This window comes from Falco punctatus (genome assembly GCF_963210335.1).
Source record: "Falco punctatus genome assembly, chromosome: 5".
NCBI lineage: Eukaryota > Metazoa > Chordata > Aves > Falconiformes > Falconidae > Falco > Falco punctatus.
Window position 1 is genome coordinate 6219293 of NC_137584.1, and position 129386 is coordinate 6348678.

The 129386-nt window shown below is 40.7% G+C and overlaps 5 protein-coding genes and 1 long non-coding RNA gene across 9 annotated transcripts; 3 read left to right on the top strand and 3 right to left on the bottom strand.

Moving 5' to 3' along the window:
* Nucleotides 1–476: 476 nt before the first annotated feature.
* On the bottom strand, nt 477–18952 carry LOC308064658 (uncharacterized protein C6orf163 homolog). The gene is given in 11 exon segments (XM_080389437.1): nt 477–9790; nt 9797–9914; nt 9916–10028; nt 10032–10148; nt 11118–11186; nt 11189–11325; nt 13498–13606; nt 14162–14190; nt 14193–14255; nt 16403–16516; nt 16519–18952. Coding segments are annotated over 11 exon segments (1161 nt in total). The 5' UTR covers nt 16673–18952; the 3' UTR covers nt 477–9652.
* Nucleotides 18953–19103: 151 nt separating this feature from the next.
* SMIM8 (small integral membrane protein 8) lies at nt 19104–21781 on the bottom strand. 2 transcript variants are annotated; one of them, XM_080389436.1, is made up of 3 exons: nt 21629–21781; nt 20439–20580; nt 19104–19435 (listed from the first exon to the last, which is right to left on the bottom strand). In XM_080389436.1, exons 2-3 carry the CDS (start codon nt 20556–20558, stop codon nt 19277–19279), a joined length of 279 nt encoding a protein of 92 aa, XP_080245562.1. In that variant the 5' UTR covers nt 20559–20580; nt 21629–21781; the 3' UTR covers nt 19104–19276. The 2 variants fall into 2 exon arrangements, with proteins under 2 accessions (XP_080245562.1, XP_080245561.1); XM_080389435.1 differs by lacking the exon at nt 21629–21781 and adding an exon at nt 21091–21548.
* Nucleotides 21782–21947: 166 nt separating this feature from the next.
* GJB7 (gap junction protein beta 7) lies at nt 21948–40330 on the top strand. Its single transcript, XM_080389424.1, has 2 exons — nt 21948–27653; nt 31327–40330. The coding sequence occupies exon 2, from the start codon at nt 32737–32739 to the stop codon at nt 33529–33531; it is 795 nt and encodes a 264-aa protein (XP_080245550.1). The 5' UTR covers nt 21948–27653; nt 31327–32736; the 3' UTR covers nt 33532–40330.
* ZNF292 (zinc finger protein 292) lies at nt 39389–94374 on the bottom strand. Its single transcript, XM_080389313.1, has 8 exons — nt 93854–94374; nt 64563–64717; nt 63955–64033; nt 62479–62614; nt 53353–53555; nt 50537–50673; nt 49196–49337; nt 39389–47491 (listed from the first exon to the last, which is right to left on the bottom strand). The coding sequence occupies exons 1-8, from the start codon at nt 94013–94015 to the stop codon at nt 40310–40312; spliced, it is 8196 nt and encodes a 2731-aa protein (XP_080245439.1). The 5' UTR covers nt 94016–94374; the 3' UTR covers nt 39389–40309.
* On the top strand, nt 44656–93833 carry LOC308064660. 2 transcript variants are annotated; one of them, XR_013928472.1, is made up of 4 exons: nt 44656–44793; nt 63762–63869; nt 63993–64062; nt 65171–93833. It is a non-coding gene; the product is annotated as an uncharacterized lncRNA (long non-coding RNA). The 2 variants fall into 2 exon arrangements; XR_013928473.1 differs by lacking the exon at nt 63762–63869 and having other exon boundaries at nt 44687–44793.
* Nucleotides 94375–94486: 112 nt separating the features above from the next.
* On the top strand, nt 94487–121465 carry CGA (glycoprotein hormones, alpha polypeptide). 2 transcript variants are annotated; one of them, XM_080389432.1, is made up of 4 exons: nt 94487–112733; nt 118643–118749; nt 119725–119909; nt 121364–121465. In XM_080389432.1, exons 2-4 carry the CDS (start codon nt 118650–118652, stop codon nt 121439–121441), a joined length of 363 nt encoding a protein of 120 aa, XP_080245558.1. In that variant the 5' UTR covers nt 94487–112733; nt 118643–118649; the 3' UTR covers nt 121442–121465. The 2 variants fall into 2 exon arrangements, with proteins under 2 accessions (XP_080245558.1, XP_080245557.1); XM_080389431.1 differs by having other exon boundaries at nt 94487–118749.
* Nucleotides 121466–129386: the final 7921 nt, after the last annotated feature.

The window sequence follows — 129386 nt, forward strand, 5'->3', positions numbered from 1 at the left end:
GGGGATCTGCAGCAGTGCTGGGAGCCTTGCTCACAGTGAGAAATCCACACAGCATGTTTGAACTCGGACATTCCTTAATGCCATAAACTGGAGTTACCAAAACACTTTGTGTCCAAGAGGAAAATGGCTTGACAGGAACATATTGAGAACTAAGGAAAAGCCACTATCCAACACCAGCTGCCGTTCTCCCTGTGAGGTCGTAATGATTCTTGCTGTTCCCCTGGGCTTTAGACAGTAGTGTACCTCTCAGGTTTTCCAGTCTGCTTCCTGTGCCAGCATTTGGGTGAGAACAGATCAGTAAATTGCAGAAGCACAGATCTTTTTGTCCTAAGTAAGGCTGCAAGGCAATTAAAGTAAGATGCATACTGATTTTATGTTCAGGATTACAGTATCAAAAAGGCCATTTTTTTTTTCTTTTTTACTACAGGAAAAGAAAGTTTTGGTATTCTCAAAGGAAAAGCAATTTTAGTGCAACCAGCAGGGACTTTCGAAACTTATAGGGCTTATAGAGTTGAACCCATATTATTCACTTCCAAATGAGCTCAGTTCTTTCAAGCAGTCTTTCAACACCATGAATGTCCTCTTCCACTGCCGGACTTTCAAGACCCACTCCAAGTCACTCGACATATTGCTGCTTAGATAGAACCAAGCACAGGAACAGATGAAACTAAGGCTTTCAGGCTTTTACAGTATTAGAAGCTTTTTTGTTCAGGAGGATCTTTGAACAATGTACATTCCAACATCTTAACCTTGGATTTAAAGCTAAAAAGATCGGGGCCACATACTGAAAGAGCTCTGCTGGTGTGGTGTGCACAGAGAATTCCAGGTTATTTTCCTTCTGAATGGAATAAAAGAAAGTTTTGCTGTCTTTTTGGCAGCTTCCCAGGAATCCTCTGGCAAGATCACAGTGGTCCCACGTCATACTATGAAAGGAATCCAACTCCTCATTGTCCTCAGTGAAAGCCCTGCAGAGGATGGTCTCTACGGAGCTCAGTTCAGAATTGGCAAGCCTGCAAGAGCATGTGTCAGCTTGCACAGCACAGAGACAGATCAAGGTCTCAGTCACACGGGTGCATCTCTAATTGACCAGTAATAACATCAGTGAATTACAGTTCATGTCCCATATGCAGCAGACTGGGTGCCTGGTGGTTTCTGTAACGTTGCAAGCTTTCCAGCAAAGTCAGCTAGGAAGTCTCCGTTACTACCCTGCCAATACAGCCCCTTTTGGCACCAGAATTAAAAGCATAAGAACTTTTCCTTGGCAGTAAAGTTAATAATTCCAAGCTTTCAATTATGAAGCTCAGTTTACTGAACTGAACCACGTATTACAAGCCCTATCCAAGCCATGCTTTGAAACAGTTTCTTTTACATGGTTTGTGAGGTGGCATGGGAAGTTTCTGCTCTTGCCTACAGCAATCAGTTTCATCTAACATGGTTTGATCAGTCCAGTTTGTGATGCAGATCAGGTTTCTCTCATTTACAAATAGAATATTCCAAACCATTTAGGAGTCGTTATCCAGGAGAGGTCAGTGAGTCTTGTATAGAGCACTATCTGTTTAGTAACCAAGAGATGGACATTATTGCATGTATTTATATTCTTGAGTGTTACCCAGTTTCCATTCTCATTTATCCATAGACATATTACTATTTATATTTAATCAGTCTCTAAATAGACTGGGTAACTAATATAAGCTGGTTACAAGAATAATGGTTTAACAGCTATTTTCTGATACTGATTAAACACATCAAGAAATGGGAGTTGTAGCTATTTTGTATTTCCTTGAATTGCCTCCTCTTCCTCATCATAGTGATGGCATCTGTTGTCTTTGCTTTCTGATTCTTCTTCATTAACACAAGGATGAAATGTCTGAGTTAAATATATTTATAGATGAAAGTCAGAAGTCAAACACATTTACAGTTTGTTTGATTTTCTGTTGTGGAATTCAAGAGCTGCCCTGTAAAGACACACATCTCCGGTAGTTAGCTTTAAACCTAGACTCGTCAGAGTTATTACTCACAAGCGATCGCTAATGTGACTTCCAGTTTCTAGTGGAGAAACAAGTTTTGTAAAAAAATCCAAAACCCAAAACAGACTCAATCTCAGAGGTGAAAGAGTTTGGGAAAAGCTTAACACAAACACTAGAGCAGTGGCCAGCTCCTCCTCTGCATCCCCTACATGACTGATGATAATGCATTAAACGTGCCAGCAAGCATTTACCTTGTTCTCTGCTGAACCAAGAGCAAAGGTCCTGTTTTATAACAAAAGATCTACATATAACTGTGCTGCCTACACTGTCAACTCTCCATGTTTAAAGAGGAATAAGGTTCCTGATCCAGTTCAGAGCACCACAGAGAACAGTGGGGCCAGAATAAAAGGCAGCAATAGGAAGGACAATACTTTAATCCAATTTTATTATGGGACACTTGATTCTGTGAAAATGTGGCCTTACTTGAAGGTAATGATAATGTCTTTTTAGCAAGGTGAGGGTACTTTTATTACCTGATTCAGAAAGTGAAGGACACAATCTGTTTTCAACATGTATCTCCAAGTCCAGAGTAACTTTCCAGTTTTAATAAGGAAACCCTCCTTTTGTACAAATGGGGAGAGTCTGTACTAAGAGTTACCTCCAACGTACCCTATCTTTAATGCTGCTTTGTAGCCCTGCAATACCTAGAGGAACATTGACACCTGAGCTTCAGTTCCGACCCAGCTGGCATGGAGATACTAGCCTTGCCAATGCTGGAAATGTTTCAAGCTTCTTCAGTGCTTTGACATGCCTCAGACATGTACACTGATTCTTTTGGGTTAGTGAGTTTGCAGGCCTCAGATATTTTCTGACGCTTTTCCTGTAGTTTGCCAGCAACTTTTTGTAAAGGTCCTCTTCACAGGTGCCATAAGCTACCCTTTCGTTTTTCTAGGACTGCCCATCTTCAGATGACTTGCATGCATGTTAAACCATGGCAGCTCCTACCATAACTTGGCAGGAGCCTCCATAAGTTTCTGATATGGATTTTTCACTTTTTCTGCTGAAGTACCAGGCGAGCTGTACAAATGATTAATTTCTAACTCATTATCTTGCACCTATGTGTGTTGCTATAAAGATCGTAAAGCAACCTTTGCCATAAAGTGCCTTAAATTCTGGGAGCTGGTGCCCAAAAGAATTAAGTGCTTCTTTCTTTATCTAGCTAAACAAGATTTGAGAGAACATTGCCTTTGAGAGTGCTGTAACTCAAAAGCTTCTGTGCTGGTTCTACTCAACAACAAATCAATTAAAAGACTCAAAGAAGCATTATGATTTCCCATTTCAGTACCTTTTCAGTGTTACACCTTCCTATTCCTCAAACACAAAGGGCTCTTTCATTGTGCATTACATTTCATGGGAAAATTTGATTTAAACCAAAATTGCTTTCACTCACATTCTCATGACCATGCACTCATAAGCAAGAGTATCCAGGTGGTCTGGCCAAGATTCACTGAGGTGACACAGTGGACAAAGGAACACACCTATCATGTCCTCACCATATCTCCTGGGTCAGAAGTCAGGTTAAAGGGAATGGGGCACAAGCACAGCAATAATGCATTTATATAACCATCTAAGAACACTCCTGTCTGAACTCTTGTTTTGTGAAAACCTGTTGAATACCCCTGAATCAAGCTTTGAATCTAGAAAATATGGTTAGGGAGACCTTCTAGCTAGTTTACTTTAGTTAACAAGTGTTGGCATTTCGATTCCTCCAACCTTGCAGCCAGTGAAGGTCATAAGACAGAAAGAGCAAGTATTTGGCAGTCAGAAGTAAGATGTTATACCTTAAAGGAAGAGTTTTGGGACTTTCAAGAGATGCTTTCCAAGGCTATTTAAAGCTATGACTGTAAACAACAGCTTATGTAGATCATTTATCAAGTCAGGCTGGGAATGTAAGAGAACATTTATCCCACTGAACAGTATTTTGGAGCCAGACTCCTCAGTCATTTTCTCATGACAGTCAACTCTTAACGGTGCAATTAAATGTTCTAGTCCAGGTATCTTTTCTGAGAATTCATCTCCTCATTACCTTTATTTCAAAAGTCTCCAGATTTCATTTCTATATACAAAGGTGGTGTTTCTAATACAACAGAAAAAAGAAATACAATAGAGAAAATTATTTTCCTCAAAATATAGGAAAGGATACCTTCAAATAGAAACTATTATTGCTAAATAGAAATGTCCTTCGTAACTGAGAAATGAGATGCAACATCTGAAAAGTCACCAAATGTGAATGGTGATGTTGTTCAGCTCGAAGCAGGAGAGCAGAAAATGGGTTTTGTGGATGAGATGAAACCACCTAGTTGATCCAGAAATAAGCATTTCTTGCAGATTTAGTATTTTAAAGGGAATGTCACAGAAGGGCTGCAGGTGCTCACTGGAATAGTGAAGTGTCTCACCATCAGATTCCTACCAATATAATGAAATTGTGAGATTCTTCAAGGTGAAGTTCAAGGCTGAAGGTCCAGATCACTGACTTTTAGACAGAACTGGATATAAATCAGGACGATAAACCTCATACTAAAGAGGGACTATCAGAAACATCAAAGATGGTTAACACCTTAGGTATTAAGTCAAAGTGGCTCAGATGCTAGCCTCAGAGTTAAACTACTCTTTTTCTGAACCTAACACTTGCAGTACTGGCAGGTAAGGAGAAAAACCTCCACAACAATCAGGAATCATTGTGGGGTGCCACAAGCAGTATAGGGAAGGGACTGCAGCTTTTGTGGCAGTAGTACCCAGAGCCCTGCAACTGATCTGGCATCAGCAATATAAGTTCCTGGGAAGCTTTGACAGAAGACAGAATGAAGTGTAGCTTAAGTTCAGCCAGCAACATTCCATTTATAGCGTGGCTTAAGTCTTCAAATAAACAAGCTGAAAGTGCCTGTGCCTTTTTTTGAAGGTTTATTAGAGGAAGGAATAATTTAATCTTATGAGAAAAATAATGGAAAAATGCGGTGCCTAGACACTTTCATGGGTAGGATTTTTCTCTAGTCACTCAAGTTTTAGAACAAGCATAACAAAGGACTACAAGCTGTATATTGTAAAAATCCAAGTACACAAAAGAAAGGCAAGATCCAGTAATAAGAATGAGACAGCCATATTTTTAGAAGAAGACAAAACAAAGTGCTAGAGACTGTTCTAATATGAGCAAGACAAAGTGTTAATGATCAGCTAGAAGAAAAGTCAAGATGTGGGCATGCCTTGTCGCCATTGGGGTACAGTACTTGGAGTACTACTTGGAATTAGTTTACTAGAAGTTGTTAGTCAAGCTGTTTACCTGACTCTTCGTTTGCCCACTGGACCAAAGAAAGCTAAGGTGATGTGTTAACTGCTAGTCCCAGTAAACGGCAGTGGAGGAGGCACAGGTTTCCTCACTCCCTAGGATGGTTCTATTATTGTTGTTGGCCCAGTCTTCCTTCTAGGATTTGGCTTTCCCTCTGGTCACTGCCGACATCCTCAGGCAGAACCCTGCCTACATATCCCCAAAACATCCATGTACTGTGCCTATTAGCCAATATTAATGCTAGTTGTTCCAACATCTGCATCTCCCTCCAGCCACTTGATACATTTTGTGATTAGTCACTCATATTCCATTTCTCAATCTGTATTGTAACTTGCATCAAACGTAACACTGCACTGTTGTTAATTAAGCCCAGCAAAGGAAAACACATCAGTAACTTAAATCACAATTACTCGGTTTATATCTGTATGGGTACACTATATCCACGCATAGACAGAGCATATTCATTCTGCAGGCTGTTGCCCGTGAGGCACTGCAGTTCCTTAATTGCCTCACACGCACAAACAGCGTGCACTCACACTCCAAATGCTACCAGCATGATTAGTTCCTTTCACACTTCATTTCTTCATGCCAGGCATTCAGAGATTTCACAATCTGCATATCCTCCTTTTAAGACATCACAGATCTCTTCTGCAGACCTTTGAGGGACTAACAAGCAAGATGTCTCTAGTTTATTAATTAGCTGCTTATCAGCCGTGTTCCACAGCTCCCTACTAGTTCAGCTGCTCAGTAATTAGAAAACCCACTTTTCAGTCTTTTATAGCATTGCCTTAGACAGAAAGTTTCACTGTGCCTGAGACTATGGTACTTTCTGGCAATTTTAGACATCTCCTGAATGACTAATAGAGAAATCCTGCTTTGTGTATTATTCATCACAGCATTACAGCTCCCTGTTTGAGGTTTTGTCTCATGCACTCTGCTGTCAATACGTGCCATCACTGGCACCCTAGCATCCAGATGTTATCTGAAAGCTTCTTTACATCATTCAGACCAACAGTCAAAAAGCATGTATTCATGCTATCTCTGATTCAGACTGCAAGTTAAGTGGGTAGTATTACTTTTCGTGCTGCAGTCCTCACACAGGAACAAAATCAAGCCAACAAACATATGCTGTCTCTGCTTCATGCAATTAAAGGCTTACTTGTATGTCTGAACTTCCAATTTTTATTAGCTACCAATAGCTCATGTGCTCACAGATTTCGTTAGTTAAGTATCTGACATGCAGAAGCTTACAGAATATGAAAAATGGCCTTTTTTCTTGGCTTGCCAGTCAACCATAATTAATAGTGTGTAGTGAGTACAACTAGAAGGGGAAAAAGAAATCTCTTAAATCAGGCTTAGTTAGATACTTTACCTTCTAAAGTATTTCCTCGAAATACCAGTGTCCATGGCAAATGGCTCTCCAGTTCACACAGCAATTCCACTGCTTGCTTTTTTGTCCATTTATGCTGCAGAGCTATGCACTTAGGCCAAGCTGTGGCTCCTTTCATCTCTACACAACCAAGCACACAGATTTAAGAGGACATGCTGTTTCTAAGCAGAGCAAACACAACTTCACCTTGACATTTGAAAGCAGTAAACCAAAATGGTTTTCCTTTCCCAAAAGGCAATGAGAAGCAATTCTAGTGTCTGACAGCTGCATATGCTGTGCATACACTAGTGAGTAACTCCATCCCAGAACGTGCCTGCAGTATATGTATGTATAGACACAGCTGACCAGGTCTTGAGCCCCTTCCACCTGTCTCCAAATATGCCCCCAAGGCTGTGGGTCAGGAGGGGCATGGGATGTGCACTCACAGGGGCCCTTGGTCTTGTCCGGATGACTGAGGTACCCAGGACTAAGGTCCACCACAGAGAACACTTGCCCCTGCAGCAGCCACGGTCTGCATCAGTCACTGCCACTGTATCTCAGATAAAAGGTGGACTAACCCTTTCAGACAGGGTGACTTATTTTTTTCTGAAACAAATGCTAACAGTAAGGCATTGCAGAAGTATATGATGATTGTATTATATCTTTCTCAGCAGAGAACACAAAGATCAACTTATCTATCACTGTAGGAGAACCTGAACTATTTGTTCAAGAGGAGTTGAAGCACTTAATCATCTTGGTTTTCTGATAAGTAAGATGCAGAATTGCCCCTCGTTGTCTCATGCACAGACACACACATGCAAACAGCATGTCTGGCAGCTGGTGCAGCCATGACCAGCAGCCAGTCCTCAAACCTCACAGCCTCTCAGTCACCGGCTTTGACCATCTGGCCCCTCAAGTAGCTAAATCTCAGGTGGTTTGGTCTCTCCAGTATCTTAGGTTTATGGCCACTCCACCACTTGGATCCCTCACCTCTTACCCTATTTGCCAGCTAGCCTGTCTTGGTATTTGCTAGTGATTACACACTGACATACATATACACATAATATGAGTTCCAGTATCCTGAGCCCACAGCCCCTGTCATCTGTGGTTCAACTCCAGCTGCTAGCAGGTAGACCTCCATGCATACACGTGCACACAGACAAAGACCTGCACCCCCAGAAAAGTTAGAAATGGAGTTCAATGAGAAGACAGGACAGACTGCACTGGTCAGGCACAGGCCATGGTCAGCTACAACCAGCCTCCGTTTACATGAAACCCTCCTCTTATACCACCTTACCCCTCTCTTTTCCCACTCTTTTTCTTCCCCTTTCCCCACCTTTAGTTCTTTCCCTAAACATCCCATGGTAAGATTTTCTACAATGCCAAGATGCTCTTCCCTCATCCCACAAGCAGTCCCATACCTCCAGGCTGTATCCACTCTCTGTCTGCAAGGTGCTCCAGAAAGCCTCTCCAGTGGTGGCTCTCACTCCCAGTCCATGGGGCTGATGCCCTCCTGGGAGGGGCTGGATTGCAGGCTTATTCCTCTGACTGCATTGCTGGGGTTCCCCCAGCTGCTGCTGTGCCTCTGGCCTCTGCAGTGTGTGCTGAGGTGAGCCTTTCATCAGCTAACCCAACAGAAAGCGTTCATCAGCTTTAGCTATTTCATGATGCAGCTGCTATTTAGTTCCAGTATTTTACTCCTGTAGTTTCAAAAGACTTTTATGCTTGATGTACTTGTAAATGTTTTCTTTAAAAAAATGGCTTGTAGTTTATGGAGTATTTCAGACTGCTGAAGAACTGTTAAGATGTAAACACGAGTTTAATCTTGGGGTCTGTGAAGTTTATGCATTTGATTAGACAACTGGTCAACATGAACTTTGGATTCTTTTCATTGGGAGCACAAGAGGGGAAATAAACAGGAAGAATCAGTTCTTCCACAACTCAGTGAGGTAAGGTCTTACAGGCATTTACGTCAGAAATAGTGCCAGAGCATGCCAAATATCCGTTCAAAGTATTTTATATGAACTAAACTGTTCCGCAAGAAACCAGTGACCTCACTTGTCTTCACTTTTTGGTTTGGTACAGTGATGGGTATCTCTGAGATTATTCTGCTCTTTTGTCTTCTGGGGTTCTTTATGAGCATGAGAAAAAGAAGGCAGCACAGATTGCTCTTAAAATTCCCTTAAACAAGATGCCTATGGAGAGTTTCCTTCACCATATTATACTTTCTATCACCTACAGTAAAGACCAGCTCCTTTACATTCCCCAGTTCACGCTCAAGATGCTATACAGTGTTTTCAGAGCAACAGGTAAAAAATGAGATAGACACAAAGCTTCAGTGAATATTAAGTGAATGCTTTAAGAAGGCTTATTACACAGTGAAGACTAAGCAAACGTTTAGGCAGGCTGAATCTCAGACCCAATCGATGTATTGAAGCTGGCCTAAAGCCATGAGGCTTCAAACTTGTGTGAATAGATAAACTTGAGTTCTCCCATAAGAAAATTATTTTGTGTGCCTGCTGGCACATACTTTTTGCCCAAAAGCTGTCTCTCAAGCCAGGTGAGTTTTCTGCTCATGTAACCACTCACTTGCAAGTACTCTACATAGACATACACACTGTTACATAGAATAACTGCCCTGTAAATCTCAGAACCCAAGCTGCAAGTGTTCAAAGCTTGCATGTCTTACTCTACACATGAGTATTCAGGGGAAGACAGTCCAAGTGCTGATGCTTAACTAAATGACAGATTTTCTGATATTTTCCTTCTCAAGAAAAACTCAGTGGGAAGCTCCTCAAGTGCTACATATTCCAACCTCTGCCCTAGCATTTGCAAAACAAAAATTAATGCATAATTTCTAAGCATGTCTCATCACATCATTATTTAATATAGTGGTGGTTATTTTTCTCTGTATCATTCTAACCACACTCATATCATTCAGTGAGCAGAGATTAATTTATTTTTCAGCATCACCTATTTGTAGTTGTGTTTATCCATGGCTGTGAATCTCACACTTCTAATACTAGTTCTTTTATATTCCTTGTCACTGTCCTCTGCCTCTTCTGGGGTGTCCTTCTGCTCAAATGCTTTTCTAAATGGCAGAATAAAATCTCATTATCCAGGGGACAGATTAGGAAATGCAGCATCAATATACTTTTGAAAAGCTTGTCTCATTGCTTGTATTTCAGTTCCCAGACTGTCCTTCCAATCTGTCATCTTTTCCAGTTCTTGCATCAGTCTTTGCCTGTTCTGCTGCTGCTTTCAGCATAACCGTCACTTTTTCCAGCTCATGAAGATGTAGGGTCTCTGCTTCTTTGAGCTGTTTTTCAGTCCCAATCTGATTCTCTTTTCATGTGATACTCAGGGCAATATTAATCTCATGACATTTTTCTTTGTTTAATTGCTCTATACTCTTATGATATAGTTCCTCGGCTAACACACTTTCTTCTTTGAGTTGCTCTAAGTGCTTTCTATTTAAAAAAGAAAAAGAAGAAAAGATTTGTAGGGAACACCTGTTATTAAAGATTATTTAAAAACCAATTTAGGTTGTTATAAAACCTCTCTTATTCAACTATAAATATACATGAAATCAGGACTTGATGTAGAACTTCTGAAATAAAATAGGGTAAAAGAAGGCCACACAGAGAAAGGCAGCTGCAGAAGATTCTACTTCTGCATGTGTCACATCCAGTGATAAATTAATGATGCCTGCTTCCAATGAAAAATATAAAGGGTTAATGTTTCACTCTTCATTCAGGTCTCTTTTTGAGCTAGCACTTAAGTACATACTGATTTTCAAACAGACTTTGAACAATTCTCTCCTCAAGTAAAAATGCTGTCTTGAAGTGAAATCTAAGAACTGATTTCTAGACTATAGATTCATTTGTACTTTTAAGTGGTACTGAGAACACCTCTGTGCTAACACATCAGTAATAAAACATATAATTTATATTATGTAGTCAAAACGTTACGGGTGCTATTCACCAGAGTTGGCTCAAGGACATATAAAGAATAGTGTATCAGGCATCCATTGAAGTTACTGAGCAAAATACTTCAATGTAGAGAAAACTATTTCTGCCCTCTGTTATTGCTCCCTCCAGTTTGCTGGAGATATTTTCCCAGAACTCTGCAAACATGACAAGTTAGAGATCAGCTAAGTTTATGTGGATTGTCATTTATCTTTGTCAGAAAGGGCATGCTTTAATAGTGAAAACGGCTTTGTGATACTTCCTTTTAGGAACAAAAATTGTTTTATTTCTACATGGAGCATCAGTGAGAATGAGCCTGTGACTCCTGCTGGTCACTTGACATTTCCAAATACGTTTTTTTTTCTGAAGGGTCTAACAATCTCTTCCTAGAAGACCCACATCTGCGCAATGTGGATGCAATTCCAGTCATTAGCATAGTATGTTTACCAGCCAAGTCAGGGGAAACACTAAGAGCGCCTGTGCTGCCTGGCTGCTTCTTTCAGGGCTGCCTCCCTCTCCTGTTTCCTGGCTTCAGCCACACTGCTTGCATCTTCTCCTGGGCACACTCCATGAGGGCACACTGAACTCTGTGAGCCATGTGCTGCTCTGCAGCTTCAGCCTTTCTCTTCTGCTCATCCTCTATGTGCTGCTGCATCTCTGCCTTTGCTTTCCTCACCTCTTCCTTAAGTGAAGTTAAAAGTACATGGAAGTAGTGACAACAGCTTATTGTCTTTACACAATCCCCAGCAAAACCCAGCAGAACAGACTTAAAGCAGATATTACGGGGCAATTACAGTGTCTTATTGCAGCATCATTCCACATCATCCCTGTTTTCTACAAAAGGCACAAAAAGTTCCAAATACATTTTCTTCACAAGCTCACATGGCTGGTGGCATGGCTTTAGCGTGACATGGAGGAGCAGCCCGGCCTTGGGTACGCATGTCAGCAAGATACTGCTTGGGCTGATACATAAAGGTATGACAACACTAATCTTAGGCGGTCCAAATGGACATAAATACATCTGGAATATCAGACAATTCAATATATACCAATATACCTCCGTTGCCATTATAGTCCATACCAAACCTGGCCATCCAGTGAAGCAATCCAACCAACTTAACTCACTGCCTGGTGATCTATGCCTCTTTACCACCATTCACAGTTCTTTCCAAGACCCCTGACAAGTGCACCTTCTGTGAAAGTGGCAAGACACTACTGGGAAAGCTTTGGCTGCTTAGATCTTGGTGGGTTTTCTAATACAGGATAAGCAGAGTTACATGAGGTCTGCCATAAATCTCTTGCACACACATGTACGAGCTCTGTATTCTGTGTATTTTCATGAATACTGGTTGTTTGTCTATTGCTGCCAAGTGAAGTGACAAATAATAAGACCTGCCTGAAAGAACCCTAGCTTAAAACCATTTGATCATTAGTGGTAGTGGAACAGCCACATCAGGACTGCTGCAAAAAGTCACTCCTGAGGCTATCAGCTGAAAGCAGTTGTCTTTGACCTATCCTACATGTCAAAACTCACTTCAGTCAGTCATTCAGTGATATGTTCTGTTGCCTGCCACTGTTGGCTTAGACAGATGCTAGGCAAATTTTCTGCCACCACCTCTCCAAACTAGCTGCTAGTGAGCAGTTAGCTCACTGTTAATACACCTCTCAAAATGAACTGCAAGAAAAAAAGCCCACCCAGCCTAAAACATCTTGCAATTACTTTAGTTACATCTGCCTCTTCTTTTGTTTCAGCTGTAGAATTCTGTATCTGCTCCCTAGTCCTTCGTCACTGATGCCAATGTTATCAGGAAAAATGGTACATGTTCCAAATTCTGAGCACTCAGGTCTGTGAAGATACAGACTCAGCTCATGGCAAGTAATTGAATGGTTAAACACATATTAAGCTTCTGCCAAGTATTGTTGGCAGATGCTATGACAACAAAAGACAGAGCTCCCATGGAAAACAGCTCCATAAAATGGAATGAACTCTGCTGGAAACTTAAGACTGCTGTAAACCTCCCTGCTTTTCCTCTTCAGATGCCAAGCACATTGCTTTGCTTTGATTGCCTGCAGTATAAACAGATAGCTATTTTGAAACTTGTATAAAATAAAATTCCAAGGCAAAACACTCCAACAATTCTCTGTGTGCCCTTCATCCACTAGTAGCAGGCTGCAAGACTAAGGATGACAGGTGTTAGACGGACTGTGTAATGCCTGACCGAGAAGTGCCTGGAGGCTCTAGTGGTAAAAAGCCCTGTGAAGTGGTGCAGAAAACAGGAAGGCTCAGATCCAGAAGTCAGTTGCCTTCCTTTCTCTTTGTGTATCTCTGAGCCTTTTCTCAGATATCCAAACAGCCACATAAAGCATGTGCTAAGCATACATAGAAATATAAAGCTACAGGTTGTGTGCTTCATTTAGGAATATACATATGCTGGCAGTTTTCCTTCTCCTCCACCCCACTTAGGGTGCAGGTTCAGCAGATCAGTTAAACACCTTTCTAGCTTCGATGGGCATGAAACTTCAGGACAGATTTAAAGTTAAGCCCGTATTTAACTGTCCTTACGAAACACACCTAATCAGGTTCAGTGGCTGGCTGAATCAAGGCCTGACAAGGAATTTTCAACCAAGTCCACAATCTTCATTAAATAAATTTTAAAAAATGTGAAACTTGCTGCAAAGTGAATTAAAAATGTAGCTAGCTCCAGCTCCATCTCATCTAGCACAAAGACAAAGCCAGTCACCTTTCAGGCCAAGTACTTCTCCTGGCACCAGAGTTCAAATCTCAGATGAGTAAAGGTCCTGGTTATGGCAAGCATTCAAAAACTCCAGTGAAAGCAAACTGGTTTATACCTTTTAATTCCTTTCCAAGATTTTGTTTAAGGTCTTGTACAAATGCACTGTGGTTAGCGGCTGCCTCTTTGAGAGTTTTATCCACTGCATCTTCCCTCTGCACTTCAGCCTTTAAAACAAGTTATTACTTAAGTATAGCTGCTCACATTCTATTAACATCCTATTAAGATGGAACAGAGGTCACATAATCAATAGTTCTGTATTTTCTATTTAAGAAATCAGAGGAAGTTAAATTTAAAACCAGATGGCTAAATACATTTTGGCCCATTTGGCAGTTTTATTGCAGTGATTCCTGTTAAACCATGGCCACACAATAGCACTGAGGTGCCACAGTTGTAACCGCTATATATATAAAACATAAAGGGCAGTTTCAGAACCTTACGTAGCACTATGGGGAACAGCTTTAACAGCTGGTAACTTCTATGTGCTTTAGAGGCCATTTTCAGATGAGATGCAAAATTTGTTATTAATTCAAAGTATACTTTGTTGTGATCAGAAACTGGAGAAATATGTGCGCACAGAAATCTATGAATAACGGAGGAGCTGAAATTAATGACAGCTCTATAGCAGTGACCTCAAAGTTCTTTATTAACTGTTTTAGCACTATAACAATTACTCCAAAGAATAATTATCATTTAAATGACAGGAGCATAATTTAAATTACCTGAGACCAAAGTTCAGCTTTCCTTCTTCAATGAACTCTTGCATCTCTGCCTCCTTCTTTCCATGTTGTTTCCTTTGAATGTCTGCTCCAGCCTCTGCACAATCAACACAAGCAGATCATGCACAGCAAATAACTGGGGTGCAGGAACCTGTGCCTCTCTCCTGACCTTTTTGCTATGCTCCACAGCTGAATTAAAAATCAAAAGGCTAAAAAACATGCACCCTCATTTCACATATAGGAAAACACAATTATTATTCCTTATGCAGGTCCACAAATGTAATAGGAAGGTGCTGAACCCAACTCTCACCTTCTAGGCAAGGCTGTGCAACTGCAGAGCATCACAGGTGCCCCTCCTGACTCCTTGTTCTGGTGGCCATCTACACAGCACAAGCAATACTCACTCCTCAGCTTTCTTGGGAATGATTCACCCTTTTATGTCTGTGACTAAACCTCATGGCAGCTCAGGGGATGGTTTTGCTCCCTTCAGGTGCTACAGGTGAGACGGTGCCCTCTTTGGCTCCCTGTGCCCTCAGAGTCCTCCAAGGTTTTCAGCAAGGTCTCTTGCTCCAAGATGCCCTTAGATTCCTTCGTGCCACTCTTGGGGCACATAAGAAATATTCTTGGCAGGATATGGCAGAGCATTTCAGGTGTTTGGAACAGAGCATGCACACATAAAGCAATCCCTCCATCTCCAGTGCTGTTGTGTTTGTCCAGGTCCCGAGCAGCACCAGTGCTGCAGGAGCACAGCTAATCCCTTCTAGAAAGGGGGAGTGAAGCAGCACGGAGGTGAGCCACATAGCTTTCTTCACAGGGCCTAGGCCAGGGATGCTCCCTTTAGCAATATGGATGGGGTGGAAGTGAGATGTTAGCATCACCATCTATCTCTTCCTGTGGACATGCTGTAAAAGCAAACAGGTAGCCCTGTTAACTCATTTGAAAGGCTGGTCTTCAATTGCCCAGAAGAGAAGCCACTGCAGAGGGAGGTGGATAAAGATGCCTTCCTGCAACCCAAAACTTCCCCCCTGCCCCCACAACAGTAGGATTTCAGATCCTCTGCCTTGGCCCTTCCTACTCAGTGGCAAGCCTGGGCACTGCTTTGGATCCCATTCTCTGTGCTTGACAGGGCCACAGAGTCACATTTTCCTGGGTTATTATAAAGGAAAATGAAAAAGGACTAGGGACACAGGAGACCTAGCTTTCACAGAGGCACTGGAGGATTCAGTCTCCCTTTTTCATTCCAGTCCCCTCCCCACTTCATACAGGTGGGCAGAGTCCCCTCATGGAGCTAACACTAAGTACATGGAAAACAGTAGCAGGGTGGGACAAAGGGGTCAACTCACAACAGCAAAATAGAAGTCCAACAGTGCATAAACCTTAGCAACAAGCATGTTGTGCTCTGACTGTGTGGCTTTTCCCCACTCCATTATATTAAGCAGTAAACAGAAAATAAACTTCAGAAGATACTGTCTCTGGCCTTCTGGATGTGTTTTACACTGTGCGTGCCGATGTAGGGCTGAAGCCTTTGTTCAGAGACACACATGGTACTCACCCTGCTGCCGGGGCTCCCAGGACACTGACAATCTCTTGATATTGTTTAAAATACAGGCCAAGCACACTCCTCTTCACAACACATGTTAATTAAAATGCATTACATGATTTCTGTGAAACTTAACACTGCTGATCAGAAACCTCTATGACAATTAGGCACAGCATATAAAGATAGTTCAGATTCTTGTTAGATCCTTAAACATATGAATGCTACCATACGCTTCATCGCTGAGGTTATGATTGTGGTGTTCCAGAAAAAAATCAGAGCTCAAGAGGCTCTACAGAGCCTCAATCCAAGGTCAGTAGCCAGAATCAAGTATAAGGCAGGATTCAGGATAAAACATCCCCGTTGTGTCCTGTCAAAGGATGATGGGATGATCTTTGCAAACATTAAGTCAACCACAGCTCTTCCCAAACTAGTTGAGCCTTACAAAACATTTGCTAATGGTCTTACAGGTAATTCTCTTTTGCACTTCATTATGCCCAAACCTGAATGCTGCCATGCACCACAGGACAGGTGACACTGTCCCCACTCTGAATATACTGCATTTATTAATATTTAGAAGGTATGTGCAGTTCTTTCTTACCAAGATGTGAATGCCATCGTGACAGTCAAGAACAAATGGACACAACAGCTCTTGGAGTTTTCCCAAATATCAAATTGTGAGGAAAGGATTTCCGAAACAAACTTACCCAGTATATCATGATGAGTGTAATACCGCGTTCTGAAAGGCTTATACTCCCGAATCCAATCAAAAGTAGCCTTGGAAGGTGGTAGTGGTATTATTTTGGAACACACATCACAACGAAGAAGTCCAGATCAGGACTTCTAATCATTGTGGTATATACAGTTACTAAAATGTTGGAATTCCATTCCTGATAGATCTCTTGCTTGCAGGTAAAACACTTACGGTTGCTACAGAAAACATGCAAGCTGGTGAAGAGAGAAAAATCATTGACCATTACTTTTTACCGTTAGCCAAAACTTTTGCCTTCAAGCTCACATATGCTGACAACTCAGTAACATGCTGCAGGCAGATGATGAGGGAGGGCTGTATGAAGGGACCCGTCCAGCCTTAATGCAGCTCCCTATGCAGCAACTGGTACTGGGCAGGGCTGGCCTTGCTCAAAAAGAACTAACTTTCCCTCTAACAGTTAAGTGGTATCACAGCAGGCTTTGCCTTTTTAATGTTTTGTTGTTGTTAAATGTCAACAATTCCTATTCAAACCATGTAGTCTAAGGAGATTTTAGGAGCAGTACAATAGCTACTGTTCCAGATACCTGAATCCTAGCATTTTGTTCCTGTTACTGGTGAAGATGTGAAAGCCAGTACAGATAGTAAGCAATTGGCAAAAAACTCTGCCCAGGAAATCATTTTGACTCACAGCTCCTGTCAAGCCAGCTACCACCCACTGCAGATAATTATTACTATATTGAAGATAAAATTGAGAAAAGCAGAACAAAAGAAATTGTATTGCTGCCATTTCTCCAGATGCAGAAGGGGAGCTGTGCTTTCAGAGCCGAGTGAACAAATTTTGTTACTGATATAGTTTTGTTTGGGTAGGTTTTTTCCCCTTTACCCCCCCTACACACATAGTTTTAATGACATAAATCAAATACTTAAAAACAGCAAATGCCAGTAATGATACTATAACACCCATTAATTTACTACATTCTCCTCTGTATTTGCACTGCTTTATCTCCTTTCATACATAATTTTTGTAGCTTTAAGAGAGTTACTTGTACAGCAGCTGCCACAAAGTAAGTACGGAGAAGCTCCTTAATAGTAAAGACAAGTTTAAATACTCACTCTGCCTTCAGACTGGGCACTTGTTAATTAACCTGGTTAACAGGACTTCAGCCAACAGGTAAGAGGCCCTATCTCAGACAGCCTTTCTATGAAGTGCCGCTGGCATGCACATCACCTCCACCCTGCCCAGGTCAGTCCCACACCTTTACCTTCCACACGCACACACACACACATATACCCCCTTTCCCCCAGTGACTTCCAGATACATACTCACTTCACAAAAATAATTCAAAATTTTAAGAACCCAAATCCTGTATTATTCCCAAGTATATGAAAAAGTGAGACTGGGCTCTCTCACTTCCAATCACCTGCAGGTATAAGGATCAAAGTGTGGACTTTAAAAGCCTGCAGAAAAACAGGTTAAAATGCTTCCTGATTTTGGAATAGTTTAGTCAAATTCATGCAAACATGCAAGATTTGTACACTTTATTAAACTGAAGAGAGCTAAAATCCTGTGTGACCCTGTTGTGAAATTGCTTGGAGGAGGTGGTAAATTGGACATCACCTAGAATTTAAACCTAGCTGCACCCAACCTCTCACCTCGGTGAGGAATGTTGGAAGGCAGGGAGGGGGTGGGTATTTCCTGCTAAATTACTCCATTCCCCTTTAATGCAACAGACCATTTTTAAAAGAACAGATTAATTCTAAAGATCCATCACATCCTATCAAACAAAACATATTCTACAGGATACGCACAGTATGTGATAGTTACGAATATTTGATCAATTCACCCAGAAATTCTTTCACCAACCAAAAGGCAGGTTTTTGGATTCGCCCAAGACCTTGCTGTTGTGAGGCAGCTAGGCTCACAGAGGGGAATATGCTTTTAAAGGCTGTAAAAATGTTATTTTTTTTATAGCTTTATCAAAGGTAGAGCTCATTTCCCTTCTCGGGAAGGAGGCAGCTAAGTAAGGCCCAGCTGAATTTAAGATACTACATTAGGATACAACTACAAAACACTAAAAGGAGGAAAATCACAGGTTCAAAGTAAAGGATTTAAAGGGAGATACAGAGAAATCCCATAGAATAACTGCTGTTTCTCAAGGCAATCAGTCACCTTTTTTATCTTCAATAACAAAATCTTTTGATAACAAAACCCAAAGCAATTCCCAGAGTGGCAAAGCAGATGTCCCTGCATGTTCTTTCTTCCCTGGCCTGACAGAAGCCACCTTGGCCAGAAGAGGGTTAACAAACAAGTCTCTTGGGAGCTTTTGATGGGGTTGTAAATCTGAGGAACTGAGTGCAAAAATGTAACCAGAACATTAATAAGGTCCTGTGGTGGAACCACCTGGTATGCGCCTTCCCACCACATATTCTGGAGTTTCTTTTACTTGGACCATTGTTAATTATCAACTTTCAACAGATCAAGAGATCAACTTATCCTTTTCACACACAATTCATACGCTTTCTGTTTAAAAAATAAAAGACTAACCCCTGTTTTCACTTAATCAAAGCAAAGAGAGAAGTGAGCTGAATTATCACATAAATTTCTAAGGCACTTAGCAGTCTTGACTGCACATCTGAGGTAATTTCCTGTCTTCTGACATATTGTGGAGATCACAGACAACAATTCTTAAAAGCACTTTTATGTTCACATGTATCTCAATTGCAATTTATTTGTATGCGCACAGCATTTTATAAAGGATCTTAAATTGGATTAAATAGCAAAAAAGACATTCTTTCAATAGACAGAGAAAAAATAGTGTTGCCTTGAAAAGTTCTGCGACTGATTTGTTGACTTCCTTCCTTTAAGTCCTCAGTCCCACTTGGAAGTTTTCCTCCTCACATGCCTGGACCCCTCACTGTCAATTGCTTCATAGAGGTCCTTTTTATTCTCTACAGTTGCATGCAAATAACCAAGGTAGGCCACGCAGAGGGTAATTGCTATGAGTCCAAATGCCATCACAGGCTTGTTCTGACAAGAAAAAAAAACCCACATATTTTTAGTCAAAACATTTTTCTTTCAACACAAACTTTACTTTTTCCTATCTTAGCTTAGAAAGTGAACAGTAAATTACTGTGAGATCTGCACATTGCCTTCTTCCAGACTGATCCAAATTACTTTGAAAAGCCACAAGAGGGGAGACTTGATTTCCTGATGGCAAAAGGAATTCCCTTGGAAAGAGAAGACCCTTTCTGGAGACAGAACATCACATTGCCCAGTGCTCTTGTCTTCTGCTGGTCACAAATGCTGCTTGAGCATGAATGAACAGGCCAAAACCAATTACCGCCGGTAACTACTACAAACTTCTAACAGAATTCTTCTGGATATTCTGCTAGGGCAATGCATTCTGCTTCTGCCAAGCAACCTTGATTATATTACTAAAACAGATTATGTAATACTATCAAAAAATCTACTTTTATTATATGCACAAAATTTCATCCACTCTTGCTGGGTTCTGCAAGTGTAAATAAAAGCTGAGTATCATTGACTTAATTATAAAAGCAAGAAAAAGAAACCCCCAAAATATTGAAAAGCTACCAAAAATCCCCTCCTTTCACATAAAAACCCTTGCATTTTGTTCTCTTTCAAATATTAAATTTAATTTATAATATATTTCTATATATTTATAGTAATATATTAGAAATGTAATTATCAAAAATAAAAAAAAAGGACTCCTACTACTTAACCTGTCAAATTACATGGGTAATATGCCTGTAAACAGTCTTTCTGAAAGCAACCTGGCTAGGCAGAAGAGAATCAGACAATATAAAAGTGAAATAAAAGCCAGAATAAACCATGTAATGTTCTGAGCTCTTAACAAACAGTGGGGAAAAAAAAAGTAAAAATATTTTTAGTTACGACTGGTTTGTATAACGAGAGATGGTTACATAATGCACACAGAATTGCAACGATTATTTTAAAGCAACTATGTCACTCCAAGCATATTTTGTTTCTCTCAGAATGAGCCTCTTACAGGTTTAATGAAAAGCTCTGGGTTCACTGCTCGGAACAGCATAGTTGTTTGAACACTCCTCAGTCCCGGTTTCCTCTCTTTGGGTGTTTCATTTTCATTTGGAGGTTTGGTAGAAGACATTTTAATTGATGTTGAATACTTCCTAAGAACAGAATGAAAAATAGATGTCATTTTTCTAAAAACCTGAAAGAACTACATTCAGTGGGTACAAGTTTTCACTCAGCTTGTCTTCTTATAGCCTGAGTTTTAGTTTGTGTATATATTGATTGCCTTTTGTGTTACCTAATATTCCCAGTTTAAGCACAGCAATTTTCAATCTTGTCAGTTTTGTGCATGCTAAAACTAACTTTTGGAGATGCAACAGATAGCTGAGATATCACTTACAAATAATCTCATGGACCGGACACAGCAAATCTAAGTCTCCTGATAACGGGCTTGGGCTTTTTCACTTGCCTTTGTCTAGCGCTTTAGCTACCTGTGGACTGAGCAGCAGTCTTCAGACTACTGGTGAAAAACACAATGCCAGGGAACATTACTTCATTTTTCTAAACCTCACATGTGACAGGCCAGGCCAGCCCACACCCAACTGTAGTGCTGCTGCTCTACCCACTACCCCAACACCCTGGGATTCAGGTCTCACTTTTACACTCACTGCAAGACACAGAGGTGCACAGCACAGACCCGCGGTTAACCCCGGTTATGAGGAGCTGAGGAGACGCGGTGCTAAGGACCCCCTGTCCCGCCGGCTCCAGGGCTCCCAAACCCGGCCCAGCACTCGCCACGGGCCTCCCCCGGGCAAGGCCCCGGGCACAGCTGGGAGGCCAGGGCAGCTGAAGGCGACCCCACGGGAACAAGGCGCTTCCAGGCACAGGGTGGCACGTCACCGGCCTATACCCGAGGCCCCAGCAGCTTCCCCGCACCGGCCACCGAGCAGCAACACACCGCCGGGGCGGCGAGGGCAAGGGCAGAAACCTCCCCCGGGGCGGCCAGCCAGCTCCCGACGCCGCTACTGGCTTTAAGCCGGGGACGAGGTGGGGAGTTTCCCAGAGGAAATGCCCAGCGGGGACGCCCGGGACATAACGAACAAGTCCAGGCCGCCGCCACACCGGGCTGCAGCGGCGCCTCAGGAGGCGGCGGGTACCGCGATCGGCCGCGCGCGCCCGCGCCCCCCGCCCCGCGCCGCCACTCACCCCGCGCCGGCACCGGGCCCCCCGCGGGGGGCGGGACAGGCCGGGCCTGCGCTGTGCGCCCCCTCCTGGGCGGAGGCCGGCGGCGCGGGCGGGAGGGGCTGGCGGCGCGGGGCGGGAAGGGCGGGAGAGCGCCCGGGCCCCGTCCCGTCCCCTCTGAACGGCGGGGCACGGTCCCCCCCCCCGGGCCGGGGCGGTGGGGTCACCTCACCTCAGAGCTCCGCGTACTGAGGGGGCGGTGCGGGGGGCCGGAGCGCCTCACCTCAGAGCCGCCCCGCAGCGCCCGAGCAGGCGCGGCAGGCCCAGCGCCCCGCGGCGCAGGCGGTGGCCCGCAGGCGCCCCGCGGCTGTGCCACGAGTGGCTCGTCCGGCCAGCGCCGACCTGGGTAAAGGGGCTGGCGGCGCTTGTGGCTCACGTGTGGGAATGTAGAAGGGGGAGCGGGGGGACCCCGGCCTGCCGGCCCCGGGAGCGGTGTGCCGGGCCGGGCCGGGCCGGGCTGCGGCGCGGCCACCTCAGCGGGGAAATACGCTACGATTTCAGCACCCGATTTCTGGTATTTAGATCTGAATTCAAGATCTCAGGCGTCTGGAAACTCCTGGTTACGTAAATGCTGCTTTGCAGCAGCGTTTTGTTTTCTATTATTTGTAAACAGTAAAATTAATGTAATTGCCTGGAGCCCGGAGGAAAGGAAGCCCGTGCGATCGTGTCTGCCTGCTCGAGCCTCCCTGGCTGTCCCTGCTGACCTTGATGCCATCGGGCAGTTTCAGCCACATAGGGTAGAAATTTAACATTTTAGAAAAGCCAATACCTGGAGGGTAGGGAGAGACCCACGTTGGTGCTCCGCTAGGCATCAGGTAGGCAGAGCTGAGACGAGAGCGGTGACGTTAGCGGGGCTTGGCTGCAGCAGGCCGGGGGTCAGCACACGGGTATTTCAGGCTCAGTAACCCCAGTGCCCTGGCACGCACTTACCTGTGTCCGCAGGGCATACGAGGGGACTTCGGTGGGGTGCCTGGTTATTGCAGCCATGGAGGCAGGGGGGGGCAGAGATATACAGACTCTCAGAACCACTTGCTCCGTTTTCTTTTGCAGTAATCAAACTGCATTTTTTTAAAAATGACAGATTAATAGGATATTGCAGGTTAGCTTGTCCCTTCTAAATCCAGATGGAGTATATAAAGAATTGTTGGGGTTTTTTTGCTGTGTGTAAATATCACGAAGTGAGAAAAATAGTAGGGAAATAAATTTTGGTGTCAGGAGAGGATTGAGTGGTATATCTGGGTTTTGTGTCAACATTTCATTCACGACATACCATCTGCTAATCTGGTAGCTATTGTTTTGGCAGCATATGCCACACAGCTGATTTTGTTTGGAAACTATGGAGTAGAAAGTCACGTCTGAGTGAAGGTTGCTGCTCGCATTTGTTTTCATGTTTGTGTAATTGAAAGAAGCTGATAAAAGGTTTTTGCATGAGCCTTGGTTTTTGGGAAGGTAGCTTGGTTTTCTTGAGGGAAGGGGGAGTTTTTACAGTACTGTAGGAGACCTGCATACAGCTCCCAAGTAACTGACACATTGTATATGGGAATGTAAAAGATTTACATCGTTAGACTGAGAAGTGCCCTTGCTTACCAGCCCACGCACCCCTTCCCAAGCAGTTACTGTCATTACCCGACCCCATCCATGCAAGATAAAACTTCTGACCCAAAGTCAGCCAGGGTTGTGACAGTATTTTCCAGGTCGCAATAGGATGGATTTATGCCAGAACACATTTGCCTGATAAGGACGGCAAGGACTGCTGCTAGTTCTCTAGCAGTTCCCATCTTTTTTACAAAGGACAAGTAAGTCCCAGACATCATTAGTGGGGGACGAAATCATACACAGTTAAAAGAACACCATTGGCCGGAAAGAAAATATTCTTCGTATCAAGAGTTGTGGGATAAGGCTTTATTGTGTAGAAAGAGAAGCAGAGAAGGACTTAGAAATGGGGTTTGACATGAATGGTGGTACTTGGCATACATTGAGCAGGTGCTAAACAGATTAACTCTGCAGTGAAGAAAAGCCTGGACTCCTTACTGTCTCTAGTTTTGCTTTATGACTATGGGAAAGCATTTTATTTTATCTTTAATGTGAATATTATGTTGCTATCATCTGACCCAACAGGATGTTTAAATGCTCAATCCATCAAGGCTTATAAAGTTGTCTGGCATCTTTTTATAGCAGACACTCTGTAAAGGGTAGAATTGTAAACATCTGTGGTATTTCTGAGTCACCCACCCTCTTACTATATCTCTCCTGAAAAGTAACCATGCAAAAACCCCTTTCGTTTTCCAGACCTGAGGCTGTTACTGAGATTTATTTCTCTTTTAAATAAATTCCCTTGGGATTCTGCGTTTGGTATTGTGTTGTATGCCGTGGCCATTCAGAACTTAATAGCAATTTCTGCTTATTCTTGAGACTCACATCCCCTCATTGTTTGAGCTGCAGGAGAGCCTCTGCAGAGAACAGAGCAAACCTGAAGCTGTGTCCCGCAGACGTCGTTAGCATGCGATAGCCAGCCTAATGCAGTCCGGGGAGCAGCAGTGCGCCTCCACGTCTTTGCTGATTCACCTCACAGCTCCTGCTTATTTCAAGTACTGCACAAGAAGAGAGCTTCACATTGTGTTCAAAATAAAGATAGGATGCCTCAAGCTACTGATAATCTTACCCCTACTTTAGAGACACAGTTACAAAGCTGTTGTGGAAAAAAAAAAAAATAAAATTCTTTTTGCATCAACACTGGGACTTCAGCACTGGTATGACTTGTAGTGAGAGGCGCCACTTCTACCACGTGTTTGTTAGGGTTTTCATATGTGAATGTGTAGTCTGTATTTGCATTCCTGCTTTGCCTGATTTTTACAATACACTGTGAGTTTTATGGTATTTTAATTAGAGTTGACAAATGGGACTTTTTTTTTCCCCCTGAACAAAACCGGGGGAGAAAGGAACACAAAACTTATGAATTACAAGTGCTCCCTCCCCCTTACAGCTAACAGTGAGGGGAACCGTTATTGCACTAAGGCATGTGAAACAGTATTGCTGTATTAAGGACATAAATGCAGAAGAAGAAACAAACAGATCTCCAGCTAGACAGAGGCGGCATTGAGAGCTTTCTGTGTGCCTGTTGTTCGGCTCATGTCAGTCTCAAGAGCCCTTATTCTGCTTTTCAGATGATATTGCTCATTTGTATAATTCCAATTGAAAGAAAGCAGTTTTCACACAGCAGCATGGAGTGGTTGGGACCCTACCACTGCAAGCCAGAACAGTTTTAAGGCAATATGCATTTTAGAAACAAAAATCTGTTAGAGTGACTCCTCTGTGTTTCATAATATTATGTGTATGTCTTCTATAACACTTGTTAGCCAGATGTGTCTCTGAGAGACAAACAATCACCCAGCCATGCTTTCTGGCAAAGATTAAAGCAATTGTTATTCTTCAAGTACTGATCAAGCTTATAAATCTTTTTAACTGAATTAAATACAGAAGGGAAAAGGCACTTTGTTGTGTTCTATTTTCATTAATGAGTGGGCAAATTGTTTCCGACTGGGAACAGAATAATATCAAAACCCAAAGCATCCCCTCTGGAAATAAAAAGCTAGTTTCTACTAAAAAGGAAGAGCAGAAAAACATGTGCAGCACTGAATTTGCTCACTGCAACAATGGACAGCCAGATACCTTAGAATGGGGTTTAAAGAAAAACTGCAGCTAATCTAAGACTGCACCTCCAAAAAGGAGGGTGAAAAGGGAGACCTGCTTTCAGTTGTGGTTGCTGTGGCCTTCCTTGCATAGGAAGAATGCTTAGAAAGAAGAAACTCAGAACTGCTCAGCCTTGGAGTGCATGAACTTATTCCATTACTTAGTTATTAAAAATAAAGTTATGGGCTTTCTGGTGGGGAGTGTCTTAGGTCCCAAGTCCAATGTGGGAATTGATTAGCATGTACAGTAACCAAAATACATTTTAGTAACAAAAAACAGGCTTCAGTAAATTGAGGAAATCACTGTAATTTAAAATTTTAATAGAAAGACCTGTCTGGACATATGCCTGTTAGGCATAATGTGTGCCTAAAGAATATTTTTCTTTAGCAGACAATTTACTTGCTAAAGAGCACCTGAAACACAAATCTGACGTAAAATGTCATAGAGGGAACAGGGTGGGAGTTAAGGCTCTTAGGTCAGTTACGTGATTTCAGAAGGTTACCATAATTCCATACAGTGGTTTCAAGTTTTTCACGTGGACAAAGTTTATCTGAAAAAAAATGTAGAAGCCATACTATAAAGGGGTGATGAGTCAAGAAGTGTATCACAAAGGCCTTTTTTGCTATTTTGATATTGCAGTAAAGTTAATATTGAAGAGACAGCGTAAGCTGGATGAGACAAAAGTTAGTAATGAAGCAGCATCTGAAATGGGGAGCTACCCAGATCCTCCAGGTCCTTCCCGTAGGAATGGCATATGAAAGACAGGCTCTTTGCAGGGAGTCTTCTGCACACGTTCATGCATGAATGACTTGGTCAAGTGACTTCTTGGCTTGCAAGAGCACAGGCTGCATGGGTCTCATAGAGGGTCACTGATCATTGTCTGCTGCTTTGGACGCCCCAGCATGCATGGCTTCAGGTTGTGCAGTTGCTAACATGAAAGCACAAAGCATGCAGTGTTGGAGCTGATACCGATGAATGCTCAAAAGATGCAGATAAAGCCTGCGACTTTAAACAAATGCCATAGTTTCCTCCTATCTTTCTGATAATACAAAACACATCATGGTTCTGGTTTGAACAGTGTGCCAGGAGATGTGATCAGGTTTCACTCGTTTAGTTTATATTACCTAGGAGACGAGCAGTTTCCATTTTCAAGGCTTAGAGCAGTAACTCCCTTTCTCGGAAATGAATCGTTGATTGTTAATGCCACTAGAAAGCTGGGGTTCAGCTATAACTGTTCACTGAGACTCAGGTAAGTTAGCATTTCTTGTTATAAAACAGTTTTACCGAATGAAAAGTTGTTTTTCTAATGTCAAACAGGCTTGATAAGAGTCTCGTGAAAGTGTCCCATCAGCCAGCATAAATCACAGATATAATCCTATTTTCATTGTGTTATTACAGTACTTTATAACTACTAAAGAGCTACAAACTGTAATGTGGCCATTGACAATCACTTGTTCGAGTGGAAATCTTTTGACTTAGTCAATTCAGTTTTTTTACAAGTTGATGAAAATGTTACAACAGTAGCCTGAATGGAGCAGTAATACTTAATGTTGAAGATCATTTGATGTAGAGGGATTTTTTGTTGACATTGGAAGAGTATGGGAGAGGTGGCTTATCTATTTGGTGTGAAGGTGATGAGAAATGCAGTAGTAGTTGTGTAGACGAAATACAGACATCATGACTTCAAAAAAAAATTAAGTCATTTTGGCTTTAATTTTTTTTAATTACATAGTTTACCAAAGTAACAAAGAAAACAGTGAACTGTGTCTGCCCTCTCTCAAAACCCATTCATTGCTGCAGAGGAGAGACCGCAGCAATTAGCAGCTGGCAAAGCATCACACTCAGCAGCTGCTGGGTTATTAAGTGGTGTTTGTGGTTTCCCTAAGTACAAAACAAGATGGGATTTTGCCATCACTGGCTATAAAAAAGAACGCCAAGCCTGCTTAAGGTTACAAAGCCTACTGAAGATGTAGTTTAGAAGTGATATTTTCAGAGAAGCGAATGTTTGGCAGCTAAGATCCTGAAGCCCAGAAAGGAAGGAGATTTGTCCCCAGCTACTGTGAAAGCTTATGTGAAAGTCAGGTGTAAAGGCCAAAGCAACCAGCTCTGGTCTAGTGCTAAATGACCAAGTAAGCTCTCTTGCATCTAGTCTTTTCCTTCCTGTAGTTAGTTGGTAAATAAATACCTAGGCTAATTTTTATGACTTCTCTGTTTTCTCTTGTTGACTCTTTCACAAGTGCCTGGAAATCGCCTTACACTGGCACTCCCGCTGTTGGACAAGAAACAAAGGCACTGCAAGGTTAGTGACTCGTAGCAATAGTTTTTCAGCTCCTCTCACAGATGTGCAACGGTTTGGATAGCTGGTGCACACGCAGCTTGGTTGGGTGACTTAGAATGGAGTTACACTGCACCTTGGTGTAGCCAGGAGGTTTCCTGCTCCCCCTTCTTCTGTAGCAGAGCACTGGAAGAGATGCACTGTGCTGGGGTGGGGTGGGGAGGCTAGTGGAGCTTCCATCAGTTTAAGAGCAGACTGAACTGTCCGGAACAGTACAAGCGCAACCAAGCCTTCTTGGGGCCAGAAAATGAACCAAATCTGTTCCATGGGTAGTCCATGAAACAAGCGCAAAGACTCAGTGACCATAAAATGGTTCCTTGTATCAGGAACCAAAGAAAATAAGGGGAAAATGCAGTTACTGAATGAACATCTGAAGTTAAATTTTGTTCCTTGTTTGGTTGTTTATGGAACCCACTGTGGCAGTATTGTTTTACTTTTCCTCGTAACACTGAGATGATCCTTGGTGTTAAAAAAAAGCAAAAAAGAGCCACAATGATGCTTTAGGTTGTAAAACAAAAACAACGGAGGGTGAACTCTCAGGATTGTTACCAGCTCTGCTTTTTTATGATCCTATATTCTTCTCTGTGATTTTCTACTTTTACTCTCTGCTTTATCATTTTTGCCACAATTTATGGGTCTCTTTCTTCCCGTAAAAAAAAAAAAAAAAAAAAAAAAAAAAGGCTAAGTTGTAGGTGCAGCAAAATACTCCCATTAGCAATCTTTGTATCAGAATAAGAAAGTGTTTTTCCATTTCTCAGCATGTGAGGATTATTCAACTTGCTTGTACAGAATTCATACTATTCCCAAGCTCATGTCCTTTCTGTTATTTCTCACCGTTCCATCTTCATTTCCTATAATACTGCACCTTCTTCCTGTAATTTGCCTGCTGCCCAAGCTCCAAGCTGCCTGCCCTCTTTGTGCCCCTAACACTCTGAATGCTTTCCCCGCTTCCTCTCTACTTAGTTTGATCTTGCATTTTCTTACTTTTTTCCCCATTTTCTTCTACACAAAGATACCTTTTCTGCTCTTAAAGTAATTAAATTAGCAAAGCTGATTGAAATCTAGGTGAACTAATTCTCTGAGTGCTATGCTTTTCAATGGATGCGTTGCTCAATACACATTAGCCAGCCTTCTGTAGACCTCATTGAATGCCAGAAATGATTATTTGATGAATATATTCAACAACAACAGCATTATTCAAACACTTTGCCCAATAAATTACATTCAGCACAATCAGAAGTTAATGGTGCATTCAGGTTGCTGTTTGCTCATGAGAGCATGTGTGCAGCCGTAAGGAGGGAAATCAAGTCACTGATAACATCTGAGGGAAACAGGCTGTGGAGGCTCTTCTGGTCATTTGTGTCTCTAGTGAGCAGGAAAAACCGTGTGGGTGTTGGGGTGTGTGTGTGTTTAAAACTAGGGAATAAATGATACATGTGAGGAGGAAGAGAGATTACCTGCCCCATTGCCTGGCTGGTAGCAGAAGCAGCCCAGGCACTTGTTTTCACGCTCATCCCCAGTACTTCAGCTAGAAAGGAGTACAACGAATCGACGTATCTCTAATCTTCAGCTTCTGCCCGAGTTGTGGCGTGTGTGCGTGTATGTGTGTGGAGCAGGTGGTTGAAGTAAATTGCAATAGAGGCTAAGTCTTTTTGTGGTCTTTATGTCCACAGTGCCAAATAGATCCCCTTTTAACCCTTTTGTTGCTTTTTTTTAAACCTTTGAGTAATTTCATTGTTAGCCCCAACATTGGATATTACCTTGATGCAAATTAATGTCATCTACATTTTCCACGATCTACTCAATTTCTTTAGCCAGCTTCCTTTCTTGACTCCCTTTGATTCATTCTGAACCTCCTTGGAACGCTAAGGGTGAAATTTCTCTTTGGCTACAAGGATTTGGATCACATTTTTTCATCTCTGGTCTTTATATTAGTCAGAATATAATTTTGCTGAAGTGTCATGCTCTGACACTACGCTTGGCATCTGCTTCCACCTGTACTGCCACTTGCAGAAGTGTTGAAAACCTCATACACTGTCATCTTTTTCCTGCTGCTCAATTGTGTGCTTACTTGAAGATTTCCCTTTTTTTGTTGTCTGAATCCTCACCTTGCTCTGAATTTCATACAGCCCATGTAATGTCTTTGTCATCTCTAGCCTCAGCTAACTTAACCTCTCATCAGTCTGTGCCTGCGAAGTCAATTTTATTTTGTTCACCTGTTGAGTAACTCTTTATCTTTGAAGTCCATTTTATTTTTCCCATTCCTTATGTTCTTTGCAATGCTTCAGTGAATTAATTGTATTTTCAAAGGATACAAAAGCGTCAGTTAACATCCACAATCTTCTATAGGAACAGTGGTGCATAAAGCAAACATAAGCTTTTAAAGGCACATTTGCAGCTCCTTTGAACAGAGGAGCTGTGCTGGTTACAACCCCAACAATACCATGAAACAGGGTTATCCTATACAACCGCTGCTCGACATCAAGTGAGGGCTGCAAGTGGAAAAATATAACCAAAGCTCTGCAGACTTCTGGCTGCAGAAGCACCGCTGGCTACAAGACCTCCCCAGCAGTCCTTCAAGAAATGTCAGTTTCTCATCCACAGAGCACATAGACCAGGAACCACCTTTAGTTCTATGAAGTCCCTGCTGCCTCACTGCCAGACATCTAGGTGGCAGAACGTGTTGCTGTCTTTCAAATAGCTTTGCAGAAATTTAATCCATCTGATCTTCTGGCTGGCTAGAATTTGCCCATTGCTCGGGATCTGCTGGACATTTTCATCAAATCCTTGATCTGCACTTCTTTGGGCAGGACTTTCTTTTCCCCTTCACATCCTCCTCCTCAGCATGGGATTGGCAAAATAAAGTTGTTCTTTTCTAATCCCTTTTGTTGCTCAGGTAAAGAAGCAGTGGTTCAACTTTGGGAAAAAGAGACCTCAAGGTAAATGTCTCAGTCTGTGTTTAGGTATCTGCATGGCCTGATTTCCACCAGTGTTGGTTCCCACTGATTTTTGTGCCTTGCTGGTGACCCAGCGTAGCTTTCATTTCCGTCCTGACTTGTTCAGCTGGAGGCTCAGAACTGGTGTAACCCCAGTCATAGATTGACAGCTGACATTATGGGTTTTATATTAGAAAGGGAAGGAGCAGCTCTTACTGCCATTAGCAAAAGGCCACTCACAGCTGTACTGATTTTCCATGGGATAACAAAATTCAGTCTTCCCTTTATCTTAAAATCCTAGGAAAGGCCTTTTGAGGTTTTCCTTCAGATCTCCTCTAGAGGACAGCTCATCCACAAGATGTGTTCATAGGTGTTAATATTCATGCTCGCTCAGGTGAGCGTTTTGTTTCCTTGCCTGTGCTTTATCACATAGCAGTATCTTCATGCTTTGCCATTCACCTCCTTTGAGACTGATGCATTGACTGCATTACTTATCTAGAAAGCATTAAAGCCCTAGTGCTGATGTCTTGAAGAGCTTGATTTAAACTTCTTACTGAGCTCTAATTGCAGACACGGAGGACAGAAATAGCTCTTTAATGATAAAGTCACCACCCTGCCAAACATATTTAAAAGCATACAAGCATATGTCTGATAGGATATAAACCAACTGATACTCGCCTGTTATTCTTTTTTATTTGCAGCATAAAGGAGTAGCTTGGTAACTGTTCTGCGTGAGAACACCTTTTTTTCAACATCCCTCCCAGTATAAATCAGCAACATACTAATTTCTGCAGCAGTCCCTCAGCTCCTCAAGTAAGTCACCAGCTCTAACGGTAGCCATGTAGCAACACCCAAATAGGCCATAGGCAGAGGTAATGATGGGCTGCGGAATCAAGGGACAGCAAAAGAAGAACTTTCCATCTGTGTTAAGCTTTGTGATGCTGTGGCCCGATTACTTCTTGTACTTGCTCATACATCAGTACTAACTGCAGCTACAGCATTGGCAGCAGGATTTGCACGTGCCACTGCTGCCCCAGAGAGGTACATTTTTCTCTCCTGCTAGGCAGAGCTTGCAGGAGCAGTAGGTAGGATGAGGACATTAAAAGATATTATTATATTTTATTCAACATATATATTAATATATATAATAAGTTACAATTATATATATAATTTAATATTATCTATAATATAATACTATTATAAGATAGAAAACACAGATCTGGAAAATTCTCAGATTTCCCGTCTCATGTCTCCCAGCCATTCTGTGTCCTGGGAATACAGCTACTTTTTGCTCTCACGAAACAAAGGAGCTTGGTATCCTTTAAGATCTGCACAGACTTCAAAGGTGGGGTGAGGTGGGAAGGTGACTGTATGCTTTTGGTGGTTATCTCAGGTCTTCTTTGACTTTGAGTGTGGCTGCCAATGGCTCCTTAGGCAGCTCTTCTTTTCTAGAAGTGTTCTAGGACACGGTTAAGACTTGTGCAGAAAAAAACTATTAAAAAATCCCATTTTTGAAGTAAAGTTCAACACATTTCTTAAATAATGAGAAATATGACAAATAAAATCTAATGAAGTAGGACAGGATTTAAAATATTGCACAAGTTTACCGAGAAGTTAGATCTCAGATAAAAAGCAAACAATTTGCATTTTGTTAGTCAACTTATTATGGGACACGTGGCTCCTATACAAAAATTTGAACTTGAAATCTGATTTAACTGTGCTTAGTATTTGCATAACTGACAGGGCTGAGTTAAGTGTACCTCAGTGGTAGGCTGCTAGCCTGAACTTGCCAGAGAAAGCTCTACCTGACGCTTGGGAATAACAGGCACATTTACTTGCAGAGGACAGTTTAACAGTACAATTAGGCTTCAGTCCAATTGACAAAATCTGTTTTAACAGTAAATAAATTTTGTGTAACAGCCTCAGAAGGTACAAATTATCAGAACTAAGAGCAGTTTGTTGCTGTTGTTTTCCTTTTTAAATAATAATTTTAAGTTGCCTAGCTACTGGTTATGTTTCACCTTGAAATGAGCGTTTCGTTTTTCTTCACCCAATAGAAAGCATCTCTCTGATCTTGTGTTTCTTCAATAGAGCTTTCCTTGAGAAGAAAAATGAGCTGGGGATTCCTACGTGACCTGCTGAGCGGAGTGAATAAATATTCAACAGGAATTGGAAGAATTTGGGTAGCAGTTGTGTTCATGTTCCGCTTACTGGTTTACATTGTGGCCGCAGAAAACATCTGGAAATATGAACATGATGAATTTGAATGTAATACCAAGCAGCCTGGTTGTGAAAATGTCTGCTTTGACCATTTTTTTCCTGTCTCCCACATCAGACTTTGGGCTTTGCAATTAATCATGGTCTCCACCCCTTCACTCTTGGTTGTTTTTCATGTTGCTTACCGAGAGAACAGAGAGAAACACCGCAACCAGAAACTTTATAAAAGTCCAGGACAGATAGATGGTGGATTGCTGTGCACTTACCTTGTCAGCATTATTTTAAAAACAGGATTTGAAGTAGTGTTTCTTGTTCTGTTTTATAAATTGTACAATGGATTCAAAGTGCCACGTCTTGTGACATGTGACATAAGACCATGTCCCAATACCGTAGACTGCTATATTTCCAAACCCACAGAGAAGATGATTTTCCTCTATTTACTGGTGGCAACGTCATGCCTGTGCATTTTATTAAATTTAAGTGAATTGAGTTATCTCATTTTCAAATACTCCATAAAATGTTATCTGAAGAGGTACATAAAAAAACATCAAGGCTTGAAAAGCAATTGCCACAAATCAAATATCATCTGTGACAACAGACAAGCAGCTGCAGGACATTTCCACCACAGCTCCCTGTCCTTGTCTCTGAATATACAGGATGAATGTGGAAAAAGTTCCCTATTGCCTTGAAAGAAGGCTAGAGAGCACCTTCCTGTTACACAAGCTGTATCTCATGAATTGTTTTTCCAATCAGTGCTTTACAGAACTGGAAGGATAGCTACATAAGAAATACTTTTTCTCTATTAGCTCCTCCTTACTTGAGCAGATATATTCAGTTGCATTATGTATGCCATACACAGAATAATCTAGATCTTTTCATGATGAAACGAGAGGTGTAGCAGTCTGAAAATTCTGTGAAGTTTTAATATAAACACAGATGCCTATGATAAATCATGTTGAAACAATTGCTCAAACAGTTGTGTCTTGAGTATTACACAAATTGCTTTGGTACAAGCAAAGAGGCTTTTTAAATGCAGAGCTGGAAGAACCTGGAATTGATCAAGACACTGAACAGTACGGTGCTGTACAGCGTTTGTCAGGTGGGTGGATGTGATAACTCTTGAAGTTGCAATTGGAAAGTGCTAGCATACAGTGGTTGCTAGTGTCTTGGAAGTGAGCTGGATGCTCACAAGCCCATTCCACCGTACCACTGTAAAACATGTCCAAAAAAAAAAAGAAAAAAAGAGCAGATAGACACATCTAGTTTAGCCCGTGGTGATAAAGACAGACCTGGTTATTTAGCTATTTGTGGAGCACCTCCTTCTGAGGTATGCGAGTCCTTTACAGTTTTTAGGGTATTTCTCATCAGAACACATCATGTACAAAAAGGTACTTGCTCAGACTTCTACAGGCAGCATATATCAGAGTATGGAGTTAACTCCTGGTCACCTGCACGAAGCAGCTCCTGAGCCCCCAGACTTTTATTTTGCTCTGCAGCTGTGGCATTTAAGGGAAAAGATCATTCCTAGTTCCCTAGGATTGGAGTAGAGAAGTGTAGGCTGCACAATATGGCAAAACAGTAGCCAGTAATCCTAGTATTCAGTAGCCAGGAATCTGGACCCTTTAGTAAGGCTGAAGGCACTGCTACTCCTTCGGTAGGTTGCTCTGCCATAGAAGAATGTGTGAAATCTAAAAATATGAAAAGCCTTCAGGAGAAGCAAAGTAAAAAAACCCCACATCTATTTCCCCCATCCCCCCCCCCCCCCCTTTCAGAGCATCTCTTTGACACCACACACTTCTGCCCTTTATTATGTGTTGCTTGGGCTAACAGGAAAGGGACAGAAATTAGCCAAGACATTTTCTGGTGAACCTAAACCTAGACTTCTGAAACTATCCAGACTTCTGAAACGATAGAAATTAGTGCCAAGAATTACTTATTTCAGGGTAGTGTTCTCTTTCCATTGCTGGGATGAAAGGCCTTCAGATAAGTACTGAGCCTCACTGAAATACACCCTTTAGAGATAACCACTGCCTGCAGTAAGCAGAGCTGCCTGAATGTTCAACGAATGTTATTGTTTGTGACAGGATAAAAAGAAACAGTACCAAAAGCATGTAACCCTTTTTTCACTCTAAAAGCCTCCAGCTTTAGTTACAGTGTGTTGCTTTTTACGAGTACTGGGGTAGCGGTTATTGAATTAAGAACAAATGAAGAAGCTATCTGCTTTTGACTCTGATTTTCAAGCTTTTTTTGCTAACGTAAATCTGCTTTTATAAAAGGTGAAAATACATTTGTTGCTGCTGAACTTAACAGAGACAGCTTGCCAGCTTGTGGCCAGTTAAAGTTTTACATCATGAGTGGCGCTGAATCAGTGTGTATATTGAGACAACGCACTTTAGACAATTCAGAACATTTTCTGTTAAATCTCTACGTACACAGAATGTGGCTTATGACAGAAATACCGTTAGAAACTCTTGCAGCTACTGAGCAAAACCCACCAAGCAGTGCGTGAAGCAAAGCCATTGCCCATCAGCCCTGTGTAACCGTGACCGCCACAGTTTGAGTAACAGAACAACACGCAAAATTATCTTGGCTCTTTTGTACCCTAATGCATCATTTTTTAAGACAACGGCAACACTATCAAAATAAAAAATGCTTCCAGAATGTCTGTTTTTTACTTATTGAGGCCAGATTTTAAGACAGTACATGAATGAAAAAGTATTCATTCGTTTTTTAAAAACAAGTTTTATTTGAGGGAAAACAAAGAGAAGCAAACACAGTTTACTCAACACAGGTTTGTGATTAATTTTGTGCATTAGCTGCTCTCTAATAAAAATGTATATTAAGTCAGGGCTTCAGTGGTTTTAGAGCATCCCCTAAAGCCCTGTGGCCAGTTAGAGGTTCCCACTTAGACCAAAAATTTTCCTGTGAAACAAGAACCTTTAATTCTTTGGAATGTATATTCAAGGTTTTATTTCTATCTTCAATAGCCATGAAATGATAAATAAAATTCCAAAATCACCAGGTTTTCAAGTCTTGGAGGATACTTCCGTATTGACAAAGCCAGTACCTTACATAAGAAATATTCTGAAAAATTGTGTACAATCTTTGTGTAACCCCTGATGAACTCGTAGCAAACCGCCAAGTGGCTTTTATGTCATGCGCTGCAAAATTAGGAGTGTTTGACAGAGCTGCTAATGAAATGAGCATCACACAAAGCAACTCTGTCAGATCTATCTAACCTGAGAGAACAGAAACAAACTAATCTACTTTCTGAACCGTTGTTCTTGGCCAGTATTTGATCTTTTACTGGCTTCTTCCCATCCACAATCCTTTCCCCCACCTTTATACTTCTTTGTGCTCCAGTGTAATTTTCACTCACCCATCCATCCCTGAAGTCATTTGCTCTTACACTTTTGGTTCAAATGAGTTTGTAGGCTCAGTCCCTAAACTAAAGGTTTAAGGGCTTTTTTGTGTATTCAACTTTCAAGTCACTTGGACAAGTTTAAGAAAATTTCAGTTCAAGTGCTATGGTTATTTATGAAGTGTAAAATTTTGTCTCCTCAAACACACAGCAAATGGTAGGAAGCTGATCTAAGCCCACACTGTAATGAAGAAACATGATCACTTCATACACATTCATACAAAAAATTACTTACCTCGCTCATATTTCAAAACATCTCTGCAAACACTAAAAGATCCAAGTCTTATATAGATCCTCATTTTCTTTAAAAGCCAAGTAATCTCCTTGCTTTGTGACAGCTCAGGTTTGAAAAAGTCACACAAAAAAAAATTTGTTACTTGCCAATAGTTCTTTCCTCTGCTCCCATCTCCAGTACTCCTGGCCCTGTTTCCCACCCCTTCTACAGGACCGTCTTCTCCGTACCAAGGCTCCAGCAAGCAGCAGGCAGAGCAGGAGCAGAAGCAGAAGCTCCTCTCGCCCAGCCGGCCTCAGCCTCGGGGCAGCGTGTCCCTGCCCCCGCAGCTGGGAGCCCCAGCCAACTCCTGGGCATAGAAACCAATTGCAATACAGCCAACTACTTGTCCTCACCTGAACCAGAGGCTGGTTTTAGTGTAAAGTTTTACAGGCATCGCTCCCTTGCTATCTAACAGCTGTAGGCAGGACATCCCAGCAGAATACTCTAGGACCAACAGTCCTTCCATCCCGCTGATGACAACCACCCCAACACATGTGAGGACAAATGCACTACTCAAATTAGGCCTCAGACAATTTAAGATTTCTTTAGAAACAGCCAACCACAAGAGGCTGATTGCCAGTTTAAAGATGTCTTTCCATCACGTAACAGTCTGTATCCAGACTCTTTTGCCTTGGTTGCTTCCTGATCAGCAACTCCTGTTGTAGTCGTCATATTCCTCATGGTGACAAGGGTTTCAAAAAAAAGCACCTCTGCTCAAATGCACCACTGATGTCTGGAAGACAGAGACACAGAGGGGAAGGAGAGAGAGGGGAAGAGGACGGAGAGGGACCAGGTGTCAGGGCAGGGGCCAGCAGCACCTATGGGTGTCAGGGCAGCCCGCAGGCTGAGGTGGTGCTGGTACAGCTGGGCTCAGCCAGCCCGCAGCCCCATCCTGCCCGGCAGCCCCAAGGGCAGGGGTACGGCTCCAGACTCTGCAAGAGCTGTCAGTTCAGACATGCTACTGCACCTATAGAGCAGGAGATTCTTATACATCATTCATCATAATACAAATACCGAATATATTTCCTCAAAAACTTTTGTTGGTGGCTTCACTAAACCACAGTGCCCTCCCCTTCCATGACATCTTAAATCAGACCCTGCCTTTGGCCCCTTGCTTTAAGTTTAAATTTGCATTTTTTTTGAAAAGGAAAAAAAATATCATGATGGCTTACCTGTTGGAGGGGCTGTCAATACCCACATAAAAGGGAGTGTGCTGTGGAGGGTACAGACTATATTGGTACTACATCTACTTTAATTGGATTAATTGGGATAAGAATGAGACAATATTTGAAATTTCATTCTCAGAAATCCAGACCCTTCTTTCAGATCCAAACCAGAAATTATTTCCTGGCTATTTAGGACACTGGATTTTGTTTTTTTCTTTTTTAAAGAAATAGTATTCTAGTGTAGCACTGTGGAGCTAAATAGTTGTATGCTATTCTCAGTCTAAAAACGGCAAATGATGCACTACGTACATTAGGAATGTCAATGTTGAAACTATTTAACTTACACAACACAAAATTATTCTAAAAATTAAGTTGTGAGGTCTGTCAACAGTTATTACAGTCGTTAGGTACATCTGAAAACATGATTTCAGGCAAGCTTTGTGAATCCACTCCAGAGGAGGTTCTTGGTCCTCTTCTCCCCTGCAGAAGATCCCCTCTACAATCACCGCGGCTGGCATCCAACAACAACCCCATCCAGGGAGACGGCGCAACCTCTGGCAGGTAGAACATGGCATCATGTGCTTATAGCAAATATAATGATCTCTCCTCGAGTTAAAATGTAAGGATTTCTTTTGGTTTTATCATTCTCAGACAGCACCTTTGATTTACTAACTTTGCAGAATTACCAGTTTAGTCACTTGGGAGGGATTAAAGCGAGAGGAGCGAAGGAGCTTCGTTCAAATGGAAGCACGGGCCTCCTGTGCGGGTATGCAATTTAGCACCAGGTAGGAAACCAAGGGCTATGCCCAAGCTGAAATGTTGTTGCCTTTCCGCTTTTTCATACATAATCCTCACTCTCACAAGAAGTCGCTTCATTTGGTTGTAGGAATGTGCCCTCTGCATTGATATTCAAGTAAACTGTCAAAAGATTCCAGGTGAATAGCTTAAGAGCAATCAAGTGTAGCATTTAATGCAAAGCTTTACATGGCAAGACAAGTTTATAGAAAAAAAAAAATATCAAGCCAATCTCTCCCAAGATAAAGACTATTTTATATTACTGAAGGTAGGTCACATCCAGTAATGAGAATAAGCCAAGAAAAATTTTTGGTACCACACAATCCAGCTGGCTCTTCCCAACCGAGTTAAGCATAATCACGCATGAAAAACAACATTTGAGGATTCCTGGGTACTGACCACTCCCACCAACGCATTCACGCTTTTGGTTACTCAACAAACTGGATACCTGTCATTTCTGTTAGCAGCATACAGAGAAATTGCTCCAATCCCGGGCACTACAAGCGGCACCGCTTCTGAGGCTTGTTCCAGTGTGGAAAAGAGAGAGGTGGCGAGAGTGCTGCCAGATACAGTCAGCGAGAGGCAGAAGAGCACGGAGGGAGTCTATGCCATCAATAGAGCACAACCACCGAGTTTATCTGTAAGATCACAATCTCACTTCCCTTTCAGAAAGTGCCTTGTTTATTCAGTTTTTAATGGTATGGCATAAAGACTCACGTATTCTATAGATAGATACCAAATTGGTATTATCAAAATAAACCATCTGTTTTATAAACCCACTATTTACAAAAACGGTTTCTGAAGTTTTTTTGTTTTGTTTTTTTAACAAAAATTAAACTATACACCAATCTAAGTTACAGAAACAAAAATAACCTTTATAAGATCACATGTATAAAACAAGAAATGAAATGTGATTTTATTTAAGGCAATACTGGGCTACTTCACAAATCACCACCTCAAATATATACACTGCTCCACACTACTAATTTTCTATCACATTCACAATGGATTCTTTAATACCAAATATTGTTTTAAATCTCCAATGTAGCAAACTATTTTTATTCACATTTCCATTTTTATTATGGAATCATAAATGCTTTGTATCCAATTAAAAGCAATGAAAAATGTAGCTATAAGAAAACTATATTTATGTGTTAACTACATATGAATATCATCCATAGATACTGGATGTTAAAATTTACAAAAATGAGAGCGTGTCAGTACGTTTAACCTATGAAATGTGATCTTATCCAGCTCCTCTCCTGTAAATAAATGCTTTATGCAAAATAAACTGGATATGACAGACTTAGCTAGTTTTAGTTCAAAAGTTCTTAATTTAAAATGAGTAAAGGACAGCTTTAAAAACTTGCTTACTTAGTTACAAATTAAAATTCCGAATATAAATGTGTCATTTAATAGTTTAGACTTACAGACTGCTGGTGGCAGCAAATGATTTACAATAATAAATATATACAAAAAAAATGTATCTACAAATAAAGAGTACTGTTATATAGGAGAAGTAACCTGGTGAAAGATACCAATCACAGACAACTCACAAAGATTTAGTTCATGGAAAGGACATCTGATAGAAAGTTGAGGTTTCGATCAAGTATGTACAAAACTGAAGCAATTACTCTGTTCTTCAAGTCCCATAGGGATAAAAACAAGTAAGACATTTACATGACTCATGTCATGTTTTTTGCTAGATTAAATCACTTCAAAATAAAAGAGCTCCACAGTTACTAGCATGCTTGATGGCTTCCTATTCAAAATAAATTTTATTACAGATCGTGGTTAAACACATTAGGTTTTCAGTATTTTGCCTCCCCTTCCTCGGCACCCATAACAATTACTTTTGCAGCTGTAACCTCTGGATTATCCTCCCAACGTCCTTCGAGCTTTCTCAAACTGACGATAGGTTTCATTTCCTGAAGTTGCTTCAACACACGCTCAGCGCAGTCTTTAAGAGTCTTGTCTAAAACTATCTTTACATTATCACCACACGGAAGCCGTGATGGGTTGGCAAACGGTACGAGGGTTTCAGTTTCAGAACATGACCAAGTGACATTACTTGCTACGGAGGTCTTCTCATTGGACTTTCGCGAGTTTGAATGGGATCCTTTTTTGGTTCCGCTGCTATGGTACTCTCTTTCAGTGTTTTTCTTTTGCTTCACAGCAGACTCTTCAAGGAACTTAAGGAATGACACTTCAAAACCCATTGGCTTAAATGAGCTCCAGTCAAAAGCTGCAGGTTGCTCTTCAGCCGTTTGAATGGCGACAGCAGTCTCTTCCTCCCTGGGCATGCTGCTCACATCAGCAGGCAGTACTTCCTCAGTTTTTTCAGCTCTCCTCCTCTTACTCTGAGATACATTTTTTTCTTTGTTTGCTCTTTTTAAGTTGTTTGATTTTTGCTTTTCTGAGGGGCAGGAGCTGGTTTCCTGCAAGTCACTATTTACACTAGAAGAGATTTTTGCTTGATTTTCAGCGCTTGAACAATCCTCGTTAATCAGTTTAGTAATGAATAGTTCTGTCAGTTCATCAACTTCATCCTTCTCACCTTTTTCAGTTTCCTTTTGCGGTAACATAGTTGTGCTTGAATCATTATTGCTCACTACCACACTCTGTTCAGGCTCTTTCACATCACTTTTTTTCTCAGTCTCTTGCTCACCAGAGGCTTCCTTTACTTGTGAGACAGAGTGCTTTTTAGATACAATAAGCAGATTTCTGTGCTGGGAAGTAAATGCTTTGGACAGCTTGTGACATTTGTAATGCCTTATTATGTTACTTTCGCTTGTAACTACAGATGAACATCCCTTTATCATACATGGATACTGAGTTATGAACCTGCTTGTACATTCCGATAACGCATCGTTTCTAGCCTTTATTGAATAAACATGCTTGCCGCGTTTCAGTGAATAGGCCTTATTTTCTTGAACTTGCATTCCTTTTGAGTTTTTGTTTTCCAAGCTGACATTTTTCTTTCGTTTTGTTTTCGCTGACAGCCTGTTACCTTCTTTTCCCGATCTGTTTTTTAGTCCTCTCTGTTTGGACTTCAATGGTTTCTCCTGATTTGCTTTGCTTGAAATGTTTTCCTGACCTGGTGTCAGTCTCCTGGGTCTTATTAGGTGATCTTTATGCTTGTCATTATGTTTGTTAAAAATATGCCTCAAGAGGTTAGACCTAGTAGCATAAATACGGTCACAGCCTTCACAGTCACACTTGAATACACCGTCATCTTCTACTTTGTTTGGCCTTATCTTAATACCGTGATCTGCCTCAAGATGTACAATGTAGTTAAGATATGCTGTAAATGAAGACTTGCATTGAGACTGATCACAAGAAAATCTTCCTGCCTCTGGAGCAGATTTCATATTTCCAATTTGCTCTGGGGTCATGTCATGAAGCTTCATATAATGTTGTATCAAGCTGGTAACTTCCTGGAAGATGCGAGAACAGTCGCTCACCTCACACCTGAACTCTCTGATGGTGGGTTTGGTTTCCACCTCACTGCGTTCCTCTTTGCCTGGCTCGTTCTCCTCCTCCACTTCAGCAGAGAAGGCAGGGAGGTCTGATTTGTGCACAGCTTGGTAATGAAGGATTAGGTTTTGCTGTATCGTAAAAGCTGCGAAGCAGCCCTGATGGACACATCGGTACGGTCTGTAAGGGCTGTATCTAGTAGGAAACTCCAGAGATTTTGTTACGGGTTTCCTACGTTTCCTCTCCTCTTTTTCCTTCCTGTACCTCCTAACCTTCCGTACTTTGGCTTGTGCCTGTGTACTACCAATAGAGGCTCCATTATGTTGCCCTGGTGGAACAGAAGCCACTTGGGGAGGTTTTTCCAGTCTTTCAGGGATATTGTTTTCTGGTGTAAGTTTTTCCAAGATTTTTACAGGCTCTACAGCTTCCTTTATCTGAGCTTCTTTGACCAATGGAGCTGCAGCTTTGTTTTCTATTACTAGTGTCTGCAAAGTTTTTACGTCAACAGGTTGTGGGGCTGTGTTTACAGTTTCATTTTGAGATCTTCTGCCATAAGGCCTTTTAATTTTTAATTTTACCATCTCCTCTGTCGTAAAATGATGTACAAGCTGACAGTGCGCTCGGAGATTAGAGTTTCTTGTGAACGTTTTTGGACAGGTAGCTACAACACATTTGAACGGGGCATACTTCAGTTGATGTTTCTTAATTTCTAGTATCATTTCTGCAGTGTACTGATGAACCTTGCCATAGTGTTTAAATAATGCGTCTTTTGTCATAGCACTATAATTGCAGCCTGGATCCTGACATACAAAAGGCTTATTAACTTTATCACTAAACTGAATGTTACTTGCCTCCAAAGATATCTGGACAAGGGGTTTACTTTCAGTTGATGATACAACAGGAACTGCTGGTGCTAGCGTATCTGCTGGAGGACACTGGGAAACAGGCTCAGAGACCTGAATGGGTGAATCATTTTCTAGTTTCAGTTTTTGCAAGCCCTCCAAAATTTCCAGTATTTGAGTATCATCCTTTTGAGATGTCTCAGACTGAGCAGGGCTACTCTTTGCAGTGGTGACATTCCCCACCGGCACAGCAAATTGTGTAGGAGTAGGTAATTTTACACTATGTGCAGAATTTCCCAAGGAAGCCTGTGCATTATTTGCTTGTAAGTTCTGTCCTGAAGCAGCAACGGTATCCTGAATTTCAGTTTTCACTTCAAGTATCTGCGAATTCATAGCAGTTTTAATTATTTCCAGGGTTTTTTCAAAGTTCTGCATAACACTGTCTTCTGAAATCTGCTCCTCTGAATTTGCTTGGACACAAGAATTTACAGCCATCATTTGGGAATCCCCATTTTCAGTTTTTACTCTTAAAGGGGGTAGCATCGTATGAGCATTGGTATTTGTTTTGAAGTTGTCTTTGATATTGGCCACGAATAACTGATTGTCAACATTATTAAGTTTCTGTGTGAGATTTTCCACCACTGCTTGAGAGCCACAATTTGCCAGTAAGTTGGACTGAAAACCTTCCCCCTGTATTTGCACATTTCCTTCAGTGCTTTTGGTTAGAAGTTCCATAGTTGTATTATTTACTGCTACTTTCTGTGATATATCAGGTACAAGCAAGGGTGTAGTTGCTTTCCTCTTCCTCTTTGAAGCACTGGTTCCCTTCTTATTCAAGTTGCTTGATCCTGAACTCTTGGGACTACTTATAACTGAAACTCGTGAACTGTTCCCTGCGAAGTTGTGTGCTGCTGCAACAGCATTAGAAAATGAGCTAGGACATAAGCCACTTTCAATAGTCTTTCGCATTAAGTCCTCTGTTGCAAGAACTGGCAAACTCTTGCATTCGTTTATTGGAGGAATTTTGGCATTGAGGGTCCTGTTTTGGTCTGTTAGCAGGGTACTGGGGTTACAGACTGTCTGCAGCAGAGGGGACACAGATGAGTTGGAGAGAACAGCTGCATTTATTGGAGTCGTATCTGTGACGCAACTTGTTGTAGCCACGTGTGGAAGTACTTCTGTGTTATCAAAGGTACTCGGGATGCCTGCAGTTTCCAAAGCTTGTTTTATAATTTGATTTCCTTCTTCATTTCCACTGGTATTAAAGTTACTCACATTGGCCCGTGGAAACATGGTCTGCAGCAAGGCTGCAGAACGATTTTCAGCTGCAAGTAACTGCAGGAATGATGGATCTTTAAAACATGTCTCTGGATTGAAAGCAGACTCCTGGGGCTGCTGCAAGTTTAGTGAATTTGAGGAAAGAATCATACTGGCAAGCAAAGACTGTCCATTCGCTTGCAGAGCTTCTGGAGAAATTTCTGATCCTTCAAGAGGCTTACAGTAAGATCTCTTAGACAAGTGACCACCAAGTGATCTAGGATTAGTGAAAGCTCTGAAGCACCTGCTACAGATAAATTTGCCATCCCTAATTATTGCTGGCCACTTTGCCCGCTTGTTATGTTTTGGCTTCCTTTCTTTCCCATTTGGGCCCCGGCCACGATCTTTTTTTACTTTTTCTGAAGCTGCATGCTGAGAGCTAGTTTCACTGAAGTTATTTTCATTACCCAATCGCGAGGGAAATATCTGATCAACAATTTCCTCTTTTGGGAAAGCAGAACTAGTGTTTCCTTCTAGTTGTGATGAAAAGTTATTTGTGTCATTGTCCAATTGTGAGAAGACTGAATTTGGAGGATTCTCTGCTGATGAAGGAAAGAGAGACATTGGACCATTTTCTGCAGGCAAAGGCAGAAAAGGATCTGAACCACCGTCAATATTCAGAGGCATAACTGTTTTTGCCAGATCGTCCAACTGGGAAGGTAAGGTTGCACCAGACATATTTTCCATTTGTGAACATAAAACACTCTCAGGCTCACTTTTAATACGAGTAGACAAACTTGGATTTATGACACTTTCCACTATAGGTAACATAGGACTGGCCAAATTCTCTAGGTGAGTTGGGAAAAGTGTACTTGAGACATGTTGCACTTGACTGGAACAGGTGGGATTCAAATTAGGTTTGTTCTGTGCAGTAAAAGCAGCACCACTTGCATTGCCCACTTGTGATGGCAGAAGATACACAATCTTCCCATCATTCAGCACATTTTGCAGATTGCTGGATTTTCGTGGTTTCTTATTTTTACGCTGCATTTTAAAAGCAGCATATTCATCAGGGTGTGCTGCCTTCATATGTTTGCCAATGCTCTGTGATGAGTTGTATGTTCGAGTACACCCCTCAACCTGACAATTAAACTTCTGAATTGGAGCTGCTGGTGACACAGCTGGAACTAAAGAGCTGTTTATGTTAGGCTGCGAAGGAATAAACGTAATACTTTCTAAAGTTTTTAAAGGCAGGTTATATAGATTAGCAGCAGCCTTAATACTGTCTTCAATTTCAAGTTTGGGAATGGGTACGCTGTTTCGATATCCTGCCTGATTCTGCATGCTGAATGGATTTACAATACTCACTTGTCTTTCTAAGCTTTTTGATTCAAGGGCTTCTGGTTTTAGTGTGTCTGAGGTCACAGAAATATTTTGAATATTTTGAGTCTGACTGAGACAGTCTTCTTCCTTTCTCTCTTGGAAAACTGAAAGACAAGAGTCAACCGACGAGCACAACTGCTGGGCTCCAGGTTTAGTGGTATCTACTTTAACAGCAGTAACAGCCAATTTACCTCTTTTTACAAAGTTATCTCGGATCTTCTGGTTAACAGCAGGCACCTTAATGCTGCTTGCTGGAATTGCCACTTCTGTCTTCACTGAACCTGCAGGAGACTGCTCCAAACCAGCATTAGGTAAGGAATCGCTTTGCCGCGGTATACTCACTGAAGTATTTACACTTTCATTCCCTTCTGGTTCTGCTTTGATTTGATTCCAGCCAGTGTTTTCTCCTTCAGTAAAACTACTCTGGTTGTCCGCCGGAGGAGATGTCAATTCCTCTTTAACAGCAACTTCGTTGGTATTTTCATTAGCTTTAGAAGACTGACTAAGATCAGGCTGATTAGTCTGGCTTTCAGGCTGTTGCACGTTTTCAGGCTGCTTGTTGTGATCGTCAACGTGCTTTTCCAGTTCATTCTGAGAACGGTACACCTTTCCGCAGCCTGTGACTTTGCAGGTGTAAGTATTATAGTGTTGTGCTTCATGATCATAGAGTAAATAAGCTTCAGAAAACACTCTGCCACATTTAGGAAACATACACTTTGCCCTGAAGACTTGATGCTCTTTCCTATGTGTCAGCAGCTCAGCATAACTGTTAAAACCAGCCTTACATTTCATCTGTATGCAGATATAAGGTTTGCTGCCACAGTGCATTTGTAAATGATCATTCAGGTGAGTAACACTTACGAAATGTCGTCTACAGTATTGGCAAATCACTTTCTTGCTTTGCATTTCAAGAAAACGTTTAGCTTCTTCATTATCTTTATGCCCCTTTGCATGCGCTATCAGATTTTTAAAATACTTAAAGCCTTTTTTACAAAACGTTACAGGGCAGGTGAATTCATTAACAGGGAGTGGCTTTTGAACTGGCACTATCTCTGGTACGTAAGGTTTATCTTTGTCATCATTTTCATCATCTGAGCCATCGTTATCGTTAAACACAATGAAATCTGTTGAATAGAGACTGTTCTTCTTAATGGGTCGCTGCTCCTGTTTGGATACAGAATCAGTTTTCTGATTCTCATTGGCAGCTGCTATTTTAGGAGGTCTTCCCAGTCTCCTCAGTGGTTTCATAGCAGCCAATCTCTCTTTGCTGGATTTTTTAACATGCAAAGTTACATGGGGAACAAAGTTTTCTTTAGAATTAAAATTTTGGGCACAAATAGGGCAACTGTAAATTCCATCTTTATAATGTTTTTGTGCATGCCTAACTATTCTATGACCTAGGAATTCTTTGTCACATAACACGCAATACTGCATATAAGCTTGCCAGTTCCTAAATCTAGCTGATATGAACCCCCTCTCTCTGAGTTTTTTAATTTCTCTCTTTTTCTGCTTTTCATCTCTGATACCCTTAAGGAGGCTTGTAGCTTCATCAAAAGTGCCAGCAAGCCCATTCACAGAAGTTTCTTTAGTCTCTTCTTGGCAATCCTCAACCTTCTCATAAACTTCACTATCGTTTAGTTCATCTATTGATGACACGATGGATGCCTCCTCTCCCATAAGTGCCAGACACTGACGCTTGAGAGTTTTCCAGTCCCAGAATTCTGGATCAAAAGGCCACTGAGTTTTCAGTACAAGTAAGAGCTCACAGCGCAAAGAATTTGGTATTGGAAGATTCTCTTCATCATACTTCTGGTCAGGTTGATTATATAGCATTTCAACAGCATAATATGCATCCACAGTGGGTTCAAGAAGAAATTCACTCAGCTGACAAGCACGTTTAACCTCCAAATCATCTGGAAGCAAGCAGGAGATAGTCTTGCAAATAGATATCTTTACATCTGTATTTTCACTGGATTCCAAGCGCAATGCTTTCACACACAGTTCAATGCAGGTTGCAAGTCCAGCACCATCAATCTGTAAAGCAAGACTAATTTTAGTAAGTCACCTTATCTTAACCCTTTCTGTATTTGTAAATAAAAGATATCATTATTCAACCCCAAGTGTCAAAAAAAAAAGTGCACCTGGAACTTGTAATACTACTTTTTACTTTAAGAAACATAGTGGTTTGCCTTTAGATACTATTCCCTAAGTTTCGTAATTTGTCTTCATGCTGCTAAAAAAAATAATGTGAAAGTTTACATACAGCTAAAACAAATTAATTTTATGTCCTGTCTAGTTTGAGGACTTCAGGACTGTATGTTCGAGGTGTCCAGTTTAGCAATATTGAGCCTTTCCATGAAATAAAGCCTGCCAGTTGTGTCAACATCACTTGAGATGAGCTTCTATGGAGCCTTAAATTAACACTGGGTAGAATACAAACAGTAAAAAGTGCTACAGCTAAAAGTAAGAGAAGCAAGAGATCTTCTAAAAGATCTCTTAATTTGGAAAGCACTTATTAAAGATTATGCCACTTCAAAGTCAACTGACCTCAACTGAACACATAACTTCATTCCAACTGAAAGTGATAAGTATAGTTAAATGTTCCATCATTTAAATGTTCCAAAGGTCACATGGTCTTTTCTCATTCATACCCTCAGGCAAGGTAAATTACATTTACATCCACTTTACAGTCCCTTTATGCTGCCAAGGCTGCACAGAGAGACTGTGGCATACATGTGAATAAAGCCCAGCGAATTTATGAATACACAAGCCTACTACCCACATGGTCTCCAGTTTCTGCCATCAGTGAAATGATCCACATCTCATGAGAGAAAAATCAGTATGGCATAGAACGGACAGAGCTCTTATGATCACAAGACTCTATGAAAGTTATTTTCCTCCCCCTCTCTAACGCCAATTTAGTTCAGATCTTTGGAAAAAAATAATCTTTAAGATTAGAAGTCCATGATTAGCCATACCAGAACACTGCAACAGTTAAAAAGGAATTTTTATTCTTAGAATATACCAAATTACAGAAAATCTCCCAACTAAAAGATTTTGGAAGAGCTCAGTTTAGCTATAAGCATTAAATAGTGCAACTACTACTACTAACTACTGAGAGGAAACTAGGAAAATTAGATGACAAGGTTAGCTGAGATAGATGAACAGAGTTTTTAATACAACATTGGATCTAAGTCCACAAAAGGCAAGTACTTCATTTATCAAAACAGACTGCATTCTTAAGTGGCAATTCAAAAGGGTTTTTTTTGTTTGACTGGGTTTTAAGCTTTTGTAATTTTCTTATCTACTAATATACAGCCTCCATTTCCTCTCCTCATAAGCTTTTCCTCACTATCTTCTGTAATAGCTGAAGTATGGAAAATACTGAAAAGGTCTGTTAGGACCTGCTAACAGAAAATACATTTAGAGGACATGGACAATAGTAGAGGCTATAACCCCAACCTTCAGTTTTCCTTGATCTCAGTTGTGGCGTCCAGCTCTTCTGTTTATTCCCTTTTACTTTTCTCCAAAGGACCAAAGAAATTTTAATGATTCAAAAGGGACCAACTGATAGTTTACCTGCAAAAGGAGGTTGCTACATCCTTTCCTAAAACCAATTAGGACTGCCCCAAAACTGATGCTACAGAAAGAGACAGAATGTCTAAGCAGCTTTCATAAATTTTCCTGATTACAGTTGCATTAAAAGTGCCAAAAATATTCTTTCAGGAGTATCCTTACCTCTGAATTAATTACTTTAATCAGGAAGAAAATGTGATAAACAGTCTTAGTTAACACAGAAAGTTGGCGACATCTCTCTAGATACACTTGAATAGAAGGCTCTACCCTTTGCTGCAGTTTACTCCAGAAAAGAGTCAGTTCCCTAGAACAAGAGAACAATATTTCAGGGCCAGCAACACAACCACTAATCTGATCACAAGAAATGCAAGGTTGAAAACAGTTTCTATTTTTTCTTTGGGGAAGGAAAAAAATCTGAATTTATTCCCTTATCTTACAGGGAAAAGCTTTTATTAATTTACCCACAGTATTAGTATCTGATTTTCAGAATTATTACCATGACTCAATTCTAGAAGGACAGATCAGAATACAACCAGTATTATCACGATTTATGCTACATAATTTACAGACTCATGATGTGTCTTGAAAAAAGTCTTGCAAAGTAGTTTACTCTTCACAGAACAGAATTTTTACACCTCTGAATCCTTAGTAATTACTAACAGCTATAGGAGGATGCCTTTTCTCTGTTGTAGATACATTTTTCTTGAGCTGCTCTGTTTTAAGAGCTGAATCTGTGATTTAGTGAGCAATTAGAACCAAAGCCAAACAGTATTACTGCATCTGCATTAAGTCACTAGTTCATTCCTCCTTAGGTGCAAACAGCCAGGGGTATTTAGTACCTTGTGGAATGGTGTAACCCCCAAAACTTTAGCAGAATCTGTTAAAGCAAAATCCTGCATTAGCAGATGTTCCCATGCTGTTGCACATAAAAATGACATGCACAAAGAAAGCGAATTGTACAGGTTTGGAGTACAACCAAACTCAGCAGTTGGAAATTCAGACCCTAACAGCTCGAACAGCTGCCAAAGACCAGTTATTTGTTCTCACATTAATGAGAGCAAGCCTTAAAAAACAAGTATCTTCATCTAACTTATTATTTTGGTTATAGTAGCACAGACCTCCTTTTCTAGAAGTTTGTTAGAGAAAGAAATACTGTGTTATGACGTAAGGACAGATGGGAACCGCATTTATGCATTAAATGTTGACATAATGCTGACTAGCTGCCTGCAGATATTAAATTAGTTATTTCTACAGCATAAGATTATTGTCAAGAAAAATCATTAACCAGCTACTGGTATTTGTAAATGCCTCATCATACCTGCAGCCTTCAAATTCCCATAATGGAAGCTAATCCTGTCAAATATTCTTTTCTTTTTTAGCTTTGAGAGCCACACCTCCTTCTTGTTTAGCTCCCGAATTTTATCACCTGAAGTAAGTTAACTTATGGCTTATGTACAAAACTAATTTTTGTTCCACTAGGCAGAAAGCAATATTCAGACTCACCAGGCACAGTACATCTCTCCTTGCTGCAGCTGGCGAGATAGAAACGCTGCACATAAAATTAGAGCACTTTTTTCATCTCCATCAGATTCTAGGTTACAGATCATTTCTAGAGCATCTTTACAATCTACTTCCGCGATCTAGAAGGTAGGAAAGAACACAAGACTAAGAAAGTGGTTTTGTTTTCAGACACACAGTCATCCGATGATTTGTAAAAAGACAGACTGATTATGCCACCAGAAGAATTGTTCTATTAAAGTGAACAAACTTTTTCTTTTGTATCTACTCTTCCTAAATTTTTTTAGGTACAACATTAATTATTAAAATATATTACATACATATGATAATTATAATAAGCAGATTTATAACTTCAAACTGTAGCATAACACAAAAAGATTATTACCTGAAATTCTAACATAGATTAGAACTAGTCACTGATATTACTACTGCTTTAATGCAATAGGCTGGGCTATTAATGAATCCAAAGTTTACCATGAACGTCCCAGTATTTTTAAAAAAAATCAAAGATAAAAAGAAGAGGAAAGCTGAATGCTCTTCTAGAAGAGCATTACAGTCCCTGCAATGCAACTTATTTGTTCAAGCAATGATGGAAGCACTGTATTTTTGTAGCAAAACAAAGGGAAAAACAGTCACCCAGTACTACTAGACTATCCGTCCTGAATCAGCGCAGCTCTTACGACAACTACAATCTAATTCGATTCCCAGTAGACTGGTTTGATTACATCAATCAGCACATCTGGCAGGACTTGCTGGTATTTATTCTTTGACACAAGCATTTGAAGAATAACTTGACCACTGCAACGGCACTGTCAGAAGTCTCTCTTGAGAAATCACATCACCACCCAAAGCAAGAAACAGAAAGGCCAAACACCAGCTAGTTCAGCACTTTGGATAAAGTGGCAGCACAGCTTGGGGTGATCACCATGGTATCCAGGTGTCGGTCCAGCAATCAAGCTACAATTCTGAAGGGTAAAGGAACTCATTTTTTTCACCTGAACTGACATTTTGTAAATATACTAATGACCCTTCATTGAACATGATTTAAGGTTTAGTAACCTCAAAGTCATCTTCTAAAGAAAACTGCATTTCTCAAGACCTTAGAGAAGATGCATTAAAATAACTGTTGTACCAATCTAGACCGAAGGTCTGCTTTGCTGAGCACCTCATCTCAGACAGGATCCATCAGTTCAAACCACAGGGAAGAAGATGGGAAACTGAACTTACAATAAAGGGAATTTTTTTCTGAAATGCTTTTCCAGCCCCTCAGAGTTCCTAAGGGACCCAGCCTGAGCAAAGGTCTGTACAGGTCCAGCCATCACGTCTGTCAGTCTATCGTTTCACACACTGCAGATTTGAATTCTTCACATAATTGAAGCAAACCATTAGACTAATCCAAGCTGAAAATGAGTTCAAATGCTACTTTTCTGCCTGTTCTGAATGGGTATCAAAATTCCCACACCTCCACAGAGTGAGCTATACTTCTTTATGGTTTACCTTTTTTCCCCCATTTTCTTATTTCCTCACACTACAAAATTACCATCCTTCTCAGTTCAGAAGTTCACCTTGACGTGTTTCTAGCATATCTGTCTTCTCTTGGTAATACACAAACTTTCCAGAATGGTTGGTAATATTAGCTGAAGCTGCAAAGCTAAGCAATCCAAGGTTTGGAAAGTTCTGTATTAGGTTCTCTGTGATAACCCAGTCTGAACTTATCTGTATGTTATGGCATCCTAAGAAACAAGGCTACCCCATTCCTTTTGTCCATGGGATTCACGGTTCACCCACTGACCATTCTGCTTTGGAAGCACGGTGGGGCTGAATAACGAAGGCAGCACATTTGCAGGGTCACTAATTCCAAATTCCATTGAGTCTTCAGCAAACAAACATGAGATTGGCACAGCCCTGTCACAGCTCCTCCTGAGCCTGTTCTGGCAGGGCCTACAGCAGCCAGGGCTGGCAGGGTGAGACCGATCCGATCCTACTGAGCATCAGCAGAATGTGCCCAGTGAGAAGCTGTCATCTTAGAACTTAGCCTCTATCTAGGGTAGGAAACTTCCAACTCTAATCACTGCATAGTTTTCATCCCTTTAAGATCAATTTTAAGATGCTTAATACTTACTAAAATAAAAAGATGACAGAGACAAAAAGAGAGCAGAGAGATGCAGACAATCAAGAAAACTGACAATTGCAGTTAGTTTTCCTTTAAGAATGAAAAAGTCAGACGGGATGGGGTGAGAAATTAAGACATCACCTAAAGAATGCAGAAGAGCAAAGCTGTTATCTCTTCTTTGACTTCTGCATTTAAATAAGAAGGATTTTATATTTCAAGCCAGATCAAGTATCTGATTTCACCTTCACTTTTACCAGGGCATTTGGGTCAAAAAATGCTACTTTCAGTTCAGAGAATAAACATTAACATCTAAAAGGGCCTCATTTATGTATGAGGTACTACACAAAAAGCTACAGTTAAAATATTAAGAGTGGGAAAACCACTATCCTCACCTTACTAACAAGGTCTGAGGCAGAGTTCTAAAATACTTCAAACAAAAAACCCCATGAAGTTGTGGCAAAGCCAGAAATTCCCGCTAGCAACCTAATATTACGCTTCCACAAGTGTTTTAATCAAGTCATTACTAGTCCATTTAAAAGTGACTTAAATGAAAAGAAAAAACAAAATATCAAAAATAATGTACATATTTTACAAGAAAAACCTCTTCTACAGAAAAATAGCCTACAATTGGTGACTTTATTATCATTAAAGAAATAAGTCTAAGAAAGTTCTTCGTTTTTTTACTTACTTCTTCCATTAGCTTTTCATTTGGTGATCCTGAACAAAGACAGACCAAGTACGTTTGCTTGAAATTGCCTTTTGCACTGATTTCTGGATGGTCAGAGCACAGTTTTGCCAGGGCAGTAGCCTGCATTAATTGCTTTGTTTTCATCAGGTGCTTAATTCGCATATCCAGCAGGACGGGACCTTCAAACACTAAAAATTCATTCACTTCAAAGAAAAACAAGCCAAATTATTACATACACATTTCACAGCAGGTCATAAGAGTTAACACATGTCATTTACTCATTCATGGTTAACCTCTAAAATTTATACAAATCACAAAAGCTACAAAAGGTATGAAACAAAGATGAGAAAAAGCGTCTTTGAGAACTGTACTTGTTTATTATAAGGATTCCCTGCTACAGACCTTTTACCTACTTGCAGGTTTTAATTCATTCTACTTTCTTGGCAAAACAGCTGCATACAAAACATATTTAAAAAACATACATTTCTTAAAATATTTAGATACCATTTGATTATATTCTACAGAAAGACAAACAACACAAAACCACTACTCTCACAACCTTCTTTATACATATATACAACTATTAGCTATGCTATTGCTAATAGTTGCCTTTTAAAGACCTTGCTATGAAAGGATAAACGTGACAACTGTAGAAGTATCTGAAGTCCTTTCTATTGGTGTTAAATATTTTGTATTACACATTCGCATAAAGGAGTTTGACTGCGTTCTAAGTTTTTTGTAGGAAACTTACTTGGCTGAAAAAATCTTGTATAAATTTGACTGTTTTATAGTTTAAAACTCAAAAGACACAGGAATGGCTGTATTTTATTCCATTATATTTTGCAGATATGCTACTACCAGAGTTAAAACTGTCTACACTAACAACCCAACTCCAGGTGCTTCCGTGGAAAGTATAAGAATTCTACAATAAGAAAGGGGAAGCATAGGTTAATGTTCCTACTGTTACATATACATCTCAGGTCTCATCCCGATCTTCAAGATCAGAATTGCTTCAGCTTTGAAGCATGAGGTTTAGTATTACTTCCAAAATATTTAAAGTCAATTATTAAAACTAAATAGACACGGAGACAATTGACTTCGTTTAAACCTTTTCACATCAACCCCTCCCTGTGACAACTGTTTCCATAAGCTAGTTACAAGCTGTATGGAAAAATCTTTTTTGGTTTTCAGTTATCTGCATCTTAACTGCATTCTCTCATCTCTTAAAACCAACAGATTTCTACTAGTTTTTTTTTTCCATTCATTCACAAAAAACAGAAGATACATAATAGTCTTTCAGTGTTAGGGTAAAATCTTGTTTTTTTCTAAAAAAAAAAAAATTCCATCCTTTGAGTATTTTCTTCATCCTTTCTTGAAACCTTCTGGACATTTGCAGTGCTCACTTTCTAACACATAGAAATATTCATTACATCCCTCTTCATTTACTTGCCTTGAATTCCACTTGAATCACGTTGCCCATTCACCTCATTTTTTTTTACTTCCCAAGTCCTGTTTGGTCTTGATGAAATAAATTCAGTAATTTCAGCATATGCAAAATTAATTGTCTCTCTAGTATTTTCAGTATTAGTATACCAAACAGGTTTACTCAGAGAAGGAAAAAAAAAAAAAAAGACCATCTCATTTTATTCTTTGCTTCCTTCCATCCTAGTTGGTTTTTGATTCATGCCTGTCTTTCATTTTATCTCATGATTTCTCCTTCTTCTAGCTACTTATACAGGATATTACTAAAAGCCCATCTTGCAACAGAAATTAGGTCAACGGTTTTCTTTATCATTTTAGTGCACACAATTTTAAGACAGAAAATACTGCCTTTTGCACAAAACAGGCCTGTTAGACCCCATCATTATCTTTCATGCATTTTCAGATTCATGGTTGAATTACCATTTCAACCAACTTAGTTGGTTAGTCATTCAGGATCCTTGTGCATTATTACGAATGATCAGCCATGGCTCACTGATGTGTAAGAATATTCAGTCGAATATGCGTTCTTTCTTCCTCTCTCCATGTTGATGAGTATATGACCAGATTTTTGTTCATGCAGAAATAAAGGAAAACTAGAGCGCAGTAACAGACAATTGGTAGACTATCACCATTTCTGTGTTTCTTAGAGGACATCTGCCTTTTAAAAAGTAGGATAAACGTTCCTTTAATGTCATTACCAATGCTTCATAAAAAACACTCATACTCTTTTGTCAACCCACAAATGACCCAGCGATGAATTAAATTCAACAGTTTTAGCCTTGCTCTTCCTTCTACCAGGTACCTGTAATCCTTTCACCCACAGCATTTATTCCCAGATAGTTTGCCTGGAATAACATTGGAACATTTTACCTTATTTCCGCAACAAGATACAGGAAGACCTTGGACTTTAAGCCATGTTGGTAACCCAAGATGTTTTGCTCTGATTTATTATTATAATTACTGCATTTAACATTGCAGAGACTGTGTTCTGTCTGCTAGTCCTCAGTAATCCTCCTCCTTTAGTGTTTACTGCTTCAGCCAGCCTACCTTGCATAAGCATCAGAACATTTTCCGTTATCTTCTCAATAAGATACAGGAAGACCTCAGGGTTAAAGCTACATATTAGCTCTTAAGCCTTTATTCTAATCCAAGTGATTATAATCATTACAGTTAACATTTGAAAGCCAATTCAAAGCACAAGTTTTAATTATATTTATTTCATAACTGAACTATGTACTGCATTTTGAGACAGAAAACAGTGCTGAGGTGGCAGAAGCAAGTCTATCATGAGGAAGAGTCTTACTGACAAGATTTTGGGGTGTTTTTATGTAACACTTTGTAAACATATATTTATAGTGCAATGTCTATTTCCAAAGTTATTGTAAACAAATGTTTAGTTTACCATAACAAATACAACTTCACAAATATACTTTGAGGCACAAGTGCTTTTTCAGTGCAAGTCAGAGCCTCTATGAGCACAAAACCTGAAGTATTTAATGAGAATGATCTAGTTATCAATGGCATGGTTCTTGGAAAAATTATGTCATTTTTGTGCAATGCTCCACCATTCATTAAAATTCATAAACTTATGTTTGTGCAAGGCGCGTGCAGAATTCATATAAGATTACAGAACTAACATGAGAGAAAAAAAAGACTAGCAGGTGACATTTGACGGATGATACTATGATCTACTAAATCCAGCAAATAGACTTGGAGATACTGGAATCTAACCTTTTAGACACAGTTTCCCTGTTATTCCTTTGAATCCTATAGTGAGCATCTCACATCATACTACCAAGTGATTCTGTGTCAAGCCCGCAAGAACTACTATGAACTTTTATAGCAGGTAACACACCATACATGGATTAAAAATGTAATCCATAGATTAATAGCACAAAAGAAGAGCATGAATAAGCCACAAGCACAGTACTGTAGTAGGAAGTTCTCTATGGTGGACAGTTCACACGTATGTCCTGTTTTGGCTGACTGCAGAAACTGTAGAACATAAAAGCAGAGAATTTTTGCCTTACTTAAAGCACTCAATCCTACTACTCTACACCAATTCTTGGGTACGTATAGATTAACCTACCATAGACCATGTCTTCTCAACCTCATTCCGGCCAAGGAGGATGAAAGCAGGTGAACGTACATATGGGCTATCCATCTCAAAGAACTTTAGTTACTAGTCAGTAACCTCTTTAGTGTTAGTCCACATGCATGTTCACACTGTGGGTGACTCTGAACAGTACTGCACACTTCCATATTTATCTGGAGCTGGGTCTCAGAATCCTTCACACAAACACCACCTTAGCACAATTCTATTGAATGCAGCGCCAATCCTGGATGCTCCTATAATGGCATATTGTTTGGTGAAAGGGTAAGAGAACTTCCAGGTGGCTGTTTTGAATACACTCAGGATTTTTATTATTTTTTTATTATTTTTTTTTTAAGTGAGGCTGCTGGTATCATTTGATTTCTGGTGGTGGATGCTCTGATTACTGAAAATTGTTCTATGCTGGCTGTTTAAGTTCTAACCTGCCTGTTATCCACCTTGATAATCTCTGAATAGCGATGGTTGTTTCCTTGAAGCTCTTTTCAGTAGGACATACTTCAGAAGTATGCCTACTATATTCAAACTTACGAAAATTTCAAGAACTTACTTCTTGGCACCCAGGTTTAAATCTCTAAGGATAATCAAAATCAGATAAAAAAAGCAGCAGCCATCTGGCTTTTTGTAGGATTCTCTCAGATATTTTCCTTCACTCGCCCTCAGTACCAGCTGAGGATACCAATGACAGCTTTGAAGGATTTGACCATCACTGCAAGAACATGATAAGAACAGAAAGATAGATTCATGTTGAAGAGCACAAGCCACTGACAAATACTGAAGATGGAAGTGCAGTAGAGTGTTTTAACATCATATATAGGCTACCACATGGCCCAAAACATTGGGCATGCTTCCAATTTTCAGTCTTTGGTGCACTAAGCATTAAGGCCGTACAGATTAGCCACACAATGTCAAAAAACCATAAATTTTGGTTGCCATGAATGCAGATCAGCTTCAATTCAAGATTAAAATCAGACCTGATCTCAAATTAAGCTATCTGGTAGTTCAGAAGGAGGCCAGTAAGACAGAAGACCTACTGTCATGTGAAGAATTAAGATCAGCTTAAGGTTTCTTTCCCTAATCAATTAATGAAGCAGGGAAACATGGAAAATTCCTCTCTCTAAATGTAAGTGCTTCTTGTTCATCATACGCAATCTCAAGAAAAAAAGTAGTCATGCAGCTGAAACCTCAAACAGTAGCAGGTCCAGTCAACACGCGAATGCAATGCAACATCTGATAGTAATATGAAAACAGCTGACAAGCGCTAAAGCAGGTGAACCATTTACTTTCAGACTACTTAGTGATCACAGCTAATACTGCCATCTTGAATTTAAATGATGTGGATAATTTATTTTCACACATCTAGGATACCTTTCCAGATTTCTTTCTGCTTTGGCAGTGAACTTTTGGTAGTTGCTCCCACTATTTGAGGTGGAAACTGGTTGAGCTGTGCTCCACAGAGAGAATGTTACCAAAGCACTCAGTAACAGATCTCTGAAGTGTTATTTTAGAAGACTAGTACTTTGCTATCCTCATGACCTGATGGGATCATGTAACTTTGGGTGATCTTTCAAGTCTAAAATGTCCACGATGTTATACAGACAAAACATGAAAATTTGATAGATGTTCTTTAAATGCATAGGAGACAGGTTTAGGTGAAAAAGAAGAAAATTCACATGAAGAAAACCCAAGTAGTTTATAGCTCTTAAGCACACTTTAAGAGATAATACTGCTGAGGAACCAGAATTTGAATCAAGAAGTTGCAGGCCTACTCACGTAATTGTTGTGGGTCCTGTCAGGTAAAGACATAGGCAAAGGACAGAAGTAAGAAACGATGTGTAACTGGGGGAAGGACTTGACTTTGGCACTGAACTGCTCTGAGGGAGTAGAAGGTTGTCTGGGCGTTCTTCAAATGAATGTAGATTGATCCATGACACAATACCAAACAGATTCAGGAAACTCCGGTTTCTCTCAGATGGCAGTCATGAGTAGTGCTATCAACTCCAGATGTCCACCTAGGGGGCCCACAAATGACATCCAAAGACCCTGCTTACAACTTAGTTTCTGCAAATAAATTCTCTTTGGAGTCACCAGTCAAGAATAAGAAAAAAATACACTCCTCGGCTCAGTAGGAATCCAATTCCCATTTCCAGGCTAGTCCTCCATACAAAAGACAAGCACGATGTGGGAACAAACACAGTCCCAAATGACAATGCTGATGTTTCACTTGCAGGGGGAGAGAGATAATTTTCTTCAGGAACAACTTAAGTGGGGTATCAGCATTACAACAGCTCCCAAGAGAAGATTTTATTTTTTTTGGTGACATCTGTTGCACAGAATTAGGTAACTTAAAGCCAGGTTTCTCAACATTCATGGTCAGAGACAGGGCAATGTCAATGTTTGTCACCCAAGCAGGTGGCAAATCAAGTGCCCAAGAATATTTCCAGTGCAAAAAGATTTTATACAAGGACACAAAATCTGTGTCTACTGTATGCATGAACTGTACTGTAAGAACTACAAGACAGACTTCACTATTTTACATCATAGTACTGTATGAACATCTTGTAGTGATGCAGTAATACTCATCAGCAAAGAAATTGGTGGCAGACATACTGTTCTTGTCAGTGCTTCAAACAACTGGCTATCCGTCCTCTACTTCTTCTGAGCTCCTTAGTGCATGAATCCTTACAGACACACATTTGTCAGAAAACTGAGCTGTGCCCAAGGCAGTCAGGAGTAAGGCAATTACTTAATGACATGGCACTCAGAACGGTCTCCCTAACCTCTCAGCGAGTACTTCCTGCTCATATTTAGACGGAACTCATGCAACAGCATATTCCCAAGAGGAAAAGAAGAGTCCAGTTCAGACAAGCCTGCATTTGCTTGACTGTAATCAGAACAAACCAGCTGTGCTGTGGGGTCAGAGAAAATGAATTTGTCTCTCACACTACATCCTGAGTTTGTACTACTTGAGAACAGAGGAATTCAAAAGGATCTGAAACAGACACCTAGTTGTGCTTCCTAAAGGGGATGCAGAGAGGCAAACTGACCTTCAGGAGTCAACAACAGTGTACTTCAAGAAGAGCACTTCACTGACCTAAAATTGAGCAGATACCCAGTTATGTCAAAGATACTGAATAGGTCATAATTGAGACTACCAAGACTGAAATAAAACAAATACGAAGCAACAACTAAAATACAGGCAACAAAACCTTAAGAGAACGATACGAGGAAAAACACTTTGTCTCAACTAGTTGTTTTGTCTCCAACAGATGTTACACTAACCATTACTCAAAGACTGAGTTGATCAAATATGCCAAATTACAACATCTCAGTGTAACAAGCTGACACCCTAAATACTTGGGAACTTCTGAAATAGCAAATGGTAAAGGCAACATTAAGAACACAAAATCCTGTAAGCAGAGTTTACAAATATTCCAAAGACTGTTATACCAGAGTTAAGGCTGGAGACTGCTGAGACACAGCTGTCCACTGAAAGAAGGTAAGTGGTAACCAGTGGGGGTGCTGGATTACAGTCAATGAAGTAGGTCTCCAGGCAATGGAGTTTTGGTATTACTAAAATGTCTTTCAAATTACTAAAATGTCCTTCAAATTAGCAAGACTGCATAAAACAATGCAGTATTACAGAGCATTACAATAACTACACAACAGCTTGTCAACTGAGTAACAAAAATGTCATATGTAATATGACAATCTTGCCACTGATACAAGTAACTGTAGCAGGAGTCAGTAAAGTCCAAGGCAGAAGCACCCCTGGGTAAACAACACTCAGGTGGCAAAAGGAATCTTGAAATATCCACCAAAAAAAACCAACCCAACCAAAAAAAGCTATGCAGGAAAACACCAACAAAACAAATAGTCATCAAAACCAGATTCATGAGGGAGTTCTTAAAACCCCCTCAAATATAAGGCAAGTAATGTATTAATTAAACCTCTCTTAGAAGTACCTTACTGTTACGAGGACTAGAAGATGGTTGATATGAAGCTAGTGTAAAAATACTCTGGGGGACTCTGAGAACTGCATACCAATCCAAAATCTGTATTAGAAGCACAATAAATTATTAAAAGAAGTGGCAAAATGGAAATCTTGTGGAAGAGTAAGTGTGACTTTTGTAAAAAAAAATAAAAATAAATTGCATTATACACTTACTGGACTTATCTGAGGGAGTTATGATAATATGAATAAAGGAGATCCAGTTAGTTTTCTAAAGGTATTAAAAGAAGTCTCTCAAACCCTTAAAGATACCAAACTATGTTGGCAGTAAAAAGAATATCCTTATATGGATAAATAATCAGGTAAAAGAAAAAAAACCTCAGTGAGTTCCCTGAGGATCTGCACCAGCACCTCTGCTGTCCAGCATTTTTATAAATATTTGGAAAAGGGGCATAGAGAACACTGTGATAAAACATGCTGATAAAAGCAGGGTAAGTAAGAACATGCCACCACTTATGGGAAAATCCTAACACTGAAATAGGTACTACTTCTTAGGAAAGAAATTGGACTAAACCAGACAACTTTAAATAAAACATCAGTTCAGTGCTCAGTCAAGAAGCAAGTCTACTGCTAGGAAACATTATGAAAGAAATGCAGAATGAAGCGGATGATCAGTACATCTACATGCTGACTGCTTTGGGCCCCCATATGAGGCATGGGACAGTAAAGCTAGAAGGTAGCATGGAACAGACTACAGGAGAGAGAAGATGGGATGTGACAGCAGTCTAACAAATCACATCTTATGATGCATTCATTAAAAGACATGAGAACAGTTTACTTCTTAATAAATAGAGAGTATCACATGAAATAAGCAGGCATCAGACTAAAAGCAGGCACAGTAAGAGGAACTACTTGATATGAGAACTGTTAACTCTGCCAGACGCTTAGGTGTGATAGTTCATATAGATTCTACAACCAATTAGGCAAAGAATCAAAAAAAGCAAAAAAACCAGCTAAGACTTATTAACACAAAGATACCACTTCTGAATTGCAAATCATTAACAACAGAAATAATACACCAAGAAAATATCATTGTAAGCCTCTGCTGATCATACACTCTTCCCTGAGCAACTGCTGTTAGCCATTCTCAGAACTCTGGTCTAAATGAATCTTTGGTAATGGCCCTCTTTACATTTCATAACTGAGTAAATGCCATTGTCATTTTAAAAAAAGTATTTTTTATTTTATGTCAAGTAATTTTTGTATAACAGTACTGAAGTTACCCCATTGTAAAATACCCTGCATGTAATCTCCCTTCATATGGCTTATGAAGAAAATGGCAAGATATCTACAGGTATGATTACGTTTTATGCAAAATACCAACGTTAAATTCTTTGTATATGCCTAGGAATACACTTTCTTAATTCAGACAATGCTTATTTATTTATATATTTATGTATTTATATAGCTTATATATTATCACAAACTATATTCAACAAAAGACTTCCATATATCATAATAATGTTTCAATGTATTATAAAAATTAGGCATATTTTATCCCAACCATAATTTTAAATTTTACCTTTATCTGGATCCAACTGTTCCTGGGAAAGAATAGCACACAACACTGGGTTCTTCCACACTCCTTTCTCTTGTGTAAGTGTAGTTAAAATGTGCAGTTCCCGGCTGCCATTTTCCATCAAGTTTTTATGAGCCACCTGAATAATATATATTATGAAACAAAGTATTGTTAAAAAAGATACTAAGAATATGTGCCTCATTTATACCTTATGTCAAAAAAGAAAACCCCAACATCCTTATCACATAAAGATTAAATGTATTACAAACCAACCTTAATATTCAGCCTATATAGGCTTTATTTCTGCCTAGGCTAAGAAACCAAAACAACTGTGTGCTCCAAACTCACCTTGAGATTTATTAAACAGGACGGCTGCTTAAATTTCTGAAACTAAATTTTAAAATAGGCCTTCCTTTTTAAAATGGATGAGCAAATTCTCTGCTCCACATAATGGTCCGGCACCAGCTGCCTAAATTCTTATTTTGGACTCTTTGGCAGCTCAATTTTTATGCACCAGAGACAATGAAAAGAATATTTTTGTAATGGCAGAAGACTTAAACTCTAAGACCTCACCTGCATGGTTATATGCAAATGTGATGAAGGCAGGCTGGAGTCTTAAAATCAATTAAAATACTTTCTACTACATTTAGATACTAGAACAAATTCTGGAAGCAGATGTATGCTTGGGGGCAAACTAAATACCTGCAAAAATCTGTGGCTTAAGTAGCAATGCACAACTAACACTGGTCCTTAAAAAAAGGGGGCTCGTGTTTTTCTCTTCACTTTTACTTTTCCACCTGCTCTGAAGGCTGTGAAACCTCCCAGCATCAGATGCATCCCTTGAGAATTGATTTATATCAGGCAGTTGCTAGTCAAAATTCACTCTAAAAATCAGCCTTGCATCTTCCTGTGTTACTGAGGCTGAGAATCCTGAGGTAACTGTATCTAGGTTTTTTTCACTGTTACTCCTTTCTCCTCCAACCCCCCATTTTTTTTTTTTTAACTGTAGGCAATACCTCCCAATGCGTATTTCTAACAGATAGCGAGAACCAGAATTGTTTCAACACTCTCCTTTAAAGCAGAGCTCTAATCCTTAACCAGCTAATGCCCTGTGGGATATCTAGCAATCCTGCAGTATTGATAGATTTTTCATTCATAGTCTCAAATGTAAAACCGTAACTAGTAAAGAATAACGTATTACTTCACTTCTAACAGTGTTAATACACAATCACCTTTTAAAACATGAGCCTTCTTTCACGTATCTGAAAATATTGTTTTCTCCACAGCTGCCACATGAACCACGACAGACAAAAGATATGACTGACAGCAATTACTGCAGAGTACATAGGATTTCCAGCTGAAGGCCTTGATCTACGTCAGCCACCAGGAAACAAGTCTTCAGACATACTACTTAACATCCCCGGGTTTCCAAACCATTCTTAAGAGCTGGTAAGTCTTCATTTCATGAATCAAACTCACCTGTACAAAAGCCTGAAATTCTTCCCATTTACTTTCAGGTAAATCAAGAGGCAGACACAGAAGTAGTTCAATACAGCTTCTGGAAGTGAAATGGAAATATTATTTGAGGTAATTTTTGGTTTTTAAAATGTATAATCAATTCTTTATTCTAGTAGCCAAACAGTTGTTTGAAACACCAAAGTCACAAACTAGTTTGGTTTCTTTGCACATATAAAGAAGAGGCAGTCATGTACACTTGCAGAAACTATAAAAGCAAACTCTTTCAAAGACACAGATTAAAAAAAATAAATTAGATTCACCATTGAAGTCCAAACCTGTAACAGCCTGCGCAAATTTATGCACTTTCATATTGCATGCAAATCAATAGTAGCGAAGTGTTTCAAGCCAGCGACGTTGGCTTGCCCTAGATCAGGAGTCACTCTCAAGACTGCCCCATTTCCAACAGCCAAAAATGTTCCCTCTCACATACAGCATTCACCATGAGGAAGGTAGGTGCTTCCCAATCTATTTAGAATTTCTATAGATTGTGAACTGGATTGGGAAAGCATTTAGGCAGTAACAAGTTTATACTGTACAGGCTGGGTTTAGTAACTGAAAAACATACTCACAGTGCTAAACGTTCAAGCACAAACGCTACATTTTCACACTCAGAGGTAAGATAAGGTCGTGCTTTAACATAACTTCGGATAGCCACTGTATACACCTCTAACAGGGGCAGAGGGTCTTCCGATGTTTTCCACTTCTCCGCATATTCCAGCAAAGTCTGTTTAGGAAAAGGAAAGAACAACCCCAAAATTCAGGAACATATTAAAGTTTTTAGCTTCATACTCCTCACTAGTAGATTTTCTTTCTTAATGATTACATCTATCTCCCTAATATGAATTACATGTTCTCAAAGCATGCCTTTTTTCCTTTAAATTTACTGTTTCATTAACAGTTGGAACTTAAGAGTCCCCACACAATCATTCTCTGATCACATTAAAATGTTACGACTGACACTTCTGCCCTATGGTATCACCATATAATTCATTTTAAATTCATATTTTCCCAATATAGAAGCCTGAAGAGCATTATCTGGGAACATACATACTTTCCTTTTTTTAGGGAACTCACAATTAAGGGACTGAAAACTCAGACATTCACTTCTAACAGTTCAGCTTCTAAAGCAAGTAAATTTGAAAGTATTAGCCTTTACTCGAACTTCTCTGCTTTTCAGGAACAGTTTTACATTCCTTTCCTTTCTCTTGCCGCCTTGCTGATACACACGAGACTGATGGAATCACCGCCACACAAAGTACAAAAGGCTGCCAATCATTTCAGTCAGGGTCAGGGGACTCGAACACACATTGAGGTACAGTAGCTAGAAGGGTTCTCATGCCACCATCCAAATCATAGTCCCCTTGGATCTCTGCTCTCAAGCCTGGGACAGCTTAACAAATTGCCAATTGATTATTACACTATGGCATGTTGCAAGTCCGTCATATTAAAATGATCAACTTTGCTGTTTCCTTCTTGCGGGGTGTAACAGATAGAAAGCTGAGAGTAACAGCAATTTTGGTTGTCTGACACCCTGCCCTAAGCAGGGCCATTAGAATAAGTTGTTTGGAGTGATGTCCGATGGAGCTGTACTCATCCTGAAGAACAGAGACTCGACAGCCTCTGTGGGCAACCTGCTTCTGAGTCTGGCTAGCATTTATTGGGATTTCACCCCATCAGTACCTGGATGCAGTCCCACAGGTTCTCAGTAATGGGATTTACCTCCCTCAACCTACTGGCTGCACTCTTGCTGAAGGTGTAGCTGATGCGATGCTGCACGGGCACACTGGTGGCTGTTCAGCACAGCTGGGTTGGTGTCCACAGAGCTGCTCCCCAGCCACCAGCCTGTTGGTGCATGGGGCTACCCCCTATCACACACAGGGCTTTGTGCTCACCTCCGCTGAACTACGTCTCAGCCCATTCCCCCAGGATGTTGATGTGCCTCTCAATAGTCTCCCTAATCTCCCATGTATTGATTGCTCCTGTCAATTTGCAAACGTAAAGAACATACTTAAAATTCCCTTATTGGGCAGTGTCCAAAAGAAACCCTCTCAAAAAATGTCAACTATATTAAACTGAACAAAAAACTGTTTAGTGTGGTTGCTCACAGTCACAATATCACCACCAGGTTACAGCACAGCCAAAATGTGGACCAAAGGTATGCCAGTCAAGGATGTAACAGGTAAGAAACATGCAGTTTCTGGTAAACTGTTGCATTAAAATCTATTTTGGTCTTAAAAGGAAGTCTTCATACACAGTCATCTTAAAAGAAGTTACATACCCTACCTGTCTGCTGCAGCACAAGATGCTTCTGTAGCATCTAGTGCTCCCTACTGGAACCTCAAACCCAACGGGAGTATTGTCTGTTTTACTGTAACACCCAATATGATGCTCTCCTAACAGCAGTAAAAAACCACCGCAGATGATTGCACAGAAATCAAGAAAGAATAAAACAGAGGAGAAACACAGAAGAAGCAACAAAGGAGGACTGAATAAACAATGTAACAATGTTAGCAAACATCTATTTCGGTACCATTTGGCAATTTTCATCAATACACTAGAATAATCAGAACAAGGGAGTATACTTGAAATAATCTTGAAAGAAACTCCAGTAGAAAGTCTCCCTCTGCCCAATGCTTACATAACCAGATGTACTATGATTTCAGTTATTGATTTGTCATACACGACATGTTTAAGAACGCTAGCGGTAAAACGGCTGCAGTAAAATAACGAAGCTGAATCCTTCACTCTCTGGGTCCTGAAGCAATATTTTGGATGGAACAGGCAATGATTTCTTCCCCTTGTCCAGCTGATACAAGTATTCATGTTAAAAGAGTTCAGGTTTACATGAATGCCACAGGCTTGCACGAGAAGCCCTTTCTCCTTAACTTGATGTTGTTTCTTATTAAGAATACAACAGAGCAATCAATGACAGCACCTTTAACAGTATCGTACTATAGAAGATTTACAATAAAAAGCATACTTGTATAATCTTTTTCCTTAGAAAATAAACTTTTCCTTAAGTGCTCAGGTTTAGCTTGTATTTTTGCACTGAAGAAAACACAGAACTGCTTTTTGTGAAACGAGTATTACAGCTTAACCAACCTTACACTTGCTTAAAGAAACAATTCTCCCTGTAAAGGAGAAATGCAAACCCAAGTTGCTGGTGACACTGAATAAAAGATGGACTAACATGATGACAAAACATTCTGTGCAGCTTACTGTTCATACAGATTCTTAAAATCATGTGGGAAAATTCTTTGTGCTAGCTTGGAATGCTACCTAGCTCAAATAGAGTCAGCTTCAAAACCAGAGATGAAGAGTAAAAGCTAACACTGTCATAATGAATTACTTTCCTTTTTCGATTTAATTTGAACAACATATTTCTTCTTTTAGAGTAAATATTAACACTCCCTTCCTGCAAAAAAAACCCCAAACAGTCCCCCAACCAAAACATCCAAGCAGAAGCTAGCTTAACAGACCAATGCAATAACAGGTTGCATAAACTACCATTCAGTTTTATCCAGTTGATTGTCCAAACTTGCTAGAGCTGGCCTGGACATCATGAATCTGCCAAATAGCTTCTGCCAGTAAGGTAAGTTCATATTTAGGAAGATGATATATGAAGTAATTAATCCTGTTTAATACTAGAAACACCAGGTTTACCTGTTAAAGACTCAGTGTATATTTGAATGTGGCCCATATACTATACTTTACCAGTGTCCTGTTCAGAAGACTGCAGCAAGCAACAAAATTAATGCAAACTTTGGTAAGTGAAGGACATTTCACAGTTAGCTACCAAGCCAGGACAACACATCCTGGAAGTCTCAAAGTGTTAAGTAGAGCAGAAGAAAGAAAAAGACAACAACAGGGATGAGGAAGGAGAAGAAAGTGGGGAGATGTAACTAAGCAATTGGTCATCCGAGAAGCATGACTGAAGAATTAAAGAGGATTCTTACCAGTTGTTGCAAAGACAGCAACACCTAAAAATGTAAAGAAGAAAACAATAGCCTCGGCAGAGAGACACTGATTCATAAGCAACCCATGACAAGTGACCATGGAGACCTGCAACACCAGACCAGATCTCATATTTCATGGGGCAGGAAAGAGAGACCTTATAGGTATTCAGCATGCTAAAACCTCTCCAGCTCAGCAGTATCACCATCTGATCTGCACAACAGAGAATATGAAGACTGCAGGCCCCTTATGATGAAACCCAACTGGAATTCTCCTAAATAATTAGGAACTTTACAGAAATACCATGTAGTCATTAATAGCAGAAAATTCCATTGGGTAAGAATGAAAAAAGCACTTGCAGAACCTATGAAAGCCCAACTAACACTACTCCAATCCACATCCAGATTAATAAGGATAAACTGAAGCAAATAAAATTTAGTTTTGAAAATACGAGGTTTAGTAGTAGTTAGCCAAAACCAAAGTAGATATAATCAACACTGACAAATTCTCAGAATCCACCACCTAAAAAAAAGTATTCAGTATGTTGGTGAACTCTTACTACCAGTATAGTCCTCTAAAACCAGTGTGTACAGATGCAAAGACACTGTGTAAAGGAAGCAAAGACATTTGCACTATAACATAGTGGCACTTATTTCAGTATTAGTGCTATTTTTATGGGTTTTGTATCTATATCAGCCACTTCCAAGCCATTATATGAACTATATTAAGTACTTACACCCACCACACCCTTCAAAAGTATTCATCAGTATGATAGATTTCCTTGTCTAGATGTCCCTAGACTATACAGCGCTGCCACTGTACAAAGAAAATCAAATTCATTCTGCTTTGCTTAATGAATCATTGTTGTGCTCCGCTTACAACCATAAAAAGAAAGAATTTTACCCCCAGCCCTGGGCCTCATTAAGTTATTTATCTCCCTAGTCAGGACATGCTTGTTAATCAAACCAAGTGCTGTATTCAGAGCACAGCAGCAAAGTTTTGTTCCTCTGTGAAACTGAAACAGGCATTTTATTTCAGCAGCAGCTCACACAGGCAAGAATGCTCCAAAAAAAATAGAATCATCTCAATTTGTATAGTAAAAATCAGTACGTATTATATCTGTGATTTAAACTGTGGAAAATATTTAGCCACAGATAATATTCAGGCAATACATCTTATCCTTTTCAATTATTATCAGAACCCTTACATGAATATTGCAGTAGAAAAGCATCCTCTGGTGGGTGCACTGCTACTTTCAAAGTTATACTGAGCAACCTGCTTTGCTAAAACTAGGCCTACAACACCAAAGTTGTGTTAAAATACGTTTCATACTAAAAGGCAGCATTATTCACCATACACATATTTCTTTAACTCTTAAGATGAAATTCTTACCCCTGTAGGTATCTGGGTAAGGGCAAGCTTACTTAAATAGGTTAGAACATAACTGGGACTGCCATTTCCATTCCCTGCTAAGCCCAAGGGACTAAGAGGCAGGGAAAGTGACAGACAGCGGTCATACGATAAGCTGCATCTCCCAAACCACTCCAGTAACCAGCAAAACCTCTATTTCAGTGATGTCCCTCAAGCACACTATGCGGAAGAGTCCAAGCAACAAGCTTGATATGATAAAGTTATCTGGAGATCCATCTTTAGGAGCTGCACACAAAGAGTGGCTGCAAGAACTCCCTCCTGACGTCAGCTTCTGCAGCGGCAGAGGTAGCCAAGTGATGACTGAGCTCCACACAAACAGCCAGGTTCAGGAGCAACAGCACTTCCCAGTGAGATCGGTCTCCCACTTCACGTTCACGTGGAGCACATTCCCACAAAGGTATGGCTCCCCTTCGGCGGGCACAACCCTCCGGTACCTGCCAATGACTGATTCATAAGAGCAGATGCTTTCTACAGATACCATCAAAGGGTATGTTTCAAGAAAACAGGGCAAGCTTTTTTCAAAGCTGGTAAAGAACGGCTACAAATTCTCCTAGCATCAACAGGAACTTCAAAAGAAAGTGAAAGCTACAGTCAAGAAAGAGAGAAAATGAGTGAAGCAGGTCTCCCATATCAACCATGCACATGACTTGGAAACCTTTTTCTTGGCTTAAGATTCTCCCCTCTGAAGAAGGCAGGTACGCGCTAAAGACCAGAGCCATTCCCAGGTTGTAATATTAGATGGATCATGACCAAATGAAAATTAGTTGGGGATCCTGAGTTCAGTATCATCATATAGAGTAAGATGCAGAGCGAGCCTGACACTGTAACTGCTTCAGACAAAGCAGCTTCCACTCACTACTCTGGACTCGTTTAGAGTTGGATGCTTAGGATTAAAGGGAATGAAGGGAAGAAGACATACCATAACTAATCCAGAACAAAAACATCGTACAGATCAGGAGAAAAGCAGCTGACATTGCTTACTAAACTCTGCTAAATAACTTGGAATGTCAACAAGCCCAAAGTATTGAGTGCAGCATGGTAGATTAGGTCTATCACAGTAATGTGGTTTGACATGCCGTATCAGGAATAATGTGTAGCCATAATGTGTCTGTATGGCGAGTATAAGGGATCATTCAAAACAAGAAACACTTTCAATGGGATATTACCTGCAAACTGAAGGCAGTCAGCCTCGAGACTTGTACACAAAGAGCACTTACATCAAACAGGTATTCAAGAACAGCTTCTGTACAATGTCACCAGGCAGCATGCTGCAAGTGTGAGCACACTGTCAAGGTCTGTTAGATTCCACTCCTGGGTAGAAAGCCCATCTACATGAGGCTTGTTAGTGGAAAACACCAAGAAGTGAATGGTAACAAAAGATTGCCAGTAGTGATGATGGAAGATGTAGCAGTTTGAGTAAACGAACAAAGGCATTGCAGCAATGACTGTGGAACACTGATTTAGTCTTGACAAATGTCCTAGCAGAAAACCCAAACTAGGTGAAGTCTCCTTCCCACACCCAAATACTGAACTGGATGGGGCAGGGACATAACATCTAGCAACACTTCAAGGATAAAGAAGTTTCTCTGTCTTAATATATACGTAATTCACATATGCACAAATACATACACAGGCTATCATATCAAGACAGATCCCCTTTCAGTTACACTTTTCTTGCTTTGGAACTATGATAATTTTGTTGTTCTTACACCAGGTTGTTTTTTTTTGTTACCTGAAAAGATTGAACAAATAAGCTACATTGCCAAAGGGGGTATAAATAAACTCAAGAAACTAGCATACCTCCAGAGATGGAAGCCTTAAGGTATGTTGTCAGTAAAGTATTTGTGTAACAACCCAAAAAGATGTGAGTCTTATGGTTCCTCTGTAAGAAAGCTACTCCTTTTCTAAATTCCGTATTATCAATTACCCTAAAAAAAACCCAAAGACAACCACATTGGCTAATATACATGGTGAACATTTTTGGCTAGCATAATACCATCTGGGTAAAGTTCTAAACTCAGCTTTGTGGCATCTGGAAATTTTATATAGCGAAACATATACTCTGTGGTATAGAAGACATTTAATTTAAGTTCAGCAGTACTGGAATAAGCCAAACCAAATAGGGAATAATTCATATAATTTGTGAGTGTACTCCTGTTTGGAAAGTGTGTAATTTTTTTGGTGGATGGAGGTGACTTGAGATGTTTATTGGTGGCGGGGATAATAAAAATAAAGCATTGACAATAGCATGAGAGATCTTACAAGTTATAAACTCTCTCATGGACTCCTATCAAATTTGGTAAGTTCTAGAGTTGTGCTACTTAGTATGCATGGGAATTACTGCCAAATTGTTACAGTAATACAAACAAAGCACCATGCTTCAAATTAGAGTAGCTATACCAATGCTTCTCCTTTCTCAGGTAAGACTGTTGTGTTTCCCCTCAGTGTGTCAGAAAGTAAGGTAATTTAAATCTCAACCAAAGAAAGAAGCAAGATTCTTCACAATTACTGTGTGTAAACCCACAGACACAACCACAGAATATGACTGTTAATACCTACACTCTTAAATACAAACCCATCAAATCCACACATTACTTAAATAGCTAAGCTAAGTAATATTAAATAATTATAAAACTAATTATCAAGGACGGTGTGACCCTAGGGTCTAGGGTGTTCACTGACATTTTTGAAAAGTTCTGACTTTGTCTTCATTCACCATCCAAACACTGTTAAAGACTAGGTGTATCAGTGAAGCACCTAAGTCAAGCTCCCAACCTTTCACTTCAAACTGCCTGAAATCAAAACTCATCTCTAATGTTTAAACAAAAACCCATGATATTTTCCTGCCTGTCAATGTGACCAGCAAGTAGTTCAGTATAGGAATAGATCTTCCAGGTTTAATAAGTACACACACCACAGATGTTGAAGGAGTTTTGATTACTTACATCACACTGCCAGCAACTGCAAAAACATAAAGTAAACATTAGTTTAAGATATGACTATTTAGTATTTAATTTGTAATATCGTAACATTTCACACTTGGAACAAAAAATTCTGGTTGTCTAAATCAAAAGCCACCCAGATTTTTGGTATCCTGATAAACTTCCAACTTCATGTAAAATCTATTATCACACCACTTATATTTTGTTATAAAACATGATTTCATTTAAGAATTAGCAGCTTGTGAAAATATTTATTTTGTCACTGCTTGTATTTTCTTGAAGATCTGGACTTGAAATAGAGGCTTATGATTACATAAAACACAGAATGTCTCAGAAAGAGGTATGTATCAAGACACCAGTATTAGTACCGGTATTAGTTAGTAGGACAGAGCTGATTTTGTGCTGAAGACATCATGAACATCCTCCTGTATATACACATGCACAAAAATATGTGCAAAACCAGGTCCCAATACACTGATCCAGGCCAGAAAAAATCAACCCTGGAGCCTGATCCACAGGTCTACAGCCCACAGAATTCTTTGCTTTCATTTAAAAAAACCCACCATTTCTGACTCTTGGATGTTTTTTTTTCCTGATGTTAGCTGATACGATGATATTCAGCTCTTCAAATGGCATACAGCCTGCCCTTCCCCACAAAACACCAGCTCAGACCAAGATCCCTGAGGCAGTACTGTGAATTCAATGACTTCACTGACTCTCCCTCCCTATAAGGTGTCATCATGATTTCTAAACAGAACACCTGAGAAGTAGCAGCACAGTATATAAATCATTTAAATAAGTAATTCTAGTTTCTTGCATAGGCGAACTTCACAGTCTTTACTGCTTACAGTTTCATCACACGGGGCGAGGGGGGAACCCAAACCAAAACCAAGGCCATTGCCAGCTTCTGCAACAGCCCAAGATACACAGGGTGGACATGACCGCAGCTCACTGCCCTGTCTTTCTGTCTCCTCCAATGTAAGGCTATGGCAACATCTTCATTCTTCTACTGTTCCATGGTGGAAAGAACAGTTTTGCCCAGATTTATACAAACCAAGAAGGAACAGCTTTTTTCAATTTCTTTCTGCAGCACAAGTTTTTAATATGCTTTAAAGAACAAGGACTGAAAGTAAAGATTTTACCCAGTGCTTCCAATAAGGTAAATGGCTCGTATACGGGCTGCAGTGGTCCAAAATACTGAATTACATCTTCATCAATAAAGGAGTATAAATCAAACTCCCATAAGCAGTGTAGTGTTTTCTTTCCTTTTTCCAGCATTACTGACACTACTGACAGTTTAAAGAAGTTGTAATTCTGTGTTTACTAGTAGCTTCACTTGTACTCTGGACAGCCATTTTCCTAATGTTTGTTTTGTATTATCTTTTAACTAACATTTATGGAGTAAGGGCTATTAGCACCTTAAGTCCATGACCAGAGCTAATCCTTCATCAGCAAGAAGTAAGTTTTAAGTCCTATCAGCTCCCCAAATATGCTCAGTGTGTAGGTTCAAGTGCTTGTGCCAGCACAAGGAAAAGCAAGCAGAATAATTTCTTTTCAGGAAGGAAGTCTTAAGATGCTTAAACTACTGCCCGAAAACAGTAGGACAACTGATTTATCCGATTTCTTCTTTGAACAACACTAATACAAGCAGTGACTTCATAACTGCCAGCAGGAACATGTGTACTGCTTCCGTGTTCCCTAATTTCATCTCCTGTATGCTGATACTTGTAAAACATGCAACTCTGATCCACTTCAATGCATTTTTTTGAAATGAGCAACCAGGATTTCCTTTAAAACAGTATGAAAATCAAGAACTGGCCACAGATGTTTCATATACATTCAATTCATGATTTGCGCATTGGGTATGACTAGTAATTAGAACTACCAAGCATTTCACTGGTCAAACCTAAAATTCCCCTCTTTGCTTAAGAGTCTTCTGAGTGCATTTTCTAATTCACTTCACTATTCTTCAGCAATCTATGTATGTTACTAAGTTCAGCTGAAGACAAGCATCTTGTAGAAACTGCACCCTATCCAGAGCAACCCACTCAGGCATCATCTGCAAAGCAACAAGACTAGATATAAGCCCCAATGAGTTACTCCCCTGGCATTAGACAGGCTTCTTCTCTTTTTTGTACAGTCTGTGTCTGCTTTATTTCTCAATTTTCAAAACAATCTTGTACAAATACTGTTATATTCAAATGGTTCTGATCGATTTTACGTATTGTCTCACTAAACTGAGAATAAAGGAAATCTATCTGTGGTATTTTTGCCTCCCTAGAAGATTATAACCTAGTGAAGAGAAATTAAGCAGCACAGAAAATACACATCCAGGACTTCTTTCTGTATTTGCCTAAAGTTTGTCTCAGACTTTGAGTTTACGACTGCTGTGGGAAAAATGTCAAATCATTATTCTTGCCAAAGAGTTAGCTCAAAAACATTTACTGCCAAAAATCTTTTCCTCTTTCCTTTTCTAAAAAGTACATGAAAATATGTTGCTTGTCACAATGCTATGTAACTTTTCAGATACCAAGAAAAGCAGACAATTCTCTAAACATAGCTTTGAATGCCAGAGATACGCACATCACACAGAAGTAAATGGTCAGTTAGTATCCTGAAAAACAAGGATTCTTTTTAACCTGAAGAAATAAACCACCTCACTGTGGCAATACTACTATCTAGCTATAAGACTAGGAGAGTGAGATATGCAAATTTATATGATTTAATAGATGTTCTTTGGAAACAGCTATCTTCTACATCAGATCTTCTTAAAAACTCAAATCCATTGCCAGACATTGCCTTTTAAAAACATAAAATAAAAGTGAAAGGGAGTAAATTTGTAGTACCATGTACTGTTTCCTCCATGTAAGCACTGCTCAAGTGCTACTCATCATCTGTGTAGTTTTCTTTTTCCATGCAAACTGTGGAAATACAAGGCTGTGTGTATTTATTTCCTGCAGGTCACAAAATACATTGCCTATGGTCAGCTAATGAACAGCACAAAAAAAAGAGTGGTAACTTTAATACTGACCTTTAAAAGCCCCATGTTACTATCTGCTTGCAATTATTTCAACTCTTCCTCAGATTTCTTGTGCAATACTTCAGATGAGCAAGAGCTACCTTTCAAATATGCACAACTATTTTAAGAATGTAATTCACAATAATAATCTAAGATACCTCCTGCTTGTCAATGTTCAAGTTACTAAAGCATGCAATGATGAGCCAGGTGAACTAGGCAAAGCCAGACACTGCAGCTGTAAGGATATGAAAATACTTATCGATGTTTTCTGATGTTAACTGACCACTGCTGAATGTGAAGAACACTGACAATGCAGTCATACTGACCTATGAAGAAAACAGAACAGATGCTGCCTCCCAATTTTTGTATTACCAGCACAATCCTCTCTTTTCTATTACAAAATTTAAGCATAGTCCTGGAAGTAAGCTGTAAGACTTTTACAAAAACATCAACTGAAATTAAAATGGAAACTTTGGCCACTACACCCCAATACCCAGCACTATACACTTTCCTCATTCTTAAGCTGCCATCTTTCCACTTTTGACACTTTTAAAAGTAACAAGTGAGATTTATTGTTTCTCTTGTAAAAAATGTTTCCCCTTCATGAATTTATACTTCATTTTATCATCTTTTCCATTTATCTCCGTACCTTGCAGATAATCACTAACCGAACATAAGGATTTAAAAGTCTGACTAGTAGGCTTAGGTAATTTCTTTGCTGCATTACTTCAACAAAGGATCTGTCTACTATTCAGTTACAAAAATAGACCAATTTGTAAGATTAAAGACCCCACCAATACTAAGTCCAAGGGTCTGTAATCTTCAGTCAGTTTTCACTTCCAAAACTAAAACCTAACCGCTCCTCCCTGAAAATGTATTTTCCAGGCATATGCCTCACATTGTTGAAGTTTTTGGTACGGGTTGCAATTGATTGCTTATGTTTAACTACTACTCAAAAGAAAACAAAGAATGTGTTTATTGTTCTGCTCAAAAAGAACAGCATTTGAAACTGCTGTTAACTTGCCTTTCCCAGGGGAATTAAGAGCACCATAAAATATTTGTTAACCCAGTGAAGTTCTTGCGGCATTCATGGTTCTGCAAGAGATACTGTTCATTAGCCCTGGAACACGCACACAGACACAACTCCATGCTCAGACTTGAGAGGTCTCCACCAGTTACATATACACAGCAGATGTATTGAAAGCTCTTACATTCAGGACCAGTATCTTAAAAGAGAAATACTGAGGCATCTCAGATGTGCAGCACTAAGACAGAAGCATGCACAGCAACTGTGTACAAGCACAGTTCTAGATGCGTTCACACTAAGGGTGTGCACACATCCTGATGCTAGGAACACCAAAATATTTTGAGATTTCAGTATAATTTTGGTAGCTAGGCCATCAGATATAGAAGCTTCAAAAACCATTTCATGAATATACAGGTTTATAGAGTTGCTTTGAGATATCAGAGGCAAACATATTTCTTTGAAAAATTAATACACTGATGTTTTTTAATACTGATAGATTTACTAGTTAAATATCTACACGAGATACATACAAACGAGGTATTTCACAAATCAGTGGGCTAGACTACTTCAAACTGCAATATGAAAATAAAGCTATTATACATAAAACAGTTCCTCAGATCAGAGGCAGAACAAATATGGCGAGAAATAAAACACCTTTATCAAAGGAGTCAAAAAACAGTGAATGTCCACTGTGTAAGACACTGCTTTCCAGGAGTAAAGATAACAGGATAGAATGCTTTCTATTAGTTTTAGGATAGGCAAGAAGGAATTTCTCAACTTGCATGCAGAGGTGACAAGCCCCTAAACAGCAATAGAGCATGGGTCCTGGAGAGTAATCAAGTACTAAAAAATTGAAGGACAGCTTAATTCACAGCAAAGTCCCTGAATCCTAAGAAATGAAACATGAGGAACATGATGACTTTATCTGTATTCTCAATCAAGTAGCTAGGTATACCGTCGTGATATTGATGACGTCTTCTGACTTAACACAGGAACAAAAAGTTTGGGGATTTTTTTCTGGGAGACGCAGCTAATATGCTGATTCTTGGGCTGGAACTAGACATTCATCTCATCCAAATTTCATTTCTGAGGGCTGTGTTTTTCAGAGTAAAACTCTGTGAGCCTGAAGCATAATCTCACTGGCTGCCACAACCATTAAAGAACTGAGCATGGGATGAAAATAGGATTGTTCAAATTCCTGGAAAGCTGTTAACCATCTACTTCTAAAGTGCAATTTATGCTAGTTTACAAACTAAGCTGGACTTCTGGCCTCAGCTCTTCTGTGCAACTCCAGCCCTGTGCCAGTGTCATTACAGAATCAAATGAAATGCCAGCCACTGAACTGAACTGGTAAAATAAAAACAAACCTGTAAATAACTGAACAGATCTCTCCTTTCGAAATGGAGCATTAGTCCTGCTTTGCAATGCTGAAATCATCCCTGTCCCAAGAACCCACTGCAATTTAGAAGATGGCTAGGATGATAGGCAGGACCAGTGGGCAAAAGAAGATGCACTGGGAAGTCATGTCCTCAAACCTCCAGAGCATCTAAATAGGAGTTGGTTCAAGAAGCATTTTCAGACCATCAGAACTTGATTAAGTGAATGCAGCAACACTACCTGCGACACCTCTCTTCTGTACCATGAGGAAAATGGGATTGACTTGTTGAGATAGCTTCATGGTTTGTTTTTTTTTTTTTTTTTTAAAGAAGTAGTTGGGATACTAAAAATATATTAGATATCCCAGTTTAGACAACCCTTAAGTCACGCTTTGGTACCAATGCATCAGTACACCAGACGATCTCTTTCTGAAGCTCCACAACAAAGTTACATCCTAAAGGGACACGAAAGAATCTTTACAGGTGTTGAAATACCATTCCTCTCAGCCTCAATGATCTACAGTTCCTACACCGAAGACCACTTTTTTTTTTTTTTAACATGACCTGCTCTCTCTCCTCCTTGTTGTTCAGCATTTTACCAGAAGATGGAGAACAAGTCTTTCATCACATAAAAAGCAGGAGTCTTTGATAACTGCTGCAAGTTGGGGTTTTTTTGTTTGTTTGTTTTTATTAGAAGTTGTTAGGTTAAGGTTCCCATGAAAGGCAATTTAACTGGAGTTGGCTAGAGGCAGTTAAGGAGTAGCTGGGATGCAACCAGCATTATGTCCACATTATGTGAGGGCAGCCTACCCAAATAAGATGTCAACAGAACAGTCAAGTAAAAACTTGAATAGTTTTTGAACTGCAATAGTTCTGCATGTCAAAAAAACCTTCGCAATACAATGTCTAATTTAAACCAAGTCTACCTCAGATTGCCCACGAGACTTCACTATTTAAAGAATTAGAAATAAATACTATGACAGATTATTTTAAAAGCATTTAAAAGAGTAAGCTAAATGTTTACATACAGTAATGAACCCCATTATACCTCCTGTCCATTTTGAAAAGCATGGGGGTGGGGATGATGAGTATCCATTCCTTTTTCTGTGGTATGACAAACCTCTGACCAAGGCATTTCTCCCTATCACCATAATCATAATCCATCTTTATTTCCCTTTCACCTCTGCCTCCAACAACGAGCCTCAAACTTAAATGATCTGTTTCCATTGTAGTTTTTTTTCTTAGTTGGGATGCTCTAGAGGCAAACTGATTTTTAGACTAGAATAAAACTTAAATAGAAAAGCATGGATATTTCAAACCTGTCCACTACAAACACTAGACAGAACAGCACCATATGAATTACCGTTGCCCTCACAGATACGCCAAAATAAAAGGTCAAATCAATATAAGTCAACAAAATCAGTTTCTATTTAGAACAGTGCACGGAGAGGTAATTTTATATCAAGTCAAAACTTGATATAGAAAAAAACCCCAAAGCATCATACTTCTAATTAATTTCCAAAGCAGTTTAAGTAGGCAAATTAAAACTGTTACTAGTTAGCTGATTCAGTATTTGTTCACCGAGGCTTAGCACTGCTACCTCAATTTTGTAGATAAGACAAATTCAGCAAGAGTATTAGCTCTTACATGTTTGTTATAATACTATAACACAATCCAGAATTGAACAGCAAAACTTCAGCAGGTACAGAATGAGACTGCATTTTCAAAACTAAGGATGACAATCAAATACAATTATCTTTCCTAGTGTACAAGTACTATTTAAATTATGGTTATGATCAAAGAAGATCAATCCCAATTTGTACTCAATTTTAGTTTTTAAACCTTTCAAGATTAAGTTGTTTGTGTGCTGGTTTTACTTTGAATTTGCCTTCCGAATTGTTTCACAACAAAAATTGTTAAGCAAAGCATAGCTCTAGAAAGACAAGATGCCTTTGGCTGAAGTCAGCTGATGTTGCTTTAATTCTAATGGAGATATTGACTTGTGCCCAGAAGACAGGGCTAAAGCCAGACTCTTAATTCCATCACTTACTACAAGATTGTATTTAAGCAATTGTTTTCATTCTCAATTTCTGCAGGTGTGGTGCAGAGCTCTCCAATTTTTTTTCTTCCCATTACTACTACTCTTCTCCAGATAGGTTGCAGTTCCAGTCTTCACTCTTTTTTGCTTTTCCTTCAAATGAAAACTCCAACTGCTTTTACACTGTACACCCCCATCTTAACACCATTAGCTTCTCTATCCTGCAGTTGAATGCAAATTCAATATCAGTGAGTACTGAGTCAGTGAGTGCAAGAAATACTCACAAAGTCAAGACAGAATCATTCAGAGATAAAGTTCAGCACTTAACTGCAAACTCAGACTTTGGTTCTGATCCACAAAAAGCTCACAATAGCTATAGCACTTCAAGTGCAATGCACTGCATAAGGAGCAGATCCATACAGCAGAAAAGCTGGTGCTGAGAACCCAAGTCCCCAGTGTATCCATCACAGGAGATCTTATTTCGGACTAACTTTCAGCTGGCTCAATTAACTGGATACTTATTAGTGGTTGAAATAGATTGCCTGCAGTCAGTTCTGAAGCACAGTTTGTGGTTTAGTTTCACCCAAAATACATTCAATTCCCACACTGTAAAGGCGCTCCATGATGTAAACCAAAGCATTTTAAGCAGGTATGATCAGAAGATAAAGAGAAGTTCTTGTCTGACCCACAATGTTAATATATAGGCATCTGCTATTTTGGTTTGCATCTATCTTCTATGGATATGTTACATTATCTGAAAACTGTTCTTTCAATCATTCACCTTCTCGTTCATCTACTGAAGAGCAGTATTCAGAACAATAAAAGTAGTTTTGTTACAGTGTACGAGCATTTAAGTTTTCATACTGTTGTCTCCATTACAATGTTTCTCCTTCCACGGAGGAACCCACACACACACACTCTGTTGTGTACTCACAGCGAAGTACCACCTACACAATGGCATTGATTTTTGTTACCTATGTATCTGGGTGTTGAAGATACCAGTATGCACTCTTTGGTATAAATAACCATCATTTATTAAGAACTAATGTGTTTAGGTGTTATTTAAACAAAAAAATACTCTAGCTGAAGTATAGTTTTCTGAGCAGTTTTAAAGGCAAAAATTCTACCCTTCTATGAGCCTTTTTTTCCCCCCAAACATTGTCCTCTCACCATCCTCTTAATTTTATCTGTTTTCAGAACAACGATGTAAATTTGAAATGCTGTCTATCAAACCAGAACACAAAGAAGAAACTGAATAACTGCACAATTTTTCTGTGGCAAAACTGGAAAAATAAAGATACAGATCTAAATTTTATGCTCAAGCCTCACCAGAAGGGGAAAAGTAGATGCAGAGAAAGAGCAAGAAATCAAGTCTTACACATATATCTTGCTTGTGTTCATGCTGAGGGAGAGCTATCCTGGAGACTTTCAGAGACAAAAGGAAATAAGTTCAGACAAATACACATATGGAAAAGGTAATTGTTGAAGAATGGACAGTAACTTCTATTTTTTTATTTAATAGAAGGAATTAGAATACAACCAGTAAAGGCGATCAACTAGAGTGACAGCAGCCCTGAGAAGACAGACTTGGGGGTGTTGGTGGACAAGAAGCTCAACATGGCCCAGCAATGTGTGCTCAGAGCCCAGAAAGCCAGCCATCTCCTGGGCTGCATCAAAAGAAACGTCACCAGCAAGTCAAGGGAGATGACTCTCTCCCTCTACTCCACTCATGTGAGACCACATTTGGAGTACTGTGTCCAGCTCTGGGGCCTCCAATGTAAGGACATGGACCTGCTGGAGAGAGTCCAGAGGAGAGTCACAAAGATGATCAGAGAGCTGGAGCACCTCTCCTATGAAGACAGGCTGAGAGAATTGGGGTTGCTCAGCCCGGAGAAGGCTCCAGGGAGACCTTACAGCAAAAGGGGGTCTCTATAGGACAGCTGGAGGGGGACTTTTTACAAGGGCGTGTAGCGATAGGACAAAGGGTAATTGTTTTAAAATGAAAGAGGGTAGATTTAGATTAGATAGTAGGAGGAAATTGTTTGCTGTGAGGGTGGGGAGGCACTGGCACAGGCTGCCCAGAGCAGCTGTGGGTGCCCCATCCCTGGGAGTGCTCAAGGCCAGGCTGGATGGGGCTTGGAGCAACCTGGGCTGGTGGAAGGTGTCCCTGCCCATGGCAGGGGGGTCGGAACTGGGTGATCTTTAAGGTCCCTTCCAACCCAAACTGTTCTATGATTCTATGAACTACCCTGCAGTGAATGATTCATTTTCTCTGTTCAATCCCTACACATTCATACATCTTGTAGTAGTTTATATAGTGTGTATATATACACTATATATAGTTTATTATGCAAAAAAAATAATTCTTTAATACCATTCAATGAAAATTACAAAACATCAAAGTTGAGGAAAGATAGAAAGTTAGTAAGAATTATGATTAGCTATTTTTAGACTCTTGCCTAAAAAGATTTTCCCCAAATAACCACATCTACTTAGGTCTCCTCCATGAAAATTTTATTTTTAATAAATCTTACTACAGCCGTAGTTACCATGAATATGTAAAAACTAATCAAATATAAACGTTTCTGAAAATGCAAGAGTGCACTGATAATTTGAACCCTTTACCTACATTTATTTACACCACCTAAGGCGTTGAGGACCTTGATGGTTCTTAAAACTACTTCACTGTAACTCACACTCTCCAGTTCAAAAAAAGTTAAGACTAATTGCAGGAAGAATCCATGTAATGATGATCGACAACATAAAGAAACTCACCCTTAAGATTAACTTGTGAAAAATTTTTTAACTATTGTTACAGTTCAATCATTAGCACCCTGAGTCTTCAGCACACAAGCACAAAAAAGTTAAATGTGTATCTCATCCAACTATTCCTACTTTACCAGGCAGATAAAGTAACAACAAAAAAAATCCACGTTTGTCTTCTGATGTACGTACCTTTGAATAGTGGGCAAGTACCACTGCCCCCAATTTACAAATACAAAACCAAGACAGATATTAAATATGCCATCAAAAAGTACATTTACATTTCTAATGCAGAGTTTACATTGGAGGAAGGTTTGAAAAAGAGCACCTCAATAGATACATAAGCAAAAACAGAAGAAAAGCTTGTGGGGCTCTGCTACAACTCTGAGTAGTAATTATGTCATCTACCATCACCAAGAAAATATCACAGAACACACAGGAAGGAAGAGACATGACTGACTGCAGAAAAGTTAATTACCAAACACAGAACCTTCTGTTAATGGAGAGATGTTTCTCTCTCTAAATGCAAGTCAAAAGGCACAAGCAATCTGGATGTTTTTCACCTGGGCATGCTGAACATACTGCATGAGCTCAGGTTTCTAATTATTAGATTGAAAGAGGGAAAACAAAAGAGAAATCACCTTGGTGTTACTTTTCCTGTTATTCTTTAGTCATTATTTTGCTTAAAATTCAAAACCCAGCTAGTTTTTTTAAAAGAGCTAGAAAAACCTAGAAAATGAACGGGCAGTTTCTGCTTACAGCCATCAACTGTTCTAAAACAATTATTGTAAATACCAGGAAGTAACTTCATTAAGCCTCATGCTTTGTCATATACAGTAGTTTAATTATCATTCTTTAGGCTTGCCTTTAATCTTTCAACATTTTGCATTCAAAATGCTCTTTCTGATCTTGCCAGTAGTATCTGATTTCTCTCTTACATCCTTACATAAGGAGTGAATTTATAGTCCTAGGCTACATTTCTCTCTATTCAGGTTTTCATTCAGGTCTCAATTTAATGTTGTCATCCCATCCTTAATATTTTAGCCTGTTTAGTTAAAACCAGTATTCTGCAATTGGCTATTTAACAGGCGTTTCAGGAATGTGTTGGGATGTTCATTATGGTAAACTTTTATCCACTGCCAGGAAATCTAATTTACCTGTTAATTATCAGACTGGCATATGGGCAGATTAAAAATAGGAAGATAGCCAGAAATAACTGTCTAATCTGAAAATATGTGCATTTCCTGCAATATAGGTGACTTGAACCTGCTGTCTTAGTCAAGTGAAATGAGACATTACAAGTACTTCTGTAGTTCATCTCTGTTACGTTCTCATATCGGCTATCTTTATCAGTTGAATGCAACTTCTCCCACTACTGCTTCAAACCTTTTTAATTCTGATGAGAACTTAATTGCCAATCTTCTTCCTCAGTAGAAAGGCTACTTAACTGCCATTTTAAGCTTGTCTATTCAGCACAAGTCAAATTGATATCCCAAAATATGCTTCCATCTGATTTAATTTTCTGTGAAAGAACAAGGCAAAGTCTACCCGATTCACACAATCTAATACCCAATTGTGTCCTTATACTAGCATCAAGGTACTGCCACACCGTGTACACGTGTGAGGAAGGAGAGGAGCCAAGTTTTATACTTTCTCCCGAACATGTCAGCAGCCCTGAGCAGAACTTGGGGAGTTCCTGCCATCACACTGATACCGTTCATGAAGTCTGGCTGGGTTTCCAAAAGCAGGGTTCTATTGCCATGCCAGTTTCAGCTAGATTATGCAAGTTCCAGGTCTGCAGAACTGGGATATTTATCATCTTCACTATTATGGATTCATAATCAGAAGTGACTTTTTCTCCCAGCTATTCTCTTCATAAGAGCTACCTTCCACTGATTAAAGTAAAAATGAGGTTCAGATTATGCCTTTTGTGATTCTGAACATTTAATCTCTTCCTGTCCTCATCCTTGTGTTCATTGTTATAAAAATGTATTATCATAAGCTCCTGAGACAAGCAGGAATCACAAGACTGAGGAACTCCTTAGTCATAATTTGATTTAATGCCTAATCACTAAATGTACTTTACTGATTCATCAAAACAGTATTCAGTGTATTAGGTACATAAATATCAAACAGGATTTAACTATTCACCAGAATAAATCCTCTCCATCGTTTTGAGTAACAGAAAACAAAAGAAGTCCTATCAAATTCTGTTCTTTATGATATACAGGAGACTGAGAAAGCAACACCATATTTGCTGTCAGCTCAAATGAAAGCTCTAAAGTTAACTGCTATATTCAACCTAAAAGACACGAGAGACTTACAAAAGAAAAACTGGTCTTTACCCTAAAGAAATCCTGAAGAATTTTACTTCAGGGAGCTAAGTTTCTCAAAGCAACAAATGCATCTGTCCAGCAGTTAGGAGATACTGAACGCTAGGAGTCAGTATCTAAAGCTGGATGGAGCTTTGGCAGTTGTCCATGTTGCATGAGTCCCTATAAGGGCAAAGAATTGTGTACTAGCTCAGAATAATTAGAAAATAATCAAGTGAAAACTACATGAGTTAGCACAGGATTCTCCTGATTCTCTGATGAAAGATTAATTTACCTTCATACAGAGCATCATGAAGCCAGAAATATTATATACCAGAAGACTATACAACAGTTACAGAAGAGAAGATAGAGAAAAATTTGATCAAACTATTCTTATCAAAAACTACAGGCACATGTTTTTGCAAGTTTATCCAATTTCCTATTGGATCACGCCTATTTTCAGAAAATAATTTTATGAAGCTCCACAGCCTTTTTGATGTTACCTATACCTTCTGCCTGAATGTCTTTGTTCTGCCAAGTACTAGGTGTTATTAGATTAACTCTTCCCAAATGGAAGCAGTGCAGTTCATCCTTAGAGATAAAAGATTCCAGAAATAATACTATAATAGAGTTGTCATTAATGCATATTTTGAGAGGCAAATAGGAAAAAAAATATTCCACACCTCAAAAAACACCTGCACACATCTTAATATGTAAGACATTAAGTTCTTTATATGCAAAAGCACAGACCTAATAAAAAGAGTACTATTTCAAAAGACAGTTTCAATTCAAATTGTTTACCTGTTAAACTCAAATTTGCAAGCTGTTGTACATCATCATTTTAGAGAAGCTGATGGCATAGGAATGTCATGCTAGTTTCCCCCATGAAAACTAAAGAATTATACACACTGTACTGTAACTACTCAAGGACTTATGTGGAGGCTTTTAAAAAACAATTCTATTTATCAAAAAATTTTTGTTAGCAATCAATGCCTGGAGCACTATTTCTTGAAGACAGGCTCCACACCTATACGAATTTGAATAGTTTCTTTGGCTTGTGTATCATTTTAGGCAATACATCACACTGAAGAAACAGTATGTTGATGTCTCCTAATGGTTCCAGTTCGATCCCCGATTTAGGAAAGTCTCATGTAGAAACCACCTACAATATATAGTATGTCTGCATAAAGCCTGGAGTAAAAAAAAAAAAAAAAAAAAAATATGACATTTAAATGGCAGAGTAAACTGAAAAGGCCAGATGAAATTCCCCGATTCTTAATCACAATGGAAGCAAAGAATCCCCAGAAGCACGCTTTTTTTTTTTTACTGTCTCCCCTCAAGATCTGTGGTTTATGAGGTATTCACTCTCTAACAAAACCATCAAAAAAACCCACCTGAGAGAGAAAATGGACTGAACATTCAAACAGATATATAACTTCTTTATCAAGAAACTGAGACACACAATGGGGATATTTTGATAAAACGAGACGCCTTACTGAACATTAATATTAACAAATACATATATATAGATTCCTTGTACAGTCCTGCACAATAAGGAAAATGTTTTCCACAGTCAATATTTAATGTTTTTTAAACAGTGAATCTTCAATAATTGTAGTTTCAGAAAGCAACCTAGACAATGATATACATTATTCAAAAGCGGGGAATGAAGTTTGGATTTGTGGGAAAAGGTAAAGGCAGAAATATACGTGGCAGTACAGAAAGTAGCTAATAAGTTTAGTTATGCTAGCATAGATGCACAGCTATTGTTTACAGTCAACTACTGTGAGTAAATTGAAATTTACAGTAAGGTCTTCAGATTTTTTTTAAATGGCTGAAGGACTGCATTAATCAGAATGCCTCTCACTCAGAATGGGCAGTAAGAATCAAGGATATTATGAAGAAAAACTAATCAACCACACTTCATACCCTGTAAGTATTAACTTCTGGCTAAAAGCATCTCTTGGAGAAATAGTAGTTTTCTTAATAACTCCAGTAAAAGCAGCAAGTAACCAACTCAACAAAAAATTGTGCACCACAGTAACTATGAAATTAAGTATCTATTTGCTGAACTGAAAGCTTTTTTCTTTCCCACAGTAACTAAAGTGGAATGCTTGATTTTAGTATCAGATGCAGCACCTTACATAGAAAGGTGAGCTTTTGTCAAGATTCTTAAGTTTTACTAATTTTAATCTCTCCATCTACATTTCGTCATCTTCTTAACTACCTTCATCAGTTCCACTTCGGAGAACTATCACTCTTCTGTGGACTACTTGTACTTGGAAGGATAAGTAGTATGTTTTACAGGAAAAGTACTCTAAATCCTAAGTCTTACATGGGTTGCCACCTTCTTACCAAGTTTCCATCAGATTGGTGCCCTTCCTGCAGGTAAGTACTTCAAAACTGCATAGATTCCAAGGATATAGTAACAAAGAAAAAAGAAGAGAGGGGGGCGGAATTTAAAATCAAAGACTACAAAAACTTTGTTCAAAAAAGTGAAAACTGGAGACTGAAAAAAGCCCTGAAAAAATTAAGAGGTGCTTCCAACAGAAAAGGAACATGCTACTTTCCATGTCTACATGGGATAGGATAAATCACAGTACTCTGAAATTGCAACAAGAGATTAGAGATCCAGTTAGACTGCAAGGGGTGGGGTGGGGGTGTTTGAAGGCAAAGATAACTGGACTAAAATGTATTATCCAGGGAGGCTTTTGACTCTCTCTTACCAGAAAGTTTTGAGAACAGGTTAAACAAGCATTTGTAGCTATGGCTTACCAATAATTAATCCTGCTTTGGAATCATGGTCTAGCTGACTGACTTCGCTACAGGGAAAATCTGTATTAAAAAAAACCTCACAGTACAGAGCTCAGAACGAAGACTAACTCCAATCTGGCATGATCCTGAGGCTTGATGCCATTTCCAAGGACAAGGACTAAAACAATTGTGCTCAGTGGTTAGGGTTACCCCTAAGCAGTAGGGGGCTTTTCTCCTAAGCACAAACACATTATATCCAGATATGCACACATACTATTTTATTTGAAAGCAAGACAATTTCCCTGACTCCTGATAGTTTAACTTAAGAAAAAAAATCAGAGGGTGTTGCTTCCACCCCCCCAGGTCAGTAAGATAACATGAACTGTTTGACATGGCAGGTCTTACAGTGATGAAGGAGCACAAAAATGCCTGAGGCAGCTCCAAGTTTGCATGAGATGACACAGTGATGACAGTTGTTTTTCTTCATGCACTTGGGATTCTGTGTGCCGTACTATACTTTAGTGGATTCCTTGTGATTTCTGGGAGCTGTACACCTCTCCCTGAACAGCAGATCATCCGGAGTTCACAAGTATGAAAGCAAAATGGAAAAGTATTAGAAGTTATGGTGGAAATCTTACACTTGTGGTAACATACACTGAAAAAGCTAGCAACTGTGAGACCAGGAAGAAACACTGCGGTAGAGGCAAATGCACAAAGACAGAAACATCAAAACAGAAGCTTTTAAGAGTTAGCTCAGTGCAGAAAGCACTCACTGGACTCAAAAGAAAACACTTTTTTACTTAAGGAAGTCTAAGTTGTAGAATTTGTGTGTACTCCAGAGACAGGGACCTGGTTACACAGGAAATCATTAAACTGAAAGTTCAAAATAATAGAACCTTACCAACACTTATTGCAGTAATTTGCGACTATATTACATAATGATCACTATTAGCTGTTGAGCCAAACAAAATCAAGGGTCAACATCTACCTACACACTCAATGCGAAGTTCAATGAATGTTGTCTGGAATAAGAGACCAGATGTGATATAGGAGGAAATGTCTTCTCTACTTGTATTAAAAGGGCAGGTCACGTTTTGCTGATGGTATTTTTCACTGTCAGTGAATGCCAATCTTACAGTCACATCAGGAGGAAGGACATCAGAACCTAAGGTGCTTGGTAAAACAGCAAATAAGCCCTTCAAAGACCGTCGAGGTCTTTATATACAGAATGACTCTCGGCAAGGTATCACACTCTAACTCCTACAGGGAAAAAATAAAGAAGCCTACTAAAACACTTCTCTGTCATTGGATTAAGACAGACTGGGTTTAGATAAATCCAGAAGTTGTAACTAAAATGTTTAAGAAAGAATTGGAAGTAAAGCCATAAAACCTATGGACAGAACTGAAGATTATTTCTGTCATTTTGAGTCTGAAGAGGAAGCTGAGAATACAGAGACTAAAAGGGAGGAAGATGATGACAATGAGAGGGTGACAACACTAGAAAATTGTGAAGTCTGAGGTGTGAAAGCTGGAAGTCAAATGTAGTAAGGTGTAAAAGAACAAAGTAAGACTAACCTCCAATGGAAACAAATAATTAGTGAAAACTTTATAACTATTACAGATTGATTACAGGTATGTAATGAAATAAGCTTTTTATGTAGAACTATGCATATTTTCCTTTAGGAGGGACATCTTATATTTAGATTAGTACAGTATATATTCCCCAATATTACCAAGATCTACTCTAGCATGTCAGCACACAGAAATAAAGAACAGGACCTTAAGGTACTATCCTAATACTTCACTAGAACCTCAACACACAATAAAAATCAGTTTAAAACAGTAGAAACAAACTCTATGCAGTCACATCAGTTAAAGTTTCTTTTAAAAGAAGATTTGGGGTTTCTTTTGAAGTAGCTAAAATCTTTTGTGTCACACACCCCCCACACGCACCCTGCCATTTTTTTTATCAGCATTACACTTTTGCTGCTAGTGTTCATAAAATCCTAGGTTACTATTAAGTAAACTGTCTACACTAGAAGGATATTAATGTCTCCTAATGGCCAAGCAAGCACACTTGTTAACATATTTTAACAGGATTTTTCTCTTAATAGGCAGTCATGACAAGACAACCAACAGATGAGACAAAAAGTACACACAAAGTTATTGAGGAAGGACCACATTACAGTCCAAATATTTTCTTACATATTTGATACAGGTCACTATATGTTGACAGCTTGTACATTAGTACAACAAACCTGACCACCTTACAGTTTTGAGGAATTTGTACCACAAAGCACACCAGAAGAAAAAAAGAAAATAAAAAACTTCAGAAGCAGATTCAGAAGAGAGGAAAAGTCAAAAATAACAGTGGAGGGAAGACCAATAAGCTCAAAGATACAAGTACATCAACTGTAGAAAAACCATCAGGATAAGCAGAGGCACCACAAAGATTTCACAACTAATTAGCAACAAAAGAAAATTTGTTACCAGCCTGCAATTTGGTATTGAAGAAAATAATGGTCATTGGGTAATGACCAACCAGAAGGGAACACAGCCCACAGTGAACAGCTGTGATATAGCCACCAGCATCATGTTCACCTAGGTCTCAGGAAAAAAAACCAAACGTTTTGCTTTTCTCTAACTGAATATAATCAACAGATCACCCTTAAGAGCAAAGCTTAAAAAGAATCTAATCAGCCCCCACATGGTGACAAGAACAGCAATCTTTCTTTGGTCTATTCTGAGTTCCTGTAGAATTCACACTTCCAATTTTTAGTCACTACAGCTGAAGATACTTGTTTTGTCTGCCCCAGTGTGCACACATATTGTTTGTGACAACGTAACTGTTTGTCACAGATTTGCTAATTACCAAATTGCAACAGAAGAGCATGAATCACAATTAAAAAATCATTTTACATATATCCATACGGATATGAATTTCACTTGATAGCAATTAAAAATAATGCTCTCTACTGCATGCTGACAATGGAGAACACTACTACATTCACACAGATATGGTACAGGATTAAGGTCCACTCTATAATCCCCTTAAAATTTAAGAATAATTGCATCATTTCACAGTGCAATCAGCAGCAAAACACAGAAATATTTATAGCTAACGAAATGCTGCATATAAAATACATCAAAGTAAACTTTATTCTTAGGAGAAGAAAACATACGGTTTCTGTCAAGGTACAAGGGGTCCAGTTTTTCTGTGTTTGTAACAGCTGCTCTACACTGTTTGGTTATAAACGTTGAAATAGTTCGAATTGAGATTTTTTTTCAAAACCAGATAAGGGATTTGGCTTTACAACTCCCACTTCATTTAATGAGAGTACTTAAATCCCTTATTCCTATGAACCTAAGGATCTTTCAATGCCCTACTGCACATTCTTTAGCTTCCTCCATTATGAAAATACACTTATTTCTCAAATACTATGCTACCCACCTAATTTAAAATAAATAAGTTAAAAGTTGATTTATGGCAACAAGCAACATGGTTGCTGGGCTCCAGAGTCGCTATCTGGTAAAATAAAATAAGGACACAAAACTTTCCAAGTTCTGTGTAGTTATTTCATGCCTAGAAACTAAGGATAAAGAAAAATACCAGGTGAAATCATACGGAGATAAACAATAAAATATTTCTTCAGCGCTACACTTCCAGACTTAGGATACAAATAAGACTCTAAGTTTTGTACGTATGACCAGTCAAATTACTCTCTCATGCATTCAAAGACTTTATTCTAGAAATGATGGCAGATGCCTTTAAACTGTTATTTTAAAAGAGATTTCTGTTACGGCTTTTACCATTACATGAATTTTCTGTAACCTGTCACGCAATGCAAGCTAAGTAGCTAGGCCTACTATCTGAATCAAGAATACTATTTTGTGTTAGCCCCACTAAATGACTAAAACCATAGATGAGGATGAATAAGTATTTTGGCACCACCAGCACAGGTGAACATATTAAAAAAAAAACCTCTGTTGAAGCAGTATTAAAAATATCTGCCAAACACCACCACTACCTAATACATTAAGCATCTGTTTAGACCTTGGTTTAGAATTTGAAAAGCAGGATCTTTCAATATCGAATGGGATGCCTCAACTCAGTGTTACTCACTAGTCTTCAGCCTGCAAAGCCTGACACAGCCTTCCTATGAATCTTGGTGTAGAAGCGACAGTAACTCATTCCAAAGCAGCATGGATTCTTACCTAAGTCAGTTTCTACACACCTGTTTTGTTCAGAGAGATTTGTTTTAAGAGGTCTATGTTTAATAAAATTAGTAAACCTGGACCTTACAAGGGACTTTTGCAACAGCCATTAAAATAACATTAATTTTTGTTAAACTTTAAATCAATCAGCTACTGAAGCCACTCACGAAGCACCAGCAGCCAAAATTTCAGTGATAAAACTGCTTTAGACACCAGTAATCTACTCTGCACATGTCAAGGATGGCATCTTCATTCCCACCTACCCATCTACTTCAGTTCAATGAACAGCTCATTCACAAGTTTAGAAGTCAAGCCGGAGCCAGGAAAGCCAGATTTCCACCCCCCAGTGTATGAATTTAAGAAAGTAGGCACAAAGATTAAATAGACTGAGAACACAGTGATCTGAACCAACATAAACCAATCTTGTTTCTGTGCATCTACACAGACATTCTACCCAAATGCAAAACGAGGTAATTTTTGACCAGAGAAAAAGCATCTGAAATACAACTCTGATATATATGGAATAAAATATGAGAAATATGCTTAAGACACTTAGTAGTCAATCTCCCTGGCTAGGAAAAAGTAGATCCCAGTTTAATCCAGAAGCGACAAGACATCTAAATCAGCATGCTACAATGGCTACCACCAAGAATCAACTCTTTAAGGGAACAGACACAAAATCACAAATAAAACGCAATTCAAACCGACCACCTGAACTCACTCCTACCCGTTCCACCTTTTAACAATTTGCCTAGGTTTCATGAATGAGTGACAGTAACGTGTAAACAAACATAATCACTTCTACCAGATACTGTTAAACCCATAGTAAAGCTACAGAAGTAGCTGTTTCCGTGACTTTCTGAGGCCTAAAATATTTAGGAACTGGTTTTATACATTGGGTCGTACCTAATGCTAGCCGAAAAAAGGTCAATCCAAGATAAACCAGTGCAACATATAGACACGTACATGACTAAAATGGAGCTGGCTGTTTTTAACTGTAGAGCTAGCACCACGAAGTTTGTTTAAAAAGGGATACTCAGCAGGGTCTCCTGTTCAGAAGAAACACCTGCAAGCATCCCTGCTTCGGGAGCAGCCCATGCCCTCGGGAAGCAGGCCTCTTCCCGGCGGCAGCCGCGGGCACGGTAATTACACACAATGGTGCTTCCAGCGGTGCCAGCTCAGGAGCCCTCTCCCGAGGCGGGACTCGCTCCCCTGACAGGGCGAGAAAACGGCGAGCAGCACCGCAGACCCACCGACCCGCCACCATCACCGGCGGCACAGTTCAGCCCGCCGCCGCTTCACCGCCTTCTCTTTCCCAGGATGGCAAGAACTCCGCTGACCCTCCAGGATACGAGACGGGGAAGGGAGAGGGGCAGGAGCGAGGGGGCCGGGGGTCCTCGGGCACCGAGCAGGAGCCCCGCGCAGAGGGGACCCAGGGCGGACTTTCGGCTCCTCCCCGGCCCCTCGGCGGAGAAGCGGAGCCCCCATCTCCCGGGCCGCCCCCCCCCCCCCCCGCCCTTCGCCCCGCGCTTCGCCTCCAGGGGAGGAGGGTGCCGGAGGGAAGGGGACAGGGAAGGGGGGGGGGCTCGGTCCGCCACCGCCAGGAACAAAGGGCCCTTCGATAAGCCGAGCCGCAGAACACAACAAAGGGGCCTAGAGACCGCGAGAACCGGGGCGGCCGCCGGGGAGGGGGGAGGAGAGGCGGGGGAAGGGGATTACAGGCCCGGCCGGAGCGGCTCCCGGCGCAGGGGGGCGGGCTGCCTCATCGCAGCCCACAATGAACAGCGGCGTCAATCGCCCCGCGGCGCCCGGCCCGGAGCACTAACTCCCGGCGCGCCCCCCCCCCCCCGCCCGGGCCAACCGCCGCACCGGGCCGTTGGCTGCGGCTCCCCGCCCGGCGCCCCGGCGGGGGCGGCGCTGCTCCCGCCCGGCCCCCCGCCGTCCCTCTCACCCGGGCACACGCACACACACACCCCGCGGGGGAGGGGAGAGCGCGGGCGGGGGCAGGGAAGGGTAGAGGCGGCCTGACCTGACAGAGCTGCTTGCAGTACTCGGTAGCCGCTTGCACTGCCGGCTCGGGGCTCTCCCGCAGCCCCGTCTCTAGCTCCACCAGCCGCTCCCGCAAGCGCCGCAGCTCCAGGAGGCCGCCACCTAGGCTACCGCTCTCCTGCTCGGCCTCCTCGTCCGCCATCTTCGCACCCCGCTCCGTCGCGTACGCAGCCCCCCCCTTCTCTGCCTCGGCCTCCCGGCCCCCCCCGCTCCGTTTCCAGGTCACGTGATTACACAATGCCACGTTCCGGGGAGGGGTCACGTGCCGTTGGAGACGGGCGAGCGCGCGCGCGCGCTCTCCATCCCCCACTGTGCAGGACCGGGCCGGGGAGGGGCGAGAGGAGGAAGGGGGCGCGCCCCCGCGTGTCACGTGACGCCACGCCACGCGCCCGGCGGCCGCGCGGCCACGTGACGCCCCTCCCCGCCCTCCCGCCGACGGGTTTTGGCGGCAAACGGCAGCAAATGGCGGAGGGTGGGGCCGGCGGGCCGCCCTGCCTGCCGGGGTGCCGCCGAGGGGCCTCGCCGCCTCCCCTCGAGCCCTGAAGGCAGCGATGCTGGTGGCAGTGGCAGTGTACATGCGGCCCGGCTGTACCAGGGCCACCTCCCCCCACGGCTCAGCCCGGCGGCCTGCCTCCCCGCTCCTGCCCGAGGGTGCCAGCCACTGCTGGGTAGGCCACGGGCAGCACCACTGGAGCAGTGTTGCACATTGTGCCCTCTCCTGTCATCCTCTGCGGGCAGCAGCGGGGTGTGTTTGCCTCAAGGGTACTGCCAAGTTGTCTTTTTGTATCTGGATTGTCCTGTTTTTTATTATAATTTGAAGTGCGGTTTTGCTCTTCAAATGGTGCTGTTCAACAGCGGGAGGTTCTGGAGGGCTTTGTTGCCTGTGGGGCCTGGTGGCTGGGCTAAGTGCCCTCGCACATACTGGTGCTGTTCTCAGAGCAGTGGAGAGCTCCACTGATGGGCACTGACCTCCCCTATATCTGCCCAAGGAGCTGAGGAGATCCTTTCACCTGTCACCAAGTATTGGGAATACTGGAGATTGGCTTCAGGTATCGAATTGGATGATGAGGAAAACATGGACCCGATGGGCACTGAATTGGCAGGGGTACATGTTTTGCAGTCTTCTAGGCTGTGTAGGTTGACACAGGTTGACAGCTCCACACTCTTTGCGTTGCCAGTGTTCATCGGGGAAGTGAGGAGGAAATGTGTTACTGCAGCAAGAACACTGTCGTGTCAGGACTGGATTATTTCTCTTAGCCAGCAAGCAGTGAGAGAAGGTGCACCATGTTAAGTTGGGCATTTCACATCATCTGGAAAATGGGGAACACTGGAATTTTGCACTAACATGAATCAGGTGTAACACTTTTGGCTGGAAGAGACTGTAGCTACAGACTCCTCAGTATTTCAGGCAGTCTTGCTCAGGCCCAGGTTTAATACAATATCCTACACCCACCAACTTACCTTGTATGACCATCGGACTGATTTGATGATTATGTTTTGGAGGTTTTTTATGTCACAAAGGAAAAGCGGTGCTACCTACTTCTTGCATACAGTTGAAAGTTGAGGGCTATGGTGGAATGAACACTAAATTGGAGCTGGAATTAGAAGAGGTTCCTCTGAGATTGCAGAAACATTAATCTGCAAGTGTAGACATTCACAGTGATAGTACTGAATATGCAACATTTTGGAGACAGGCCTGGGAGTCTGGTCCAAAACTGACCACGTTTTGGGTCATAGCAGTGGTCAAACTAGTATGTTTCTGGTTTCCCATACAAGCAATGAAGTAAATACCTTATTTGCCATTGTAAACCTGAAACCTTTTAAGTTTCTGAATTTTACAGGGTACATGTACATTACAAGGTACAGAAACCCATTCTGTTCCAAGCAGAAGAAGAGAAAACTTTCAGCTTTCCCATTTAAGGTTTAATGTAGTACCAGAAAGTGTGACTGGTTTGCATGTATTCCTCACCACTAAACTGCCTGTAGCACCAGTACTAATGAGCGATGCAAATACTAGAAACAACTGCACAAATACCTATTTATTCTTCTTCAATCACTTAATTTATCTGCAGGAGCTAAAATAGCTTCTCCTCTGGATAATTCTTTCAGTCCTATATTGCGCTATTTGTAATTATTTTCACTTAAGGGTAAACCACAATAGCCAAATTCATATTCATAGCTTGTCCGTGTTTTAGCTTGCTGTCTTGTTTCCTCCTTGCCCAGAGGGTTTTCTGAATTGAGCCTGGGCCAGGAAGGAAGGAGTAACGTGGAACATGAGTTTCTTGCTCATGCAAAGGTTCGCACTTGGGAGATGGTAGAGTAAGGGTTTGTTTTGTTCTCATCAGGTTCAAGCAGAAAGGAACACATCCTTCAGCTGGCCTACCCTGAGGAGGACTTGCACTTAGGCCTCCAGGGGCCTTGTGCAAGGGAAGATTCCTGTCTTCAATGACGGTTTGCAGGCAGTTAATTGCTAAGCTTATACCTAGGAGATCAAGGGAAAAGTTACTAAATAGAAGGAATGACCACAAACAGCAGTGAATAAGGGAGGAGTTCCCTTTTTTCTTGTTTGACAATAGTGAGAGGATGATGACAGCTACTGAGGCAAGTGTGGCGGTGGCCTGAGGAAGAGGAAAAAAATGCTGGGCACAGCTAGATACAAAGCTGTGGTATTTGTCCTGTCTTTGAATCCTGACAGAAACTACACAGTGGTAGATAGAGCTTGTGGAAGAGAAGAGGTGGTGCCTGATAGCGACAGGAGGGAAAGATGCTGTGCACAGAAGACAGTCTTTTCAGATACCTGTTTCCTTCATGGAGTTGTGGGGCAGACTATGTGACAGTGAAAGAAAGTAAATATAAGAGAGAGGATGCTTACTATTGCAGGGGAAATACAATCAAGGAAGGCATTTGCTTTACTGGAAAATACAGAGAAGAAAGAAGCAGGTGAGGAACATGTAGGTATGCGGAAGGACAATGAATCCCCTGGGAGAGGAACCCAAATCAACCAAAACAGTCCAAGGAAGAAAACTATGGTGGAGGCTGAAAGAAAGAACAGAAAAAAGGTGGAAGACTGAAAGGGGAAGGACCCAAGTTTACACCACTACAAAGATGGAATTTGTTGTTAAGAGAAATTGACAGGCTTATTATTAGCATGTGCTAGAAATAAAGATTTAAGTTAAGGGCTTGTGGCAGTAAAGATTCCTCATCATCAAAAATTCTTTTGGAATTCAGATAGGCTCTTCCCCACTCTCTTGTCACTGCCTTGACTGACTCAGTATTTCCACAGTGCAATGTCTTCCTAGCTCCACACTTCTATTCTCATGCCTCAAATAAACCTAACATGAAGAGGAGGCCATATCCTGTGACTTCAGATACTCTGGTTGTGTGTTTTGGGATGCTGGACCTGGCTAGAAATGCATAAGAGAAAAAGGAGTCTTTGTGATCTAAGCTCCCCTATATGTGGGTTATTTACCTATCAGTTGTTGGAAATAGCCTTAAGAAACAATTTATGTGATGTCCCACTACTGGTTTTAAGATGTTGGAAGAAGAAAACAAAGTGAATAGCAAGAGGAGTACCAGAGGTTAGGGCAACAAACAGCAAGAAGAAGGGGTTGGAGTAGTGGTGACAGTATTACTTAGACTGTATGTAGCTGAAAGTCGGGAGGAGGACTATTAATTCTTCCAGGGAAAATGTTGTGTTAGCAAGAAACAATTGTGATATTTGTGTATCATTGGACCCTTGGCAACAAAACTAGATCTTTTAGGGATAACAGAAGGTATGACAGAATAAAAATCAGGACAGGAACACAAAAATATTGAAACACTCATGGTGTTTGGGAGGTAAAGGGGGCTGATAGAGGATTAGTTTTCTCAAATGTGATAGATATTAATGAAACAAACAGCAACAGGAAAGATAAAGTAGAACTTGTCTGAGTCAGTTTGGGGACTAGTGGAAGGTGTCCCTGCCCGTGGCAGGGGGGTTGGCACTAGATGATATTTAAGGTCGCTTCCAACCCAAACCATTCTGTGATGAAATGAGTTGGTGATGACAGCTGCATCTAGGTGGTCGAGGACTTACATGCGGAGAAGACTTGGCATCTGTCAAGTCTCTGAAAAAAAGTATCTGGAATTCATATCTCTAACAAGAGGGACATACCCAGCTGGATAAATAGCAACTTCAAAAGGGTTATTGGGAACAATCAAAAGCTTGAAAGGAATGGAACAAAATGATTGCTTGAAAAATATTAAGAAGGGTAAGAATAAAGTGAGAATTGTCAGAAGCCCAGCTGAGTTTCCTTACAAAGGAAATTAAAGCAGGGGCTAATGAGAAAGAAGAAATGAAAACGAATGTTTCCACATTTGAGGTGAAAGCAAAAAACCTATCACATACTCATCTGAAACATCAGAAGATCTTTATTCAGCCAGTAATTTCCATTAATGAAGTAGGTACAAAAATATGAGTTGTAATAATGAAATGTGCTGATGACACAAAATAGTGAGACACTTTCAATATGAGAAGGAGCAAGACTAGATGACCTTGAGAACCTAAATAATAGAATGGACTAATTTTAATAACACAACATGCAAGGAGACTGATAGCAGTACTTTCTGCTAGGGGGGAACCTCATTAGTTAGAAGTGACAGTGGATAGAAAGTGCTTATTGTATTAGTTGGCCAAGTCATAAATATGATCGAGCTACAAAAAAAGTTACTAAAATCACACAACATGCCAGGTCAGCTATTCCCTTCAGATACTGCAGATAAAAATATTGGTCTCATCTCATATGAGACAATTTGTGCAATTCTGGTCACTATTATTCAGAAAGGATGAGATTGCACTGCAGGAGGTACAGGGAAGGACTCAAAGGATGATCAGTAAAATAGAGAATCTGTTTTATGAGAGGAGAATAAAAACAGTTCATTTAGCTTAGTGAAACAAAAACTGCAAAGAAGTATATTTTCAGTCTAGAAACACTAAAAGTAAGCATCCGTTAGGACAAAAGCTTTTCAAGCTAAAGGGATTGTACTGTCTGAAGGAAAACTGGTGTTAACTTGAATACATCAGAACAGACATAGCTATCATGTTAGACAATAAATAGTGTTATTTCTGAAGCACTTATGTGTTCCTCCACAACACTACAGAAGAAACTTGTGAAAACAGTAGAAAGGTAGATTTGTGCAAGGTGATCTGATCATGAAAACTGATTGCAAATGAAACACAAAGTCCAAAAGGGGGAAGAAAATTAATCTCATATAGTCACAACTTTCTTAATGATACTGCTGGCTTCTGTCAAGCCTGGGACCATTTTCACATGTATTGAAAATTACTGATGTAGGTTTATATATTGCTCAGTAATCAAAGTGGTCTAAATGTCAGCAAGAAAAAAATCAACTGTGCAGAGTGTGGTCTGTAGGTTGTCTTCTGCATGAGCAGGGAGGAGGAAAGGAGGAAGTTTTTGCAACATCCATTTTCATATCGCATGGAGACTCTTTCTACTCCAGAGGGAGCAAATTAATGATGAGGAGGACAGCACATTTGAAAATACAGCCTTGGTCATGGCTGGAGCTGTTTTCTCAAAAGGCAATCTTGCAAAATATTTTCAGAGCTACCTTAAAAGCAAGGGGGTGGTTATGTTCTCATTTTACATAATTTAATACAAACCACAATACTCTTACCTGTAATTAATGGTGCCTTTCTACTTTTCCAATTGTCTTTTCTGTTTATCATTTTCCTTTGTTCACTTCCCAGTGCACACTGCCTGAAGCTTCAATAGTTTTATTGTCACTGAATCTAACAGAGTTCTAGCTGTACTTCAAAAAATTATTAAAAGAAAGAAAGGGTGTCCTGGAGATGGATATGTTTTCTCATATTTGCACTCTTTTCTTCATTTCCTTCCCCATTTGACAAGATAGCCATTTAAATGAGGAGGATTCCACAGAAACACTTTATTTTATTTTATTTTAATTTTGTGTCTAAGAATTGGATCTTTTTCATGAGCCCAGAAAAAGGGATTGTACATCAAGACAGGGCACCTCTTTTGTACAATTTGGGGAGAATGGGGAGAGAGTTTATTTAAAATAATAACTGTGAATATCCTTCTAAGAGGTAAAGCAAGCATTTGCTGGTAGGTGTGAGGTCAATTAAAGGAAGTTTTGGGGTTTTTTGTTGATCTGCATTCCTGACTTGGTGAGTTATTTTACAATCAGTTGATTACTTAGTAGTGGGACACAGCCCTTCACTGTGATAAAGCTGAAAAATGCATTGCAAGAGTATGTTTTACAGCAACATAGTTATTTTTAAAAAGACTACTTCACTGAATTTTTCATCAAATTAGTACTGAAAACCTTTGGTGTAATGCAGATTCCAGTGTCAATAGAAAGAAAAAAAGGTACAGCCTGCAAAGGGCAGGAGGACGAGGTAGAGGGATGGGTTTTAAGCACGGGTAGTATAAATGTTCTGTAATCCCTTACCATTCTCTGACTGATGATGAACTACATGTACTGCCTGTTACAGCAATATTGATTGCAATCAGATGATAAAATCATTGCACAAGAGAAAGAAACCACTGCAGTGAAAATGAAAAGATGGAAATGTAATGAATTCTTGATTGAAAAATGATTTCTTGGAATAAAATGAAAAACTCATAGCTGAGGGTTAGTCATGGGAATAACAAAATGCCGGAAAAAAATAACCATTTTAAAATAAAATTCATTTCAAATTATGTATTTATCTTCAACAGCCATCCCACACTTTTCATCAACATTCCTGATGCTGCAAATTTTCCTCACTCACAGCTTTAGCTTTACTTACAATTAATCCACTGGTATTATAGTGATGGAGATTCTTGCTGGAATGCATTAACTTCCTCTCTTAAATCCCCCCTCAGGCAAACCACTTGAAAAATATTTCCTTTGTCTAGGACACACAGTTTAGTAGCTCTCTTTTTACAGTGAGATAGCAGTTCTTTTGGAGTGATTTATGCATGCTATTCAAATACAAAAAATTCATTAAATTATGTTACATTAAAAGATCTGAGATGTGCATTTCATTACTTAGGCACCATTGTGTAGGGAAAAATGTAGGTCTAATCCTGTTGCTGTTCAAGCCCATGCTTACAGAAACATTGAATCATTGTGGTGTGGAGTTGCAATGAATGTGAAGTTACTAGGAGCTGAGTAACTTTTGACTTACAGAGACCAAACAGACCTTTCAAACTCATGGATGACCACATATACCTTTAGTATTTTTATTAATCATACAAATAAAGTTGCTACGTGCTATTTCAAAAGAAGTGGGATCAGGACTTTTGGAGGGAAAACTTCACAGCCTCTGAAATAGCCTGTTTCAATGCTCCACAATCCTAACTCTTTGAATGTAATCATAATACCCGACTTAAATCTCTGCTGCAAATTCATCTTATCTTTGTCCTTCCTCTAGTTGTCACGGTGGAACAATGGCCACCAAATCTTTTATGGCAGCTTCCTACGTTTTGGAGTGCTGCTGTAATGTTCCACCTTGATCTCTTAATTTCTCAATTTACTGCCCTGTTTCTAAGCCACATAAACGCCATTCCTTTAGCTTTCCTCACAGCTGGTGTTTCCTAAACTCTTCTTGCTGTCATACATCCCCCCTGGTTGATTGCCCTTATCTTTCGTGGGCTACATGACCAATGCCAAAGCCAGTACTACACTTGCTGGGACTTCACCAGAACTGGGTTAAGTGGAATAATTCACTCTTTGTCAAAGTCATCTAGTACACCGTTGACTCTTTAGTTTGTGATCTCCCACATTGTGTTCTGCCTACACAGTAATTTCCCTTTCTATATTTAACTTTCTGTCCTTGTTAGATTTCTCTTTCCAAAGTGGTGTTTGTATTTTGTCTGGTTGATTTTAGGCTGTTTCTTCAGTTTTGGGGGCCCATTTTTAGTGTTATTTTCATACTTAAAAGCACTTTGCCACCTCCCCCAGGCTGATGCCACTGCCAGACTGTGGCAGTGCACTCATCTGCCGTTGCCCAGGATGTTCATGGATGTCGGGAATAAAAGTGGCCCCAGGACAAAGTCCTGTGACTCTCCTCTGGAAAAACCTGCCCAGAATGGCAGCAAACCACCAATTACTGAACTTCGAGAACAATTTTTCAAATGCTGTGCACCTACTGGCTTGCTAATTACCTCTGGAATGCACTGTCGTGGCTTGCTTAGGAAAATGCTGTGTGGGACAGTGTCAAAAGCTTGTCATTGTCAAGATGCATCATATCTGCTATTTGCACTTATTTGCTAGAGCAATTATCCTGTCAGAGGAGGAGATTAGCATCAATTGGTATGATTCCTTTCATGACAAACCCATTTTGACTGTTTTTTAATAATTATCATCATCCTCCAGGTATTTACAAATTCTTTATTTAATAATTTGTTCCGTTTCAAGGGGTGAAAGTTAGGTTGACAGGTATAAAATGCTTGAAGTCCTCTGTCCTCTCTTTTAAAAACAAGTCTTGCATTTATGCTTTTTGCAAGTTTGAACCTTCCTTGCTTGCTGTTATTTCTTGAAAATGATCATCAGTGATTCAAACATTGCTTCAGCTAGTTCTCTGAACATTCATGGTGAATTTCTCACTAATACAGCTCACATAGCTCACTAACTTAAACACCTCTAATGTTTTTTTCCCCTAAGTATCTCTAACTTCCTGCCCCCCACCCCCCACCCCACCCCCAGTATCATGGGATCAAAGGCTGGGCTCTCTAAGCTTGTACTTGACAATCCTGATACCATTCTGCAGTGTGTGTGCTTAGTGTCAAAAAATTGTTGTAATCAGCAAAGCATGTGTGCTTATGTACAGCCCTGCTCAGCCAACGTGTGGGTACATGATTAAATGCTTCTGAAATCACTGGGACTTGCTACATTACCAAAGTTAGCAAGACTTCACACCAGTGGCTGCTCTACAAACAACTGCACATGGCTCAGCTGGGGATCTGGTGTGATCCCCTGCACTAAATTGTATTTGACTGTCTACTCGCTGTTGGAAATTACATCTTTTTCTGCATACCAGGATAGAAGGAGAGAGCATGTTGGTGGGGAAGAGAGAGGTAAGCGTGGTCATTGCTGGATGTGCTGGGCTGCTGCTGAGGTGTTAGGCTAGGATGTGTGCCAGCCTAGCCTCAAGCACCGAGCCTTGCCTTTGGCCTCGGGCAGATTGCTTGGGTGAGCTGCATGCCGAGCAGGGAAGCATGTGCAGAGGTGCCTAAGCCATGCTGGTCCTGGGTACACGAGCAGTACAGCTGTACCGGGATATCTGTGACTCTGGTGACAAGCCTTGCTTCTCAGCTGAACTCAGTCATTCAGATGTGGCAGCATGCTGCTGTGTCTCCGCTTCTTTTGGGACTGAGCTGGTGTGTTTGTACGGGGCATACCACGCTGGTGGATGACCTGGCACTATTTGGTGTTTGCAGGATGCCTCTAGATCTGCATCGATACCCTCCTTGGCCCTTTTTAACCTGCTTTCAGAACCTCAGTATCTGTAGTGATGCTCTGAGATGAGCTGTAGTGGTTGAAATAGGGAATAGATACAGTAAATTTAGGCAGCCTTTTAAAAAATGAGTTTTAGTCTTTCGGGGCTTCCTGTGAGCTTCATCTGACCAAATGTAAGAATCTGAAGTACAGCGGTGGATGCCTACATTTGAGAGAGTTGTGTAGGTTCCCCTTTTAACCAAGGAGAGTGATCAGTTTGTCTTGTCCTGGGACAGTTGTCAAAAAGAGGTCTACAAATGTCTTTTTTCTCTTTTGATTCTAAGGGAATCTAGACAGTCAGCTCAGGTGTCTATATGGCATTGTAGTTGCCTGCATTCAATGAGACAAATCTCTGGCTTATTCTAGTAAATTTTGCACACTATGTGTAGCCATACCCTCAAAAATGCATACCAAATATGGTAAATAATGAAAGTATCAGTTCATATCCACGCCTGCTTTTTTCTCATTTCTCTTCCCCACTCTTTCATCTGCATTCAATTTTATTTTATTAGACTTTAATTTGCTAGACTGATGAATCACTTTCTCCATGGTTAGTGCTTGCTCATTCCTGGTTTGTAGATGGTACAGACTGCAACTTTGTATGTAGGATTTGGTTGAGTGGGAGGGGAAGCATGTGCATAGGTCTTGCAAAGGTTTGCTAGGCCACCACCCAGATACCTCGTGACCCAGCAGTTCTTTGTGGACAGCAGGATGAGTAACATAAATCGAAGGTAGGCAGAGAGGACTCTTTTGTATACCCTGTGAAACTGAACCCTTCGCTCACTACATTCCCTGTCCTGCCTGTTTGCACAGAGCAATTCTGTAAGTTGTGCTCTGAGGACTACTGATCATATGTCTATGAGTTAACAATTTGTTTAATATAGCTTTTTAAAGCACACTACTATGAGTATCAGGGCTGAAAAAGTTCCCAAGAACAGTGCTTCCTCTGTTTCACTGCATATTAAAGCAACATCGGTGGAAGAGCTAAAGCAGCCAGCCAGGAAACTGTTAAAACACAAAGACATTGGCACTGAGCTTTACTTTTCCCTGTCAGAGTGAGCTGATTTCACACATGCAATCCTTTAAACCGATAAATCAATGGCAAACTCGTGACTTTATTTGCTGTAATGAATCAGTTGTATTGCCCTGTTCTGCAGCATATCAAACAGCAGCAAATCTGGTTTCACTGGCCAGTGCACTCTGCCTGCTTCAGTGCTGCAGTGAAGCTCTGCTTAAAATAAAAAATTCTTGTTTCAGCTTGATAAGGCATATCAGATATTAACATTTGTTACCTAGTGATACTTCACTTGGTGGTATTTGGTACTGGCCAACAGAAGTAGCAGAGTTGTGCTAGCTCTGAATTACCCATCTAACATATAGCTATGACATTTTAAATTTAAAAAAATATCGAAACAACTCTAAAGGATGTTCCCAGGAGAAAATGCAGTCAGTTAACAAATGGTGGCATTGAAATGTTTTTATTAACTTGCTAACCAAAAGGTCTGGCTGCCTTTTTAGAGCAAGGTGTAGCACACTGCTGAAAAAGACATCAACATCCCAAAGTCAGAGCTGAGGGTTTACTTGGAGGATTGTGTGTGGCACTCACCGGCATCATTTTGCTCTTGGTGAGTGTCTGCCTGTACCAAAGACTAAAAGCTGAAGGACCTCAAAACAAGTTTCTGTGAAATCAAAGCAAGTACTGTTAAATGCATTTTGTGTTAGTCTGTGGGCTTCTGTATGCCTATCAGGCTCTACGTCTCTGTGAAGTTATCCCTAACTGGGAATAGCTCTGGGAAGGTGATTACGTTTCTGAAAGTCTGCTTACTGTCATCACAGCAGCTGCACTTGCAGCACCATCCTTTATAAGGATGCGGTGCATTACCTTCTTAGCATCAAGCAAGCAGAGTGTTGGTCTGTAATGGTTATACTGTCTAGGAGCCCTGATCATGGGTAAAACCAGACTGAATAGAAGGATAGCATTTGCTTCAGAGAATTTTCAAGCTAAATATCAAATGAGTCAAGAGATGACAAATGAACACAAGCAAAGGGAATGAATCGAGGAGGTAGTTAACAGATAAGATCAATTCTTGCCTTCCTCCCCTTCCTAACCTCCTAGATGGGCTGTAGGAAGTTACAGAGAACTTGGGAAACAGCATGGACCTCAGATAGTCTAAGTGTAAAAAACCAAGCATGATTGTTTTTCTGCATATTAGCCACAAAACAAAAGATGCTTTGGGCTGGATTCATCTGGTCAAGTGCAGATATCTAAAAAAATGGATACGACTATTGAAGCCGGTTTTTTTGACCAGTCTATAACCAGTGGAGAGAAACAAGCAATTGTAGGACATCACCCATTTCATCCTAAGGAAAGCGCTAAAATAGATTAGGTGAACTGCTCTCTGAAAATGCCTGTCTTCCCATTGACTGTAGAAGTAGCCAGACCAACCAGCTTGGACACTGTCCATCTGTACCACAGATGTCTAAAGCTGGGAGGAATTGAATCCCACTGTGGTATCTTCTCTCCTTCTATGCACTTGTGCAAGGGTAAAATGTCAATAACCTATACTTCTTGACAGCTTATTATTGAAGTGCATCCAGAAGTTTGCATGGACAAAATAATTCCTGACTGTTGAAGCAGGGAGTGATCCCCTAAAGCATTTCCCACTGCATTTTCCATGTCTGTAAAGAGGACACATGCACCATCTAGACTATTTGAACTAGGAGATTTTATTTAAACTTTTCTCAGCTCTTTCATTTTATAGTCCAACCTTAGCTAAGAAATAACCTGGACCACAGAGCAATATAAAATAGCATCTTTAAAATTTTTACTGGTTTTTGGACCACCTTCTGTGCCCTCTCCCTCCCCATAAATTTATAGCTTAGACCTTTGCAGTCAACTTAGATAGACATTTAGCTTAAATTTGAGACATAACTGTGATTCATGGCTGGCCCTCTGAGGACAGTCACGTAATGTTGCTGGCAGTGGATGGCTACTGTTCTGCCTCTTAGAAGTGGCTAAACTTGAACAATGTGGGAAATCAACTCTTGATATCCAGCTTTCAAAGCACTGTAAGATCTATGTTGAAGTGTTATTATTTAAATGTAAGCCCTTTTTATTTCTGAAAGGCAACTGTACGGAGGTGGGCAACATTGGCCTGCTTTACTTTCCAATGTGGCATTAATTATAATGCACTAGCCCATTTTCCACGCACTGAGTCACACTGATAACCAAATACCGCATGTTAATTCCCTTCATTTTTTGCTCTGAAAGTCTCTGGCAAATGTGAAACATATGCTACACACAGTTCCTCTGGAGGGGCAAGTGGCTGAGTGAAGGAGTTGTTTAGATGTGTGATCAGAAGAGACCACTGTGAGTGCGGGAACTGACCTACAGCACCGCATAGACCCAGAACTTCATCTGGAAATTTTGGTGAAGCCAAGAACATCAGTTTGAGGTCTGATGTCTTCAGAAAAATGCCCAAGTGGGTGGAGTGGGAGGAGTTTGAGGGAACAACTTTACTCCTCCAAAGCCAGTATGAGATGGCGAGTTCTTTGGGGCAGAGGACTGTCTCTGCTTGGTCTCGATGTGGGTTCCTTAGCTGCTGCTGCAATATGGTTCATAAGTATGGTGGATTTTTTATTCAGCAGAATGACCTGGCAGCCAGGTTTCTCTCTGCAGTGACACCAGAGAGGGTGACAGCAACCTGGTAATAAGCCTCTTGGTAATGTGATAGAAATAAGCTATTTTCTTCAGAATCCCTTTTCCAGTTATGTTTCTATGTCAGTGCATTTTTTTTATTATCAGCACTGTAGGCTACTTCTTGCTTACTGCAGTTTGATTGGAATTTTATGAACTTCAGCGATTTTTCTGCTTTCATTTGTAAAAAGCAAGAAATACAGTTCTATGAAATGTGAAAGCAATTCTTAATAGAAATGTCCACTAATGGAAGAGGTGATACGGTGAGCACATGAACGTGTTCAGATTTCGGGCTAGGAAAAGATAAGAGCTAATTGTCTGAACAATTATTTCTGTATTAGATAATGAGAGTTGCTGAAAGTGCTAGTTGTATAAATGAGACATCCTGCATTATTGATCAGGCTTCTTTGTTTTAGCTGCTCTGGATATACATTCCACTTTTACATGGCAATTTATCAGATCTAAACCTGACATTAAATGATCCATTCATATGGTAATTTTTTTTTCATGAAAAAAGCTAAATACTGAAATATGTTTAAAGTAAGGCTGCATTATTTATCTGTCATGGACTACCCTTATGGTGCAGGAACATTTTGACATAATCAGTTTGATCAGCAGTCTATCTAGTCTAGTGTTTTACCCCTGTCTGATAATAGGCACTTGATGTTTCAGGAGTCTAACAAACCTGGTTACTTCAACTGCGCAATGTTATATGTAGCAGGAATAGTCCTTCCTGACCTTGTGAGCTGGTTTAGTCATCATATGAGGTGTAGTTACTTTTATTAATTAACAGTAGAGATAAAGAATATTGAAATACAATCTCTAAAGCCCTTGAGGTCAAACCTACACGTTAATGGCATTTTGTTTGCCATTCCACAATGCTGTGACAGTTGTAATATTATCTATTCTAATTTTGCTCAAAGAAATTGGATTTCAAATAAACCTTTTCCAAATAGAAGCATGAAAACAGAGCTAAACAAGCCATCATCCTGTTAGAACCATAAGTTGCCTAATAATGTGTCATCATTAAACATTTTGACTTTGACAAGTTACAATAAAAAAGGGGGAAAAGAATGGTATTCCTTATAATCTTACTATTTTTCTTCAAAGGCACAATTTTTACTTAGCTTTGGTGACATAATTATCATTGCACATATTTCTGAAATGCAATTATCAGTAATGTTAATTCCTTTGAAAACAAAAGATATGTATTAGTGAACCCACTTTACACTATGGTTTTAGAATAGGAGAGGCTTTGCAGTCAATTATTTATGTGCAATAAGTACTGAAAGCCTTATTATCTCAGAATAATCAATGTTTGGCTGAAGGTTGAGAACACTAATAGCTAATCTTAAAAGTCCTGATCCAGTGTCATTTGAAATAATGGCAGAACTCCCATTGATTTTATGTGAAGGAAGATGCGGCTGAAAAGTATTGCTTTGAGAGATAATTTTAGATAATCAGTTGCCAACATCTGTAAAAGAGCAGAAAGCTTGACTTTTGCTTTCCACATATTATGGTATGAAGTATTTCAGCAGACAGGAGCTCCTGACTGCAGAATGGTGTATAGCTGTATTTTCTGTTGCCTTGGGGAACCTTGTCTAAGTGTATGTCTGCTCAGCTGGTGTTCCTGTCTCTGGGAATAAATGGATCGCAACTGGAAAATTTACGAGCAAACTGGGAAGGAGAGGGGAGACTCAGGGAAATATTGAAATACCTGTATATCTTTTTGTTCAACATGCAAATTACTTTTTTTTCCTTGAATCCCCAGCAAATTTTTCTCTCCAGGATATGCTCTCACTCATTCTGGTGGGGTCATTTGTTGTTATCTCTCTTCAGCAACTCCGATAAGTTGCCTGCATCAGTGCAGAGTAGCTTGTAGTATGTGGGAACCTCTCTCCTCCTGGTATGCCTGGGAGATAACATGAGAAATGAAGGAAGTGACACCAAAAATGCAAGAGATAGTACCAGTGCTTCAGGATACTTTCTGGTGCAGGGTATGGTGCAGGCTTGGGCTCGTGTGTGCTGTGTCAGCTTGCAGGGCAGGGCTGGCCAAAGAAGCCAAGGAGGTATTCACAGATTGCAAGGGGATAGGAAAGAGAAGCTTCTGGTGTTCAGTGAGCCATCCCATTCTCAGGTTGGGGGGCTGCTGTTTTCTGAGTTTGGTGAAGGGTGGATTTTGGCTGTGTTTGGAGGAAGTTCTGAAATGTGATCTGATTATTATTTTTTTTTAAAATTCCTCCAGAACTCAACCTGCTTGTCCATCCAAGCCAAAAATGCTATCAGAACTTCATTCCAAAGGCTGTTACTTCTCATTTGCTTATCTACAAAGAGTAGGAAAACCAAGAAAGAAGGCAGGAATGGTTCTAATTAAATTAAATTAAATTTTTAGAAAAGTAGGTGTGCTCTGTACTGTCTCTTCTGTTGGGGTAAGGTATAGGAAACCTTGTATTGCCCTTATTAAAAGTAGGTAGATTCTGTTTAATAGCGCTAATCTGTGACCATGCTTGTGTGGGTGTGTCTGTTTATTGATTAAGTGGAGTTATTTTGAATGGAAGAGTTTATTTTCTGAAGCGAGGGAGCCCTTTCCCATTCTTTTGCTGACAGAAGGGATGCCCAGCACTGTCAGTGCTGAATGGCAAAGTAAAAAAGCTTTCCTCTAGGGAAGAAGAGGCGGCATCAGGAAGCAGCCTGCAGATAAGCAGATATCACTAAGTAGGGAAGTAGGACAGATACCCTGAGACAGCATCTGGCAGAGCAAGGGAAGAGACATGAACTCTCCTTTCCAGAGAAAGCCAGAGAAGGAGCTGTAGGGACCCAGCTCCTCGAAAAGAGCCAAAAGTTCTGAAACTCCATAGTATTTAGGTATCAGCTCACACTGATTTCGGTCTTAACAAGTGCTATATTTAGTTTCATTTACGGTTCTTAATAAAGTCCCAGTCCAATTTAGGAACATAGCAGCTTCAAAGAAACTTCAACATTTTAGCAGTTTGTTACCTTTCTCCACCCCTGAATAGGAAACAAAATATTGACCTTGCCGAAGCATGTTCGATGGTCCGGTTTGGTGCACATATTTGCCTATCTTTTCATCCATATACTTATACAGGTTACAAAATCATATCAGAGTGTATCAAAAAACCTGTTAGAGTATTGTTAAGCGATTTGAGAACACCCTGTTTGATAAACTGGAGCCCCCCCTCCCCAAAACAGTGAGCCACATTCTCTCATTTCTCATTCAGTCACACATTAAGACAGATTTGACCAAGTATTTTTAGTTGGAGATTTGGAGCGGCTAAACTAAGAAATCCTCTTAATAAAAATAGGAGCTTTTTTTTAAACTATCTTTTATACCAATGTAATTCCATTGACTTCACAAGATTTATTCCTAATACATTCTGATAGGAAAAGAGTACCAGGTTGTGGGCACTTTTATTTTTCTTTTTACACTGTGGGGATAGCATTGTCACTGTGCTTGAGTCATTCTAATGAAAGAACTATTTTGTACAGCATTTCCTTTTTACTAGTTGATGACATACTGCAATACACAAGCAAATAAGTACCAAATATGAATATATAATACAATCATTACTTATTTTCCTGCTGATGAAGATAGTTTTCTGGGTTTTGTGAAGCATCACAAGTCATCTTGGGTTTCCCTTTGGACTGCAAGCTGGAGTGAGTATGAGATGGGCAGCACAGAGCCAAGTCAGAGGCACTCTGTAAACTTAAGCAATTTTCATCAATTTGCTTTGAATGACAAGAAATATTAAGCTTCTGCCTTCCAGGGGAATATTTCTCAGTAAACTATGTTTACCAATAGCTTTCAAATGTCAGCCTTATGCTTTTGTTATTAAATGAAGCAAGACTGTAGGGAGAGAGACTTTTTTTATTATTATTTATCTTTTATTAGACCAGCTCATTTTGTTGGATAAAAACAAGACAAGCTTCCAGGTACAGAAATCTGTCTTCAGTTTTGAAACAGAAGCCAATTTCAAGCTGAGTGTAAGCTGGGGACAATTGTTTTGAGTTTAACTTTGTTATAGTCATCAGTTGAACAAATAGAAGAGAAAGAGGTGTCCAACCCCTTGAAGCAAGTGAGGATGTTAGTGAAGTCAGTGATAAGGTTGCAATAAATGTGTCTGAAATAACTGAGTCAGGGGGTGCTGCCTGTATTAGAAAGAGTCAAGGCAAGGGACAAGAAAACAGAACCACAGAAATCTGGACAGGTGCAATTCACCAAATCTGCCTATATAATAAACATTCTGGAAGAGACTGAATGGCGAATCAAAGCTTCATTTTCATAGAACATAAGAAGCTACAGGGGTCCCATTCAATATTGCATCTCCAACAACGAGTGACAAAAAGTAGGTGCTTAAAAGGTAATTCTAAGCCTTTTGATGTTTAGGAGTTTCTTAAAGCTAATAAAATGCTCGTAAATCTTTGAAGATAAGACAGTGAGCAGTCCAAGCTAGTTACCCTGGGCTCTCAATGGTGAAAAATAGGTGCACTGGAAAAGTAACTTGGTCTTGTATCAAAACAGATGTTTAAAGCTATTTCTCTCCATTGACTATAAAGGCAGTCTAGAGCGAGTAACTCAGGTTTAGACAGCTAACTTCTGAAGTGAACTTCTGACAGCTGAAGTGACTCTCCCTCATGCCTCCAGGACCTGAAAACACAACAGAGTTGCAGGAATGGCCTTAAGAATGACCCAGGACTGTCTGCATTGCCCGGGGCTGTTCCCGGTAGGCTTTGGGTGTGTGCCTCCCCTTTGGGAAGGGGAAAGGAAGAGCTGAGTGGGTGCAAGCCCTGCTGTGCTGCTTGGCCTCGGTGCCAGAAGGTAGAGTGGGACCTGTCTTATTTAGCCAGCACTGACATAGACTCTGTCACTTGGAACTGAGGACATAAAAGTCCCTAAGCTTTTAGAATCTGCACCTAGTGCAGTTTTCAGAAGTGCCTCCATTGCATTAGCTTTACTAAAACCAAGATGAGATCTTGCCAGAAATCTTACCTTTATTAAGGTAATCTTTCTGTATTTATCCCTGAATTCATTCTCTGGGCATTAAATTCAAATGGAGATTCATCTTGTAAATGTTTGTATAGATCACTGCTGCTCTTCGTTTTGTTATTCTTTGCTAAAAAAATGCCATTGCTGTACAAGTGTTTTATTTTTGGTTGTTTGTTTGTTTTTTTTTTTTTTAAATATTATTCTCCAGTTTAATAAGAAGCATTAGGAAACCTTAGTAACTCTTCCTTTTTTAAAATGAGATTGTGTTCACTGAAGACTGCAGCAAATGACTGGATGCTTGATATTTGAGTTCCCCAGGAAACTCATACAGCATTGGGTTTGTGCTCGTAAGCTGACCTTTCTTTCATTATATAAGGAAAAAAAAAATCTTTGTGGAAGTCAAGTTGCAGATAAGATCAGCATGGTGGGCTGGTAATTACATAAAGTAATGTTCAGTCATTAGGTAAAATGTACAGTTGATCCTATGGCTTAGATGTGGGCGAGGAATGTAATCTAGCTTTACTGGTATAAAAGAAAGATGCAACTTTTTCATACATCAGTTTCAGGAACGTACATCCAAGCGTCAAGGACAATTTACCTTCAAACACCATCCTGCAGTTTCTCAGCTGTCTGATTTATTCTTGTTGAACAACTGAGGTAATATATTTTTAAATTTTTGTTACTGTTAAAGAGAAACAATTGCATGTGTTTTGACATTCTCTTCCCCTTCTCTCCAAAAGTTTTCTTCTCCTTCCATTCTGTCAGAGTTTTTATTTTGAAACTTAACTTAAGGATTGCTTTTGGACTAAAACATCAGTGCTTTTGGTTAAACTAGCTTTGTAAGTAAGAGAAAACAAGGTTTTAGAATTGTACTAATGTTGGTATTTTGTGATTTCTCCTAGGGTCTAGTAATTCTTAATCAGTAACGTTGTGTTTTTCTCCTTGGTCAACAGTGTTGCTGTTAAATGTTGAATGTTACACTACCTGTGGTGTGAATACATCTTTTACAGTCTTTAAATTGCCAGTCGTGATTAAACATGTTAAGGGAAGGGAAAAAAAAACCCAAACACGTTAGTGAAGGTTTCTCGGTCTTCAGCAGTTTGCTAGCCGATTGCTGTGTGCATGACACTGGGCTGCAAGTGGAGCACTGGCAGTTGTTCATTATAGCTGTCACACAGCAGTACCTCGTGTCCAAGCATCCCAGAAAGAAATGAACACTATGTGCAAAGTCTTTTAACTTCTGTTGGATATGACAATACCACCCTATGAAAAAGTATAGAAGGACATCCCAAGTTTACGCTGAAAACATCAGGTTATTTAGCACAATCAGTACAAAGGATGCCCGCTGAACAGAGCTTGCGGGCATATCTGTTCCAGGATATGGACCACAGGGTTAGATGAGGGATTCTGATCCAGTGGAGCCTCAGGTGAATGTAAAAGCATCCACTGAGTCCCGTGTGTACCTGAACAGAAGACCTGTTTGCAAATACAGATGATCCCCTGTCTTTGTGATGGTAACTGGTAACATGACAACTTATTTACAGGGAAAGACAAGATATTGTCAATAATGAGGTGAGACTTTTAACTGCTAGGGAAGACTCAAAATTACCATTTTTCCGAAGAAATGCTGAAATTCATGCATTATATAATGTTCCAATCGCTTAAGAAAGATAATATTTAATAGGGCAAAGTAAAAGCTTCCTTTGATGGTGAGATGAAATGTAGTTAGTGTAGACGTTAACTGGGTTAGCAGCATGGGCACAGTCAAAGAACCAGGTAATACCATCAGGAAAAATGGCTGTTGCAATGGAAGAGTAAAGGAGATCACATCTGGGTGTTAGTGACAGCTAGCTTTGGTGGTTTTGGTATGAGCCTGACAGCCCGACTCAATAGAGGAAGTGCAAAACTGCAATTTCAATTCCCCTTTTGGTTATTGTAATGTAATATAAGTTAAAGAACTTCCCTCTGGGATTGCCTGAAACACTTGTACCAAATCGTAGCATTGTGTGTTCTTGGAAAAATTGGGATGGAGAGTGCCACCGTGCCTTCAGCAAAGAGCATGAAATCACGGAATAATCAATCAAGGGTTATTCCTGTGGATGCCATCTCACTGGAGCCATTGGCACATCCAGACTATCAGAAGGCTCAGGATGATGTGGAAACAGGTAATTTGGAAAAGGCTGTCTGTCTTCTCCTGCTGGTGCATGAGCCCCTCCAGCCGGCTTCTCGCGCTCTGGGGCATGTCCCCTTGGATGGAGCAGGGCTTGACATTAAACTGTGGAATTGGGTCCCACTGTAGACAAGTCTGCCGGCAGTCACACCCCCTCCATGAGGCTGGAGAGAGCATATAGAAATAACCTTTTAAAAAGCCTTATTTACTAGAGAGAGGGATCCAGACAATTTATTCAGCACAACTCCATAGATGCAGCTGAGCTCACTTCAGTGCCCAAAATGTTTGGCAGGACCATAGGAGGCTGTGGATCTAAGTGGTGTGAGGGATCACCTTTCTCCTGAGGACACAGGTACTCTTGTTGAGGGAACAGGGTGCAGAGAGCTGGCAGCTCCTTCTCAAAAACCTGAGAGCCATGTTCAACATTTCCATGGATCTACCATGTTAATGGCATCCCCCGTTTCCTTTGTTGCCTGTTGACTAACATCACAAGACTATTTCTCGTACTTGAATGGGGTTTTGGTAAAAGCTCAAGCAGAAATGAGTAACTACAGGTTGCACTCAGCCTGCATGTGTACATACATACATTGAACTGGCTTTGATACCTCTTCCAAATGCTTCTTTCCAGTGCTTCCACAGCTGCTGCCAGCGGGTTTTCTTCTTCATTACTGGCTCCTTTCAACTCCTTTGTGCTCTGTTTTCTGCCAGCATGAACTGACTCACTGGGCAGGTGGGAGGGAGGAAGCCAAGTTACTTGTACCCAGAACCCAGCCCTTGCCATTCATTAATTGCAACCTCATTGGCCTCTTAGCCATTCAGTTTAGCTGGGCTTTGGATTGGTCTCTTATCTCTAGTTTTTGCCATCTTAAATAGAAAGAGGCTTGTTTCCACTTCTGCACATCACTCCTGCTCATAAACTTTGTTTCTTTCCACTTTGCTAACCCCAGTCAGGCAAGGGCCATGTGATTGTCATCCTGCATTTGGTTTCATCCTCGTCTGCCAGGGCATGATCTTTTTCTGATTGCTGCAAGGATGGAGCTGTCTTTGATTTTTTTTCCGGGTTTCAAAGCTACCTTCTAGGGCCTGTGCTCCACTGCCATGTGAACTGCTGCCTTTGATGACTGTACTATAGGTCTGTTTACTCAATGAACCAAGACCTGACCTGTGCATAGCAGCCTCACATCCCTATATATCTCTGGAAATTTGTGTAGTGATGGAGCATCCCTTGCTCATCAATACAATTTTTTGCACACATGCAGGTGTGCCAGATAATGATATCGGGCAAGTGGCTTCACTCGTTGGACCACCTCAGGTTTCCCTCTCCCTCCAGGTGTGCGCATTTGAACATTATGTGCATTATTTGAACATTTGCATCATTGTGGCAGTCCTTGTAGGGATTCTGCTGGGTAGGTGCAAAATCTACAAAGAAATGCATTTCCATTATGTGAAAGCTATCTTTGTTTAATTATACTTGATTTTCTACCATCTTTCCCGTTTTGGGTTGGCAGTGCCTTCTCTGATCAGTATAGCATGCTTAAATGACGTCTACACCAAATCTCAAGATCAATTTCTTTGTTGCTGGCAGAATTGTCCTTCTCATTGTCTCCTCATTTTCAGAAATATTTGGGGCCATAATTTGATCTGTCCCTGGATAATATTTATCATGGAGCAGCAGCATTGACTGGTGTATTTGGAAGAGAGCCTCTTAAGTAGTTAAGGACTGAATGCCTTTTTTTTTGCTTGCTTGCTTGCTAAGCACTGTAGTTTTTAGTATCTAAAATGTATGTATCTGTTGTCAGCTTGGCGCCTTATCCCACAGATCAGTCATTAGCACATCATGCTCTTGTGTGACAGTTTCAGTCTTTTGAAGTCAAGGGATCGGGTGATCTATGCAGGCACAGAAACACTGTCCAGAAGATCCAGTTGCAGTCTGGAGATGCCCTCAGCACTGCAGCTCCAGCACAGCCCAGACAAGTTGTGGGTTAGCTCCAGGCATGGCCTGGGGCATTGACTGCAGAGGTGGAGAGAGACCTGTGTGATCGTTTCTGAGAAGGCAGGTAGATAGTCTGGTGATTGGGAGCTGCTGGCTTGGGATGCTGCCTGGGGTGCTAGGCTGAAGCCAGTCCCCAACAACTGGGGCCAGCGAAATAGGCGCTGCTGCTCCTCTCTCTTCAAGGTGAAGGTGAGCGGTGCTTAGCCCAGAATCCCTCACAGGATCATCTGCAAGGGCAGGGGAAGTCCCCCTGTTGAAATGTGCTCTGTGACTCAGCAATAAGAAGACCCTGAAACTTGATCCCCCAAGGCAAGGCTGTCCCCCAGCCAGCCAGGCTGGGCGAAGGAGCGCTGCTGTCTCTGTCACCTGCACAGGCTGCCCTGCTTTGGGAATTTAATACTTCAACATCCTTTCTACTCCTTTGCATATATCCTATATCCTCTTTTGTCCACGGACCCAATTACTTCACCATGGGATATAAGTAATTCCTGTTCATCTCTGAAGGGCGGGCTCAGGTCTATGCTTTGGAAGAAAATAGTTTTAAAGGGGGAAATTCTGCTTTCTGAGTGAGAGATTGGGCCAAAATGGTCTTTGCTTGGGCACAACAGAATTGTCAGTACAATAAGGAGGCTTTAGTGCTTGAGAAGGAAGGTTACAAACTTCATACCTAAATTACTACATTTTAATACTGACAAGAGCAGAAGTGAGGCTCAGTGTTTTGTTTTATGTGTTCTTGGCTCAGCTGAATCCATGATTTTTGAAAGTAGCGTTAGCTGACCGGTTGTTTATGACATGGAGATCTGAAAATATGTGTGGCATCTTTAGCCTAACTTAGATCCTGCCTGACCTTCCAGTAAGGGAGGTCCTCCCAGGTCATGCCATAGGCACACAGCAGTTCTCTGGCTCAAAATAAACAAGTTTTTATGACCATTTTTTTTGTCTGAGCAGGCTCGTACGAAATACTTTTTGGTAACTACCACAGGACCTTTAAAATTATTCTGAAGCATCGTGCTCATCTGCATGTAGCCCTTACTTAGTAGATCTGATGTTTGGATAGAGAGAGAACTGAGGTTTCATTCCCCCCGCCCTGACCAGGAAATCTCATTGTGAATAATAATGAAAAAAGTAGATTAATTTAAAAAAAAAAACAAACAAGCAGAGAATTTTGTATGATATTCATACTGTTACAAACTATATATTCTGTATCTTTAATATTATGGTTCCCCCAGTTATCCGTATCAGAGATATGCATTACCCTGTGGCATAGATTTGATCTGGATCAAATATAGCCACACAACTACATTTCTGTTGAATTACCCAGAGAACAAGCGATATGCTATTTATGGCCACTTCATCTTGTGCGCTAGCTGTAGAAGGACAGATGTGCAGTGCTGCATGTAGCCTTCTTGCACAACATTAATCTATGGAAAAAAATTGTAAAAGTTTGAGCCAACCAGGATATATTTATATCAAAGCAGCTTTCTGTTACTCAGAGCCCAAAAGCCAAGGTGCTGCCGCAGTAAAATGAAGCGTAAGAGCCTAGAAGACCCCTGACCCTGGGTGGTGGAGGTGGCCCTGGGGCTGTTTCAAGCCCTCCTGAGCTCAGTCTGGCGCCGTGTCTCCCCAGGTGCTCTGGAGCACGGTGTGCGGTGCCTCTCTAATTACATAGATCGGAGGAGCTTTCTCCCACCAAGGGACAGGACTGTGAAAATCCGTTCATGGGGACTTTTGCACTAAAGAGATCATAGAATCGTAGAATCATTTAGATTGGAAAAGACCTTTAAGTTCATCGAGTCCAACTGTTAACCTGGTGCTGCCCAGTCCGCCACTAAACCGTGTGCCCAGACATCTGCCTGTCTTCTTAATACCTCCAGGGATGGTGACTCCACCACTTCCCTGGGCAGCCTGTTCCAATGCTTGACCACCCTTTTGTGGAATGAAATTTTTCCTAATATCCAGTCTAAACCTCCCCTGGCACAGCTTGAGGCTGTTTCAGGAAATTATGTCCTGATGTGAAATTATTTTCTCTGAAATTAGTCTCTCCATATCCCAGATTCTGCAGATTCTTTCTTCTTCTCCATAAGCGCTTGCTGGATTTATCCAGTCTACCATAAATATTAGACAGTTATGACATTTGATATTCGTGTGTTGTGGCTTATGTTAATATTCAGAAAAAAATTGTTAAGGCCAGAAAGAAAGGCAGATTTTTGTTCTTGTGATGAAGGCAATTTTCTAAGCCCATAAAATGCACATCAGTACACTGCATTTTCAGTTTCCAGTCCCGGTTCTAAATTGTCTCTGTTACTTGCACTGAACGCGCTGTATCGGTGTGTAGCCTGGATACCGACCAGTACTACACCCAGTTCAAAACAGTCCTTTAAAGATGTGTGTTTGTGTTTCCAGACAGATCATGGATTGCTACGGGAAGTATGCAGCTGTCACTTTGACCATTTTGTCTGTATTTCTGCATCTTCTTCATGCTTTCCCCGATGGAGAGTTTCTCATGCAGGGTAAGCTGCTCTCAGCATTCAGGAATAGGGCAATTAGTCGTAAAGAGTATTAATTAAGTTTTCACATGTTTTATAAATGTGGTCATAAATCTTATCATTCAGTTGCGTTTATTGACACTGAGATATGCAGGTATAATAAATCAAGGTAATTTTGCTGTGAGTATGCTTCCTATTTCTTCTCTAAACTTCATTTCTTCAGGTCAAGAGTCTCCCAGATGACTGTGCCTTCATGTTGACGTGGGTGATCTTAATCCTTGAAACATTATCAAATAGAAGCGTTTTGGTTTCTTGTACTCCTGAAATCTAAATGGCAACATAATGTCAGGAACAGCAGAAGCCTGGCTTCTCCTCATAATATGCATAATATTTTCCCTCTGTAGATCCCAGAATATGGGATGTTGGTGGTGTAGCCGTCTATAAAAGGGCCGTATTAGGAAGATTTTATTATTTTGGGGGGGGCGGGGGATGCGTGTGTTTGAAGGTTGTGTGTTTTTTTTATTTGGCCTCAAACTGAATATAGGAAAATGCAGCTACAAAAATCTCGGGATCACTGGGCATTTTAAAAACTTGATAACAGAGTCTTGCCTGAAAACAGGGAGCGTCTGAGAAGCACTACAGGTCATGCTGGCGCTATTTATCTCTAGCTAATAGGAAGTTCTCTCGGGACAGCTAGTGCAGTAGGACATACAAAAAGCCCTCCACAACTGTCAACAATAGTGAAAAGAAAAGCAGAAAAGATACAATAATGCTTTTGCCTTACCTAGAAAGCCACGGTCTAGTTTTACAGCTGGTGTGTGTTGCAGAGCTGAAGGACCTTGAAGAGGGGATCTTTGGTGTCTGTGACTGTTGTGCAGACAGCAAGCAGCAGAATGTAGCCAGTGCTTCCTCTTACTGCCCGCACTTTCCCTTTCTTCTTGGAAATGAAAATACAGCTGGAGACCGAGTAAAAGTCTTTTCCTTATATTTTTATGGCAGGTTGTCCAGAGTGCAAGCTAGGGGAGAACAGATTCTTTTCCAAGCCAGGAGCACCCGTTTACCAGTGCACTGGGTGCTGTTTCTCCCGGGCCTATCCCACTCCGATGAGGTCCAAGAAGACCATGCTTGTTCCAAAGAACATTACATCAGAAGCAACGTGCTGCGTAGCAAAGGCTTTTACCAAGGTGAGGGTGTGAATGAGACCCGTTTAAGCTTCTTTTAGGATGCAGTGTGTTTAACTGAAGCAGTGAATAGAAACGGATATGTTTTCGCTGGAGGACATTGGAGAACTATTTGAGGGAAGCATCCTTGGCATTTATATCCTTTGCAGTTGGGTTCTTTCTTTTTTCTCAAGAGGAAATTAAAGTGTCAACCAGTACTGAGTCTGATATTAAGTTGGGATGTGGAAATTGGTGCAATGCCACTGACTTCAATGAAACTGCTTTGTCTCATGACACCTGCAGTTCTGGTGGTGGACTTGTCCCCTCGTTTCCAACTCTCCTACATGTGCACCTTGCCCTTAAATGCAGTGTGCATTGGATTTTAACAAGTCATTTTCCTTGCTTCTTTCCTGCATAGGCAGGAGTTCTCCAGGAAGGTGGCTGGTCAATACTATCAATTACATATATGGGAATGAGGGACCAAAACTATCTGTGCTCATTAGATTAACTGAGATTGTGTTTTAATAATATAACCAAGAGGAAACTGTAAGCGTGTGCAACTACTTTGAGCATTTAACACACTCATCTGCAAGGATCTTTTAAAGAGAGATTCTGCTAAAATTGATTATATAGGGAGTGATTCTGCTCCTGGTAAAGAAACTTTAAATTGGATGTAATAAACGGTGGGCTAGTTGAAACAAGCTATGGTGTCTATCCTATGGTGATCTGAATCAGGCTCATTAAGTGTGTCAACTGGAGGCTCAGTTCAGTTGGCCACTCACAGATCTGGTGCCATTTGAGATACCCTGGGGTGCTGAAGACACCTGTGTATGGCTGGCAGACAGGACCCATAAAAGACCTTCTAGAGTGGCACCTGGAGGCTTGGCGAGATCCCCTCTGACATCTCAAATGGCAATTGACAGCTCTGTGTGTGCAGCTGAATGGAGCGCTGGCGCTCCACTGGCTGTGATGAGAGCCCAGACACCTGACTTACCTACAGCTGAACCCATCCTGGCTCTTCGTCTGAGTAGAGCATAAACCTTTTTCTAGACCACCAATATCATACTTGCCCTGAGGCAGCAAATAGAATTTGATTGACATTAAAAATGAAGATGACTTGTTGTGTTTGTGGCCTCAGTTTTTATAATCCCCATGTGAAATATTTTGAGGACACTTCCTGATTTTTCATAGATTGGTTACTTGACATCTTTTGAAAATTAGAGACTTTAAGATATGCCAAATTAAGGACACCAGACTATGTCACTATTGAAAACCTTCTCTTTATAGCTCCAGAAGTCACTGATGATGTAGCTTCACAGGCTGGCATCCAGAGGCTGTTCTAGTACACACACCCCAAGGAGTCTGTGTACCTTGTGGTTAAGAAAAGGGCTCCAGACAACTTTCACTTGAGAATGCTGGTTTTACTGTGTAGCTAAATCTAATTATTTGTTATATGTGTGTGTTTTCTTTTTTTTAAGATTACCCTTAAGGACAATGTGAAGATAGAGAACCATACAGATTGTCACTGCAGTACCTGCTACTATCATAAATCCTAAAGCCAGTCCGTTTGTTAATGATCAAGGACAACGGTGAATGGATCTCAGCTTTTATAGCACCGCTGTGTAAAATCTTATGTTTTCTGGTCAAGACACTGGGTAGTCCTTTGAATAAGATGGATGGCTGTTTTATTTCCTCTTTGCTTCTTCATGCATATAAGTAAGTTTAATTATTTCCATTAGGGATAAAATACAGCACTTGCATGACAACCAAACGCTTGATCTATTTTTAAAATAAACCGTCAGTTAGATCATCAATGTTTCTTAAGGAAAAATGATGATTTAATAGCTTAAAACAGAAATGATTCTGCTGCAGTTAATTTCTAGATTTTTTTTTTTTTTTTTGTGGGAGAGGGAGGGAAAGAGGAAGGGAGGGATGGGAAAGTGGACAGAAAAAGAAGCAATAATTTCCCCTTATTCATTTAGCAACTAGATTTTCTGAAGACTCAACAGTTTGGTTCTCCTGTTTCTCTTCTGGTTTTTTCTTTACCTTATGGGCAGAAAGTATAACAGTGTATCATCTATGCACAGTGCTCTGTCTTTCTGTGCCATCTTTTATTTTTCTTGGAAGTTAACCTCCTCCCATATAGATGGGTAAATGGATGCAGAATCAGTCATTATAAAGGATTTTACGGTTTCAGGTAGCAATGTGGAATAGTGGAATAGAGGAGCGGTGCAATAGTAATAGCTGTGTAAGGTGTGTCTGAGCAGCATGGTACAGGGCTTTAGTAATACCCAAATACAATGTGCTGGACCCAGATACACAAATGGGAAAGGCAGGAATTATGTTAGATGAGAAGAGAACCACAGAATATGTACTCAGAATACATGACCTTAATAACATAAACTGGGATTTTAGAGATAATATTTGTTCAGTTCTGGTGGGTTGGATTCAGGTCTCTGGAGGAACGGCTTGCAGGTCTGGAGCCCACCCATGGGAACTGAAGTGAGTGAATTCGCCTGCTCCTTTCCCTAATTTCTGGGGTGAGAACACCAGCCTTGCTATGGTCGTTAGCTGCAAGGGTTTAAATGTGCTCATTCAAAAAAAACTCAGATATATTTGTGGGGGGGTTCCCTGCAGCAGATGCTGTGAGGGTAGCAGTAAGAGCTTCTAATGGGGACAGGGAAAGCTGCCTGAGGTGAGGCTGTGAGGGTGGCTGGTCTGTCCTGGGGCACGGCCATAGCTAATATGTGCTCAGTGCCAAATGACTGAAGTAGCCTCCAGGGCTGAGCTGTGATGGGGCACTTCAGCAGCCCAAGACCAGGATCTAATGACGGTTTAAAATCCACGATTCATCCAGTATGTCTATCAGAGTGCAAATTCAGTGCTGTTTTCTAAGAATACAATCATGGGACTTTGTGGGGAAGAAAAGACCTCTCACAAATAGGGAAGATGAGGTTCTTGGAGAACCATTATTCAGCATATGTCCAGTAAACCTTATTTTCCTGATCTCCATGCCTTAACCCCTTGATTCAGCCTCTCCCCCCTGGGACTCGCTGATCTGGTCCAGCCCCACGTCCCAGTGCAGAATCAACTGCACTCTGCCATTCCTGGGAGATGTTTTGCCTGACTTGGTCTTGAAAAAAACCTCAGTGGTTATTCCAGAATCTGCCAAGGAGACCGATCTTGTTGCTTCACTGTTCTTACCATGCTGGAAAATTTCAATCTTCTACAACGTTTTCCCTTAATGTTTTATCTATGTCTATTTGCTTTGACACTACCTTTGGTAAAAGGGGAGGTAGTCTGGTAGGGTGGTCTTTAGGATGAGTTTAATAACATCAGCAATACAGGTTGTCACAATAGGAAGTTGAATTTCTCATTCCAGATCATCACTCAAGACATTACAGGAATACATGTCAAGCAGCTGCTATAGCTGACTCATAATTCCAAGTTGTTGCACAATTTTATTAAATGTGATTGGTGTGGGTACTTCTGCAGGAGAGCCAGGTCCTGCCTGGGATTTCTGGGCAACAAGAGAGGAGTGATTTGAAGCTGCAAGGTGATTAGGTTTGGGAATGGTATTGCATTTTCTCATAACTTTGACAGGACTGCAAGGGAGAGCGGAGAAACACATTCTCCGAAGTTCACTTGCAGGGGAGATGGACCTTTTCATCTTGCCAAACTTCTTGGATGACCTCTTCTTGCTGAAGTGAGCTCCTCTGGCAGTATCAAGTATTTGCTTGTCTATCCATGCCTGTGCTGCCCACAGTAGCAGGTTGGTGACATGATAAACTTCTGTTTGCATCTTCGGAATCGGTTTCCATATTTTGCGTTGTAAACCCATAGAAATACTGAAAACCAGTAACCAGTTGGAGTGAAACCCAGGCTTTAAAGAAGACATGAGATACTGTAGCCCTGTGTCATTCTAGGATGCCTGGTCTGTTTTTCAGCGGCTCTTCCCTCCTGCTTGTTACAAAGTCATTTAGTCATGAACTTCTCAACTCACGATCTCTGTCCCCCCTAAGGCGACCTCGGGCATCAGGAGCTCGCAGGGTGTGTATGGGGGGGATGTGGAATGCGGGAGCATTGCCTCGTTAAGTGACCCGGCTCCCACTCTTCAGAAGAGATAACAAGGAAAGTGACAAAATAAACACGCAGATACACAAACCTAACAGCAGGCAGTAAGGGAGACAATACGGAAGACCAGACCCCTTGGGCCGCCGGTTGATGGGCCGTTAGGGCCGGTGGGGGAGGGGCAGCCTGAGCTCTCCGCTTTGGGGGGGGCGGGCAGGGCTGCCCCCGCCGCGGGGTGTCAGCGGGGGGCACGGGGGGGCTGCGCGAAACCGCGGACGGGGAACCCTTCGGTACTTGTTAGAGGATGTTCAGAGGAAGGGGCAAAGGTGGAGAAAGGTGGTGGCGGGGGTGAGGGTGGACTGAGAGGAGCAAGTGTGGGAACACAGGGGAGCGGGGCGGTAAAGGGGCCGGCCGTGTGCGCAGGCTGCCCGGCAGTGCGCTCGTGTGACCGAGCCCCTGCTGGATGCTGCAGCCTGTCCTGCCTCCCCATTAAACCCTTCACTTAACTGGTTTGGTTTTCTGTATGATCTCATTTTGTATCCCACGTGTGAGTGCTGCAAGGTGCCAGTGCCAGCAACTGGAGAAGGGACTCGCAGGTCTTGGTGGCAGCATCTAGAGAGACCAATGTGCAAGAGAGGCGGGGGGATCCCGGCTGGAGGAACCGTGGGACTCATGGAACTTAAAGCTTGTTAGCTCCAGGTGTCAGCAGCTGGAGGGGCCAGGGTGTGTGTTTATGTGGGAGAGGTCTAAATAGCCGCACCTGTAAATACCAAAGTGTGTTTATTCCCCTCCCCCGCCCCCCCCAGTTAATTTAATCCTGTGTGTACATGTATGTGCAATTGTAAAGCAAATTTTAAGCTGGGCTAGTTGGTGAGCAGGAGGCAGCCTGCATCTGGAAGGAGCTGAGGTCTGAGCCCATGCTGGGTGAGGGGACCCAGGGTCTGGGCACAGGAAGACTGAGAAGCTGTGCTAATATTAAAGGAATCCATGGCTGTGTGGGTGCTTGCGAGACAAATGCGTAGCACATATATCTGCCTGCGAGCAAACTTCAGGCTGGACTGGCTGGAGAATGGGAGGAGACCTGCTTACCTGGTAAGGGAGTGCGGGCACGGGTGTTCGAGGGCTTTACAGCTGTGCTGGGCAGGTATTCGAGGATCTGTGAATGTGACTGTGCTTGCGATTCTAGAAGGTGAGGGCGTGTATGTTTTCATAGGGGACTTCAATCTGATCAGCCAGAGAGGAGGAACAGGACTGGGCTTACTTACCTTTAAAGTGAGGGATGTTGGGTTTTGTGTGAGTGTGGCTGAAGACAGTGGTCTGTCGGGTAGTCTGCATGTCCAGCTGCCTTGGTGCCCTCTCTGTACATGTCTGTGTGTGCCCGTCTGGGACAAGTGCTCACCTTCACTGCTGGCCAAACCTGCACACGGGGACAGGACCCGAGTCCATCAGGCTGGGATGGAGAGACCTCCTGAGTCCCTGTGTGCCCCTGGCTGGGCTGCAGCAGTCAGCAAGGAGGGATCCCTGGGTCCTGGAGTCCACGGGATTCAGCAGCCAACCTTTACATCCTTAACATATATTCTCTGAATACATTTTTTGAGATTGGAGCTGTTAGAATCAGGTCAGAATTTAACTGTTTTTGTTTGAAAGTGAGCATAAACCCCCAAGCCATAGTCAGAAGAGTGGTGGTGGTAGGTCAGTGAGCCTAACACAGCCAGAGCTAGGAAAAACCATGCTATGTGTCGGTAGGAAGTTAATACAGCTGACAGTAATAGAGAATAAATGGGATACGAATGGAAATATATGCTGGAAGACAATCTAGATTTATGTCTGTAGGGATTTAATACCAGATTTCCGGTAGTAATGGAAAACAGAAAAAAAATACAATATAGTTTCCTTACAATAGCAAATGGCTGAGACAGAGGCTAAATCAATCATATATATTTGAGAGGGCATAGAGAGACAATGTCACAAAATCAGAAGAAAGACTGATCTCTTGTTTACACAGATAGCCAATGTGCATCTGTATTTTAAGAACAGGGTAAGAGATGCATAGAGATAAAATGAAGTTGTCACTGTGGTTTATAAGTAGTAATAAATCAGTCATGCTGATTCCATGGATTAAAGATGCTGAAGATCAAGCAGACTGAAGATGAAAATGATGTGTCTTTACTGTCACAGTGACCTATATAAACCTACATCACCATAGTCCTAGTAACAAACTCATTCTGTGAGCAGAGGGTCCAGTGAAGCTTGAATCCCTGACGGTCTGTGCCCTGCCTCACCGAAGATCTGTTTTGCCGTGGCCTCAGCAAACCCCTCTCCCTCCTCCCTGGGCAGTCCCATGGGGTGCCCTCCTGAGCTGCTGCCGAGCCATCAGCCAGAGCCAGGGCTGCGCTGCTCTTGTGTGTTTGGTGTGTTTCCTTAAGGCTGCTACTGATTTCTTTTCAATCAGACCCCAATTTTTATATTTTGCCGTTAGCAGGTGATGATTTTCACAAAACTGGTAAGACCTTCCGAGGGCTGAGGTCATTACCCATCACCGGAAAATGCTGAGAACTGACCAAAGGGTTAAACAGCTGCTGAGGATCAGCTGTCTGACAGCTGTGTGGACAGACAGACAGACAGTGTGAGGGCCTCGATGCTTCAAGGTGCCAGCCTGAAAATCCTTTGGATGTTTCACAGATAGTGGGACTTCCAGTCCACAGCTGGTGCATGCAGGAAGGGTGTCTCCTCAGCAGAAAGATAAAGCTGTCAAGCTGTAGGGATTTTAATGAACTGAAATTTCAGACCAGACTTCTTACTCCTAGCAAGACTGAAAAGTGCCAAGTGAGCAGTAGCCTTCATTTTCGCTCCCTGTCACCCTGCCTAAACAATGATTTTAAATAGTGGTGAGGGGGAAAGAGAAGGTTATCTCAGGGCTTGGCTGGATAAGTGCAGGCTGTGCATCTCCCCTTTACAGCTGGGTGAAAGTTCCTTACTGACTTGGAAGTCACTAAAATATATTCATATATAATAGGAGCCTCTTGCAGCGGAGGGGAAGTGCATTTGGCTGTGTCAAAGAAGATTGCCATTAAAAAAGAGAGATTTGAAGATGATGTTAGGAAACATGTAAACACATTTGGTGATTTAATAAAACTAACAGTTAATCACTTCATTAATGTCTGGTGGATTTCCCCATTTAAGGGGTTTCCCTGTTGCTCCACAGTTTCCCATGTCTCTGGCATATGTTAACCCAGCACTTGGCCCGTGATCAGGTTGAAATAAGATGCCATCTCGTTATATGCACATGTGTAAGCAGTAAATCTAACAGTTACTGTCCTGCCAAACCATTCTGGGTGTTGACGTATGAGAGAAACCAGTATTCTTTTGGTGGAGGGAAACATAAAAGCCAGAAAATTTCAGCTCAGTGTACTTCCGTGGGAGTTGGTTTTTTATTCATTTGATTATTTGTTTTTACAATCATCTGTCTCTCTCCATGATTTGGATGGTCTAAAAGCATAAGAAGTGCCTTTCTGGTCAAAGCAATCATCCTTCTAGCCCAAGTACTGTTTCTGACTCTGGCAATATCAGACGCTGTTTATGGGAGCACATGGGTCTGGCCAGTTCTTGCAGTCAGTTTCCCCTGTGCCACCCCCCGTATCCACTGGGAAGTATTAGAGGGAACTTCTCTGCCTTGTTCTTTTCGTATCTACCCATGCACTTCTTTTCTATGAATTTATCTAGTCTGGTTTGAACTTTCTGATATTATCTGCCTCTGTAACCTCCTGTCACGATACGTTAGAGAAGTATAGAAAATAATCTGTTTTAAACCAATTTCCTAGATATTGCCTTCATTATTTTGTAACACTCAGCTGTTCCTCTTCTTAGTGTTTTCCTCTCCATCACAAAGAGCTCAGCATTTTTAGGCTTTCCCTTGTCAGGCAGCTGGTTGATCATTTCGGTTGGTTTTCTCCATACCTGCTTTAACTCTACTACATGCTTCTGGAGATGCCAAGAGCAGACCATGTACTGTACTCAGGTGTGGTTACACCAGAGTTTTATGCAGCAGCAAAATGATGCCCTCCGTCTTGTTCTCAGTACCCTTCTTCATGATACGCTTTTGGCTTTTATAGATGACCGGAGACTTACTTGTCAATGATGACTCTTAAGATCTTTTTTTTTTTCTGGCATGCCACTCTGAGTCCTATATTCAGCATCATGTAGGTGTGGTTTGGTTTATTTTTCCCCTAAATACATAACTTACATATATTTACTCTGAAGCTTATCTGACACCTGTTTGCCCATTTTGTTTTGTGTGGTCTTTCTGGGATTCTTCACAATCAGTGTAAGTGTTGGCTGCCTGGAAAAGAGTTTAGTACAATCTGTGAATATGGAGATCTCACTGTGGATTTCCTTCACTAGGTCTCTGATGAATATATTGAATAAAATTGATTCTAGCATTTTCCCTTGAAATTAAAAAAGCCCCGTTAAGCCTTACCCTTTGTTTCCTATCCTTTAGCCAGCTTTTACTTTCTAAGAGAAGCCTTTCTTCCAACTCTGTGGCAACTTGAGTTTCTTTCAAAACACTCTTTCAACATTATTTTGGCATGTCTTCATTTTCTGCAGTGTTATAATTTTAAAACACCCCAAATCTTAGTATCCAACTCAGGTTGCCTCAAGCTGCTGCTTGACTGAGATCGAAAACTGCCCAGTGACTACTAAGACTGCCTTCACCCTGCTGCTGCGTTTGGAGTCAGGTCTCCTTTCAGCTGTGTCAGTTTTCCTTTCCTGAAAATTTCATAAGGGTATTTTCTTTAGGAGCAAGCCTAGTTATAGTTAGGCTCAGAGACAGCAAGGCTTGAGCTTTCTAGCTGCGTTGCCACTTCCTACACCTCTGCATGGAGAGAGCCTGGAGAAGAATCTGTCCAGAAATAAAACCACCACTCTGACCACGGCTCCTATCCTTGCTTCTCCTCTTTCCAGAAGTGATTATGCTAAGTCACTTCTAGCCTGTATCAACACAGTAACTTCTACCACATGGTCACAGCTAAGCTAACCGGTGTTTAAAGAGGAAGAGCCAACATGGTCTTTTTTTCTCTCTCTTTTTTTCTTTCCATTTTCTTCCCCTTCATCATTCTCTACCCATCTCCTCCATCATGATACTCAAGTGAGTGCAGAAGCCCACCAGCTCTCATCCTCAGCAGACAGGGAGACAGGATGTTATTCCTTATTCTCCTTGACATGAGTGTACACTCATTAATTTGCCTAGTAAGGTAAGGCCAGATGAGGGCATGAAGGAGGAATTATTTTTTCCCCTGCCTGTAAGTTTTTGTGTTAGCTTGTTTTGGAATAGCCGTGTTTTTACATGTGTTTGTAATTTCACTTATTTTATGTCTTGGTATTAAGGCATAAAGGTTTTAGGGGTGTTTGGTTGCTGGTTTTCTGGAGCGG

What these genes read in the sequence shown, in the direction of transcription:
- GJB7 (XM_080389424.1), top strand. Translation starts at nt 32,737, where the DNA reads ATGAGCTGGGGATTCCTACGTGACCTGCTGAGCGGAGTGAATAAATAT.
- SMIM8 (XM_080389436.1), bottom strand. Translation starts at nt 20,558, where the DNA reads ATGTCTTCTACCAAACCTCCAAATGAAAATGAAACACCCAAAGAGAGG. An exon ending in CAGAGCTTTTCATTAAACCT is followed by an intron (nt 19,436 to 20,438) that starts GTAAGAGGCTCA and finishes TTTTCTTGTCAG; the next exon opens with AACAAGCCTGTGATGGCATT.
- CGA (XM_080389431.1), top strand. Translation starts at nt 118,623, where the DNA reads ATGTGTGTTTGTGTTTCCAGACAGATCATGGATTGCTACGGGAAGTAT. An exon ending in TGGAGAGTTTCTCATGCAGG is followed by an intron (nt 118,750 to 119,724) that starts GTAAGCTGCTCT and finishes TTTTTATGGCAG; the next exon opens with GTTGTCCAGAGTGCAAGCTA. An exon ending in TAGCAAAGGCTTTTACCAAG is followed by an intron (nt 119,910 to 121,363) that starts GTGAGGGTGTGA and finishes CTTTTTTTTAAG; the next exon opens with ATTACCCTTAAGGACAATGT.
- ZNF292 (XM_080389313.1), bottom strand. Translation starts at nt 94,015, where the DNA reads ATGGCGGACGAGGAGGCCGAGCAGGAGAGCGGTAGCCTAGGTGGCGGC. An exon ending in ACAGTTGGATCCAGATAAAG is followed by an intron (nt 53,556 to 62,478) that starts GTAAAATTTAAA and finishes TTTTCTTTGAAG; the next exon opens with TGAATGAATTTTTAGTGTTT. An exon ending in GGAGAGATGTACTGTGCCTG is followed by an intron (nt 49,338 to 50,536) that starts GTGAGTCTGAAT and finishes CTCTTGTTCTAG; the next exon opens with GGAACTGACTCTTTTCTGGA.